The sequence below is a fragment of the Myxocyprinus asiaticus genome, chromosome 49, assembly GCF_019703515.2.
Source record: "Myxocyprinus asiaticus isolate MX2 ecotype Aquarium Trade chromosome 49, UBuf_Myxa_2, whole genome shotgun sequence".
NCBI lineage: Eukaryota > Metazoa > Chordata > Actinopteri > Cypriniformes > Catostomidae > Myxocyprinus > Myxocyprinus asiaticus.
The window spans coordinates 12316434-12458049 of NC_059392.1; the positions used below are offsets into that span (position 1 = coordinate 12316434).

The 141616-nt window shown below is 38.5% G+C and overlaps 2 protein-coding genes across 5 annotated transcripts; both read right to left on the reverse strand.

The window, feature by feature from the left end:
- Positions 1-2032: 2032 nt before the first annotated feature.
- LOC127437921 (peptidyl-prolyl cis-trans isomerase FKBP8-like) lies at positions 2033-15615 on the reverse strand. Of its 4 annotated transcripts, none has more exons than XM_051693088.1 (10): positions 15525-15615; positions 14376-14449; positions 14002-14291; positions 12301-12470; positions 12111-12199; positions 11688-11908; positions 7321-7493; positions 7046-7123; positions 3183-3317; positions 2033-2943 (listed from the first exon to the last, which is right to left on the reverse strand). In XM_051693088.1, exons 3-10 carry the CDS (start codon positions 14276-14278, stop codon positions 2857-2859), a joined length of 1230 nt encoding a protein of 409 aa, XP_051549048.1. In that variant the 5' UTR covers positions 14279-14291; positions 14376-14449; positions 15525-15615; the 3' UTR covers positions 2033-2856. The 4 variants fall into 4 exon arrangements, with proteins under 4 accessions (XP_051549048.1, XP_051549050.1, XP_051549051.1 ...); XM_051693090.1 differs by having other exon boundaries at positions 14376-14442; positions 15525-15611; XM_051693091.1 differs by lacking the exon at positions 14376-14449.
- A 1152-nt stretch (positions 15616-16767) lies between these two features.
- On the reverse strand, positions 16768-117317 carry LOC127437923 (single-stranded DNA-binding protein 3). Its single transcript, XM_051693092.1, has 18 exons — positions 117136-117317; positions 96606-96678; positions 92075-92136; positions 84500-84584; positions 38960-39049; positions 30532-30615; positions 27053-27112; positions 26871-26937; positions 26691-26758; positions 24808-24875; positions 24484-24529; positions 24335-24370; positions 24187-24241; positions 23851-23921; positions 23448-23526; positions 23313-23341; positions 23081-23182; positions 16768-20757 (listed from the first exon to the last, which is right to left on the reverse strand). Exons 1-18 carry the CDS (start codon positions 117189-117191, stop codon positions 20728-20730), a joined length of 1161 nt encoding a protein of 386 aa, XP_051549052.1. The 5' UTR covers positions 117192-117317; the 3' UTR covers positions 16768-20727.
- Between the last annotated feature and the right edge of the window lie 24299 nt (positions 117318-141616).

Here is a 141616-nt window from a genome sequence, read left to right on the forward strand (position 1 = left end):
GTAGATTTCGAATAAATTATAGTCTATTATTACAGGGATGCAAACTCATGAGAGGTGAAAATGTTAAGTCATAGCAGGTGTTCCAGATGTATATTTTCAATTTATTTGTTTGTTGTATTTAAAGGAATATTCCGGGTTCAGTACAAGTTAAGCTCAGTCGACAGCATTTGTGGCATGATGTTGATTATGACAAAAATAATTTCAACTCATCCCTTATTTTCGTTACAAAAAGCAAAAATCTGGGTCACAGTAAGGAACTTATAATGGAAGTGAATGGGGCCAAAAGTTAAAATATTCAGTTTCAAAAGTATAGCCACTAAACAATATGCGTTTTAACATGATTTTAGTGTGATAAAATCGCTAACCTTTTCTGTGTAAAGTTATAGCCAATTTTACAACCCTGTTGCCATGACGACATAACACGGTATACAATAAAATTATGATTTAAACAACTTTAGAGTTCATATACATAAGTTTTAACAGAAGAATTAAAGTAAGTGCTTTTATAAAATTATAAGCTTCACATTTCTGCCTTTAAACCCTCCAATAAATTGGCCCCATTCACTAAGTGTCCTGAGATATCTCACCGGTCTCTGTGACAGCACTAGACTCTGTAAACAGCAAACAAAAATGTGTCCGCGGTCTCTGACGCTTTCTGCCTGTCAATCATTTTGCGTGTTCTCATAGTATTGTATTTGTAGCGAATTATTGAGGCTTAATGCCATTTATATGACATGTTGTTCATAACAGTTGTCAGTTGAGGGCGCTATTTTGCTACTGTGGTTTTTGACAACCGTTTCTTCTCAATGTTGGTCTAGATAAAGCTAATTTGTTATCTTTGGAGTGCAGGGTTTTGGAAAGAGTGGGCATGGCTAATCCAACGGCTCAGTTTGTGGAAATTCTAGAATGGCTAAAATCGCTTACAACACCTTTAATTAATGTACTACGGAGAAGAGACAACCGTGAGAATTCAGCAACAGTGAAACTATTTCAAGCGTTCCGTATCTCCAGCAAAACTATCTCCAGTAAACTATGTTTGTGGTCAGGTAAACATGTGGTGGCCTGTCGTTTAGTTAGAGATACCCAGGAGAAAGAGAAAGCTGAGTACAGACCTTATTCGCAGCAGCGCCATCTTTTCTCCCCAATTTGGAGTGCCCAATTCCCAATGCGCTCTAAGTCCTCGTGGTGGCATAGTGATTCGAATCTCAGTTGCCTCCGCGTCTGAGACCGTCAATCCATGCATCTTAGCACGTGGCTTGTTGAGCGTGTTACCGCGGAGACGTAGCGCGTGTGGAGGCCCACGCTATTCTCCGCAGCATCCACGCACAACTCACTACCCACCGCACCGAGAGCAAGAACCACACATTATAGCGACCACAAGGAGGGAACCCCATGTGACTCTACCCTCCCTGGCAACCAGGCCAATTTGGTTGCTTAGGAGACCTGGCTGGAGTCACTCAGCACACCCTGGATTCAAACTCACAACTCCAGGGGTGGTAGTCCGCATCAATACTTGCTGAGCTACCCAGGCCCCCCATCTTTGGTTTTTGACGGGAATGATGATGAGGTGTTGAGGGATAGACTCAGTCTCTTCATTGGGTTTGTACAGTTGTTTAAAGTGTTTTTGAAACATTCCGCTAACGAAACATAAAAAATATTGTTTTTTTCACACCTAACCTAACCCTTTCCCTAACAGTGAGTGAAAGTGATGCCCTCTTTTGGAGTTGGCACAGCTCCCTTTGAGTAACTCCATCCCTTCTGGAGTAAACCCGCCCTCTTTGGGAGATTCAGCCCCATTTGGAGATCTCCGGTCTGCAACTATACCTACTTGGATTGAAGAGACAGTAAGCCTATCTTGGTGATGGTGCTACTTTGAATAAAGTCTATAATGTTGTTAAAGAGACTGACAGTCTGTTATTAAAGTAGTGACTATGATAAACTGGATTAATAGTATTTTTAATTTATCCAAAATTTAGGGGAGGGAGGACCCCCCCCCCCCCAAGAGCTCTGTCACAATTCCAACACTGGTAAGAACTGAAAGTGCAAAAGTTTATTTTATGACATAAAAAACAACTTTAAAGGGAATGTTGGAAGTTTTCAAGACTACCAAAAATAGGAATGGGGAACTTAGACAATTAACATAAGGATCAACAGAAAGAATCACTTAGACGTGTTCATTCTAAATAAATATAAATCAAATAAATGCACACTGTTTTTGTAGTAGCAGTGAAATATAGTGTAAAAGTCAGCATGGCCTTTTTGGAACATTTAATGAAAATGGAAAGTTCTCCAAATGTTAAAGAGGCAAAGCAGCAGATTTCACATTTTAAACGCATTTGTGGCAATCCAGGCGACACTATAAAAAAACAGCAACGTACCAAATCAGTGTATGGAAGTTTGATATAGTGTTCAGTTTCTTAAAATAAAAATAAATATGCCTTGCAAAAGAAAAAGCATACAATCATATTTTTGACTGTTCACTAACAAGTTTCATTTTACCAAAATAGAATTACGGAACTTGACAAATAGCGAGGTCTGTGCTCGACATTTTGCAGCAAAACTGTGTCCAGCGACCACATTATACTGTACATAGGTACATTTCTTAATATTTACTAGGAACTTCTCTGTACATAAATAGGAATTATATAAGACTTCACACATCTATCTCTCCCCAGCTGATCTTTCATGCATCGAAAGAAATAAGATAAACACCATTTAAATCCTTTAGTATGCGACGGAGGGCAAAAGCACTTGGAACCATTTCATTTTTAACTTTAAAGGTCTGTAAGGTGTCTCAGGGCGTGCTCAAGATCTTTTTCGACACCCACATGATCCATCTTGTCACAGTGACTTCTGTTAATTTCTAGCTGCGATGACGACGGACAAGGCGACGCCACCAATCGCAACGGCAGTAGCCCCAAATAGCCACTTCCAGCTGAGATTCTGTAAAAAGATAAATACATATTACAAATATAAATAGTAATTACAGTAAAGGTGTAAGTCATAGGGAACTGAGTTAATGGGTTAGGGCATAAATGCGTGGTTTGTCATTCGTAAATAACTAACCCAATTTCCATAGAGTAAACATAAGACATACAAGCTCATGAACAAACAGTGTGTAGTGTGAATTATGTCTGCTGAAGTGTTCCAAAGAATATGATGGGGGCAGTTTATGCTCTCACCCATGAGGATCTGGCACGATGTTTTTGCACACCCGTGTTCGATGGGTTGCCCAGCATCTTTTTATACATGGCCTGCTCGGCACCTTTCTGCTCAGAGTGCTTCTTCACAAGCTTTGACAGTTCAGCGTGGATGGTCTGCCGAGAAGAGGGAAAAGACAGTGAAATGTGTGTGTTGTACAAACGAAAAGCCAGGCTGATGAAACTGTTGCTCACACTGACACATTGCAGCACAACACATTTGGCTTGGTGAAAATGATCTAACACAGCAGTTTTGTCAGAGATTGAATAAAAACCTATCATAGGTCAAGAGTCTCATTATTATTAATAAGTAAGAAGTGACCACTACAGTGCAAGACATCTTAAATGTAGACATTAAGGAGCCATCTGAGTCAAACTATTACATGGCCATTATCAGTTTAAGTTATTTATCAGTTCTTTCGTTTAATTACCGGAGGAGTTTAATTACTGGCCAACAAATAAAATCAAATACTATCCGATGGAATGAAGGAATTCTATATTGGAAGCTCTCTAAAGGCCAGACACATGAGAAGAGAGGGGTGTGAATGTGCAGACGTAGGTGTGTTGGCAGTGACAGGCTGGTTATACAGCAGAAAGCAGTAGCAGTCAGATGGTGGGACACAGGAAACCTCATCCCACTGCCTGTGTAAACTGAACAGGGCAACGTTGCTATAGATATGGCAAGTGTGCAGAGGGAGCTGGCTATTTTTAGACAAGGAAAGAAATAAGATCCTGGGAGTTTTTGAACACTCTGTTCTGTCTGTGTTGGACAGGCTCCATTTTTTTTTTTTTTTTTTTTTGGATGTGCAGTACCATCTGCTGGTTATAATGGGTAATGCACGTTTAAAGTAGATATTTCTGATAAAGTATCTCAGTGTGTAAGTGGGTAAATTGAACAGCTTGTGATAAATACAGCAATAAGCCACACAAGACTATGCATTAGAGTGATTTAACCCCGGTTAAGAGGTGTTGACAAGCGCAAAATGGAACAGCAATATAATAAAATAATTTTTTTTTATATATAAATAATAGCCTACATTTATTGTAATACTTATGTGTTCTGGTCATTTTGACCCAGACAATTGTTTTTTTTTTTTTTTTTTACTTTATCCAACTGGAATAAAATTCCTTGACTTTGTTCACATATGGTATCCAAAAAAAAAAAAAAAAAAAAACAATTTGACAATTTTCTTTACATTTTATTGGTTTTATTTTACTTTGTTACACTTGTTGTGTTTCCGGTCAAAAATGACCAGCCATTGGAAAAGAATGGATTAGGCTACAAAATACAGAAATATTAAGTATTTAGAAGCATTCCAATCCTTTAGATGAGCACATATAAGGATATGTGTATGCATGCACAAAGTCCTTGGAGAGACACACACACACACACACACACACACACACACACACACACACACACACACACACCCTTGAGCGCCCTTATGTGCATCATCTTTCCATGTACACCCTTTGAGGAATATTTCAAGATCTACTTATATTATATTTTGTTTGGGCTCGTTTGAATCAGGATAGTCTGCTGTAAATTAGGTTGTTAAATTAGCGTGCATCACTTGCAGATTATTTATTTATTCAATTAAATCAGACACTTTTTTAGTTTAATTATAACACTAGGACATATCAGAATTTGTATTTGATTAATTATACATTCAAACATTCATTTTCGTCCAACTATATCATATTCCACGACATTCTGCGTTTTACTGCTAATACCATTTATATGATTCCGTGTTTCCCACATACTACATGCCTATGTAAAGCTATGTCAGCGCTACTCAACAAGCGGCCCTCGAACGATCTTTTGTGGCCCGCATTATGATATCATCATCAGAAATATATTTATCAGCAGCCTATCAAATCTGTATGAATTGTAAGGTGTCCATTTTCATGAGGATTTACGCTAGTTCTCTACATTGCTGAATCACGTTAGAGAGGGAATTCAACTGCAAGAGGATGTTACAAGTAAAAAAAAAAATCTGAGCATGGCTGATGTTATGAGAGCAGTGGTCGGTCTGCGTGCGCTTTCATACACAGTACGTGCGCTCGCGAGGTCTGTCAATCAAACGTGCGCGTTCACAATCTCACTTGAGAGTTACTCAATACGGTGCTTAAATAGCTCATCAGAGATATGTACTCGTCATGACAACATTATTTACTGGAAAAAATAAATGCAGTTTTTCCTGCAGTGACGGCACTGAGATGCCTTCACGCAAATGCTTTTTAGTGATCTACTTCGGTGCAAAATGCCAAGGGGGGGTGAACAAATCTTTATGACTTGTCACTGAAGGACTTTTGCTGCTCATTTTGAATACATCGCTCTTGTTTTTGAACACATCTCTGGTGTATGTGATGTTGAACACTCATGGTGTTTGTTAGTTTACAATCACAGAAACAACAGAACTGATCTATATCAGAAAATCGAACTGTTATACCATTTATGTTTAAAATATTTACTAAAAGGAATAGTTGACCCAAAAATGAAAATTCTCTCATTATTTCCTCACCCTTGTCATCCCAGATGTGTATAACTTTCTTCTGCAGAACACAAATGAAGATTTTTAGGAGAATATTTTAGCTCTGTAGGTCCATACAATGCAAGTGAATGGTGGCCAGAACTTTGAAGCTCCAAAAAGCACATAAAGGCAGTCTAAAAATGAACCCATAAGACTCCTATCTAATGTCCTTAATCCATGTCTTCAGAAGTTATATGATAGGTGCGGGTGAGAAACAGATCAATATTTAAGTCCTTTTTTACTATAAATCTCCACTTTCACTTTCAGATCTGTAAGCCACATGTGCGCCTATTTAGTATCACTTTCACATCTGAAAGTGAAAGTGGATTTATAGTAAAAAAAAAAAAAAAAAAGCCAAGGACTTAAATATTGATCTGTCTCATCCACAGAGCTGAGATATTTTTTCTAAATAATCATCATTTGTGTGCAGCAGAAGAAAGTTATAAACATCTGGGATGGCATGAAGGTGAGTCCCATTAATTAACATTCCAACATTCTTACTATAAAAATGTTAACTTATAATTTTATATATACACTGTATAATCATTAAAATTAAGAGTGCGGCTCCTCGAGGGTACAGAGATCCAGCTTTGCGATCCTTGACTGTTCCGAAGTTGAGTAGCCTTGGTCTATGCTATATGTATGTTTCAGGAAGTAGGAAAAACGTGACAAAAAGACACTCCTGTTTATTATATTTATTTTTGTACACTAATGCTCACTGCAGTTTGGCCTCTGAGTGAAAAAATTAGCTCACTGCATTTTACTAACTGAGACCTTTCCAACAATATATAACACATGGCTGTATATATAACACATCTCATCTTTTTATGTTTTTACCAACTCCGAATATAATTGTCATGACAACAAATTTGCAAATGATGAGAACAAAACAGATCTGATTCTTCAGCAAATTAAAAAGCATTACTTAAGAATCGGTAGGATCAGCTACATGCATTATATGTCCAGATTCTAAGCTTTAAAATGACACCTATGTTGTTTAGGTCAAGCATGTGGTTATTAATGTATTACATAATTATTTTTAGTTCACTGAATCCTATCAATAATTTTTTTTTTTTTTTTTATATGTTCAAAAAAGATTTACAAAACCTGTCATAATTACTAAAAAGGAAGTTGACAAAAAGATCTAATGCAATATGAGAGATTCATTAAAAACCTTAGTGGGCCGGTCATTTTGCCCCGGGAACACAAAAGGTGTTAGCACAAACGAACACAACACAAGGGTTAAGTAATATAATTCATTACTATTCACTATAGTTCACTATTAATGTGTGTTTTTAATCTCAGTATTACCTTATTACTTGGCTCCAACTTTAAGGCCTCTTTCAGAGTTTTAATGGCTTCAGCATACTCACCCTGCAGAGCAAGTACCTGCACACACAAACACACATCACATGTCAACACATCTAAAGCTGTTCATCTTTCGCCCACAGGCTGTTCCCCTTCATGGCTATCTAAATAGAACCAAAAGAGCAAACAATCTATTTTGCTGTGTCCGAATCTGGGAGGGCTTTACTATTTAATGAGATTGAGTGAAAATGATACACGTAAGAACCAGGGAAACCCACCTTGCCTTTGCGGAACAGGGCTTTGACATTGTCCGGCTGGTGCACCAGGACGGAGACACAGGAGCGGAGAGCGGCTTCATAGTGGTCTAACTTGAGTTGAGCGGCAGCCATGTTGTTGAGACATTTCACCTTCATGTCTAAAAGTTCTTCCTCTTCTTGTTGACTGATGTCCACTGAGATGAAAGATCTGTGATTAGTGTGGGAGTCAAGATATGATTGCGGACAAAGAACAATGACATTTAAAATGTAGTAATTATAGACAGATATATTGGCCAGGCCAATATTTGGCTGTTTTGAGATTACTGGCATTGGTTAAACACTGCACACATTAACAAAGTTCATCATTGAGCTAACACTGCTGAAAAACGAAGTGTTAGCTCACCCTTGTGTCAGTTTTGGAAAAAACACGACCAGTTTGTTCAATTTATAATGAAATGTTCCTGTTTCAAATATTTTTAATGAATTTAAAGTAAATATTTTATATGTTATCTGTCACTGGTTAATGTTGCATGTTTGCAGGTTAAATAATTAATATAAAATTATTCTTTTTACACCAATATATAACATTGATATATTCATGAGAGTTATGAACATTGTACAAAGCTTTGGGCTAAGAAGTAGGTTCCCAGCATAGACTGTTCCATTAAATAAGCATCAACATCCATACATTACTATAAGATCTCTCAAAATCCATACATTACTTTAAAATCTCTCAGCAGCTGTTCATTACTGTAAAATGTATCAAAATCCATACATTAATTGTATGACCTCATAGCATCCATACTTTACTATAAGATCTCTCCACATCCATACATTACTATAAGATCCCTCTGCATTCTATACATTACTAAAGGTATATACGTAAGCTGTCTCAGCAAACATTTATTACTCAGGGTTCCCACTATTTTCAAGGCACACATTTATGCATCTAACAAGTGTAATATTTACCCAAAACCACATGCATCCATTTAAATCGAGCTTTTATTTTTGCGTTTTTGACGGTAGTTTCTCACCTCCATTAAGCAGCCTGCTCCATGGCCCAGTGTGATTATTAATCCCTGTAAAGCTGTGATTCAATTAAATATATACATAGTCTGTATGTGCTGCACACTTCAGAGTGCTCTATGTCTCTGTCATCTCACACACACAAGAGCGCGCATGACGATCATGATGAGGTGTTTTCAGTGTATGAGCGGCCGGATCTACACATTCATTTTGAAGTGCACATCACTTGCAGATTATTTATTTATTCAATTAAATCAGAGACTTTTTTTAGTTTAATTATAACACTAGGACATATCAGAATTTTTATTTGATTAATTATACATTCAAACATTCATTTTCGTCCAACTATGTCATATTCCACGACATTCTGCGTTTTACTGCTAATACCATTTATATGATTCCGTGTTTCCCACATACTACATGCAACTGCGTAACTGCGGTATAAGCTGACTCAGATCGTTGAATTACTGAAAATGTATTCACATCCCGAGGTATTATGGCCAAATCACCACACTACCAACCCAGTGTGAATTAATTAAAAAATTTTAATCAGTGGTCCGACTGTCAACATTGTCTAAAGTTTTTAACTCACAGGGATGCAAACTTATGAGGGGCGAAAAAAGTGAGACAATAACTGATCCACAAACATGTTTTCCAGGGTTATTTTTTTAAAGAATAAGCTAAAAGCACCAACTTAAGCTACTTTAAGGATTCAAGTATAGAAAATTATCTGCAATTGTGCAGAATTAGCTGCAAAAGTAAAGGGTATATTGGTGTGGCTTGCTTCTGTTTCACAAATTTGTTCAATTTTATTAACTGACTAGTTTAGTGACCACTTCTGGAGATGCCACTAGGTAGTGACAAATGAGCGTCTTATATGCTATGAGTGAGTCATTGAATCATTTTGAGATGTTTGTGACCGAAATCTGCCAAGAGACCATAAAGTACTTAAGCTTTATAAGAACAAAGCAGATCTATAGTTTTCCTTCAGTTTGTGAACTGCCGAGCATGACTTTTCATCCAAAAAGACATCAATAATAGTCTAATAATATTAATGAGTATCAATTACGTCCTTCTCCTTAATTAAAATTTGCATGTCAAATCTACTGACTAGAATGTTTAAGCATTATAAGAACAAAGCAGATCTACTGTATAATTTTCCTACAGCATTTAAACTGATGAGCATGACTTTTATCAGAAAAGACAACACTAATCGCCTAATAATAATAATAGAGTTTCAATAATGTCCTTTTTTCATTGTAAAGCGCATTGAGTTGAGGCGACAACGCTCCGCTCAACGCCAGCGTCAAGAACCACTTTGCCCTCCACACGACAAGTGTTGCAGAAAGCGCCACGGAGGGGCGAATTTACGAGCTTGCCACACAAGAAAGTGGGAGGTGTGCACAATAAAACACTGAAATTTATTTGGAAGAGGAAAAAAAAAAAAAAAAGGCAATTGCTTTGATTGCAGAAAATAAAAAGAGGACTCGCTTATGTCTTAGCTTTTTTTTTGGGGTGAATGTAATTACTGTAGTTCAGGGGTCTCCAAACTTTTACGGTTGGGGGCCAAATGCAGAAAAAAAATAAGGTGTCACGGGCCGCATCGCTGTAATAATATAAAAAATGGCTAAAAGCTACTAGATTGCCACTATGCATAATCTTTATATTGTGCGCTTAATGTTATGCATATTTTTATCATAATTTGTGCTCTATAGTATGCTTGTGTAGACCCTACATGTAAATAAAGGATAGGGTATTTCACTCACAAATAACTCTTATAATGGAACAGTGATGCGTCTTATATAAAATATTATACTCATTTATTCACATTTCCGCAGATGGCCCACGGGCCGGACTTTGGACACCCCTGCTGTAGTTCAATAACTGGGGTCACTGGATACTTGGAAAAGATAAGGTAATAATGAATTAAAATCAAATTTGAGACATTCAATATCTCCATACATTTGGACAGTTTTAAAATAGTTATTGTAGCTTTGTACTCTTTAAGACATCATTTGTGAGGCAAAACGTGTGTGAAAAACACTGGTGTGAAGTTGGAGCCGAGGTTGCGCTGACACGCCACTCCATAGACTTCAATGTATTCGGCAGCGCTGACGCGAGTCATGTGAAAGCCCCTCAACACGTATAAACATCAGTCACTTTTATACATTAATGGCTCTTCCGCCCTTTTCTCTCCGTGATGAAAAAGGTCGACTCACATGCCGATGCTGAAGTGAACAAACAACATGCTCCTCTCATTCAGTCAGTCGGTACAAGTACCAGGTCATTCAGTTTGTTTATGAATGAGTTTCACGAGTGCCGCTTCTCACTGTGCACGTGCTGCTGCAGCCAAGCAAGCTGTAACCAATCAAGCGATCTGCCTTGGTTGGACCGTGATCGCCAAGCACACGATTGACTGCTGCTGTAATCAATCATGAGGGTGTAAGCGCCCTTAACCGTTGATGTTGTTTCACAATGTGCAGCCGCCGAGAGTGACAAAATAACACAAATTTGTGTAATTGACTCCTATTCGGAGTCCCAATTGTTACCATGTTTTGTACATGTAACGGAAACTTTGCTAGCACAGTAAAACTGTTTTATTATACGGAAATATTTTCCAGGACAAATAATTATTTTCAAGGACATTTAGGTATTTTTCTAATTTTCCATGACTGAAAAATTACCTTGCAATATTCCAGGTTTTCCAGTACGCGTGGGAACCCTGATTACAGTAATGATCTCTCTAAATTAAAACATGACTATAAGATCTCCTCAAATCCACACATTACTATAAGATCTCTCCACATCCATACATAACTATATGATCTCTCAAAATCCATACATTAGCCTTCTGTATGATCTCTCAGCATACATACATTACTATAAGAGGTCTGAGCAACCATACAATACTGTCTGATCTCTCTGCATTCTATACATTACTATAAGATCTCTCCACATCCATACATTACTATAAGATCTCTTGGCATCCATACATACTATAAGATCTCTCAGCATCCATACATTACTATAAGATCTCTCAGCATCCATACATTACTATAAGATCTCTCAGCATCCATACATTACTATAAGATCTCTAAGCATCCATACATTACTATAAATATCTCTCAGCATCCATACATTACTATATGATCTCTCAGCGCCCATACTTTACCATACAATTTTTCAGCATCCATACATTACTGCAAGATCTCTTAGCATTCATATATTGCTATAAGATGATCTCTCAAAATCTATGTATTACAATTAGATCTCTCAGCATCCATACATTACTATACAATTGCTCAGCATCCATACATGACTGTAAGATCTCTCAGCATTCATACAGTACTATATGATCTCACCTCTGGAACTTGCTTCAGTTATCTGTAGTGCAATTCCATATGAGTTGACAGCAAAGGCATAGTCCCCGCGCTGATAGTGGACATTTCCTCGCTCTCTCTTCCTGTTGGCCAGACTGATTCTCTCAGAAGGGGGCATAAGCTCCAGCTCAGGGGCATCAGTTACCGACAACAGCTGCACCTCCAGGGTGAGATCAGCATTAGGAGGAACAGCAGGAGTAGAGCTGACAGAGGAGATGGAGGAGGTTATGAGTCACACAGTGGATGATTAATGTGAAAAAATAATGTATTTTCTGTCAAAAACAACATGAAACAATTCACAATGCAATTAACTTCAGTAACATGACATATGACATCTGAGTGAAACTGAAATAATGTTCATAAAGGAATTCTAGTGTAACGTTTCCAGCACATTTAGACTCTAACCTTCCAAGAGCACCAAATGCGTATTTAGCACTAGCTTCAATCAAGGCCTTTTCACCGGTTTCCATCAGTTGCACAGTGAGATCCAGCGCCTGAATATGACAGTAACAAAACATGTTTATATTATGAATACTGTCTTACCATTTTTAGACATAAAATTAGAGCACTGATGGAAACAAAATAGTAAATGTACCTGAATTACATCCCCGTCACCAAGAGTAAAAGATAAGTCTGGCTGCTCTTCTACCACCATTTCATCACTGAGAGAGGTTTTAAGATGAATAGTGACATTCTGGCCTCTCTGTGGTCTGCTGTCTGCACTGGATCCGGGTTCGAGAACCTTCTTCCTAAGTTGTCCATTTCCTGTATGTTCACAAACAACATACAGTGGCAAGAAAAAGCATGCAAACCCTTTGGAATCAGCTGGTTTTTCTGCATTAACTGGTCATAAAATGTGATCTCATCTTCAAAGTCACAAGTATATACAGACACAATGTGCTTAAGCTAACAACACACAAACAATTATAATCTTTCATGTCTTTATAGAACACATCCCATTAAACACTCAAAGTGCTGAGGAAAAAGTAAGTGAACCCTTGGTTGATCCTCCTTTGCCAGCAATAACCTCAACCAAGTGTTTCCAGTCGCTGCGGATTAGATCTGCACAACGTTCAGAAGTAATTTTGGACCATTATTCCTTCCATTTTCTTAGGATGTCTTGTGTAAATGGCTCTCGAGGCCACTCCACAGCATCTCAATTGGGTTAAGGTCTGTGTTCTGACTGGGCCACTCCAAAAGGTGGATTTTCTTTTTCTGAAGCCATTCTGTAGTGGATTTATTTAGATGTTTAGTGTCATTGTCCTGCTGCATCACCCAACTTCTAATGAGCAACAGCTTGTGCACAGCCACCCTGACATTATCCTGTAGGATATCTTGATAAACTTGGGAATTCATTTTTTTCCTCGATGATGACAAAGCAAAGCAGCCCCAAATCATGATGCTCCCTCCACCATACTTCACCGTTGGGATGATGTTTCATGTTGGTATGTGGAATCCATTTTACACCATACGTAGTTCTGCATGTTCTTGCCAACCAGTTCAACCTTAGTTTCATCAGTTCACAAAACATTCTCCCAGTAGTGTTGTTGAGTGTCAAGGTGGTCTTTGGCAAACTTCAGGCACGCAGCAATGTTTTTGTTGAAAAGCAGCTGCTTCCTTCGTGGTGTCCTACCATCGACACCATGCCTGTTTAATGTTTTCCGTATAGTAGACTCATGAACAGAGATGTTGAGCAGTTCCAGTGATTCCTTAAAGTCTTTAGCTGTCACTCTAAGGTTCTTTTTTTTTTTACCTCATTGAGCATTCTGCAGTGTGCCCTTTTAGTCATCTCGGCTGAACGGCCACTTCTAGGGAGAGTAGCCACAGTCCTAAATCATCTCATTGTCTAACTGTGGACAGATGGATATCGAAGCTCTTTGAGATAACTTTGTAACCTTTCCAGCTTTATGCAAAGCAACAATTCTTGATCGTAGGTCTTCTGAGATCTCTTTTTTGCGAAGGCATGGTGCCACCAGCAGATGCTTTCTTGTGAATAGCAAACTCAAAATGCTTGAGTCCTTTTTATAAGTCAAAGTAGCTCTAACCCACACCTCTAATCTCGTTTCATTAATTGGATGCCAGGTTTGCCAACTCCTGACTATAATTAGCTTTTATGGATGTCATCAGCCTAGGGGTTCACATACTTTTTCCAGCCTACATTGTGAATGTTTGAATGATGTGTTCAGTATGTACAAGAACAATACAATAATTTGTGTGTCATTAGTTAAAACAGATTGTGTTTGTTCATTATTGTTTGTGAGAAATGTTGATACATAAGGTAAAAAGGCCACAGTACCTAAAACATCCAGCCACTCTTCTTGTTCTGCAGAAGGGGTTTGGTCCGTAACAGTGTTTGCTTTTGTAGCATCTTTAGCAGCACTATGTTTCTTCTTTCCTCCACCTGCATCTTCTAAAGGTGGGAGGTCATCATCCACGTCATCTTCCACATCTTCCAGCATTTCAAAGTCTTCTCCACTGTCCAGCAGAGAGGCCCGTCCTGATTTCTTACCTGACAGTGCTGCCTCCTGATTATCAGCAGAGCCATTCACAGACACATCCTCACTGTCAGCCATCTGGACTCAAGTTCTACAAGAGCACAGTAAAAATAACAGGTCACACTTTAAGTAAACCACTGCAGGTTCCCTCCCACCTCTTGTTTTATGTACATACATTTCTGAGTTCCAAGGATAAGACCAGAGTTTTGTGAAAGTAAGAATCTCCGGGGGAAAAGGACAACCTGTGACCTTAAACATTAGGGAAAATTAGAGAGAGAGAAAAATCAGCAGACATTATTTGCTAAAAACCAAAGGTCAGATTACCAAATATGGCCATTTCTGTAAACAATAAACCAACACGAGTTGAGCTTTAACAACCCACCCATGACAAAGATAAGATAAACAAGTTAAAGAAAGATAGATAGACAAATAGATAGACAGAGACAGATAGATAGATAGACAGACAGAGACAGAAAGACAGACAGACAGACAGATAGACAGAAGTACAGACAAACAGATAGACAGACAGACAGACAGACAGTCAGACAAACAGATAGATAGATAGATAGATAGATAGATAGATAGACAGACAGAAAGACAGATTATAAAAAGTACTGGGATGATACCATGGTACAGTAAATGGTATTAGATGGTACTAAATGACTACCATATGAATACACTATGGTATTTAAATATAATCCATGTACTTCAAATAATACCACAGAATTAGAATACATAAAATACATACATACATACATATATGTATATATACATATAAACAGGTATTTCCATGGTACATGTTCCAAAAAAAAATAAATACAATAAAATAAAATAAAAAAACTCCAGGCATTACCATGGCATTTTTGTGTTAGTTGAACTCTAGGCATGATAGAATAAACAAAATCTGTACTAAAAAAATCTATTGAAGCACAAGGACTAAACCATAATTTTAATACATTTCTATTTGCTTTGTATCTCATTAATGTGAATGTCCCGTTGAGATAACGCAGCATTATTGTAATAAACACACCGTTATTTTTTTGGCATTAACAGCACAAAATAATTTATATCTAAAAGGGATTCGAAGAGTTTGTCTCTCATAAACAAGGCGTGAGCACGTGTAAATAAATAATTCAAATATCGGAATTTATTTTGGTAAATTGAAGTATTTCCAGAACATTCCAGCAAGTTTGCTCGCTCGCGCTTTGCACGCGCTACAACTTACTGGATAAACAGTGCGACCGCAAAGCTCTCTTATAATGTTTTTTTGTGTTCAAATGTTTCAAAAGTGTTGTGAAACATAAAGAGACGTGAAAGTACTCACCGCAATGTGAGGAGAAATCTGCACCGTGCAACTACTTTGACAACAAAACAAGGCTCAATCAGTGCAGCTTCCGGGTAAGGGTCAGCGCAATACCCCTATTACAAAATAAAAGTCACACAGTCAAGGTCGCGCCAATGACTGCAAGGGACTTTTATATTTTCAAAACTGACATTTTCAGTTCAAAAGACTGAATTTGATATAGTCTATAATTTTTTTACTTTTCAAAACATATCAGAGAACACATTAAAGTTATCATTTATGTCTGATAGGGTACTAACTACATAACAGAACCCTTCTACCAAGTTGAGCCTAACAAGCTTAGCATAAAATATCATAACGCGGCGGTCCCATAGACATTCTATGAGCGGTACACTGGCGAGGAGACAAGGGGCCGTTTTTTAATGGATGTCTATGGAGGAGATGCTTCAGTTCGCTGAATAAACTGCTTTTGTGAGGAAATGGCTGATCACTTAATGAATTGACCACATGTCCGCCCATCTTCAACATGTTTAACACTAAACAATCATTTTGGAGTGCACTATTTGCCGAGTTTACTACGATACAAATAGCTATTTTGTAAGAGAATTCACGGAAAATTTTGCGACAGGTATCAGTTTACGGCTCTTCCCATTCATTTGTATGGTATCCGCAAACGATGACTCACTGTCGTAACACGCTAGTTGACCAGTCCGCTCTCTACTATGGCGCGTAGGTTGTTATCTCGTAATAAAATAATCTCTGCTAGATAATTGGTTATAACTTTATACAGAAATGGTTAGTAAGTGATTTTATCACACTAAAACCATGTAAACGCACATTGTTTATGTGTTATAGCTATACTTTTAAAATAGTGAGTATTTTAATGTATTTCGTCTGGCCCCCGTTCACTTCCATTGTAAGTGCATCACTGTAACCCCGATTTTTGCTTCTTTTTTTTTTTTTTTTTAAAGGAGGGATGAGTCATAATATTTTTTTGTGGTATTCAATATTATGCCACAAATGCTGTTGATTGAGCATAACTTGTATTGAACACGGACTATTCCTTTAATCGGAACACAAGTTTTTGTTCTTTTCTAAATCATCTAATTCATTTACTGCATGTTGTTTTGGCCTATTAGTATATTGTATTTTTTGTATTGTATTAATACTTGTATCATTTCCCCCAGGGGATTAATTTCCAAGCAATGAGATTTTTTTTTTTTTTTTTTTTTTTTTCAAATAACAAAACTGAAACACATAAAAATATTAAATTACATTTATTATTGATGCAATCATTTCTTTTTTTGATAAGTAAATTTTCATGGGTTTTTTTCTTCTTTTTTTTTTTCTGTCAGTCTGAAGAAACTTTACAATATAAAGAAACATACAAAGGACATATTTACCTACACAAGACACCTAAGGCCCTAGGACAAAGATCTGAGCTACCCTACTATGAAATACAAAGCAAACCCAATGAAACAGACTGCTTCATATTGAATATGTCGCAAGAAAGGACAATGAAAATTACAGAAGAATTTCTGCCACTCCCTCCCTGCTCCAAAATACGTATTTCCCTCTCAAAAATTCTTCCTAATGTTAAAATATAAAACAACACAACAGAAGTGCAGGGATGGCCAACAAATGTAAAATTAAGAACTGAAAGAGGATCAGTGAGAAACTAAGCAATTCCATTTGAATAACAAGCAGACTTCTCTTACTTTTATGTAAAATCTTACCTAATTTTATGAATTGGGAACCATACTATTTGATAGATTTGTTGCAATCCATACTACTATCGATAGTATGGTTTGATGTGGTTGTGTCTTAAAGCTTGCTAATTAAATTAAGACTCACAAAGCTTCAGTCACATCTCTTTCTGCACTGTTCATAAATCACAAAATTATGTGATCAGTAACTTATTTACAACAGCCACACTAGCCATTTTCTTCACAAAAAACAAATATTTGAGGAATGAAAGCTTTGATTGTTATTTTCGAGGAAATAATGCATAAACCTACTATCTAACGTTTTACAATTTACAATAAAGGTGACCATCAATCTGCAAATCTGCATTTCTACAGCAAAAGCATCTCTTTAAAATACAAAAACACAAACTGATACTTTATAACTTATTTTCAGCTGTACTCATTGGTTGTGACTGACATATCAAAACATGTCAATGATATCAAAATGCATTTTACATTATTTACAGTAAATCAAAAGGTGGGTGAGGGATCTGTAAAGGTTGTGGACAGGTTAAAGGGTGAGGGGAGGGGCTGAGTACCAGTCAAACTGAAGATAGCGGTGAATATCACTCCAAAACTCTCCAAAGATTGACAGAAGACAGATCCTGGTTCTTTCCTATGTTTTGGCTCAGAATGTTTTCCAAAACATCCAGTATACATTTAATACAGTCAATGGACTACAGTATTTTAACTGGTACACATTGAAACTTTATATCCTGCGATGAAAGTAAGTGTAGGTATGAAATGGTTGTTTAAATGAGGTTACAAATCTTTGAATGAGATTTGTAGATCTTGGAATTCCAGTCAATATGAATCTCATTAACACACCAAGAACAAATCCAGGTCATATTTTACCTCAAAATCAAAAGAATAAGAAATAGCATTAAGCTTAAAGAAAATGAAGCCTATTTTAAGACCACTAAGATTTGTTTTGCAATGTGACAGTATTTTCGTGACGATTAAGCACATTGCCCCACCCAATTATTTTTACCATAATGCAAATAACACAATTACATATTATTTAAATCGAAAAGTATTTACACATCATTGTAGAATTTGTTAAAAAGCCATTTAATTGTGAAAACTGCATTACAGTAATGTTTTACTCTAATACAAAACAATAAAATATTACTGTATTTCAGAAATGAAAATCTAATAGTCACAAAGCAACAACAAAAAAAGTTCTTAAAAGGAATATTCTAGGTTCAAAAATTAATTTCTACTAGTCTCTCCTTTTCTTTAAAAAAAAAGCGCAAAAATCAAAGTTACATTAGCATTTCGGTGAGTTGCCAAAGCTAACTTATCTCGCTGTTTACATTCAATAAAAACTCGATATTCTAGATAACTAGATAACATGATACCTCAGCTTGAGCTTCCCTCTTGCTTGTGAAATGGACGGGTTGTGTGACGTTGGTACAGCGGCGATTTAAGGGCGGGTTTTCTGGCAATGCTGCGGAGTTAAAATCACGTTAATACGCATATTGTTTACATTTTGTGGCTATACTTTTGAAATAGTGAAGTATTTTAATGTTTATGGATTGGCCCCCATTCACTCCCACTGTAAGTGCCTCAATGCAGCCCAGATTTTGCTTTAAAAAAAAAAAAAAAAAAGAGGTGCAAGTCAAAATTAGTTTTTGTGGTAATCAGCATTATGCCACAAATGCTGTCAATTGAGTTTAACTTGTATTGAACCCAGAATATTCTTTTAATGGTCTGAAAACAGACTTGAGAAATATACATTTCTTTTCGATTTTGCGGTAAAATGTGACCCGGACATTTTTTTTTTTTTTTGTGAGATTCACCCTCTATAACATTTGACATGTTATCAAAACCATCATATTGCACAGTAAATGGAGACTGCAAACTGTCTCACTGTCTCATTTGGCTGCTGAACACAACCTCATTTGAAGAAAGACATGGGACAACAGATGAGCTTCACAGACAAGTAGTGTATTGAAAATACCAATAAGGTCCATGACCAAAAAGTTATATTTACAGACATGGGACTATAGAGCACAAGGAATCTTGTGTTTGTAAGAGCAGTCTGCTTATTCCAACTACTTTTACAAACACATGGGTAATATTCTAAAAGACTTGCAAAACAACATGGTGGCAAACACATAGTGGCAAAAATCACAATGACCACAAATGATATCTTGCAACTATAGGCAGTAAATTATCTAGAATGAATGGTAAAATGTATTCATTACGTTATAGTTATTGACCATTTGTGACCAAGGCAAGAATGGAGCAACATGCTATGCTGAAATGGACCAATGGTAGTTAATGCAATGTAACCCTTGAACGCTACACGCTAAGGCCCAAATGAGGATTACGTATCAAAAGATTACAGTATGTATTATGAGCAGGACTTCCTAGATTTTGGGAAAAAAAATGAAAAATATGCTCCAATTATTTAAAGGAATAGTTCACCCAAAAATGACAATTCTATCATTGTCATTCCAAACCATATGGGTTTGGAATGGCATGAAGATGAGTAAATAACAATGGTCATTTTTGGGTCAACTATTACAGTGCCAAACAGATCTATTATAACAGTGATTGTAATCGTATAAGAAGCCACTTCGTTGACAGACAAAATTGAAGTTGTACATCTCAGCACGGTACTCTGGTAGTGATGACATCAGTTCAATGCAGAACAAAGGAAGAGGTTTATGCAAATAGACATTTGACAAAACAATTAAAACAAAGAGACAAACAAATCCCTAAAATCATGTAAACAGAAGTGTCATTGTGCATTTCTGAATGTGTGCTTATAATGTCATCGATGTTGTTGAAATACAAATGTGCCCTTTACAGGAGAATCCATAAAATTATGAGTACATCATCATCATAGCATTATCAATTATGAAAATTATACCAATAATATTATCAATAATATACAAATATAATGACACCATTCCTGCCCCCAGCATATCACCAGTTTAGCTTTTTCCGTTTTAAAATGTACACAGCAATCAAACTTTGGACTGCCACTAGCCTCAAGTGTCTAATTGCGATAAAAAAGATGAAAAAAAATAATAATAATAAAACAGGACTGAAATAAAGCCACCAGTCTTAATTTGTAATGAAAAGTCTTCCTGGCACAGTCCCACATACACACATACAAACACACACACGCATGGTGGTTCCATCGGGGGCCCTTATTGTCCTGAACCAGTGATGAAGTCCGAGAGGCAAGGTGAGTCCGAAGCCTGCATCCGTCCATTCGACCTCACCGCACCAGCTTCTGGCGGCTGGTTCTAGCATGAGTCCTAAGCTCTGCGGCCATACCGACCGGCTAGAGGGCGCCACCACACCAGCCCAGAGTGTTGGAGGGTGTTGGGGAGGGTGATGGGAGTAGAGATTGAGCAAATAAGCATGCCATACGCAGCAGAGAGGGTTAGAACGGGAAGGAGGGGTTTGGGGAGGGGTTAAAAAAATAAAATAAAATAAAAACATAAAATAAAAAAAAGAAATCACACACTCATCGTCATGTTGGGTGAATACTGCAATGAGAAGAGAGAAAGGGGCAAGGGGATGTTGGAGGGACAAAGATGAGTCAATGAAAAACCACTGAGCAAGAAAATGGGAAATTAAGTGTAATAACAGTTCATGGCGATGTAACAACAACATTACAGAAACTCTAAAAAACAAGGTAACTGGTGGAAAATCTCAATCGTCTACAATGTATCATCATTCATCAACCTATAAACATAGACTTTTGACTATCACCATAAAGTCTGGTCTACTTTGCTGCTTATTTTGCCCAAGAACCGCCCACTTAGACAGGATGCGGCCGTCTGACGTAGAACGGCCAACCACAGCTTGTTTTTGTTTTTTTATGCGACTTTAAGTACGTAAAAAACTTTAAGTAATTGCGTAAAGTCAGATCAGATTGAAGCCAGCCATTTTGATAAAGTGTTTGCCATTTTTCCATGCAATATGCATTAGACGATCCGTGAACAATCAGGGGAAACGACCTCCCGGGCTTTCCGAAATATGTCAGAATGCAATTCGTGTTCACAAATACATGTTGCATTCTCAGCGTTGCAACAAGGGGCGCTATAGAGACCATTACTGTAGAATGTTGAATTTCTCTAGTCTTCTATAGTCATTTTTCTTCTTCAGTTAACTACTGCTATGGAGGAACAACAGTTTGAATAGAATCCTAGTGTCAGTTAACCCTTTAAGCTCGAACGGGCCCGCCATTATATTAATAACTACAGTCTTGAACAATACAAAATGGGTACCGTTTTAAAGCTTAAAAGCTGGACTTTGCAATGGATGTAGGCATTTTGACCAAAACTGAACAAGTGCTTTGAAATCAGTGTTAAGTTTTGATAATTTTAATAATTTTGCACTGCAAATTTTATTGTAATCGGTAAAAAGAACAAACTGATCAAATAGCCATGTGTCATATGTCATTGGAAAGTTCTCAAACAGTAGAATACAACCAGCCTATTTGTTTTACATGTTACATGTAAACAGTGCTTAATTGATAATATTACGAAGAAAGAACCTCTTAGCGCTATTATTTGATGTACAAAACAAGCCCAGATGGGACTTGTGATTAAGTATTTTCAGCCTATGTAAGGTGCATTTTAATTACCACAGAAGCACGTCGAGTCTTAACTATCATTCCATTTTTCCCGTGGAGTTCAAATCGACGCTTGACGCTGGCGTTGCCGCTCTGATGCGAATCATGAACGCAGCTTCACGATTGCTGTAAGAAAGCGGATAGTCATAGTCTACCGGAAGATTAATAGTGTGGAAGATGAATGTTTAAGAGATTTTATGACTATTACAATGAATACTAAACCTATGGGGACTAAAGCCATCTTTACACAGTAAAGGTGGCACAGAAGCTTCATCTGAAGTGGTAATTAAGTGTATTTTCACAGAGCAGGAATAAATGCATTTACACAGCATTTGCAAATGCATAAATAATGTTATGAGATGAATATTTTAAATGTAAAATTATGGGATATATAGAGAATATAGAAATATGAAATGAATGAAAACACGAATGAATACTCAACCTATAGGGACTAATTGTTTCAATAAGTCAACCTCCCAATTAGACTTTGAGAAAAGTTTAACTTCAGATGAATTGGTGATATTTTAGTGCATTCCTGTCTTTATTTTGTAAGACTTTGTTTGGAAATTATTAATAAAGCATTATAGTGTTACATACCGTTTTGTTTTCTTTCCTAAGATCGAAAAAAAAATGCATTTTGACAAGAAAATTTGTATATATAGAGTCAAATTTCAGCACTTTCAAAATATCAGATTAATCGCAATTAAATAAAATAAAAATCTGCAATTAATCGTGATTAAACAATTTAATCGACTGACAGCCCTAAAAAAAGTAAATGTTTGGCTCAAGTGTTTTTGTGATTTTTCAGAAGTTTCTTAGGCTAATAGTCTCAGAATTTATCATAATCTATATCATGAAAAAATTTGAAAAGTTTTCTTACCAAACATGATACTCTTGTTTTTTTTTTCTTTTGTTTTTTTTCTTCTTCGAGTTATAAGCCTTATATTTTGGGTATGCCACTGAAACAGGAAATCTTTAAAAACACCCTCAGAGCTTAAAGGGTTAAGCTAGTTGACATTTGGTTGACATTTGGTTCGGAACGCACATTATGTACAACATGGACACGCGCTTACAATGTGTTGGCCAAGCATTTGCATACTTCCATAGAGTTTGTCTCTGAGCTAACTTGGAATGTTCTGACCAGAACCAAAAACTTCCAGAACAGTGCGAGGTGGTTACAGGAGACAAGAAGCAGGAGAGAAATAAGAGTGGGTTGTGTGATGTATACTTACACTTTCATTTTGGAATGGGTTTAAGAAGTTGCCTGCCATTTCCCCGTCGTCCCGCGGAGTCCCTGGGGGGTTGTTCATACCTGCCATGTTGTTCGGAGAGTTCTAGAAACCCAGAGATAGAGCAAACGATGATCATTAGTGATATAACCAGCAAATAAAACGAATTAAATGTAAACTGTATTTATCAAGAAATGAACAAAAATGTGAAATTCGTGCAAATCCAAGTTCTTACCTTTGGCAACCCATCCATATCACCCGAGCCTGGAATTACAGCAAGCGACAATGATTTTTGTTTCAATAGACGTTTCGGACATTTACGCTATTTCAAACTTTGTACATATTAGCTACTTGTATAATGAAGTCTTACCTAAAGACCCGTTCATATGGTGTGGCTCCATCGATCCCATTCCACCCATTGGACCATCGGGCCCCGGCCCCATTGGGAACTACAAATACAGAGTACAATTAGTCCCATCCAGGACAGCGATAATACACACCAGGGGCCAGATTCACTTAACTTTCTTAAGAAAACAATTATTCTTCACTACTGTTAAGATAAATATTTTATAATATATTTAAATATTTTATAAGAATATTCTGTATTCCTGAAAAGAATATTCTTATCTTCTTTGATAAATCATCAATGTTTATAGCTAGATACCTTATTACAAATTCATATAATTTATCCTAAAACCTTCAATTTGTTACTTAAGATGATTTTCGTGAATCGGAGAATCATTTCGCATGAAAAGCGACTACTGTCAACTTACATTCGGTCTGTTGCCACCAGGGCCGATTGGATTCATCATTGTGTAGATGTTTTCACTGGAATTCGTTGAGTCTACGGTAAAACAGATTTCATTTCAGGAAGAAGTCTTGTCTGGAACAAGTTTCTCGAAAAAATATTGCTCAGCAAATTGCACTGGCAAGAATTATTAAGTTGATGTATTAACACAGTATTTTCCAAAACAAGAGCTTCATATTATAATCTAATCTTCTGTCACTTTTGTAATTTCTGAGCTATTATAATGACGTAAAAAAAAAGACATGAAATTCCCGATATTACTCTAGTTAAATCCAATGGTTTTAAGTAAAAACAAACTGACCTCCTGGGCTTGGCATGATGGGGGTTCCTGGGGGTCCACCACCTCCTGGAGGCCCCTGGGTGATGAGAACAGAAAACAATTACACTCCAAAAACCTTTTTGGAAGTGTAGAAAGAGTTCGTTGACAAAATCTTGTGTGTGCAACTCACCACATAGTTTCCTGGTGATGAGGACGAGTACGCTATCTGAGGGGAGAATAAGTAGAAGTTACTGGACCAATCTCAGATTTGTTTGTTTTTTTATATACAAAACAAATGTGGTTATCACAATGTTTTCCCTTTTTGAAAGTGGCACTTACCGAGTTTGCATTAGGGTTAGGCCAAGGCCCTCGACCTCCCGGACCCCTGAAAGACAGAGAGGATATGTTAAGCATCAATGTATGTGTGTGCATTTACTTAGCTATACTTTGAGGGCAAAATTAGCAATTAGATAAATCGGACTAAACCTCCCTTTAGGAGGTTCCAAATCTAAACTCTCTATTTTTTTTTGTTTTGTTTTTAAGAATGCCTTATACAAAAAACATAGATGTCGCCTATGGTAAGTCCTCATTATGGCTTAGTGAACATGTGGTTGTAAGTGTGGTATAGACTGTGTGGGTGTGTATTCCATGGCAGAGACTCACATGTTCATGCCAGGCATTCCAGGTCCACCGAGAGAGTTCGGAGGAGGCCTCATTCCTCCACCGTAGTTCTACAAAGACAAAAGATATGCCTCAGTTTTGACACTTTAATATGTACCTACAAATTTGAATGAGCTTATACATAAATATGAATTCAGTAACTGTACTTAAAGGAATATTCCTGGTTAAATACAAGTTAAACTCAATCGACAGCATTTGTGGCATAATGTTGATTCCCACAAAAAAGAATTTCGACTTGTCCCTTCTTTTCTTTAAAAAAAGCAAAAATTGAGATTACAGTGAGGCACTTGCAATGAATGTGGCCAATCAGTAAATGTTAAAATACTCACTTTTCCAAAGTTTAGCCACAAAATGTAAACAATGTGTGAGTTAACATGATTTTAGTGTGATAAAATCACTTATTAAACCTTTACTGTGTAAATTTATATCCAACTTTACAGCTTAGTTGCCATGAGGATTTAATGTCAACAAACCCTAAAACCTGAACAGGACCGTAAAATGATGATTTAAACAACTACAGCTCAAATAATATATTTTGAGTTTTAACAGAAGAATTAATGTAAGTGCTTTTATAAAATTATAAGCTTCACATTTCTGCCTTTAAACCCTTCAAACATTGGCCCCATTCACTTCCATTATAAGTGTCTCACTGTAATCACGATTTTTGCTTTTTTTTTTTAAGAAAAGGAGGAACCAGTCAAAATTATTTTTTGTGGTAATCAACATTATTCCACAAATGCTGGAATATTCCTTTAATCTACAATAACGTGTTTGCACCATTATCTGCATATAATCAATACAGGACTATGTATCTAAGAATGACCGAGTTTAATTTATAAGAATTAGGGATGTCCCGACACCATTTTTTTAAAAAACAAATACCGATACTTTTTTTAGTACTCGCCGATACTGAGTCCAATACCTGTTTTTTTTTTTTTTCTGAACTCCACATCAACAGTTTATTTCAAAATGGTGTTTAAATAAATAAATGCATTAAAGATGTATTCAAATGAAAGTATAACAATTAATTTTCAACATAATATTGTATTATTTTGATCAAATAAAATGCTTTTATTCAGAACCTCACAGTACAATCCTAAATACAACATTGAACATTTTTTTTTATCAAATAAAGTGCTGCACAACAGACCATCACAGATGTGTGATATTGCTTAAATATAATACAATTACTGTCGATTTATTATTATTATTAGTAGTAGTAGTATAACAGTGAATATTACATAACTATACAGTAGTGATATATTTATATCATAGTTTTTTCATTTAAATTGAGCTTTTATTTTGGTGGAGCTTTTATTTTGAAGTGTTTCTCTGTGTTGTTTCGACCAAGGAGCTCTGATGTAATGACGGCAGCTTCCCCCGGAAAGCCCGTCGCTACGTGACACAATGTGATTATTAATCCTCAAAAGGCTACTATTTCAATAAATAAATATGTAGTCTTTATATGACTCGCGCTAAAAAGTGAATTAGCGCTCTTTCTGCTGTTATCTGCAACAAACAGAGCATTTGATGCTCATAATAGTGTTTTCCATTTATGAGACAAGAATCTCTAAAAGGTATGAGCAGTTTGTGTATCTATGCCTTCGCAACACCGGCTACGCACATTCACAAGCACTCGCATTTAAAACGCTGCATGTGCAAATGATCTATAGATCACATTAAATCGCAGCTTTTGCCGTTTAATAATCTCACTAGGATATAACGCGATTTTAGTTAGTGCTCTGAATGTTTACATAATGACATTCATAGCATTTTTACGAGGATAGGTACCAATACATGACTGCGGTATCGGACCCGATTCCGATACCAGTATCGGGACATCCCTTATAAGAATAACAGCCAACCTGTGGGCCCATGCCTCCCATTCCTCTGGGTGGGTTCATCCTCATAGGGCCGCCCATGTTTGGATGTCCTAATAGGGTAGAGGAATTACAGTTATTTTACATATCCCTGAGCAATTCAGAGAGCTCTTTAATAGAAGGGGGGGAAAAAAAACTATTCCTGGTTTTAAATGACTATGGTACCTTGCGGTCTGGTGGGGTCCAAACTGTTTGGCAGGAGTGGCTGTGACCCTGGGACTCCAACAGGTGGCTAAAAGAGAGAAAGTGTGATAAATCCTCGGCACAATTCCAGAGAAAACAGGAATAAAATATGTAAAAGTGAAGAATTGCAAAAAAACATTTGGTTGAAGGTGCGGGGTCAGCACCTGATTTGGCATGCGGAGTGATGGGCGGGGTCCACCTGGGTATCGTGGAGACATAAAAGGCTATGAGGAGAGAGCAGAAAAGCTGTTAATCAAGAAACAAAGTGTAAGGCACCACTGCAAAACTTTGCTAAGCATATACAGGTGGTAGTCTAACAGTAATTAGTCTAGAGGCACTTTACAAATGTGAACTGGGAGAAAAGAAAGCACAGGATATGTAGTGTTTATGATGCATAGTACAACAGCTACCAGAAGGGGGCGCAATTACACTACAGAAAAGACCTTCTCTGTTTGAGGTTGAAGGAAGGACCACATAAATACCAGTTTTCTGTACACTGACAAGGTGATGCTCATGCTAATCAAACTGTTTGGTGGGAATTTGCCATATTTTAAACAAGAATATACAGAAAGACACTCAGAATGAAGAGAAAACTGAGAAGAGTCGTGAGAGACAACTGAAGAGATGGGTGACACCGTTTTCTAACCGGGAGCAATGTGACGAACTAAAGACCAGTGAAGTTTCCTGCGACAAATAATTTTCCAGTTTACAATAAAAGTAAAAATGCTGCGCGAAGCAACACAATCGCAGCCAATCGGAACATATTTGACGTTTAAAAGAGCGCAACAGTGCCTGCCAAAAATGTTCAGTCGTCTTTGTTCCGAAGTATTTATCCCATTCAGTTTTTCCATAGGGATTTCATAAAATCCTTCAAAAAGTGTTTTAAGCCAAGAACCAAACCAACCAGCTTTAAGGTGAATCACAACATTATAAACATTGATTTTAAACAAAAAGTATTTGCAAATCGAACAAAAAGACTGTTTACTTAACGTCTTTAATCAGGGAATGAACTACAATCCCATGAAGCACTGCGGATTACATAATCAAATAGAAAACAATTGAAAAACATTTATATAATGCGTTGATCTTATGTAAATAAACAACATATTATAATTTTATTGCAAAATATTTAGATACAGTATGCAAATATGAAAGTAATTTGAGCGAGTAGGGAGAGCAACTCAATTGTGTCATTCACAGTGCGTCATGGAAGTGGGCGGAGCTGCAGAGCTCTTTTGGCGTACTTTGTTCCCCGTGATTCTCTGATTGGTGGATTTTCCACCTCAGGATCATGGGTAGTGTAGTTCTTCATCAGGAATTCCACTGTTAAATGCAATTTTTTTAAAATGAAGATGAATAGCATAGACTGATGGCTTCAGCAGAACCTTCGATGGCTTTATCACCACTGATTAACATCCTCGGAGCTCACAGTAGGTCTGTCTTTTAATGTTAATAAGTTATTGTTAAAAATAATTTTGTCTATGGAAAAAATTAGTGAGATTTTTACTTCCGGAACCAGACTGTTGCGCTATATAACATAAGAAATAGCTTTCATAGCTTGTCTCTTTATTGCATTGCGCTGGGTTAGGCACAGATCTTTAACCAATAAACCTCACCACCCCTTAGATTCTTAGAATGCACGCACATATTAGGAGTGTATACAAGGAATGAACTTGTAAAATGCAAGACAACAAAAACAATTAGAGCAAACGATTTGGAGGGTGATGGGTACAGTAGTTGGCTGAAAAGTGGTTACATAATAGTCCAATCCAGCTCTGTCTGTCTTTGTTCGGTCCAAGTTGCAGCAAGTGTGTACACGGAAGGGTGTATTGCTGTTTGCGTATTTGTGTTTGCATGCTTGCCTGTGTTTATGCTTGCATGTGTACACACAAGTGTGAGCATGTTTGTGTGTTTATCTGTGTGTGTGTGTGCATTATTAATAGGATATTGATGGACTATGAAGGACTGAGTGCAGGGTGCAGGGAGGGACCAGATCTGTTGAGTCCTGAAGAGATGAACCTTCACTCCTCACAGGCTGGGCCACAGCCTGCATTATTTATCCGGGAACATAGTCCCTGTCTGTGAGGAGTGTGTGTGTGTGTGTGTGTTTCCTGAGAGAACAGATGAGGTAATGTACCGCTTTGTGCTGTAGCTAGGGAGGACACGGGAAAAACCATGAAGAAGATCAAGAAGCAAAATGAGAGGCTATGTTCGGAATAGCTTACTACCATGCTACTCACACTTTCTGTGCAGTATACAGTATGTATACTGTGCACAGTATGCCAATTTTCTGTATGCATGTAATAGCCAGATGATGTACTAGATTTTGATAAAAGGTGTAGTATACAAAAAAGCACACTAAGAAGAATACTGTTATCCCACAATGCAATGTTCTTGACTTGACCTTCCATTTTCAGTGTGAAGAATGAACCAGAAGTTATATCAGCCTCAATTTTCATGGTTCCAATTTTCAGTAATTTTTAATTGTTTTTTTTTTTACTCATTACTTGATCTGACAACCAAAAAGTTTGGAACTTTTTACACAAAACTGGATTAAAAATGCAAAAGAACCATTGTTGTTTCCAAGATGATAACTTGACACCACTCTGCAAATTAAACATGATGATTTCATGTGACAAATGACATAAGGTAATATGATAACAATGCAGCATTCTACTGTTTGAAACCATTATTGCTGCATACTGCATTTAGTTTGACATGCTATTTAAAAAAAAAATAAATTTTTAAAGTACAGACTGCACAGTATTCAGTACATATTACAAAGAAAGTGTGCAGCAAAAAAGTGCAAAAGAAAGTGTATGAAGGTGCAAAAGAAAGAAACTGTTTAAGACAGAGTGCAAAAAGTGCAAAAGAAAGTGCAAAAGAGTGTGAGTGATAGCACGAAAAGAAAGTGCGAAAGGGTGTAAAAGAAACTGTAAAAGAACGCTTGGAAGAAAGTGCAAAAGAAAGTGAATGACGGTGCAAAAGAAAGAAAACGGAGTGCAAAAAGTTCAAAAGTGCAAAAAAGTGAGTGAAAGAACAAAAAGAAAGTGCGAAGGGGTGTGAGTGAAAGAACGAAAAGTGCGAAAGAGTGTGAAAATGTGCGGAAGTGCGGAAAAAAGTGTAAAAGATAGTGAATGAAGGTGCAAAAGAACGAACGCAAAAGACTGTGCAAAAAGTGCAAAAGAAAGTGCAAAAGAGCGTGAGTGAAAGAACGAAAAAGTGAAAAAGGATGTGAAATGTGAATGTGGAAAAAAGTGCAAAATAAAGTGAATGAAGATGCAAAAAAAAAAAAGAAAAAAGTGAAAGACAGAGTGCAATAAGTGCGAAAGAAAGTGTGAAAGAAAGTGTGCCAGAAAGAAAGCCTGAAAGACTGAGTGCAAAATAAAAACTTGAAAAACAGAGTGCGAAAGGAAGACTGAGAGAAAGAGCAGAAGAAAGAGTGCGAAAGAATTAGTGTGAAAGAAAATCGGAAAAAGTGAAAAAAGTGTGTGGGGGGGGGGGACGTGAAAAAGTGTGAAAATGTTAAAGAAAACGTGAAAGATAAATTGTGAAAGAAAATGCTGAAGGAATAAAGTGTTAAAGTATGAAAAAAGGTGAGTGATAAAACAAAAAAGAGGAACACAAGGGGCACTGGTCTTACCTGGCCGTGTGGACCCATCATGGGGTTGTTGGGATTGTGTGGAGGGGGCTGTGCATGTGGGGATGGTTGTGATCCAGGTGGGCCCTGAAAAACAGACAGGAAAAAGACAGGACAATGAGACACCACACTAGAAAAAGAAAAACAAATGTACAGAAGCCAGTAAATTAGTCATGCATAACATGATGCGATGTTCAATGTATATATGTACTACATGGACCCTACATTTAGTCATGTATTGTGCAATCATATTATGTCACTATAAACAAAGACCAGCTGATGAACTTTGATCATGTTCAAGCCTATTTAGGGTAGTAAATCTAAAACAATTTTCCCCTTGCAAAGGGCTTCTACTACTTGGCTAAGCAGCAGAGGCAGCCTCTGCATTACTACCCTTTAACAGAGCTCCACCGCGAGGCCTCCCACCATGGGTAAGTGAGAGAGGCATATGGCCTTAACCGAGAAGCATGTCCCTGCTCTACATCCCTGTAGAGTAACTGAGGAACAACTTGGGCAGGATTGCGTGTATTTGTCTAGGGTGAGGAGGGGGTTATGTGTTAAATGAAGCAATTAATAAAATAATTTTCTACCAAGCTAAGGAGATAACGGCTTGGCACAGAAATACAAGCCCATCAAGAGAAGTCCCTCCCGCCGTGAAAGGGAATGGCACATAGTATTCCTAGAGGGACAGTGGCATAGAGGACAGCAACTATCACTGAGTCCAAGCGTTGCAAGGATGCAATGCTGCTTCCCAACCAAAAGGGGGCAGTGTGTAGCTACTGCCGAGTGACTGCCGGGACACAAAGCACCAAGCAAAACAAAGCATGGAACAGCAACACAATGCATATTTCATTATGTCTGTGTACATTACAAAAAATTGTGACTGCTTTTTTTTTTTAATGTAAAACATGAGGATTAATAACTGATAAAGAATTTTCATTTTTTAGATCAACTACCCCTTTAAGGTACTACTAAGCTTGAGTGCCTCCAAATGGTACTTTGACCTCTGAAATGACTCCAAATGATGCAAACAAGGAAATCACACTCAATCAAAACCTTCCGTGTACCTATATCCTGTAGCTACAGTTAAGGATGGAAATTAAAGGCCACATCAACACCAACTCCATTTTCAGTTTCCTAACGTCATCGTTATCATTATCCAAAGTATGTGGTATTGGAGAGCGTTTTTAAATGCTCCATTTTCGGTGGAGGAAAACGCTGTCCCAGTGTGGATGAGAGGCATAAAAGTTGTGAACTTGTAGTGTGGACATAGCCTATTGGTGCGTTCACGTCAAGTCAGAAATTATCGTAATTACGAGATTTCGACTTGTAAAACCCAGTCACATCTTCGTAGAACTGGAATTCTCAGCTCCGACTTGACGTCATCTAAAAATAACCAATATGGCAGGGGCCTCAAAGGTAATATTATTATAGCCAGTGTTAAGGCGCGGTCACACATACCTTCACATGGTGAAATTCCGCAATGGGAATCCGCGCGATCGTGAATTTCGCGAGATGGACTTCTGGTGGTGAAGAATTTCCACTCACGGGTTTCGAGTTCAAGTTTGGTGAACTTTGACAGGCAAATTTCGCCACGTTGACCAATCCGAAGTTGATTTTTTGGCAGTGACCTCTTTGTTGGCGGTGCTTCGTACACAGCTACACTGAATATTATTCACAATGAACAATGATATCATTTTAGCAGTGAGTTTTCTTTTTTACTTAAGTCTTAGAGAATAAAGTGCAGCATTAAAAAAAAAAAAAAAGTCTGCTTGACAATTATTTTTTGCTTGTTTCACACACGCTCAGTGTTCGCCCACGGCATCTCCGACTGCGGAATTTCGCCGTGCGAAGGTATGTGAGACTGCACCTTTACCTGGAGCACTTTCTTTATTCTTAAACATTTAGCAAGGAAATATAAAGGTGAATTAATGAATTAAATGTAGTGATGAAGTATTTTGCTGTCGTGAAATTCTCAGCTCAGAGTAAAACCTTTGAGTTGTCATCTCATGATTACAGTAATTCCAACACGATGTGAATGCAGCATAAAAAAAGTAACAATTCCAGCTGTAATTCCAATTCCATTTACCTGTTCCAGTTCAACAATTGTATGAAAAATGCAATTTGTGGTTACAAATTTTAATTATAATTTTTTTTGTTTTATAAATAGAAGTTTCATTTATTACAACTAAACTCTGATGAGTGTATCTACACATTGTCATATGAACAACCAATTGGTAATTACTGATTTGAGTCTCATGAGCCAAGAGTACTCGTAATACTGTAACAGTTCTCAGTTCATTTTGAGTTTGACATGACTAAAAGTTTTAGTGTAGTTCTTCAGGTTCAGTGAACAATGCAAGATCCACTCCAACCGATTCAGTGAGCGAGTCGCTTGACTGATTCAAACAAATCTTGTGGTCTTTTTTGACCGATTCATTACAAAGAACCGGCTCATAAGAGTTATTCGTTTACAAATCAGACTAGGAGTTCTGTCTGTTTGTGTTAATCGTGCCACCACTAAAAAGCGTTGCAGCATGCGCCGTTACCAAATAGCTGTAAGAATACATAATACATTCAAGAACTGTTAACGGAACGTCACAAAAATCACACAGTTCCGGTTGGAGTCAAAGTCTTTCTAGCAAGTCAGTCCAATGGCAGCCATCTTTGGAACGCTCTCGGAAAGCTATTTCAAGTCATGAAAGTGTAGCTCCTATCTAATTCAATGGGGAAAGACCGGAATCTCCAAAACGGTTGGTGAAGATTACGATCAAAGAACATATTTTAAATCAGCAGTAAAATATGACAACACTGGAATCATAAAATGTGCTTCTTTACCTCAGATTATGCTAAAAAAAAAAAAAAAAATTGAGGCCCTGGGTAGCTCAGCAAGCAATGACACTGACTACCACCCCTGGAGTTGCGAGTACGAATTCAGGGTGTGCTGATGGACAAATTGGCCTGGTTCCTAGGGAGGGCAGAGTCACATGGCTTACCCTCCTTGTGGCCGCGATAGTGGTTCTCGTTCTCAATGGGGCGGGTGTTGAGTAGTGCGCGGGGAATAGCATGAGCCTCCACATGCGCGAAGTCTCCGTGGTAACGTGTAAAGCAAGCCATGTGATAAGATTCACGGACTGAATGTGCCACTACGAGGACCTAGTGAGCATTGGGAATTGGGCATGTCAAATTAGGGAGAAATGGGGATAAAATCCCCCCACCCCCAACAATTTTCCTGGCTTGATTGACATTTAACTTGAGTTTGTCCATGGGGACATGTCTACGTCAACAGGACAAAAACACTGTATAGTGTTGGACACTTATATCAATATCCCAAGACTCCTGCACCTCGCAAGTCTGAACAACATCCTTCAGTCCTTTTAACCTTGATGGAACTCTCACTCACTCGTCTCTGCCAGTCTTTTAGTTCTCTCCTAATTCTGTTGGTTTTCAAGAGGTTTTTGTGGGAGAATGGCTGATGAAATTCTCCCACCTTCTTCCCTCAAAACAAACCCATCCATTTCAGATGTTTCCAGCTAAACTTAAAATTCTTTCTTTACTCCTCGACTTTTTTTTACTCCTCCCTATGCGTCTTCCCAAGAGAAGCTGGTGCGGTGGAGTTTCGCATGAAAATTATTGAACAAGTCTAACCCATGCAATGGAGGGAATAAAAAAATTATTAACTCTGGGCCAGACGCCAGTGCACAATCTTTGCGTTTCTCTCCTTAAACTCTCCTTCTCCTCTCTCTGCAGGAGGTTACTGGGCGTCTGGGCCTACAAGGTACAGGTTAGGAGAGTCTGGAGGAAGGGGGGTGTACGGGAGGGTTTAGCCATCTTCACCTACATCCCTCTCTTGTAGAACTGTACCGATCACATGGCAGCTACCGAGGTCATCTGTGTTAATTATCACAGCTCCATCTGTGCGCTGGAGACACAAACAGATGCACAGGCAAGCATGCTTGGGTTGCATGGCTCTACTACCGAAATGTTTTTTCAAGTTAACTGCTGTAACAGTAATCACAGAATAGCTATAATACATTGCTCACTTTGCTACGCTTTTTACACTAAAACATGCTCATTGCAAACCATGAAAAAACAAAACATATATGAGTAAAAGTAATTTATGACCAGGCTGACATGTAATCAGCATGCAAAGAACTTTGCAGAAACTGTACTCAACTGAACTGTTCTCAGTAGAACTGTAACTTTGCACATTCTGTGCTCTTTGCGTGTTTATGTGTGTAATTTGTGTGTTAGTGTCACCAAATGGAATTGCGAATATAATGACGTCCCAAAATCAGAGAATTGGTTAAGCCAATATTGCTATGTAGGGTTTACACTTAGGGGGAAATAAACCAATGAATAGCTTACTTATAGTTGTCTCTGGATATTAATATGGGCTCTCAGCTCTGTTCAAGGCACTTTACCATGTTAAATTAAATTCCGCAGATTTTCCCCACAAATCAACACAGGAAAAAAAAAAAGCAAGTGGGCCTGACAATAACCAACAAAAAGAGAATGTGAAACAAGGAATAAAAGATGAAATAGAAGACAAAGAGAAACAAATGTCAAAGAAGGCTTATGGAAAACACATAGGGGAAGAACAAAAAATTAATGGATGCGCAAATGTCCGCTTACGAAATACACACAGATCATAACCTGTTTCAACCGCACACTCCACTTGTATTAAAAACAGATGCAAAGAGAGCAGCTCCCAATTATTAGCATAACTGTGCCCAGCAGCCGCAGCCGGCACGAGTGGGAGAGAGCGGTAGTTAGCTCTTGAGAGGTGTGAAAGAGTGATATAGTGGCCACTAGGATATATGTCAAGATATAATTGGTGTCACCAGACCACAACAACTTCTTGCAGAGAATCAGGAAGCATACATGGAAGGAATGTGGGCCTGGAGGAGCCTGTCTTTTTGCAATTGTTGCCTCATTGCCATCCCTCTCTTCCTTCCTCTTTCATTCTTTCATTTTCTTTCCTCACTCTCTCCATGCCTCTCTGCTGCCATGCCCTGGGCTGCTACCATGAGGGAATTACTGCAGTGGAGCACAAAGTCCTCCCTCTTCCTCCCTTTCTTAGTTCTCTCTTTCTCTCCTGCTCTTATGCACACAGGCCCTATTTATAGAACGCAATGTCACTCATGCAACAGTCAGATCGTTCCCTTCTCTGAACAAGGCTCATGCAACATTAACACTTTCCTTCTCGACTCTGAGACCATGTCTCTGATCTATGTGCCAATCTATGTGATGCTCAATCTGATGCTCATTTCAGAGTCTGCAACATTATGGGAGGCCCTAACTGATGCTCTACGTGCAATTCTATCAGATGCAACATCTGTTAATCCACTACATTCTGAATCTGCTGCTCTACTAAATTTTCTATCTGCTCCATTACTCTGCCACCCTATCTGAAATTATACTAATGTTCTACTCTGTCTGATGTTCTACTATATGTTCATTCTACACTGATGCTCTATCTGGCACTCTATCTGATGTTCTACTTAATGTTATCTGCTCTATCTGAAACTCTGTCTACCACACTATCTGAAAACTAGATCTTCTATCTACTCTATTTAATGTTCTACTTTATGTTCTATCTATTCTGATGCTCCACCTGCCCCTCTATTTGATGTTCTACTAAATATGCTATCTTCCACCCTATCTGAAATTCTACTAAATGTCCTATCTAGTCTGATGCTCTATCTGATGTTCTACTAAATGTTCTATCTGCTCTACTTGCCAACCTACCTGAAATCCTACTAGATGTTCTATCTATTCTGATGCTCTATCTGCTGCTCTACCTGAAATTCTACTAGATGTCTTATCTACTCTTTTTAATGTTCTACTCTATGCTCTATCTAGTCTGATGCTCAACCTACCCCTCTATCTAATGTTCTACTAAATGTACTATCTGCTCTATCTGTTACTCTGTCACCCTATCTGAAATTCTACTAGATATTCCATCTACTCTGTTTTTCTACTAGATGTTCTACCTAGTCTGATGCTCTACCTGCCCCTTTATCTAATGTTCTACTAAATGTACCATCTGTTACTTCTATCTGCCACCCTATTTGAAATCCTACTAGTTCGATCTCCTCTATTTAACATTCTACTAGATGTTCTATCTACTCTATTTAATGTTCAACTCTATGTATTATGTTCTGTCTAGTCTGATGCTCCACCTGGGTCTAACCCTAATCCTTGCTATCTAATGTTCTACTAAATGTCTGCTCTATATGAGTAAGTGTTCTTTATTTTTTATATTTAGTGTATTTTGATTCAAAATATTAAAATATTGTGATCTTTTACTTGCTTGTTTCTCATTCATCCACATTAGACCTGCACAATGGCTCCGGCCTGGTCGTAAGCAAAGCCCACGATGTGCTGTGTGCTGGTTTGTGGGCTGGTTATGGATTAATGTTGTCAGTTAGATCATCGTTCGGTTCTTAAGTCAGTGGAAAAGCAGGCCAGTATTGAGACTGGTTCTCAGTTTCCCAAGGTAACCGGATCAGACTTGAGTAGTACAGTGGAAAGTGTGTGTGGATGTAAACTAAAGCTTATTGGCTATATTGTTTTTAAAACACGGACGAGATGCTCGACATGTCCCGCCCCCACTTCCTGTTTCAGTGGGAAATACATCAAAACTGGTCAAAAAGATCTATATGGTCTGGGAACTCCCAGAGGCACCTTGACTTTATGTCCTTTCCCGTTAGGTACTAAAGCCCATTTTAGGTACTTTCCCCCGTGACCAGTACTTTTCGTCACATTCGCACCTAAGGAAAAATAGTTCCTCTGAACTGTTTTCGGGGGATTTTTAGCTCCTACTATAGAGTAGGTACTTTGGGGGTGTATAGGGACTGTGGGAGACTGTGGGAGGTGCTGTAGCCTGTGATTGGTCAAAAATCTATGACATGAAAATCATTGAGAAAGGAGAGGAGTTCACAGCCGCCATTAATAAACAACTAGCCGCTAGCCTGCTACTCAGAGAATTTTATAATTACCTTAACAGAAATAAAATAAAACCAACAAGTATATAAAGAGGATCACCCGTTTCACATTTGTGTATGTGCGTGTAACTTCATCGGGAGATACGTTCTGAGTTTTCATCGCATCTTTACTGTTTGTACTGTGTGACTATACAGAAAATAAAGTGATTTCTGGATTTCTACATCAATTTTTTCCTGGGATGATGGATATAAATAATCCGATGTTTATCGAGAGTGAGTTATTGAACTCTATTATACAGTAGACCGTCATGAAATCTAGTTTACATGAGGGAAGTATTGCGTGCTTGTTATGGTGTGGTAACTTGCATCAAGATGTATTTTTTTTTAAGTCAAACAATGAGTGATTATTTCAATACAATAATTTTTATTGTCAAAAAATCCTTTATTGTAAAAGACTGTGTTGATAAATAGGTTTATAGTGCTTTCAACATGTTGTCGGCTGAGTTCAACGTGTGCTGCGTGGTGGTCTGACCGCTCGTCTCATCTCTCACTGCGGCTACAGCAGCACGGAGCTCTCCACGCACAGCTCTCGCACCCAGTTTAAACTGTAACCTGAAGACACAGACTGCGTCCGAAAATGGGAATATGCTGCCTTCAGGGGGATGTACAAGGAGGTAGGACGAAATAAGGTGCTTTTTAAAGTGCTTTTTAAACTGTTCAGATTTCCATTCATCCAAAAACGCTGTCGTTTGTAACTGATTAGGCAGCTGCCTACGTTTTGGGATGCAGCCAAAGCTTGTGTAAAACAGCCCTAACAAAAGTGTAGCTCCGATCCTGGCGTCTGTGTTGTTGATTTCGGTGTTGTTGCTATTAAATTGCGCATGCAAATAACGTCACAAGAAAAATGGTCGATAGATGACGTCACTACAAGGGCACTTCTGTGAGTCGGAATGCAAAAAAGGAAAAGTCTCCATGGTTGTTCCATTCCTCGTATGAGTTCTCATCTAGACAGTTACTAAAGGAAAATTACTGGGACTGTAGGTGGGAAAGGGCCTTTTGGGAACTGTGCCTCCAAGCATTTCCCCAAATACCAGCCCTGAATGTAAAATACACAGATATGATGTTAGATATGTGTTGCCAAAAAGCTAAAACCAAGCAAGCAAGTTTTTTTTACACATTATAGGCCTTTGGGATTAAACTGTCGAGGCATTCACACTGATCTGAGATCAGGGGCCGCAACTCTCTGTTTGTGTCAGTAAGAGTTGCTACTATACTGAACTACTAATTTAGACAGACAACATGGAAATACGCAGAGAGAGAGATAGCAGGGAAGAAACATCTGGATGGGGATTAAAAGAACTAAAAGGGGTTAGAAAAGGAGGGGAGGGGTGAAGGACAGAAAATGGTAAAAGCTTAATGCACAGGGTTAAAGGAGGAGGTTGAACAGGAAGATGGGGGAGGAGAGAGAGAGCAGCTCTTACTTGAAAGAAGCCGGGAGGCATGGGTCCACCTGGCATGCCATCGTTGGGCGGCATGTTGCCCATCACAGGACTGGGAGCTGCTGCTGCACTCTGAAAGAGAAAACATTTTACATTTTAGCTATTCTGACTTTTTTTTATTTTTTTTATTTAGGTAAAAAAAATAAATTAAAAAGTTAAATAACTTCAAATTTCAAATCATTTTAATTTAGAAATTTTAACCATTTTAAGTAGACATTAAATATTTTGAATACATTCAAATTTCAAATAAATGTTCCATTTTCTAAATGTATATTTTAAATATCTAATGAAATAAATGAATAGGCATAAATAAACCAACATCAAAACATAGAGATACTTTCGTATATATATCGTTTTTCTTTGTCCAGATATGTTACATCACTGACCGGTCAAGCTAACAAACACAAAGCATCTTTAACAAATGCCTTGTGAGCACAACAAAAAGACCAAGCAAATTTCAGTACAACATTTTGAGTGAAAATACACTCAGGTAGAATGTCTTTTCATAGATGTGAGCAGCTGTTTAGGTTGAAGGCTAGGGCCCCTTCACCCCAGACAAAGCCAGACTCAGTCGTGTCTTTCCCATGCCAGTAAAGAAGGGGGAGACGGGGATTACACACAAGCCAACGCCCCCTCCTCCACCCTGTAATCAGAGCCCTCTCTCCATCCCTCTCGTCTTGGTGGAGGAGGGCATACGCCTCAGTGCAGCTGACCTTAACAGCCCGGACACTCTACACTAACCCCGAGAGGGCAAAGGGCACTACCCCATACACCAACATACACACAGACATAGGTACACAAACTCTCTGTCTTTAGCTCACACACAAAAACATGACAAAACAGTGCTTCATTTTTAACTTTGTGATTTGTTAAAGTGAAATTTTGGGTGGTCTCTTGCGGCCCTGGTTAGTAAGGGATGTCAACTTGCGCATGCACGCACACGCACACGCACACACACACACACACACACACACGCACACACACCGCACGCACGCACGCACGCGCACACGCGCACACGCGCACACACACATTCCCTGGTGAGAAAGCGTCAGGAGCCGACCCCTGCAGGTACAAAGACAAAGAGACTAAACTCCCTCCTGGACATTCTCTCACCCCCAGGATACACGCACTTTTATAAACACGACTCATTCGGTTACAAGATGTGCTGTAAAAACTGGCACAGTGCGTCTAGATGAATACTGACATTTCTGTTCCTCTTACAAAGCTATAAGGGATGTGCGATTAATCGAGTACTCGTTCAGCTTTAAATATTCGACTAGTAAAAACACTACTCGAACATTGAAATTCAATTTTCTACATGTCTTTGCCTACTGTGGGCAGCAACGAAACCGACTAAATCCTGCTGTTATACCGCATTGGTTGGCGCTGTGGATGCATGACGTTGTTCACAGGAACAGTTCACCCAAAAAGAAAATTCTGTCATTATTTGTAGTGGTATTATTGCTTCAGAAAACTTGGAATGTACACTCACTGAGCAATTATTAGGAAAACTATGGTCATAATATAGTCCCCAACGTGGTTGTTTGCTGTTGTAGCCCATCTGCCTCAAGATTCGACGTGTTGTGCATTCTGAGATGTTATTCTGCTCACTACAATTGTACAGAGTGGTTATCCGAGTTACCGTAGCCTTTCTGTCAGCTCGAACCAGTCTGGCCACTCTCTGTTGACCTCTCTCATCAACAAGGCATTTCCATCCATAGAACTTCCGCTCACTGGGTGTTTTTTGTTTTTGGCACAATTCTGAGTAAACTCTAGAGAGGATTGTGTGTTAAAGTCCCTGGGACTCAGCAGTTACAGAAATATTCAAACAAGCCCGTCTGGAACCAACAATCATGCCACAGTCGAAATAACCGAGATCACATTTTTTCCCCATTCTGATGGTTGATCTGAACATTACCTGAAGCTCCTGATCGTATCTGCATGATTTTATGCATTGCGCTGCTGCCACACGATTGGCTAATTAGATAATTGCATTAATAAGTAGGTGTACAGGTATTCCTAATAAAGTGCTCAGTGAGTGTATGTTTCTATTTGGGAGTGCAATTTTTTTATTTTTTATTATTATTATTTTTTAAATCTAGTCGTTTATTCATAATGCTCATTTAAAAATAAAATAAAATAAAAATTAAAAAAAAGGGTTCAAAGGTTGAAGGTTGTGGGTGAGCCATTCCTTTAACACACTTTTACAAACATAACACAAATCACAAGAAATGAAACCCCATAGATTTACATATAATCTCTACAGAAGGACACACTTTCTCATAGATGAGGAAAAACAGGACCGGAGTCTGGCGCTGGGTAGATAACAGGTGAGGTACGGCCAGCTGTGGTGTATGCATGCAGTGGACAGATTGGCGAGTGTGTTTGGTTAAGGGGAGGGAGGGGCTAAGTGACAGATCGGGCCGGTGAGATTTTGTTTACACTGTGGCTGGTGTAGGTTTAACCAGCACAATGGCTCCAGCTCTATTGTCACAGTATATGCACTTGTGGAAATAGAGAAGGTGGGCAGATGAGTACTTAGATTAAAACACAGATAAATAAACTATATAAATATTACTGGGCACAATGACCAGCCACCCATCACTAAGAAAGGATGGTTTTAGAGTCGTTGGTAACTTGCGCACACACACTGAGCAAGCCAGCACGACTCTACTGCACTCAGGTAGAGCAGCAAAGGGCCCAGTCGGCTTGTTGCCATGACAACTCAGACCTTGACTCTCTCGCTCTCTGGTGCCCAATAAAACCCTCAGGCCGTCAATCACTCGCCCGGCCAGGGATCGAAAGAGAGAGAGAGCGCGAGAGGAACCGGGAGAGGAGAATGAAGATAGAGTTTAGAGAAGCCTGTGGCTTTTGATAGGCCTGGCTGTTTGCTCTCTCTCTCTCTCTCTCTCTCTCTCTCTCTCTCTCTCTCTCTCTCTCTCTCTCTCTCTCTCTCTCTCGATCTCTCTCTCTCGATCTCTCTCTCTCTCTATCTCTCTCTCTCGATCGTTTATTCTACTTTGTTTCCCTTAAAGGAATAGCTCACCCAACAATGAAAATTCTGTCATTATTTACTCAGCCTCATATTGTTCCAAGCCCTTCTGCTGTCATTTTTTTAACACAAGACATTTTTTAAAAGTCGTTATGCAGCTCTTGCCATACGACCTGAGATTGTAAAATAAAAAAAATAAAAAAATGCAAAAACAGCACCATAAAATTAGTTCAAAGTACTTTGTGCTATAGTGTATATATATTCCATATATAGCATATATTCCAAGTCTTCTGAAGTCACAGGACAGCTTTGTGTGAGGAACAGACCAAAATCCTTCTGTTTTGCAAAAAAAAAAAATTATATATTTATATCTATATCTATATCTATATATATATATATATATATATATATATATATATATATATATATATATATATATCTATATATTCTTTTTTTTAAACAACGGTTTTGTTCAGGTCAAAAAAAGATCCTGTATGATGCAGTAAATAATTGGGATGTACGGAACGACTAATTTCACTGATGTTTGAACGAACATTTTGGAGACGACTAGTCAACTCGTCTAAAAAGTACGAAATTCCCAGTCAAAAAATATAGTGTGTTTATGTGGCCCATTTAAAATATTTATTCTATTCCAACAACAGCCAAATCCAACTCTAAATTCTGCTGAAAAGCGGCATTTATCTGTAACAAGCTTGCCTTGCATTATGATCGTTGTACAATAAGTTGCGAGTTCGAATCCAGGGCATGCTCCAGCCAGGTCTCCTAAGCAACTAAATTGGCCTGGTTGCTAGGGAGGGTAGAGCAACCTCCTCATGGTCGCTATAATGTGGTTTGCTCTCGGTGGGGCGCGTGGCGAGTTGTGCGTGGATGCCGCGGAGAATAGCGTGAAGCCTCCACATGCGCTATGTCTCCGCGGAAACATGTCGTACACAGAATAAAAGATAGTTTAACCAGTTAAGCAGTCAGCAAATTGCTTCAAATAGCCTTCTTGATCAGCAGGGTGAAGAAGAAGAAAAAAAAAAAAGTCACACCTAGCCTAAAATAGTCTTTTTCTAGGCTACTTAATCAAAAGCATACATTTTTTATGAGCAAAATTTACGTCAAATGGTCCGGTGAAAGACGAGACCGGACTCACCTGAGGTGATTATCCTACACTTGAAAAAGTGTAGGATAATCGGCGGGAAAATAACTTACAAGCATGCACAGATTTAGAGAATACTCAAATGTGAAAACATCCATAGCGACTTGCAAGCCAACGTTTCGGAAATCCGCTTCCTGCACCACCACTGACAGGATTTCTATAGCTACTTTGCTGATCTTGCGAGAGGACATTTTTCTGCATGCGGCGCAAGTGAGAGAGAGAGGGAAGAAACAGGCGAAACCTGAGGTGAAATTAAAACTTGTATCCATCTTCTCCAGATATCCTCTTTTTAATAATATTTGTATGATTAATTATATTTCAAATGTGTAACATTAACATGCCAGTAATTTAAGCACAGCCTTTGTAATAATATAAAACCAAACGTAAATATGTAAAAATGTTGAAAGGTTTAATGTGGAAAAATATTGACAGACTAGTAATTCCAGTGTCGACTAGCAGCATCAGAACTGTTTAGTCGACTAGTCTGGCACATCCCTAGTAGATATACATATAAAGATTACTCTGGAAAGAGTGCTACCTATATATCAATGGTGGCACTATTCTTTTACAGTAGATATACAGTAAACCCTTCATTTTGAGTCCTAAAAATTATAATTAGTATACTTACAAATTATATCTGCTTGAAATAAATACAGAATCATGGTTTTTAATAATAATAATAATAATAATAAGTATTTCAGAAAATAAACTTATATATACTTTCATTGAAAAGGTCCCCACACATATCTAGGGATCAGGATGTCATGGAGACTTGGGGATCTCTTCTGACTTGGGCCAATAGCCAACCATCTTGCAACCATTTAGTAATGCCCTAGCAATGGCCAAGCAACACCCTCGTCATTCCCTAGTAATCCCCCAAAACACCCTGACATCATAAAAATGTAATACAATTTGTTTACTTAACCATTTAAGCTCTACAGGTGTTTTTAAAGATTTCCTGTTTTAGTGGCATGCCCAAAATAAAAGGCTTATACCACTACAAAAAACAAAAGAGGGTAAATTGTTTGGTATAATTTTAAAGAAATATTGTAATGATGACGATTATGGTAAATTATGAGACTCCCATCTTAAGAAACTGCTTAAAAAATAAAATAAAATGAGCCAAAAATTATCTTTTTTCTGATATGACATTATCCTGTATATCTAAGGGTGTAAATAAGGTAGCTTCAAAAAACTTTTTACATTTGTGTTGATACGACAAAGCAATAGAAAGTTATAGCATTACAAAAATTATTTACGTTTCCATGTGTAACAAATAAACAAATAAACATAATAATTGTACATAAGAACGAATTACACATGCAAATACAACAATGACTAAAGGTATTCTTTCTCTCCAAAGCATGCAGGCATGTAACAAGATCTCATTCAGTTCCATTCTGTGTCATTTGAGCCACCATTGGTTACTGTATGGATACTAGTCCGTGTCATGTACTTGGCACCATCTCCTGGTGGCAATATGTAATTACAGTGAACGATCCTCTCTGCCCATATTTGGATGACTTCCACCTCTGGTTGCAGCAATCTGAATCCTAATATGGTTGGTTTAGCTTTCCCTGATGCTGGAGAACGTACGACATCATTTCTGACAAAGTCATCCGATCCAGGAAAGCTAACGTGTTTTTAGCCAGAGAGCACATTATGTGATGTGTGCACTTTGTGCTTCGTGTGAATTATCTAATGATCTATGCATCCGATTACGTTGTGTGGGCTCGTTTTAACGGGAATCCCCTCCTCTAAGTAATGGTATGTGATATTTTGTTCTCTTTATTTTTCGTGAACTTGTAAGTGAAAACAGCTTATAAGCAACACCTGTTTACATGTAACATGTATGTCAAAGACATGTACTTAGCCATTACTCACTATATTTTTGTCTGTGAAAGTTCTCTTTGAGAAATTTCCAATGACATATGACACATGGCTGCTTGATCAGTTTGATGTTCTTAATGATTACAATAATATGTACAGTCCAAAATTATTAATAAATTATCAAAACAGAACACTTCTGATTTGTCTGCAAATTTCAAAGCACTTGTTCAGTTTTGGTTATAATGCCTACATGTACTGTAAAGTACAGCTTATAAGCTTTAAATGATACCTATTTTGTGTTGGTTAAGACTGTAGTTATTGATATTTTGATAATTATTTATTTCTTGCCTGCCGGCGGGCCAATCCAAGCTTAAAGGTTAATCATTTATTCATTGTTGTGATTTTGACCAAATACAAGATTAGCTTTATAAGATTAGATAGATTCGTTTTTCACTGTTTTTAACTCTTAAATGGGTCAATGACCCAAACATATCAGGATATTAATAATCTTGTCCTCACATTCAGAATTCAAGACTATTGCATCATGTTCAGCTTCTACATACATGAGAACCAATGCCGCTGTTACATGAATGTATCAACGCACCATTTAAAAAAAGAAAAAAAAAAAAATCCGGACACTAGGGCTAGAACAACTACTTTCATACCTTTAAGATGATTTTTTTTTTCCTGTCCTCTTTGTAGCTTTGAACTGCCACTGTAATAGCATACAGCCCTAATGATTCTTCAAAAATGTCTACTTTTGTGTTCCACGGAAAAAACAGGCTGGTTTGAGTATTTCTGTAACTGCTGATCTCCTGGGATTTTCATGCACAACAGTCTCTAGAATTTACTCTGAATGGTGCCAAAAACAAAAAACATCCAATGAGCAGCAGTTCTGCAGATGGAAATGCCTTGCTGATGAGAGAGGTCAACAGAGAATGGCCAGACTGGTTCGAACTGACAAAGTCTACGGTAACTCATATAACCGCTTGAACAATTGTGGTGAGAAGAATAGCATCTCAGAAGGCTATTTTGAGATGCAGGTTGGCGCTGAATTGGCGGCACGAGAGGGACCTATACAATATTAGGCAGGTGGTTTTAATTTTGTGGCTGATCAGTGTATATATATTAGGGGTGTAATGGTTCAAATTTCTCACAGTTCGGTTTGTTTCACGGTTTTAAGGGCCACAGTTTCGGTATGGTTCGGTACTTGCTATGTTCAGAAGAAAAAAAACTGCCAAATCCAAAGTAAGAATACTCAACTTGGTAACAATCACTTCAACTTCACTTCAAAAATCACCACAATTTTACTACAGGAGCCATAGTTTCACCATGTCTTTTTTTAAGAAAACCATAGTAGCCACAAACTATGATTCACACTGTCCTGGTTACTAAAATATTACTATAGTAAAACCATATTACTGTAGTAAAACCATGGTTAATTTTATCAAAATTATGGTTTAAGCTGTCATGGTTACTTCAGTCATGATTACTACATTATTACTATAATAAAACCAATATTAATTTTCGTTAGGGTCCTTAAACTTTTTCTTCTCTAATTACTAAATCGCCATTTTAAAATGCATCAACATAAAGTGCATTTCAAACTCAACTCAATATATATTTAACATTTGGAAGCTGTACATCACAATAGAAGGAATAAACTTGCTATTAAAATGGATACGAGAAGGGAGGTCATAACGCGGCTTGAGTGTTGTAATCATATGCTAAAACCCGAAATCTTCATCAACCGAGTACGGCAACATATCTTTGGCAATGAACATTCCAAGCACTTTAGTTACTGTTTTTAGTAAGTCTGTCTGAATTAGCACTGAGTGCCTGCTTAAAAAAAGAAGGAAGTATGCCGTTTCTGGCTATCCTGCATGCCACACACTATTTATACCACAGTTATGTCGTTGTAAATGCTGCGATTGTTTTTATTTTACCTCAAGAGGCCGCTGTTATTCTGCAAAACCATTTTAATTGTAGAATCCTCTGGCGGTGGCCACAAAGGAACACCTAGGAATAGTTATTTCTTTTTAGACTATCGGCATAGATTTTTGCAGATAACCGATAAGCAACTATCGGCACTGATTAATCGGTAAATCCGATATATCGGTCTACCTCTAGTATGAATGTGTGCAAGCTTTTTTTAAACACACCCTAAGTAAACATTTAAGACACCAGCGCTCTCCCCATTTACTGCATTTCAACACACTCATTGGCCCCCACCGCTCATCTCCCACTTTCTCCTCCTCCGTTCTTCATTTTTCAACATCCCTTGTTTCCAATAACTCTGTCAGTGGAGTTGACTCCATAAAGATTAGCCAGTGAGGGCTAGCAGCCATTATCAGTAGTGCTGGCTGACAGATGTACCTTTTAATCAATGGGGCGCTGGAACTGCAATCTACACTGTGTAACATGGGGAAGCCACTATGTCGAGGGGTCTTTCTCCCTCTCTATCTCTGTCTTTCCCCCTCTGTCTCTTTCCCTCTCATGGCAGCAACAGCTGTTGTATCAATCAGGTGAATTAATTACCAGTAAACAAATCTGCCGTGGAAACCCCTCATGTACACCCCCACCCTACAAATACACACACTTGCGCACACACACACACTGTATTCCCAGAACCTGCTAGCTTTCTCAATCTCAGTGGCCTACAATTATGCTCGCTCAAGTGCTTCATCGTAAGTCATGTAGAGATATAGGCATGTGTGTGTGTGTGTGTGTGTGTGTGTGTGTGTGAACAGGTAGAGAGAAATTGTTCCTCCCGGAGCACCTGCTAAAATGCAAAAGCAGACTAATTGTGAAACAATTCTCTTAGACTCAAAGTGATCTGTCCTGTGACTGTTTCAGTTTTGCTGTATTTACTGTGTTTTGCCTTTGTAGTGCAGTGTGTGCAGCCTCACACCTGTTATGTGCATTATCAGTCAGAAAACTGACCACATGAAAATAATTTTCCTACAGCACTGAACAACACTGACCCAAAAGCTAACTCTCATTTCGTAGCTGACAGAGCTACTGGGTGCAATTTATACAGCCTGGCTTCAAGAAACATCAAAATTTCAAGTTTCATACACATGCATGATCATGTTGTACTCTGAATTCTCTATGATGCTAGAGTTACAGAATTGGAAATGTCACTCATGTTCTTCGTTTAGGATTCTTCAGTATTTTGTTCCTGATAACTAAATAGGTAAAGTTCGTCAAATCAAAGTGTTGCCTGAAAGTTTAAAATTGAGTCTTGGCCCATTTGAACATTCCACCAACTCAAGTCTATGGGATTGTTCAGATTTTTATTGTCTGATGTGCAAAAACCATAAGTCTGATCAGTAAGAAAAGTAGCACACTGTTCCAGAACAGTCTGAAAGTATGTGCAGAGTTTGGTGGATGATGTTTAAAAACTCTAAGAGGTAGTGTTAGAAATGTTGGCCTTGTATTAGGGATTTAAAAAAAAAGAAGAAAAAAAAATTGAATTGAATTGAAGAGCAATTCAAGACAATTAATCCATTAAAAATATTTAGCAAAATGCTAATGAAGTTTGAAACATGCTATCCTATTTTTCTCACAGTAGCCACATACAAATGCACACTTACACATACTTGCACTCTGTACCTTATGTGCTCTAATGATAGAAGTATGAACTGTAACATTCATATACCACTAGGGCTGGACAATATGGCTAAAAAAATTAGATCTCGATATTTTTAGCCAATTGGCGATATTTGATATATAGCTTGATAATAATGTATTTGCTCCGAAAACGCTCAAGAGTTTTTTTTTTTTTTTAAATCAGAGAAACCATCATTTAATCCAAACAGCCATTCACCCTTTATTCTGAAGCGCATACAGACTATGTTTATCCATCTTTAAATCCAGTCTTTTGCAGTTTTATAATCACATATGACCATATCGCCATTTTGGTGTTAATTGTGCAGCCCTGAAGGATTGTGAAATTAGACCTAAAATCAACATCATGCAAATGTTAGAACTGATATCCTGAGACCCTTCAGAAGTTGCATTTGGCATTCTTTGGAGAGATGTTTTAGTCAAAGTAATCTTTAATGGACTAATGAAGTATTTAGATGATCTTTTCTGAGGAAGGTTAAATATATTTCAATTAATAGGAATGACCTCCAATAGGACTTCTTTACAACAACAAGCTTCGTCCAACTCTGTTTCTTATAACTAGATTTTCTTTTTTAATGGAGATGGAGGGCAAAATATGTAGGCTAACTGAGAGATAAATGGGGTGTACTACTGTATATTTGTCGACCGATATGGATTTGTTAATGGCCGAAGCCGATATCCAGAGAGCAGGGTGGCCAGTAGGCCGATACAATGCCGATATATCACACAATTTAATACAGTAAATAACAAACATAAAATTGCTAAAGAAAATAATAATAAACTCTTATTTAGAACTATATTTACTCAATTTCACACAACAAAAAAATAATATTGTATTTTAAATGGTAGTCAGCAGTTTCTTCAAATTTCTGTTTAGTCATCAAATTTAAGTAATTTATTTGCACATGAAGAAATTGTTAATATATTAGGAAGAAGGAAATAACAGTACACACAGTAGTCCAGCAACCATGGATAGCATGTCCACGTTAGCAACTGCATTTACTCAAAAAATTTCGAATCAAACCAATTGAACATACAGTGCATAGAGAATAAGACATTTACTTATAGCACATGTGATGTGCTTTTACCTTGGGCTGCATCCGAAAACATAGGCAGCTGACTTGCTACCTTGCTGCCTAATCAGTTAATGGCTCAACTGACAGCTGTTTTGAATGAATGGAAACTGGTCTCCTAAATGTTTGAAAAGCACCTTATTTTCATCGTACCTCCGAATACAGCCTCCGGAGGCAGCATTTTCCTGGTTTCGGAAGCCTGGATCGCCTATGAGAGGAACTTTTGTTCCTGATCCTGAAGTTTTTGATTCTGGCTGATAGAATACGCGCTTCAGAGGATGATGAGCGCTCGACAGGAAGAAAACGCTGGATTTGCCTTTTTATCATTAGACAAGACAGTTAAAAGTTACAGTGAACTGTTGAGGAGAGAGAGGGAGCATAAAACAGGCGAGCACTTTAACATTATGAGCTCAAACGCGTCTGCCTCTTATATGCAGACCATTTAAACGACACTGTGTTGCTATTATTGTAGTAACACGATGGCATGTAACAACAAAACAAACCGTGACTGGTCGTTTACATGTCTAAGACGCTTCACATGCAATCAGGTGATTTTTGGCGCCCTGAATAAAAAAAATAAAATTGGTAAAACGGGAAAATGTATCGGCCGATGGCAATAATTAAAAAAAGTCAGAATGTCGGCCGATTTATCGGCCTCACCAATATATCAGTCGACCACTACTACAGTATAATATACATTTAAAAAGAATGTTCAATTAAATTCATCTTCAACTGCAAAAAACAAATCATGATTATTTTCAAGACCAGGATTAACATCCATTTGAGTACTTGAGACCAATCAGTAGAAAAACTCTTTTGGAAACTCTCTGGAAAGAGTCTCTTCAGTTCCCACTATGGGGTTAAGGAGCTTAGCACACTATAGTTAACAACTATAGTTAACATTCACAAAGCCTGAACACTGGGAAAGTGTAGGAAACCAAGTGGGCTGTCGGTACTGTCGGCTGGAAACAGAACGAAAAAGAAAGGGCCTCGTTCCTGCCAGAGACAGGGGCTTGGAGAGGGGAAAACAAACTGCATTCCTTAGACAATGAAGAGGCTGTGGCACTGGACCTTTGTGCTTGGGGCACCAACATAAAAAAGAAAGAAACTACGGGCAGGTTGAAATCCTGGAGAGGCTTTGGTATGAAAACTTATAAGAATGAAGAATGAAGTTATTATGATGGCAATAACCTAGTTAAACAAAACACCAGGTCTGGGTGAAGAAAAGCAGGACTCTTCTCAAGCTGAGAAAAAGCAGACATCAAATAAGTCTCTCAATAGACCTCCGCTTCAAGCTCAGTTCTTCAAACTTCTGCCTGGTAAAAGTGGCTTTGGGTTCCCTCGAATGTCCAAATCCACAATCCCTTTATGCAGATCATGAGTGAAACCACTGAAACCGAGTCAGCCAACTCTTACCCGGCTGCGGCTAACAGTGGTCAGCCCACCCAACGGCCAAATCTGTCTCCCATCTACAACAACTCGTTGGAGAGTTCTTCACGTCCACAGGAAGTTATTACACTGTCAATAGGTGTGGTAACAATAATGCTAACCTAGCTTCACATTTGTATGGAATTGGTCCTCTTAAGCAAACAATTAACTTAAAATATTGCAAGTACCAGAAGCCTCACAAGTAGGGGCAGTCAAAAGCTTCAGAGTGCACTTTGCCTTTCTCTAAACAGCAGTGTACAGCGGCGTGCATGTCATGCTAACCTGTACTAGCACTCCCATCAATAAGTAAACAGGCTGACAGAAAAAAACTCTCCCCAGCCTCATGCCCCAGCACAGGCATCTTTTTTTCCTGGGAGAACCAAACAATGAAGGCATGCTTCTTTATAAAGATATAAAGTGGTCTCATACCTCGGGAGAACAAAGGGCATCCTCGATTTGAGAGGATACCTTGACTGAGAAGCACTCTTCACATGTCTGGCACCTGCAAGTTGTTGCCAACATCTAGCTCCAAGTTCAGAGCCAACACAGCAAAATGCATCTGATTGTGGATGTCACCTCAAATGCAGTTCCTCGTGGTACGTGATAAACAAAAATTTCCCTAAAATCACATCATTATCCTGTCTAAAAATATAATCCACTGTTTTCCAACCCTGGTCCAGTTCAGGTAATGGAGCCTCTACTAACGAGCTGCATGTAAATCAGACCACAGTTGGCCTCAATGTTGTGTACATGCTCCAAAAGACGCGCAACATGTATTTAACACTTCCTCAAATGAAGTCCTTCCATTAAATAGGCAGTTACACATGTGTCATGTATACTAGGGCAAACCGAAGAAGACTACAGCTCAACTATGCAAAAAACCTCCTGCAGCTTACATAGAATTGCACATGTAAACGTGCTGACTGTTGTAAACAAACTTATATCCAAAGCTTGACCACCCCCATATTTGAAATTATGAAATTTTCACCTGGACAGCACTTCTGCTTTCCCATTACTGCCCCATGGCCAGCATCCATCTGACCAAAACGTATTACAAATCACAAAATGTCTTTACGGAAAATGTGTGTAAATATATACAAAGTCCTTAGGTCCACTTGGTTGTGGTTTTTTGTTTGAGAGGAGCTACAATACATACCCAAGATCAGCAGAATTAACAAGTCCTTTTTGTTTGAGTTCATTTTAATTGCATTAAGTGTGTTGGATGTATGGACGGAATTAATCTACGCTTGAGCCATAATGCGATTAGAGTGACATTGGACACCAAATATTTGCTGGAAGGTGATAAACGGTGTGGGTTTGATACAGATCTCAAACAGTAAGGGGCACCGAGATAACTCCCAGCACACAGTGTCTGTCTCTCTCTCATCTCTCTCTTCATATAGCTCAAATTCTGTACTTATGCAAATTCTACACATGAACTAGGGTTGAAACGATTAGCCGACGTTATCGGCAATGTCGACAACAAAAAATTGTCGACAAAAATGTTCGTTGTCGAATATTCATTTGATCTCATTTAACGTAACAAGATCACATTAAACTCTAATGATGACGCGCGAGAGCAGCACTGCAGCTCGCGCCTGACTGAGGAGAGGAAGAAAACACAGCTCACAGACGAACTCCAAACAGCTTGAGGTGATGTAGATCGCAAAGTATGAGGGAATTATAATGCAAAAATACAAAATAAGTAAATACAGAAGCACTCTCGTTGTGGAATAATTGGAGCTGAAGCAAAACTTGCGTGTCGAGCATCTTTAAAAGGAAACACCCCGGCGTTACATCTTAAATGCAGTTATATTTAATGTGTTATAGCTTTATTAAAGTTCAAATAATACGGAAGCAGGACATGTAAATAACTACAAACTCCGAAACTGGCATTTCTTTGTGCGGTCAGTGCCTCTTCTATGAGTTGCGCGAATTGTCCCGATCTAAGGCGGAGATTTTGAAACTGCACCCGGCTGAGGCACACTCTGTCGCGGGGACGCTCATCCCTCGAGCGCGCACGCTTAATGCAGCTAGATTATAACGTGATGGCTTGTGATTTATTGAATCATAATATATGTGTCACTGTGCATTTCTTATCGTGAAGAAAATTGTCAATACGCAGCTTTATTAATAAGAGAGAGTTTGTTTTTTTGTGAGTTAAAGATGGACTGAAGTGGACAGAAAGGTGTGAGAGGTAGTCTTCACCCCATTATACATTGCAACAAAATACGTTTTGTTTTTGTTTTGGCTTTGTTTTTGTTTTCCAATATAAATATCTAAAACTCTAAAACAACGTACATTTTCTTTAGCAGCTATACTGCAGAAGAAAAAAATGTTATCTGAGAATGCTGAATATAATAAAAATACAAATATTTTAAAATATCTAAAAATCTTTTAAAAAGATGCATTCACCTGAGAAGCAGCATATAAGCTATTCAGACTTGCTTTTAGAGAATAGATCTTGAATATAAGTATATTTTGTCTTTACTGCACTTGCACGTGTAACCAAGAGAAAAAAATACACACTTGTATACAAAATAAACATATTTAAGATACATTATCTTAAAGCAAGTCTAAATATCTTATATGTTGCTTCTCAAGTAAATATATCTTGTTTTAAGTATTTTTAGACAATTTTAAATGGAAAACAAGACAAAAACACTTGATAACAATAGGATTTTTTGCAGTGAATTTCTTTACTGAATTAAACTTAAAAAGTATTTTTCAGCCCTGGAGTCGCGAGTTCGAATCCAGGGCATGCTGAGTGACTCCAGCCAGGTCTTCTAAGCAACCAAATTGGCCCGGTTGCTAGGGAGGGTAGATTCACATGGGGTAACCTCCTCGTGGTCGTGATTAGTGGTTCTCGCTCTCAATGGGGCGTGCGGTAAGTTGTGCGTGGATCGCGGAGAATAGCATGGGCCTCCACATGCTGGGAGTCTCTGCGGTGTCATGCACAACGAGCCACGTGATAAGATGCGCGGATTGATGGTCTCAGAAGCGGAGGCAACTGAGACGTGTCCTCCGCCACCCAGATTGAGGTGAGTAACCACGCCACCACGAGGACCTACTAAGTAGTTATATATATATATATATATATATATATATATATATATATATATATATAAATAAAACTACTTAGTAGGTCCTCGTATATATATATATATATATATATATATATATATATATATATATATATATATATATATATATATATATATATATATATATAGTTTTGAAACACTTGACCGAAATGTTTCTCATGATCTTAAAAACCTTTTGATCTGAAGGCATATGCTTAAATGTTTGAAATTAGTTTTGTAGACAAAAATATAATTGTGCCACCATATTCATTTATTTCATTAAAAACTAAAAAGTTGATGACTTGGACCAAATAATAAAGAAAAGCAGCCAATAAGTGCCCAACATACATGGGAACTCCTTCAATACTGTTTAAAAAGCATCCCAGGGTGATACCTCAAGAAGCTGGTTGAGAAAATGTCAAGAGTACATGTCTGCAAATTCTAGGCAAAGGGTGACTACTTTGCAGATGCTAAAATATAACACAGTTTTGATTTATTTTGGATTTTGTTTAGTCACAACATAATTCCCATAGTTCCATTTATGTTATTCCATAGTTTTGATGACTTTACTATTATTCTAAATGTGAAAAAAATAAATAAATAAAAATAATAATAAAGAATGAGTGAGTGTTTCAAAACTTTTGACCGGTAGTGTATATATACACAAGTATTTTTTTCCCTTTAATTCAGTGAATGTCATTTAGAGGTATTTTTAAAAGACAATTTTGTCCTCTTTATTGTTAGTCAGCACGTTTAATACAACTTTTAAGTCGGGGCACAAGCTGAATAATCGGTTAAGAGCTAATGATTGCCGAATAGTTGAATAATCGTTCGAATAATCGTTAGATTAATAGATATCAAAACAATCGTTAGTAGCAGCCCTAATGTGAACATGAGCAAACTGCAAAGTCCCGGGGGGGAAATGGGATTGTCTGCTTCCACACCCTCTCTCTCTTTCTTTCTCTTTCTATAGGTCCCTCTCCACCCACCCACAGCCACCCCCTCCCACAATAGAATCTGGGTGTCAGGCAGCTCACAGAAGCCGTTGTCATGGTGACAGGTCCTGTCTGTGTTGCGTCCCTCAGGCATCTCGGATCCAGAGAGCGTTGCATTTTTTAGAAGAACAACAAGCGATGGAGAGAGAAGAATATATTTAAATTTTGGCGAACGGGGTCTATATAGGGGTCTACATACAAGATTTTGGGGAGGTGGAAAAGGTTGAATCAAGGATGGTGGTGAATGAAGAATGAAGGGGGAGGTGAAAAGCATGCCCTACTTTGACCCACCATTGTTCATCTGAAGGGAGACCTAGAGGTCAGGGGTGGCATGGACTGGCTGACTGACAGCACACCCAGCCCACTGTGTCCATCACAGAGCCAGCAGGCAGAGTAGGCATCTCACACCCCTATTCCTGGGACCCTCTGCCCTACACCTGACCTTTCAGTCACCCTTCACCTTCGGTCCAACCCATCTGCCCCAGCATCCTGCCCGATCTCAGTCCAGGGCTGTGCGCAGATCCCCCACTGCATTCGCTCCGTATCGTATAACACGCCTAAAACATTGTGCACCTGGTGTCGGCTAAAATAAGGTCTCCTGCATGGGCCATGTCAAGAAGTCCACTGACCTCTCTAAAAGTATGTCAACAAGACCTAAAACATGAAGTAAAACTAAGTTAAGCCATGCTATTCACCAGCAAATCTTGGTAAACCAAGCTGGTCGTCCTGCATGGTCTTTCTGTTGAAGCTGTTTGACCAAGGAAGGCTTGCTGGTTAACCTTGTTAAGAACCCTGGTGGGTTCACCAGCTACCCATGCAGCCAAAACATAGTGAACTAGTCTTTTGAGTAGGGGTTAACTCACCTTGCCTTCTGCAGCAAATTGCAAACATAGGTGCAGTAACATGATGTCTTGTTTCTTACTTATTATAGCTCTTGACTCCGCTCCGCACCCCACCCCCTCCCCCCATAGGGCCAACCAGCATGTTAATTGCAAGGCAAACAAAATGAGAGCCCACATTAACCTCCAGAAGTCTCCTATGAGTAAAGGTTAGTTAAGCACTTTTCAAAAACCTCAATGCCACTGGACAAGTACCAGTTTGAAGCTAATCCCATTGGAGGAGGGACCACTTTCCTCTAAATTTGCACAGCAGGGGAGTGCTGATGAAAGTACCAGTGATATGAGCCACATTAAAGAAGGTGCAGAGTGAGATAAGCAGTACCACTTTGTTTGACCACTATTCTGTTAGTGACGATTAGCAAGCTGGATAGATTTGTCAGCGGAACAAAATGGCTTCACTCACTGCATTGAAACGGCCTTTGTTTTCAATTCCCTTGCTGTGCTTTTTGTGTTTGCAGGCGTTAATGCTACATAACTAGCGTTTCATTGCAGTTCATGAAAACCTTTGAGAAAAATTGGAATGGTAATAAGAGTTTAAATGGGTGTGAAGAGTCATTATTAGTAGGGTGGGATGAGGCCTTCATTAGTCACATCAGCGACTAGCAGGGTGGTCATTAGCTTCACATGCCTACTTTGGTGAATTAAAAGTGAATTAAAAGCCTACAGCAATTTGTAAACCCTATTTAGTACTTTATAAACAAAACATATTATTAGTATTAAACACATTGCAAGCCTACTGTTGCACTACACTTTTTTACGCAAAAAACTGCACGAACAAACAATTGGCCCATCGTAAAGTTGCATCTAGGTGCTCAAATCCATATGCTGCAATTGTGAGTGTGACAGAAAGCACAAACTTAACGTTAGTCTACTATTAACCAAATGAGTCATTACAAATAATGTAAAACTGTATTGTATCTGGTGTTTCCTATATACTGTATTTTAACTTATCTCCGCAGATTCCATGGGATGATGCTTGTGGAGATGGTGCTTCAGGTTAGAAGTGTTTCCTGCTTGAAGCAACTTTTTTGCAACAAACCTTACATACTGGGTAAATGAGAAACATTGATGGTGCCTCGTGGGTCTTTAACATACCCAAAGCATTTCCACACTGTGGCCTTCAACCGCTTTGGTGGGGGAAATAAAGGTTCAGTCTCCAATTTGTCTGTTGTGCAACAAATTTAAAATGGAGTGACGGTTGAATGTAAAATGGGGAAGTCACAATTCAGTGATTTATTTTGTCACATCAAGTCTATATGATGTTGTGTAAACGTAGCCAGTTCTGTCTTAATTAAACTGATTTGAATTTTAGAAAATTTTAGACTTTATATTGATGCAATATTGTTAATGAGGTCAATGGTATGAAAACCACCTGTTTTAAAACCGAGGTATACCGTGAAACCGTTACATCCCTAACTGGAACCCATGAATATGACATGAAAGACAATTGTACAACAATTCTGGAGAATTGGGTCAATTAATTTTCATATTAACCAATCTCACAAGTAATTGTGGGTTTCAAACATTTAAAAGCTCTGCAAGATTTGCTAGTTGAGCCAAACATATCTTCTCCAATCAAGATCCAACATATCTCCTCTTAGTACTCTGGGAATAGGCAGCCACAGATGCAACATGACTGGACAGATGGAAACAAATTAGTTACAAAGTAGCATTAAAATCCCTCGCTTGCTCACCCACAGTCCACTGTCACCCCCCCACCTACCCACCCTTGTTTTCTGGCAGAAGTCTGGGGTTGGTCTGGACTCCTGGACCAATGCTGTCCAAACTGTTCCCTTCCACACTCTTCGGTCCCCTTGCCCCCCCACCCCACCCCTCGACCTCACTGCCTCATAAGCTTTCAGGAAAATGCAGAAAAAAAAAAATCCTTTGGTAGGTCGGCCAGATTAAACTGCCACTGTAATCCGCTTGGCTTTCACCTCCTTGTCCTTAACCGTGAGGGGATAGATGGAGAGAGAGAGAGAGAGAGAGAGAGAGAGAGAGAGAGAGAGAGAGAGAGAGAGAGAGAAATGAGGAAAAGGACTGTTAAGTAAAAAAAAAAAAAAAAAAAAAAAAACAAGGGCAAAGAGAGCATTAGAAATACAAAAATAAAAAGTGAAGCAAATACGCATGAAAAGAGACACAGAGAGTAACTTAAAAGGCTGATGGGAAAATGCACTGAAGGGAATAGGAAAACAAGCTAATGAGAAACCTACAAGTATGTGTTGCATGAAGGAAAGAAGGCAGAAAGAAAGGGAGACAGGAAGGAAAGAAGGAATAATCTACATCGATGCAACCTTCCAGAGGTACATCACTTCACCTGACCAAAACTTTCAACCAAGGGGCTATAAACTCAAAATATATGTGGTAAAGATATCATGGGTGAGTCTAAGTGTGAATGGAGAAATAGAGTTGGTACTTATAGCCAGGTACACGCAAAAACAGAACACACAGGAAACTCAGCAAATTTCCACAGAATTGGATCACCTGTCATTCAAAAATCTCAGCACATTGCCCACCCCATGGCAATGTGCTGAGATTTCTTAAATGTTTTGGCTAATCTGACTATACATTTAGTAGGGGTGTAATCGATCCAATAACCAACGATCCAATGTTATCGATTCAACGCGTAAATATCGATATAGACATTTATTTTAAGATGCACCTTTATTTTAATACTCTCATGTCAGCCACGTCCATACGTATTTCCGTCAGGCAATGAAGCAACCATATTACATTCATTTCACTTTATGAGTGCTAAATACGCTTTTCATGTGGGACAAGGATGTGCGCAGGGTCTGTGCGAGCACATCAACTGGGCTTCCTGCGAAATGTGAGCTCCAGACTAGTGACAGGAGTGCAAACACGTCAACCAGGCGCTCCTTAAAATGCGAGCTCTCGTAACAAACGCAGAGCGGCTCACATGCGTGATTAATTTGGGCTACCATCGATATCGTTGCACAAGCAACCCATTTGAATTTTACATGGGAATTTGCTATTTAAATGTACCATGGAGCAGTTCAACCATCATGTGAAACATCATGACAAGCTGACATTCTGAACAGCACTAATGAGGGAAAGAGAAATCACCTGCTCAGCTCCAGCATCAGTTATAAGACTTTACACATCTACACATCAACACCCTTACTAACATTTATCCCAGTTAACTGTAACAAAATTTTTCATTACAACTGTGGAAGTTGTAGCCAAGAAAACCAAGTCATGGGTATGCAAGTACTTTGAATTGGGTTGAACTGAAAAATAAGCTGTAATTAAACGATTGATGATCACTTATGTGTGATGTTATTTTTTATATTATCTGTATAATTTTTTCTACATCTGAAGTACCTTATTTTGTTGTGGATGTCCCAATGTGGATACTAAATTTGCACTTTTCAGAGAGCTCAATAAAATATTCGAATGATATTTGGATTGCATTTGAGGGCAAAACAAAAATTAATTGATTGTGTAAAATAGGCACATAATATCAGAATATCAATCGCAGGGCCCTGAATCTATTCAAATTGAAATCGTATTGCGGCAGACTTTGAAGTATCTGCAAATATCGGATCACAAGAGAATCGATATAAGATCGAATCATGATGAAACGTCCGATTTACACCCCTAACATTTAGCAACCAATAAGTGTTCAGCTATATCAGCTTAAACACATTTTAGCATGTTTAAATTAATTCTTCAGAATTCGACAGATTTCCCCCCAAATTCAGCACAGAAAATCGTTTAGTCGTTGGGTGTCCTGGTCAACTAATCCTTTTTAAAGGAGACTTGTATAAATAGGCAAGTTTTCAGGTTCACCTGACTCAGTGTTTCTTAGTGAGCATTTTCATAAGACGCTGTGGCAGGGCGGAAGGCGGGGCCGGGTTGTGATTCCGCACACCCGGCCCCTAATTAGGCTGATTAAGCCAGAGAGGGATAAAGGTGACCGGAGACGGCAGTGCGACAGAGAGAGAATTACGGGAAGCTGCCCGACACCTGTGTGTGTGTCTTGTGGTTCAGTTTATAATTAAACTATTATTAATATTACCCAGCCGTTTCTCGCCTCCTCCTTTCCATTGAGAGTGTTACAGACGCGTTCTGGCATTCAAAAACAACTAGACGGAACGCAAAAGAATGGAACAGAATCTAGGGGTCTCGAGACACATTTTTTAAAGCTTGATACACCACCTTAAAACCACAACACTCATAGTGGGACAAAAACAACAGCCAAATTTGTCCATCTAAAGAAATGGAAATACATACAGTATATAAACATACAGTATATAAAATTAAAATAAACTAGTTAACCTCACTAACTGATTAGTCAGTTAATGGAAGACTAGCCGATTAGTCAACCATTGTGACCAATCCCTAACTCAAACCCATCCAAAACTACACTCACAAAAACCCATACAGCCCATGGAGAGCTGTGCAGGAAGTGGGAGGACATCAAGCCAGAAAGGGTGGTGATATACAACTGCAGCACTTCAAACAGCAGGAACAGTGATGGACAACGGCAAAGACCAATAAAACCCAGCAGGGGAGGAGGGAGCAGGGCAAAGAAAGAGGAAGTAACTTTATCTTTTGGATAAAACAGGAGAGGGAAAGAATAAGAGTAATAGATTGACGAACCACTTCCTAAAGATGTTAACAGGCTTTCCATTTCCAAAGAAAACACATTGGACAGAGCTATAGCTCCGTCCTGATAAGCAGCAGCTTTAAAAGGTGTAACCTTGATCTAAAGAGGGTCATTTAGGGGTCCTTGAATCTATTGTAAAGCACTGGTTCAAACAGCAACCCCATGACCATTTTCAGACATATGGAACATCTAAGGCCCAGATATACTTCATATGAAATCAAAGAACGAATGGGTACGACATCATTTAGAACAAAATCAGGCCAAAAAAAGATGTTTTTGCGTTAATTTCGGTGGTTCGTAACAGCTCACCTGGGGAACTTTTAGTAAAACTTCTATCTGGCTGCTAAACACCTTCTTGCTGCCATTGGTCCATGTCATCGGTAGTTGTGACTTGAAGCTCCACCTACTACTTTGTTTATGCTTTTCAGTCAGTATTCAACATGAACTCACCGGCGTGCAAGACCATGTCTTGTGATTTTTTTTTGTTTCTTTGTTTAATTAGTCTACAAACGGAATCAAAGTGCCCATTCACTCATGTACCATCTGCAGCAAAAGCCATTCACAAATATGCCCAAAAGATATGCCTCTATTACAATTCTTTTGTCTGTATTCTGCATATTAAAACTCTTTTATAAATCTTTACAGTAGTATCAGTGTCATCATAAATTACAATAACAGTGTGTAATCGGCACATATTATGTTTGCGTATAGCATGTTAACGCATTAGTGTTATGAATTCACAATGTAAACAAGACAAATTAAACATTTTCTACTGCATATATATATTACTTTAAACCATCATCTAGTGGTTAAAACAGCTTCTATTACTGACCTGAATTCTACTCATAGAATGAGGCATAAAGTCATTGATAACACATTTTAATGTCACATTAGTTTAGGTTTTACATGTAGCATCCTTATATTTAAATGCTCCTCTAAACGCCTCCCACAGTGGTGTGGTGGGTGTCAGAATGTTCAGGAACACTATACTGTTGTTCGGCTGTTTAGAACATCTCTTTACCCCTGAACGAAGAATGAAAAAGAACTTCACCGGAAGTATATCTGTGTCTTAAAGCACACAATTGTCTAAAAAAAAACGCCATCCATCATTATAGAAGTTAATGGAATCCATTGATTGCTTAACTTCTTTGGTTGTCTGCAAGCATTCATTTAAGAACATATGACTTAAAGATGTTGTCCACTGCCAAGCAGATATTTTCTACCCATTATCTGCAAACTCTGGCACAGTTCTGTCTGCTATTCTTTTGCTTCACATGTGCTGAGGTTTAGTAAAACTAGTTTCTCAAATTGGACCCAGATTTTACAATGGACACCAAGTGCTGATGCAACACACCAAAACTGTACTTATTTTTACATTGAATAATCCATGTTTTTTGTGGAACATGTCATGTCACATGACCTGTACATGTTGGTATCTACCTTTTCTCACAAGCTTCAACCAAGTGACAGGTACATATGCGTCAGAAAGGCGCCTTTCCACCATTGGTCCAAATGCAAATGCAGCAAAATCAGAATTAGAATGGACTGACTGTTCAAGTGACCAATCGTGTATGGCCATGTCACTAAAGTAGTTCCACAAGAACGGTTCTCTGTCCTGAGTAAGGTTAGCTAAACTTGCTGAGAATTCCGGGCCGGGAACAGTTTGTAATCGTACAAAACCGTGCTCAAGTGGAAATGCTACTGGTACTGCTACTCACCGTGCTCAGAACTGTTTGGCCCAGTGCTGGAAAAGCGATTACAATTTGGTTGAAACCAAGGACTTTGACGTCAACAACAAAATATATGGTAAGTTTGGTATGTAATTTATGGTCTGTTTCTCATCAGACAAGTCTTCTGAAATCTAAGCATGTAGAAGATGGTGAATGCAGTCCTAAATTATGGCAGACCAGTAGACTAGCATGAATACAGGATGAATCTTTTACCGCTGTGAATGCCTAATAGTCTTAGCCTCTTCATGTCCTTGGTGCTTTAGGCTTAGATGTGTTAACCTTTTCCTTCTGATGAAGCCCATTACAGAGAATAATCGCACTCCAAATAAAGACAAATGATATGACCGCACTGTGCATGAAGCAGGAAATCCCTGATCATTGAGGTCCCCATTCAGCAGCATTGATTAACTACACGACCGAAGTAGCCAGCCAGGGGAACTAAAGTTTACTCAAATACTCAAACCAGCCCATCTGGCACCAACAATCATGTCATGGTCCAAATAACTGAGATAAAATTTTTCCCCATTCTGATGGCTGATGTGAACATTAACTGAAGCTCCTGACCCGTATCTGCATGATTTTATGCAGTGCACTGCTGCCACACGATTGGCTGATTAGATAATCGCATGGATGATTGTTGCTGCCAGACGGGCTAGTTTGAGTACTTCTGTAACTGCTGATCTTCTGGGATTTTCACACACAACAGCCTCTAGAATTTATTTAGAATGGTGCCAAAAACAAAAAACATCCTGGGTGGCAGTTCTGCGGATGGAAACACATTGTTGATGAGAGAAGTCAACAGAGAATGGCCAGACTGGTTCGAACTGACAAAGTCTATGGTACCTCAGATAATCGCTCTGTACAATTATGGTGAGAAGAATGCTATTCTGAGATGCGGGTTGGCGCTGTTTTGGCAGCACGAGGGGGACCTACACAATATTAGGCAGGTGGTTTTAATGTTGTGGCTGATCGGTGTATATACACAAACATCTGGTGAATATATAGGCTATAAAAGCTGTATTTGTTAAATGCTTACATATACAGCATTGTAACTTAGCAAAATCTCTGCCATTTCAAAATAAGGGTCCACGGTGTATTTTGGGCATGTTTATGGTTAAAAGTCCCATGTTATGCAACAAATCTACATTTTTCTGGATATTATTGGGATTTTGGTTGGGATCTCAATGTCTGTGCCCTTCATAGTAAGGAAAGACCAATGCTGTGTCTGAATATCCATACTTCCCTACTATATAGTATGCCAAAAACAGTGTGCCAATGGAGTAGTATGTCCGAATCCTCAGTATTCACGAAGCAGTAAGCGAGAAATACCCAGGTGACCTATTTCCGGCGAGATTTTTAAGTGCAGATAGACTGGACACTTAACGATCCCATAATCCCTCAGGAGCTGAGGCAACATCACGTTCAAAACACTGGATTTAAATGAACGGCAGTGAATCGCGAAGCGGACGGCTCTTCTCAACTGTAAGTGCTATATATACCAAGATAATTGTTCCTTGTGCTTAAATGGTGCTTGTTTAAAAAACCAAAGCAGACAGTTTTTACAGTTGTTGTTCTTACGTCATATATTCAGATCACAAGATGATGCCAACGTACCCGGGTGAAGTATGTCCGCAATCTATTCATAATACTTGCATGCATACCTAAAAGAACATACTGTCTTGCTGGCAGATAAGTGCATCCTTCATCAAATACAGTACATAATGTGACAGTATGTGTGTTTGGACACAGCTCAAGATATTTTTTAATCATTCTATAAATCGATTTGAAAAATTATTAGCCGATTAATCGGTTAATGGCCTTTTCCACCTCTTTAGTTATCAGTATCTGCAAATTCCACTATCGGTCAACCTCTATGTGCCACTTTTGTTTTTGGATTTTTCCCCTTTTTCTCCCAATTTGGAATGCCCAATTCCCAATGTGCTTTTAAGTCCTCATGGTCGCGTAGTGATTCGCCTCAGTCCGGGTGGCGGAGGACGAATCCCAGCTGCCTCCACGTCTGAGACCATCAACCCACACATCTTATCACATGGCCTGTTGAGCACGCTGCCACGGAGACATAGCGCGTGTGGAGGTTTCACGCCATCCACCGCGGCAACCATACTCAACTCACCACGCACCCCACCAAGAACGAACCACATTATAGCGATCACGAGGAGGTTACCCCATGTGACTCTACCCTCCCTAGCAACCGGGCCAATTTGGTTGCTTAGGAGACCTGGCTGGAGTCACTCAGCATGCCCTGGGATTCAAACTAGCGAACTCCAGGGGTGATAGCCAGCGTCTTTTACCACTGAGCTACCCAGGCCCCTGCCACTCTGTGATTTTAATCATGCAATGTAACATTGACTTTAAACAGTTGCATTTAGTCTACATTTAAATGATCCATGCAGCTGGATGTACCTTTTACATTATTTTAATATGCTTTTAATTCTTTAAATGTGTACATAATGAAAAAATAAATAAAAAAAAAATAAAATAAAAATTGGCTATACATAATATTGCTTTTTCTGTGTATCAACTGTGTGAAACTCTGGAGTTTCCATTTTCTTTTTTTCATTATGAGATAAATGTTTGTTTCTACTTCTTGCTGTATGCATATCTGAAATTATACACATTTCTGCAGAAGGTATGCAATGTTGAAACCGACAAAGTATGCAAGCTTCAGTGTGTTTTTGTGCATGGACCTGTGATGGAGAGAGAGAGAGACAGATTTCAGTTTCTCAGTTCAGCTGAACCTCATTAATTCAAAAATGGAAATCATTTCTGCATGGAGCAGTGGAGACGAGAGAGATGGAACGAAAGAAAGCAATAGAAAAGGAAAGACTGGGGGAAAGAACAAACAGAGGAGAGAGGGAGTGGAGGGGCATACAATGAAAGTCTATTTTTTATTTTTTTTTCTCTTATCAGGAGTGTCAACCCTCGCAGTTTGCCAAAATATCTGATATTATAGCATATTTTTTGTTTGTTGCATGCTTTTTTCCCAAAAAATATTATTATGTTATGCCATGTGACTTAATTCAGTTCAAATTCAAGTATATTTTGGCTAGCAATGATCTCATGAAATTATATATACATCATGCTGGATAACATGGATCATCAGGTTTTGCACAAAAGTGTGGAGTCCATTCCAGCTTAAATGCAATCTGTAATTAAAACAAAATGGTAAGATATTTAATAGTAAGAAACTTTCATTTTAATTGTTAAATGTTTTGTAAGTTTCTTGGTTAAATTACATTTTTTATTTTCAATTAAAATTTTCACTCAAAGTGTTATGCTGATTATTTGTAATAAAAACTATTAAATAAAAAAAAATGCAAAATAGAAGCATTTTTAAGTGTACTATTAGAGTAGTAGTTTTAGCAATATAACATTGGTCACTTTTATATAGAAGTTAGATCTTGCACACTGCATCACATTTTTAAATCTGAGCATAAACTGAGCAGCAACAGATGTCAAAACTATTCATTTGTATCACAACCAAGCAAAGAAATAATTCATTAAACTGGTGTCATTTCAGTCAATCATAATAAATGCCACATCCAAATAATTATGTTTCTCAAGGAAAAGCCACAACTGGAAACATAGCATTAATATCAAAATTATATTAATGTTTTGATGCTGAGCCTAGTGTACATCGCTGTTGAAAAATCAGATTTGGCAGTCACAGGCACAAATTAATTAGTGCAATTAAACACAATTTGCAGGAGTGTCAAAGCCGTTATTTTGGGTGGGCATTTTCAGCGCATTGGGCCACTTATTACCAACAAACATTTACTTTCCAACCTTGAACTAATAACCTTTTGTCATAAATCAGTGAACATATTAAGGGAGAAAGAGATGAAATTGTATTACAAAAACAGGAAAATGAAGATGTGTGTAATTTTCATACAAGCTTTTGACTATCATTAAAAACACTTCAGCTGTACAGATGAAAAGTATACACTACCAGTTCAAACAAAGGTCAAAAGTTTGGACACATCTCATTCTTTATTATTACTATTTTTCATATTTAAGAATAACTACTAACTAGGAAACAAAATGTAAGTATGGGACTTATGTAGTGACTAAACAAATAAAAACTATCCTATACATTTTTTTAAAGTAGAAAGAGTTTTCATGTATGCTGGATACTTGTAAGCTGCTTTATCTTCACAATCCACTGTAACTCATCCACTTAGAACACATCCACACTAATACATTTTCGTTTGAAAAAGCATCTTTTTCTCTCTGTTTTGGCCTTCCTTCCACACTGAGATGGCGTTTTTGACAGCAAAAACAGAGCTTTTCGAAACTGCTCTCCCAAGTATCGAAATTTTAAACCTAAAAATTGCTGGAAAAATCAACTGGTGTAACGCCGGCTTTAGTGACATTCCCCACCCTCCCCTGCCGGCACTTGTAATATGGGGCAGCCTCTAATCTGTGCGTGCATCCCTTGGATTTCAACACCACTATCACAGCCACTGCAGGCCCCCAAAAGCAGGTCAACTGCCCCTCCACCTAACCTATTCTTCACACTCCTCTTCCTTCATTGTGACTGAAAGAGATGAGAAATGTTTGTGTACTATTTGTCCGACACAAGTTAATCTGAATCGTATGAAATGTTCTTTTTTGGATTCTCGTTTCTTCATTCACACTAACGTAATTTCTTTTGTTTACATATGTATCTACAGTATTGACTGCGCATAGAAGTGTTGTCAAAAGTACCTGTACTTTGATACCAAGTCGATACTAAAATAAAAAAGAATGAATGCATAAGTCTGACCGCTCAAATTCTGGAGACATTGAGAATCATTCACGACATGCTTTATCATATGACAGAGCAGAGCACTAATCTACTGTGAACCACGCAGCACATGTAAACTATACATTTATATAATTAAATCACAGTATTTGCACTTTAATCTCAACTCAATTTTATTTATATATCATTTGACCTGCTTCACAGTAATAACATTTAAAACAAAACATTTAAAAATTACCATATACACAAATACCAGTCATCTAAAGCATAAAATACAAACACTCCAAAACTGTGTCCTACATTTCATTTGTCAGACTCAAAGGCCAGTGTAAAGAGATGAGATTTCATATGTGACTTAAAAATCTCCATGTCACAAACTGTTTATCCGGAAAGGGAAGATTCAGGTAAAAAAATACATGTCATAATAAAAGCACGTTTCAAAATATAAGCTAGTGCAGGGGTCGGCAACCTATGGAACCAGAGTAAATGCTTTGCTTCGGTCAGGCTGCGCGGATGACAGCCTACATTCCGTGTTTCATGTGTTTATTTTTTTTTTTCAGAACAACGCATGATGTAATAAGGAAAACACCACTATTAATCCTTGAGATTTCCAACCCAGCATACAGGTACACCCTCCTTAAACCATGGTTCATTAAAAATTACATTAAACCATCGGCACAGCCATTGACCAGGAAAATAAAAAATGGCACTCCATGTCAAAAAGGCTGCCGACCCCTGAGCTAGAGCCCTGAAATTGAAGAAATTGTGACAGAAATATATTACAACTGTATGGTAAAATGTAATATTCACTGTAATGATAATAATAATAATAATAATAAATAATTAAGCAATATATAACAAACAAGCCTACTGTTGAATAAAAGTTTGGCAACAAAATACAATGACATGTTGAAAAGTTCTATTTTCACTTGTTAAAAGTTAATGAATTGATTAGACACCATTTTGATGATGAAATTAAACTCTAAAACAAAATAATAATAATAATAATAATAATAATAATAATAACAAAAAGGAAAACATGATTTGGTTAACAATAAAACAAATTTCAGTAGGGTGCTACTTAAAAACACTTAAGCAATGCATCCTTGATTGAAAAACACTTGAAGGAAACATGCATTTCTTTAAATTTATTTTTTACACTGAAATGTAAATTGGCTAAATTGGTGTGTTCAATAGTACATTGTCATATTAGCATATTTATGCTGTGGTACCGAAACTGGTATTGAGAAACTTGAAATACTGACTACTGACATTTTGGTACCGTGACAACACTAGTGCATAGTAGTTTCACAAGGAGTCAATTTCATTGGTTTGCTGGTTTTTAATAGGACTTGCTAGAGAAAAGTCTCTAAAGAATATTAACTGAGAACATAGCTTGGTATGCCCAAGAACAAGAATATGAACCAAGGCGTCTGCACATTGGTAAATAACGCAAGGTCAGATTTAAGGGGCAAATTGTGATTTAACATTTCAGACAGCAGTGGTCTGAGATTTCTGATTGGCAGTTGAAATGCCCATGACCTTTCTTCGACCACCTAGCCTTTATTAACTGCGGTAGTTATAAAACACTCAATCGTGTATGGAGAGACCGACAAAGCACAGAGCGGAAGTACAGATACAGGTATGAGACCACAAGAGAAAACAATGAGATAACAAGAGAAATAAATTCGACAAAAAAGGAAAGAATGGAAAAAGGAATAGCAGTGGGAAAAATATTACATAACAGAAATGTGATGCTTCAGAATAGGGCTGGGCGATATGGCTACAGAAATTGTCTAGATAATTTTCAGCCCATTTACGATATTCAATCTATATCTTGTTAATTATGTATTTACTACAAAATAGCTCAAAAGTTTTTTTTTTTTTTCTCAAATCACAGGAACCATCATTTCATCCAAACACCAGTAGATTTGATATTTAAAAGCCATTAAATTAAAAAGAAAAGAAAAAAAATTCCATAGTTCTTCACTAAATGAACACAAGGGACAATAAGATTTAATCATTTTCATTTATATGCATTATACTTTGAGCAAAGGAAAAAGGGAATGGAAGAAAGCAAAAGAGTGAGCAAAAGAGAGCGAGCATAAGAAAGAACAAAAGAGCAAACAATAGAAAAAAGAAAAAAGGCGAGTGAGTAAGAAAGAGCATGCAAAAGATCAAGCGAAAGAGAGAGAGTAAGAGTGAAAGTGCAAGCAACAATCAAGCATATGAAAACAAAATAAAGAGCAGAATTGAACGAATGAATGAATGTCAGAGCAAGTGACCGAAAGAGTGAAAGAAATCGCAAAAGTGCAAAAAAATGAAACCGTGCAAAAGTACAAAAGAAAGAGCGAACAAAAAGTGCAAAAGTACAAAAGAAAGAAATTGCAAAAGAGTGCAATAGAAAAAAAGAAAGTGTGAAAGAATGAAGTGAACAAAGTGAGAAGTTAGTGAAAAAAGAGCAAAAGTAAGAAAGTGTGAAATATTGACAGTGTGAAAGAAAGTGCGAAAGCAATAAAGAGCGAAAGAAAGATTGTGTGAAAGAGCCAAGAAACTGCGAAAGAAAGTGCTAAAAGAAAAAGTGCAAACAACAGAAAGAAATAGTGCAAAATAAAGTGCAAAAGAGTGAAAAAAAGAAATTGCAGAAAAAGTGCCAAAGAAAAAAGTGAAAGAAAGTGTGAAAGAGTGTGCAAGTGTGAAAGAAAGAACATGCTAAAAGTGTGAACAAGAGTGCAAAAAAGTGCAAAAGAGCGAAAGAAAGTGAAAGAGATCATGCTAAGTGTGAACAAAAGAGTGCAAAAGTGCAAAATAAAAAAGGAAAAGAAAAGTGCAAAAAAGAGCAAAAGAAAGAACATGCTATAAGTGCAAACAAAATAGTGCAAAAGAAAAAGACAGCAAAAGAAAAAAGTGCAAAAGTACAAAAGAAAGAAATTGCAAAAGAGTGCAATAGAAAAAGAAAGTGTGAAAGAATGAAGCGAACAAAGTGAGAAGTTAAAGTGAAAAAAGAGCAAAAGTAAGAAAGTGTGAAATATTGACAGTGTGAAAGAAAGTGCGAAAGCAATAAAGAGCGAAAGAAAGATTGTGTGAAAGAGCCAAGAAACTGCGAAAGAAAGTGCTAAAAGAAAAAGTGCAAACAACAGAAAGAAATAGTGCAAAATAAAGTGCAAAAGAGTGAAAGAAAGAAATTGCGGAAAAAGTGCCAAAGAAAAAAGTGAAAGTGTGAAAGAGTGCGCAAGTGTGAAAGAAAGAACATGCTAAAAGAAAGTGTGAACAAGAGTGCAAAAAAGTGCAAAGGGAAAAAAGTGCAAAAGAGCAAAAGAAAGTGAAAGAGATTGTGCTAAGTGTGAACAAAAGAGTACAAAAGTGCAAAATAAAAAAGGAAAAGAAAAGTGCAAAAAAAGAGCAAAAGAAAGAAAGAGCGAAAGAAAGAACGTGCTATAAGTGCGAACAAAATAAATAGTGCAAAAGAAAAAGACAGCAAAAGAAAAAAGTGCAAAAGAAAGAAAGAAAGAGCAGAAGAAAAAGAACCTTGTAAAATGGTAAGACAGTAAAACAGATGGAGTGTCAGTTAAGACACGTAAAGAAGCATCCCAGCCCCTTCACTGTTAAGCCCAGTCATTCTCTGGTTTGGGCAGTCGGGTACAGCTCTACCAAGGTAAGACTGCAGGCAGGTGCAGGCACAGTCTCAGAGGTAATCAGCCGGTCAAGGGGGAGCCATTTTGACTTCTAGTGAAAGCCTCAGGAAGCAAACAGTATAAAAATAATAATTACTCTCCATTAAACTCACTGTCTGGGAATAGACCCACAGTAGCAGTTATAGCAACACATAGAAAGAGAGAGACAAAAATGTGGACCGCTGTGTCTTCCACCACAGACTCCCTAATGCAAGCGTCAACACACGAGCTGCTGTATCTGTGTGCAAATGTGAAAGGTGGAAAAACAAAAACTCCACACAAATCAAATAACGTAATCTCCCATTATAGACGGTTTCTGTGACATTAGACTGAGCTTGTTTTGAGGGATTGATGCAAGTTTTGTGGGTTTCTCTGCTCTGATTCGATCTGTGGAAGCCTGTTGAAACTTGATGCCAGCAAGTCTAGCCGAGAACACCCCCCACCCCCAACACACATGTACACAATGCTTTAAAAGCAGTGGGTTTATTTCATTGAGTCTCAGGGTGGTCTAAATATATTTGCAATGTTTTTGGCTGGTCGATATAATATTGAGCAACACTTGAATATCGCAATGACTTTAATGTGCTTTTTACGAGGCCATTAAGTTTCATAAAGAGCGTGTCAGTCTAGTTTCGCAATCCTTCCTGGTCTCACGACTCACAAGTATGAGAGCGTTAAGACAGAGATGTTTTAATAGAGTCACAAAAACTTCAGTAGCAAAATTGCCGTTAAGAGTTTAGTTTAATTCATATCCGTGAATCAGTTCAGACTGTCTGTTTCAATTCATCGATTCTCAACTGACTGAATGACTCGCATCATCATTAAAAAAAAAAAAAACATTTAAGACGTCTCCACTTTTGTTCTCCATATATTTCTTTTGGTAAAAATATATTTAGGTACATACTGCTGTTTATAACATTGTATTATTATATTGGTGCATCTTATAAATGTAAATTATTACATATATTTTCCCTTGTGTTCTTTTAGTGAAAAACTGTGTAGGAAAACATGCCTTGATTAATTATAAATTGATTTTTACTGTATTTACATCTTACATCAAACATTTTTAATGTGTACAATGGCTGTATGGGTGAATTTATGTTTTTTTCTGATTGAAAAACCATCTTTACGCAATTACAGGGCAAATATAAATATAGAGATATACTGTATATACATTGAAGATATATTTGTAGGTTTATCACCCAGCCATAATTGAGCCTGATACTTGATCGCAAAGTGGAGAAAGTTAGCATGGCCTACTCGGTCAACTGTGCCAGACTTGGTAAATGCCAGCTGTGGAACCTGCTAACTTAACTTTACAGTCACCAGAGCTGGCCACTGCTAGAACAACAAAGATAAACTAAATGAAATAGCGAGACTTGGAATAACTGTGCTATCCCGTGATTCACACCCCCTTTCAAGGTTATGAGAAAAACAAACCACTGCGGTCCCCATATTGACACTTGTAGAAGAACCAGTTGGTTTATTCTGACAAAATCAGAAAAACAGCACTGCAAACAGGAATCTGAAGCAAAACTGTTGCACAGAAACAGAGCAAACACGTCTCGCTTTTAAAGAAAAATATCAGGTGGAAGGGTGAGTGCGTAAATGGATAATTATTTTATTGCTTTGCGATTCCCTAGTTCTCAGTGATAACATTCAAAATGTCACCACAGTTATGAACAATTTCAAATAAGCCTTAAGACATTTCTTAGGAATCACAAAGCTAAATAGGTGAGAAAAAGGTGGGAAAGTGGTCAGAAATTAGGGGTGGATAAAAATATAGATTTTCCGAAGCATCACAATCTTCATTTGAATGATTGATATAGAAGATATCGATACTTAAATCCAAAGATCGATCTTTTACGCTATGCCTTTTTCCTACGAATGGCCAAAAATCAAACTGGAACTCCCCCCTTACATGGTTCATTTGAGGAGCATTTTTACCTTTACAAAGGTAACTTTTTTTAGCCTTATAAAATGACTCCATTTATGTCAAATACTTTCATTTAAACAATTCAATTTTAAAATGGCATGTTTCAATAATTACAACATTGCATGATGTGCATTGTTACTGAAACAAAATTTTTCTTCTCATTCACATATTTCCAAATATTTTGGCTATTAAATTAACATAGCCAACAAAATTAATGCACCGACTCACAGGAGTAGATGACAGCATTTCTCCAGATTAGCAAAGATTAGTTTCTAAAAAAATAAATTGCCAATTTAATAAAACAATGCAAAAATAAGCATTTAACAATGAACAGTAGTCAATGATATGATTCACACAATGGTACATTTTCTGTAAAATTATTATTGTATCATTTTATTTAACATCAAGGCTATTTAACACATCCAGATATTATTTTTGTTAATATTATTATTAATTACATTGTAGCATTTGATCATTTTAGTGCGAGAGCATGACACCAAACTGATGCGGAGCGTGAGAAGCGAAGTACCCATCTGTACTCGTTTATGGCTTGAGCATCCGCCACTGACACGGCAACATCTGCACGACTGATGGCACGGAAAAATTAATTTTCAGCGAAAATTAAAATGAAGATCGTGATGGATATACACCGATCAGCCACGGCCTGGGTAGCTCAGCGAGTATTGACGCTGACTATCACCCCTGGAGTCGCGAGTTCGAATCCAGGGTATGCTGAGTGACTCCAGCCAGGTCTCCTAAGCAACCAAATTGGCCCGGTTGCTAGGGAGGGTAGAGTCATATGGGGTAACCTCCTCGTGGTCGCAATTAGGGGTTCTCGCTCTCAATGGGGCGCGTGGTAAATTGTGCGTGGATCGTGGAGAGTAGCATGAGCCTCCACATGCGGAGTGTCCGCGGAGTCATGCACGACGAGCCACGTGATAAGATGCGTGGATTGACTGTTAAGAAGCGGAGGCAACTGAGACTTGTCCTCCGCCACCCGGATTGAGGTGAGTAACTGCGCCACCACGAGGACCTACTAAGTAGTGGGAACTGGGTAGGGCTGCCCCCTAATTTTCTACCAAATGTTAGTCAATGAGATGAGTCTTGGTCGACCAAGTTTTGATTGGTCGGTTGGTCGCAGACAAAAAAGAAACTCCACAGGAAGCCGACCAACACCACTGGTTGGACACTAGGTGGTACTATGGGGTAATTTTCGTTAAGCAGGGTTAGCATTAAGCCTACACAACAAAGCAAGACACCTTGATTTCAAACTTTGAACATTATTTTTTATTTATTTTAACTAAAAATTAAAATGAAACTGGAAAAAAATTAAGTGCAATTAAAATGTGTGTTCCAACATTTTGAAAGATGGCTTTACAACAGTTGTGAAGGGCAACATCTGAAGAACCTACTTCATCTGTGCATTCTCTACCGGAAGAGTATTTCGTTGTCTGGGAAAATACATCACGTGTGTGAATAAATTCGTTTTGTTCCCTCCTTCATATATTTATCGCAATATCCAATCGGTGAATATTCTTGCTTTAGTGATTTTGCATTGAAAATGTAATTAATTAAAAAAAATGTAAAACTTCAAATTGCACTATAAACGAAATTAAAAAGCAATTAAGATAATGAAGTGATCAAAAGAATAATAAAAATAATTTATTTATATATATATATATATATATATATAAAGTAACCTTCCATTTACCATCAGGCAAGAATCCGTCCAAACATGCAGGGGGAAAATTACTAACACAAATGAAGACATAAAAACAATTATAAAAATACTAATTATAATGATGATAATAATCAGTGAAATATAAATCATGGTTCGAGGTGAACGTGTTTTTGTATTATTTTATGATTTAAATCACAGATGTATAGGTTGTAGTGTTGTGTTCACAATGAGTTGCTCTGTGGAAATAAAGCAAACTGAACTCAAAGCACCTCCTGAGCTGAGATGTCTGAGGTCATTTGCAGCACTCATAGACGATACTGTTCTTCCAAAAAAAGATTAAGAATCTTTTACATGCGTCCACGAGACTGCACGCCTCCGTACAAACATATATGCACATAAACGCTTTTCTGTCATCTGTTCTTAATAATATAATAAAGTGTTTCTTCAAATGTGTGTCTGTGTCTACGGGCAAATTATTTGTAATATTAATTAGATAATAATAATAGCCTAATAATAATAATAATAATAATAATAATAATAATAACAATTTAATACATTAATGGGAAAACGAGTCAAATATCGTCTTGACGTCTAGAAATCTTGACGCAAAACCAATGGCAGAGTCAAAAATGCACAATGCTGGCGATACAGCAACGAAATCCGCATCTTTGCCTATAAAGAGTGGTCTGCATCACTGCATTTGTCTAATGGCTGTAATTTATTCCAATTTCTGTGGGAAGGGGATATTTCTGGACCTAAATCAGGGTTGGCTGGCCATCTTCAAAGTAACAGTGGAGTTTAGATCAAAACAGTGCTAGGGAGGGAGACTTGCAATTGTGGGAATTCAGACAGAGTTCAGGTCACACCTCCTCCAGACAGATGACATTTAAATTCCATTTATTTTCTTGGCACATGCTGTCTCACCAGAGCAACTTACAAGAAAGTGCATATACTGTATCGTGATGATTACTTTAGAAAGCAGTAAAGGACATAATCAGTACCAAGGGCCAATTAGAACACAGTGCTAATAAGACTATAAATATGAAAGTACATTTTTGTGAGATTAAGTATTGCCATTACGAGTTCTATATTTAATTAAACATATCAAACCTATTGCTTGAGCCGTGGCCTAGTGGTTAGCACAGTACACTGTACGCTCCAACAACTTTAGCTGTGGTGCTCATATGGGCATCATGAGTTCAAATCCAGCTCATGACATTTTCCAATCCCGTTCCCCTTCTCTCTCCTCATCTTTTCCTGTCCTCCTTCTACTATCCTCTGTGATTCAAGATAGATATGGTTGTGGTTCAAAATAAAGAAACGACCTTCAGACATACTTACCCTCTCTCCATTTCCAGACGCTCTCTAAAATGTCTCTTTTAATGTCTCTTACAACTAGACAAAACAAACAGCCTTGAGCCCCAACTTCACACTTCCACACAATGTACTTAAAGGTAAAATGTGTAATTTCACTACCTCTAGTGACACCAAATGGAAGTGCAAAAATAACTGTTTTCAAACCAGCTTCCCAAACACTGTACCTGTCTGCCACTGGTTGAGAAACAGAAAGTCCCGCACCAAACTCTTGCCATTGGTTGAGCCAATTTTTCAATGCCGGCCTGGTCAGGATGCTCAAACAAAATTATACACATTACCTTTACATTGGTTGAGCCAATTTTTTATTATTATTTTTTTTTTTTACATTTTGTTTGAGCATCCTGACCAGGCCGTTCAACCAATGGCAAGAGTTTGGTACAGAACTTTAAATACTCCTCCTAGGGGATGTGACTGGCACTGCCAAGACGTTGTAGATGCTCAATTTCAAACATATTTTTGATATTTTGAACAGTGTTGCCATGGCAAAGCAATAATGGCGAAAAATGGAAAACAGGAAGTGCCTTATATCTTCTGTGTGCATTGTGTGATTTTGATGAAAATTCAGCTGTATGTTTGGTAATGGGGGCTGACCACATTTCTGCAACTATTATGGGTCACGGTCATAGCGCCACCAACTGGCAGTAGTAAGTATGGCACTTTTAACAGACTTTGAAATAGCCCTCTTTTGTTTACATGAATTGCTTCAAAATTCTTTAGAATAATGTCAAGATACTGCTGATGTAAATTTGTAAAGGGATATTTGATATCTTAAATACTGTTGCCATGGCAATCCATTAATTGTTATTATTCCTTTCTTCCTATATTTGGGTGTTTTTGAGGCAGTTGGCATGCTTAAAATTTCATGAAATTTTGCACACAGAGTTGTTGGCCATTTGGTCTGGGCAAAAAAAAGTTCATGCATGGGCATGTAGGGAGGCTCTGTAGCACCCCCTTTAAAATAGGTGTGTAAGACGGCCTCTGTAGCACCCCTATTTTCACCTACAGTCACCAAAATTGGTACATATATAGCTCTCATCAAGCCGGAAAACTTTCATAATTATAGTCATTAGGTCCGTCCAACAGGAAGTTGGCCATTTTGGATTTTTTTGAATATTGCAGTCTCTGAACTTTTAAAGACTCCTCCTAGGTAATCATGAGACTGTCACCACATTTAGACAACATTATGCCAAGACATTGAAGGTGCTAAATTGCGAAGGCATTAAATTAATGGCGAAAAATGGGAAACACGAAGTGTCTCATATCTTCTGTGTGCAATGTCTGATTTAGATCAAAATTGAGATGTATGTTTAGTCTTGGGGGTTAATCACATGGATTTGACTATTTTGGGTCAGTCATAACGCCACCACCTAGCAGCAGGAAGTGTGGCTCTTACAACAAACTTTAAAATAGTCCTCTTATATTTACTCAAATTGCTTCAAAATTGTTTAGAATAATGTCAAATGCCAAATGCATGTGTCCACCTTGCATTGTTTTCCAAAAGCCACCGGGTGGAAATGGACCAGTTGTGCTTGGGCCCGTCATCGCTGTTTGCAGCTATATTTCCTGTTTGTCATCTTTCACAAAGCCGCTAAATCTCATTCAGAGAAAGAGAATGAGAGACAAACAATGTTGAGAGCTTTAAAATGAAAGACAAGAGGGCAGGAACCATACTCACATGAAAGAAATAAAGACAGGTGAACGCTGGGGCAGATGACGCAGGGAGGACAGCTAGGATTGAGAAGAGAAAGACGGCACGGCACGTAGCTCACACTCAAAATCAGTCACACATTAGTCATCAAGACCACCTGGACTACCACACGGACAAGAAAGACAAAGACCAAATTCTTATTCACGTTCCACTTTAGAAACACTCAGATATTTTAACAACCTTTTCCCTCACGACAAGCCGCTCATCTCTTCAAATGATGCAGAACCCTGCCAAAAGACACAATGACCAAATACATGCATGTCTGTCACCCTCTCATCCTCTCCAAATTTCCAGCCTCATAAGAAATGCTCATATCTGCCATGTAGGCATATGTGATGGCTGAAATTGCCATTTGTTATGTTCCAATTTAAATGCTGCAACAGAGCAACTCTATAGAGTGTTGGGGGTCAAGAAGGTGGTCCCCATTATGTACTGCCAATGTTTCAGTCAGTATTTGATAGGACAAGACATGCCATCTTTCAAAGCATGCCTCTTGATGTAGCAGAGAGGCTAGTTGATGTACAAGTTTCATATATTGATAAGCCGGTCATGTCTACATGTTAAATGTCATTTGGTGAAACTCTTGCGAGATGTTCATTTGCTGCTGCCAAAGTTAGGGTTATCAAAAGGGTTACGGTTCAGCCGGGTGCACACTGTAAGATTTCTGCGTCCCATTACAATTTTTGCTTGTCAGATTTTTATGATATGATCCAAGTGAGATTTGGGGTAAAAGTCACTGCACACTGTGCGACATTATGTCAGACTGTATGATGCACATCGTACCCAAGATTTTAGTCCCAATCTTCCTGATCAACAGCAATGATTGTGTGTTTTATCATATCTGGCCGTCGTAGGGCAGTCACACTGCACGACTGCAACGCAAAATTTGTAATACTGCCAAATCTTTGTTTGAGGCCAAGATTAATCACAAAGGCATTTAACATACTTAGTTTATGTACGTTCCGGATCGGATCACACCCGGCCGACAGTGTTGTCTTTCAGAGTATACTTTTCTGATTGAATGAATAGGAACACGTTTGATGCATACGCACTACAACGGCTTTGTGACACTATTTTAGTATGGTCAATGGGCAGCACATGCACAGACGATGAGCACAGACAAGGACCGCATGCGTGAGTCAAGAAAATCTAGGCAGTGCACGGTCAAGCCGTGTGACTGTGCTGATGACGCAATTTACGTCACAAATACTGTATGCGGAGCGATCAGCAATGCGGATGGGTGAAGTATACTTTGGCCATAAGCAATTTAAAAAAATGACAACAGTAATCTTTTACAATCTTTTTTTTTTTGTTTGTTCTGTTTTTTTTTTTTTCCTTTTTTCACCCAATTTGGAATGCCCAATTCCCAGTGCTCTTTTTAAGTCCTCGTGGTCACGCAATTATTCGCCTCAATCCGGGTGGCAGAGGATGAAGCCCAGTTGCCTCCGCGTCTGAGACCATCAACCCGCGCATCTTATCACGTGGCTTGTTGAGCGCGTTGCCACGGAGACATAGCGCGTGTGGTGGCTTCCACCACGGCATCCGCGCTCAACTCACCATGCGCCCCACCGAGAACGAACCACATTATAGCGACCACGAGGAGGTTACCCCATGTGACTCTACCCTCCCTAGCAACCAGGCCAATTTGGTTGCTTAGGAGACCTGGCTGGAGTTCGCTAGTGGTAGTCAACATCTTTACCACTGAGCTACCAAGGCCCCCATCTTTTACAATCCTTGAAATTTGTCTTAGAATGCCAGCAAAATCATGGCCAAAGTCATACAGTGTGAACCTGGTTTTAGAGTTGGAGTTAAGGCTAGGACAGTTGCGGCACTCCAAACAAACACAGTGTATAAATGTTGCATGTAAATCTCACGAGACTGTTCAACTTCAATTGAAGATTATCATCTTAACCGTTCATCAAAAAGGCAATCTACTCAAACGTGTCGACTGCATGAGTACCATGGCTTAATGTGTTGCAGCACATTCAATAACTGCTATACCATAGAATCAGAAGACAAAAAGACACAATAAGAAATGATTTCTCGAATCACTCACCAGAACAACTTTTTGAACTCAGTTTACAAGTGACTCCATATGAAGTTGAACACACAAACAATCTAAACATGCAAACCTTTCTGGTGGTGTAACTAAACACAGAGCTGTAGAAAAAAGCTCTGATGGAAAACAAGCTTCTTTGGGAGTTTCAGGAAGTTCGCAGCAAGCAGGTACAGATGTCATACCGACAAAATCTGCATACCTCTATATCCTGCTTAAAACTACTCTCCCTTCCATCTCTTTTTATTCTTATTATTTTTATTGCCTTTTTATTCTGAAACTGATCCTCACATTGGGCTCAATGAGAATCTCAGATCATCTAGCATGTAAGTACATTAGTTCCAGATGACCCTGCATGTTTGGGGGGGGGGGTGTTATAAAGGTGGTATTGATGGTTTCTTGGTGACACTAGAGCCGCCACCACGGGCTTCCTGGTTCTGGTGGAGTGGTTGTCTGGTTCTGGGAGCTGAGCCAGAGTCACAATGCAACAGAAATCCTTGTATTAGTTATGAACCAGATCCTTCAGATCTCAAGATTTGCATGCTATATCCCATTATCTTTCCTCCCAACTGAAGGACTTACTTGCAGAACCTTCTTCAACTGGCCACATGGGAAAGAGTGTGATGGGGGGGGGGCAGAAAGAAGGAAACTTAATATCTACGGAAGGAGTCCAAGTTTCTTTAAATCCCGGCAAGCCCCCCAAAAAAGCAACAATGTTTACCTACAAAAAACACACAACATTCTTATTTCTACAACTGCAAAAACCTAGTCTCTTTGAGAAGAAGCTAATATAGCTGCAGCACAGACAGTGAGGAGGATTTGACTCATGGGAGCCTGCTTGTTTTTCTGCCCCTGATCCACTGACACACTGGGGAATGGGCACTGTTATCAGCCCTGCCTGAGATAGCAGGCTTGATGGGGTGGCCGGTCCACAGGGATCCCAGAGCTGAAGTTAATCAGACAGAGACAAGTCTGAAACAACCCTTGGGACTGATGCTGCCTCCTACTCGTCGTCCTCATCTCCACAAGCCCCCGCAACCACCAAAGCTCGTCACGACCTCCACCATAAGACTCTTCACACAACATTAGCCTGAGTGTCCATAAAAGTCTCAAAAATAGACAGAAATTAGCCTCAGGTTTTCTAAGAACCAGCCAGCCATTGGCTGAGGGTTGATGGTTAAGGGAAATCACTCTAAAAATTAAGAGCATAGAACATGCTGGAAGATCAATGCAATTCTCACATTGTTGAATAACCCTTAAAGGCCACTAGTGTCACCAAACATAACGACGACAACGTGTATGGTTAGGTAAATGGCTTAAACAGGATTTTATTTGTTGTTGTTTTTTTAAATCGGAAGCAAAAAAAACTATTGCCACATTTTGTCAATTAATTGCGTGCAATTACTTTTACCACCATTCTTTCCGGCTTATCTAATGTGTGCAAGTGTTGTGCGCATCCCTGATTACTTTTAATGTCAAAAGCACATAATAATTTGATGATTTCAAATCTCATGTAAACGCAGGTTTCTGAAGTTGTTGTTTTATTAAAATAAGCTGATTTTTAATAGTTATCTGCATATTGCTGTATATGTAAACACACTCGTTGCTTTGACACACTTCATCTTTATGGAGTGAACATGAAGAAGTGTTCACTTCATCCTAGCCCAATTAATAAAAACCCTAAACCCAAAATTGGCTTGCTGGTTGCTACATTCTCAGGCAAAATTGTGATTAATTACATGATGAAAAGATTACTTCACAAAACATTTACAATGGGTCAAACCACAGGCCGGATACGTTTTGACCTCCTGAACTTTGTGGAAGGTCAAATGTCAGGGGAAACCAGTCATTAATCCTCAAGACTAGAACTCGGGGGGAAGGACATCTGAGCCTTTCAACCTTGCCCCAAGTCCCAAAGGTCCAGCAGCAAAGCCCAGCAACTGAGCCAGAGTTCATTTAGAAATGGCCACCAAGCATTTCAAACAGTCAATCTGAGCCAACAGCTTGTTTCGCAACAACTGAGTCAACTTTGAGTACGGGTGGTCAACCGTACGGAGAGGGGGTCGTCAAAACATTCATTTCAAGAAACCAAGGTGTCCACTGGGTGTTAGAAATTATTAGGCGTATACATTAATTGAACATATGTCAGATTTAATTAAGCATGCCATTTAATTAACCATGTAATTAATCTTATAGAGCCCGTACACGCGTTGAGCGAACACATAGTTTCCAATTGGTCGAAACTTCGGCATGCAGCTGACAGGTTCTCCACTAGCAAGTCCAGCAAATTACATGTCTGAGGCAAGAATAGAAGCATAATCCCATTCATGACTCAAGGCACAAGATTTGGCCAAGGTGAGATTTCGGTGTAAATCACAGTTGCTTTAATATTATGTTTGACATTATCCTCCTCTAGAGTGTATTCACAAGGTTTTAACACTGCTAATGTGGCGGGTAAAAGATATTTGCACAATTTATATTTGTCGCTAAATTTCTGCCAAAGAAAACAGGCAAAGTGGAAAAGAGGTCCCCATGTGCTCAGCAAACTGTAGATACCCAGGCGCTAACACTCAAACCCTTTAAGACCGAGCCCAAGGGCTGAGCAAGGGTCAATGTTTGTGGTCACATTAACATGGTCATTTGCAATTGGAAAGCTGCACCAACAATGAGCTACCCTTTTTGGAGGAGTTCAGAGGCTGTTCACACATGCTACTCCAGTTCTCCATTACTAACACTGGCGGACATAAGGTTCTACACCAATGAAGGGGTCAAAAGGGTCAGGGTGCAGCTCTTCAAGGCTGACCCTAGATGGCCTGGTCTACTCTTAATCCTGCATCGCAGCCTCAAGCAGCTGGGTTATGGAGGCCACAACTTTTTTATTAGAACCATGAGCAAATGGACAAAGGAGTAAACCAGTACACTGGCAATGAAGCTACAAACAAATTCTGATAATATAGTAATAATAGATATTACAATATATTCTGTTGTCAAATATTCCAAAAAATATCTTTAGGCTTGCATCTTAACCCTGGGCTGCAATTAAAACAATGTTGGAAATATTATTTAAAGCATACAGTATACAGTCACAGTGAGGTCAAAAAGTCTGAGACCACTAGTGAAAATGTTTCTATTTGTATTTTCTGATTTAAAAAAAAATAAAAATAAATATAAATTATACTATCAGAATATCAATTTGAAAGAAAAATCTGAACTAAAAAAATTCCTGTGTCTTTCAGAATTGCTTAATATTGCATGCACACGAGCTGCCATGGACTGTGCAAAACCTGATGATCCATGTTATCCAGCATGATTTAAGAAGGTTTCAAAGCACATCTTGTGAGCTTCAATGGAAGCAAAGTCTGACCTTTTTTACATAGTAAGCATGATCATTGTCACTAACTTGCTTACACTTTATTAGTGATTAGAAATAGTGCATCTTAAATATTTACTTTATTTTATGCATTGACCCAGCTGTTGCTATACACAAAAATAGGGATTTGCACCGATCCGATACCTGAATCAGTATCGGCTCCGATACTGACATTTTTAGACGGATCGGGTATCGGTCCGACAAGCCCGATCCAAATCTGATAATGTGTGTTAGTCATGTTCGTTACTGTCAAGCTCCATAAATGACATAAAAGAACCATAAAAACACCGTTAAAGTAGTTCATATGACTTGAAGATGTGCGATAACTCTGTGAATCACAAAAGGCTGTGTTTAATTAGTAAATATATAAAATGTACGCACAGCACCAGCGCATTAGTGAATGGTGCTTTTCTGTTGACACACACACACACACACACTCGCAGCTATTTTTAGCCTTCACGCGGTGCGCAATATTTGAGCACTACTCACAAACAACATCTCAGATGTAGATGCTCAATAGTTCGGTTCACTTATAATATGCATTTAGAACGGCACCGAAGGTGCATTTTACCAGAATTTGAATAAGAAGCAAATTAAACTACTGTGAACTTGCCTATAAACAGACACATACAGGACATCCTGGAGAGTTCAGAATGTCAAAATAAAAGCCAGAGGGTTTTAAAGTTAAAGGTGCACGATTGAGAAACTGATTACTGTTGTATTTAAAATTCTAAAAGTCAATAATAATAGTAATAATAATAATAATAATAATAATTACAAATTATAACAATATATAAGTTGAATGGATTCCAAAAAATATATGTGATGAAAATTGAACTGATATCTTACAACTGAATTGAACAAAAAATTGATCTGAATCCTTTAAAATCCAGATTAAAAAAAATTATATAATTTTTTTTTTTTAAATAAATAAAAAAAACTGCCTTCTTTTCTACTAAACACTTAGACTGGAATTACTGTTAATTTTGCTGCTACACTATCCAGTAGACTAGTTAACAATAAAGTTTTTCTTAATAAGCTATACATTTATATTGAAATAATGTGTAGTTAGAGGTTTGTGTTTCTTTACATATTACAGAGTACCCCCAAATAGTTCCACACAATAATGTAAAAATATTCTAAACTAGTTATGCACAAAACAACAACGGTATCGGAGTGATATCGGTCGATACTGAGATTTCAGATATCGGAATCAGATCGAAAGAGAAAAAAAAAGTGATATCTGTTCATCCTTACACAAAAATGCACATTTTCCAAAAGATAGAATTTTACTAAGGCCAGGACATATAGAACAGCTCTTTCAGAACTAAAATTTTTTTATAATGACCCAAAGCTTAAGCTAATCAGCACGGCTAACTACAACTTCATAGTAAAGTTGCTCATTTTGGTGAACCCAGAAACCAAGACAAGAACTTCAAGTTCTATCCAACCCCCTTGCTTCAACTCCATTGCTTCAACTGTGAAGATAAAAAAGGAACTTACATAGTCGTGGAAAGCCTTGGCCTCGCTGGAATGTTCACATGTCTCCCGTCTATCTGGAGCTGCACAGTACAGATCCCAGAATACACTGCAAAATAAGGCAGAATAAACAAAGCTGAGTATCAAATACATAGGTGAACTTTACAGAACTAGACAGCTGCCTTTTCACAATGCACGAACAGGCTGTGGTACACTTTACAACATCATCGCCACATTTGTTTGAGGCTGAGGCAAAGGCAGTGCTTAATTTGAGCTGGATCCTGTTCCGGAAAGTGTAAGATTTGGGATATTTGCATTCCAGTAGTTGTTTTAGACGATCCGGCATTAACCAAAGCATTGTCAAATTGCACAGTCTGTGTGTGTGTGTTTGAGAGAGAGAGAGAGTGTGCAGGTGTGCCAGCTTTCTATATTAGTGCAAAATCTCTCTCATTGGCTGATGCTTGTATTTACATGCACACTGAGCATAGGAAAGTGGAGAACGAGCACGTCTAACTGGCGATATTTTCTCATAAAAGTAGGCTAATTTCAGTGAAAATGTCAAAAAGACAATCAAGCTTGACTCCAGCCAGGTGTCCTAAGCAACCAAATCGGCCCGGTTGCTAGGGAGGGTTGAGTCACACGGGGTAACCTCCTCCTGGTCGCGATTAGTGATTCTCGCTTTCAATGGGGTGCGTGGTAAGTTGTGTGTGGATCGCGTAGAGTAGCATGTGTCTTGGTTATTGTTTGTGTCTGTGGTTATTGGCTCTTTTACCTGTAAGGCGGGACTTCCTTTCTACACAAGTTGACCGTTGGGCATTCCAGTTTCTCCCTTTAATTTTAATAGAAGTGGGCTGTCTCTCCTAAACAGTCTCTGGCACCAATCAGAGCAAGTATTTGCGAAGACAAAACTATGGTATTCGGTCAATGAACACAGAGTTCTATTCGACCAAAGCGCAGAATGTGCCAAGAACATAAATCTATAAATTTCCTGACAGATCCTCTGCATACCTCCGGTTGAAGAGACTGAGATCTCAGCAAACCAGTGGGCAAGTATGACACCCTCAGCCAGTTGTTTGGAGTCTGCTAGTGTGACACTGGCTTAGCGTGACAATGCTCTACGCTACTTCTATGGCTCTACGATGAAATAAAGCAGAAAGTTAAGTGTAAAGCACTTAAGTCCAATGAAAATTTGTGAGAAACAAGTGAGCTAAATGGCAATTCATCGCAATACACAAAATAAAGAATTGCAAAATGATCGTATCACAACCCAAATATCGGCCCAGATATCGTTCGAGGCCCAGTTGTCCTTGTTTGTCCAAGTATTCTGAACTAAGACCAGCTCCTATCCAAAAATTGTGATCTTTACCACTTTGAGGAATAATGATAAACAGGATCTTCTATCAGTATCATCCGTTAGAACTTAACAGCTTTCAAAGCTGGGTCAATGAATCATCACCCCTGGATAGCTTCCCACAGGTGCAACCTGCAAGTGGCTAATCAATTAGGGTTGATATTTGTTAATTAAGGAAATACAGTCCTTAAGGGCTGCTAGGGGGAGCAGGTTTCACTCCAAATGGTCCCTTAATTACTTTATTGAAAAAAGTACCTGTTAAACAGGTCGGCGTTAAACCGCTCTCACTCTTTAGATATTGATTTAATGGACGCTTCATAAAAGCTGCTGAAGCAGGGCTTGACAAAATAAACGCAAGTAGTTCCATCTTCCAAGGCAGTACTTTTTTCTGCTGTGCATTTTTTTAGCTGATTCTGCAAAATTAGACTTCTGTCCTGATTGTGGAAAAAAGCTTACACTTGATGTGACAAACTGCAAAAAGGACAAAATAGGCTGCTCACGGCCGCAAGCGACAGGTCAATGGGGCTAATCAGTTTCCTCCAATTTCATACATCTTTTGCCGTGCAGTGGAAACCACGTGATGGATATGTGTTCATGAGTATAATGTGAAGGATAGATTATGACAGGTTTTATAAATCACTCAAGTGTTTAAAGGCAAAATATGAGTGCAAGGTTAAAGCCTATAGCTCATCAGAATATAAAACTACAGATTGCAGTAAATATCAAGCACAAGAATTTTTAAGATTAAGACACTTAAGTCATACTTTAAAAAAAGTCTGAACATCGTTGTATTACATGCAAAATATCAAACCAAGTGCCATCTGCTAGAGCTTTTCTCAGAATTAACTTATATATATATATATATATAATTATATATTGTTTTATAATTTGAAAGTAATTGAACGTACGTTTATGCTGTCTTTAAATTTTTTTTTTTTTTTAAATCCACTAGGTTTGCTATACTTTTGTTTAAAGCAAAGACATTTGTACACTAAAGTTTGACATAAATATCCTTTTTTGACCCACTGTATATGCAGATTAGACTGAGATTGCTTGAAAACCGAAGGTATATCTCTAACAATGGTGAAAATGATCTACTCTGCCTTATAGTTGAGGAAAAAGAGGAGGAGATATCCGAGACACAAGACAAAATATAAAGGAAGTAGAATCCATAGATGACATGATGCCTTACAAAAACCATAGGTGAATGAGTTGAATGAGTAAATGGGTGCTCACAACAGGAGGTACAATACATTAACACCTCACATCATATAGAAGCCATAAAACAGGAGACAAATAAAACAGTTGAAAGGAAAAAGAAAAAAAAAAAAGCAAGAATTGCACTTTGACAGGGGGACGTCATGCCTGTTCGGCAGCCCTCCGTCATTCTACAATAAAGCCGGGCGGCATTATCATACCTATCAGCTGCCGTTAAAGAGATTGCAGCTTTGTCGGTGAACTGCTGGAGGGAGACAGAAAGACCATCTCAAATCCAATCAGGGTGCAGGGAAAATGAAATAAGACGCCAGTTACACTTTGTTACTGAAAAGCCGCAACTAGAAACATTAAGGTGGGGCGTTACGGTGAGCATGGGCTGCGTTTTTGAAAAAAGTGTGTTAGATTACCTCAATTGAACCAAGAAATCTACCTTGATTGAACCAAGCATTAGACATATTTAATGCGTATGATCATTTGCATGGGAGCAAGAGCCCACAAGAGTAGTGGGAGAGAGAACTGGGTCTTTAAAATGGTGGTATGGCACATGATGTACCCGAGTGGCTTTAAACACGAGGAAGTCTGGCACGTGTGAATATTAGTCTCCTATTGTAAGTGTGAATTGATTTTTCTTTATTCCTTTATATTTAAAGGAAAATAGTTAGCCATAAATGCCTATATTAAAATAAAATAAGATATCATAGGATAATTAGCTAATATTTTTTCAAAAGATAACACTCTAAATATTATAAAGCCAGGTAAAAACTTGCTGTCATGATGCTAGGTTGTGGGTAGTTGCCAGGGCATTACTATGGGGTTGCTAAGGTGTTTGCAATGGGCTTTTAATGTGTTGCCATGTGGTTGCTAGGGTATTCTGGGAGGTTTCTTACTGGCCCATGTAAAAAACTAAAAATCCCATCCCCAAGTCTCTATTGGTTTGTTCAAATCCTCCTTGTAAGTTCGCTCTTAAGAGGTCGGAAATTGTAAATACGATGTAATGTGCGTTCAAGTGATTTTAGTCAGAAAGTATGGACCCCTTTTGCAATTTCATATATTTTTCTCTCTTTTTCACTTACTGGCGAAGGCAGGAAGCTTTTTTAGCACCAATACTACAAAATGAAGAGCAAAGCCACGCATTAGGTGGGTAATTAATGCTGTATCTATTTTATCATTCTTGTGCAGCCACATATAATGATGGAAAATATCGTTTTGTTGCAAAAGCCTGTCGTTGCATTAACCAGCTATATGAGGCTTATTTTCTGGCAAGTTTTATCGTTATTCATCATTAACATTACAAAAAATACATACAAACTAAACTGCAGTCAAAATCCAGAAGTAAAACTTAATTATTACCAATAACATTTTGCTTCTGCCATTATTTTTTAATTGACATGCCCCCAACTATCTGGGCTCGAAGAATAACTCCAGGTTTCCCACTCGCAATTACGTCTTTGTGGTGGCATTCATGTGCGTTCAACTCATAAATACGATAATTCCGACATGACTTGAAAGAACAATATGATATCCTGGTCCCTAGATGTGGCTCAGGTACCACCAATGTAATTCAATGGGATATTTTCACCCGTTTTATGATCCACCAGGAAAACAATCTTCCAGTCAATTAGAAAAGTAAGGTCAGAAATACTTAATAAGTTGAACATGCTTAATGTGTTTTCTTGCGTTAATGAGGCGGTAACAAACCTAAGTACTGAAGGGGCCAATACTGAAGGGGATTTGTTTCCTCAACAAATCCCTAAGCCTAAAGGCCAAAGTATACTTTGATTTTCCGCATTGTGGTACATCTTGCGCAGTGTGTGTTCAGCATAGTCAGCATAGTTCGCGCAAAGTGTCCATGTGCAGCCTAGTTTTTCTAGACATATGGATGGACTGTTTTTGTGTGTCACTGGTGCATACGCCTGCCAATGACTGCTAAAACAGTACCAAAAAACAGTAGTGTGGGGGGCCTGGGTAGCTCAGCGAGTATTGACGCTGACTACCACCCCTGGAGTCGCGAGTTCAAATCAGGGCGTGCTGAGTGACTCCAGCCAGGTCTCTTAAGCAACCGGTTGCTAGGGAGGGTAGAGTCACATGGGTAACCTACTCGTGGTCGCGATTAGGGGTTCTCGCTCGCAATGGGGCATGTGGTAAGTTGTGCGTGGATCGTGGAGAGCAGCATGAGCCTCCACATGCTGTGAGTCTCCGCAATGTCATGCACAGCGAGCAACGTGTTAAGATCCGCGGACTCACTGTCCACGCCTGACTGTCTCAGAAGGCAACTGAGACTTGTCCTCCGCCACCTGGACTGAGGTGAGTAACCGTGCCACCACGAGGACCTACTAGGTAGTGGGAATTGGGCATATCAAATTGAGAGAAAAGGGAATAATAAAAAAAAAAAAAAAAATACAAATAAAAACAGTAGTGCAAATGCGTCGAACATGCGTCAAACATGTCCTTACGGGCTCGTGGTCAAAAGAGAATACTTTAAAAGACTAGAGCACTCGACTGTGTGGGAGACGTAACAGTGCGTGGAAAACCTGCACCACTGGTGCCACCAAACAGATTGCAAAAATAAACTTTGTTTTCAAAACAGCTTTCTGCCCCCGTCTGCCATTGGACAAACAACTCATGCCATTGGTGGAGTAACATTGTTGTTGCGGGTCTAAGAGGGTCGCCCAAAACAAACTTTTTCAAAGTGCCTCAAAGACACAGTGTTTATGGTTTTCAAGAAAATTTACCTATGAATAGCATACTTGTCTTTGCATATTAAGCCGGGATAGCAGAAAGTATTTTAACACAGAAAAAGTTACATCAGCTTTAAGTACTTGGGCAATGCTTATAGTGATGCTTGCTTATCAAACACCACTAAATACACAATGCTCATCGCAGAGAAAAATAATGCAATAAAACAAGAAATACAATGCTCAATGAAACAATAGGTCTATTTATTACCTCACTGATGTTTCATTTGCTCACACCATCATTAATGTATTGTATAACACAACTCGACCAAAGTGTTTCAGCCTAAAATGTAAATCAGCTGCTTTGTAATTTCCAGGAAGTCTCAGCACTAACAGATGTAAATGAAAGTCAAGAGTATTAGTAGTAGTATGATTTTTCTTGATTATTCAAAAGTTTTCTGTATGTTTTATTTACATCCAAGGCACCAACAGGGCATCTACCACACCCTTATGCTTTTTGTTTTAATGAAATATCAGTTTCCTGCATTTTGTGGTTGCGCTCCAATTAAAGTGTTTTGGAGGTGAACCCTTCTGTTTGGATTTTATGTCATCTCTACTGATCACAAAGAGGAATGTCAGCCTGGGGCTGTCTGAAAGTAAATCCATGTTGCAAACATTTTTTGTTGCTTGACATTCTCCTCTCTTCTTTGGCCAAACGTAGACATTGATTAAACAAATCTATGCACAAGATTAATCGCAAACGGTCATCCTTTTTTGCGATCCACACCTGCACTGACTAAAACCACCACCCCCCAACGCACCCCTTGCTCGCCTTACAACAGATGTGAATGACTGCCCCTCTCACCAAACTTTGTCTCACCCACCCCCCCCCTCCCCTTCTGCCCCACCCCCGAGCCTGGTGCTACCATTCAACCCCCCTTACAACAGGAAACTGCCTTGGACAGAAGGAAATAAATGGAGTAAGGGGGGCAGGGAAGGAGATTTGGTTGTTTAACACAAAGGAGGCTGGAATGCAAGGAGTTAATCCTTTTGAGGGCTCTTCCGCAAACAAAGGACAGGCCTGTAGACAAAGGTTGTTGTGGGGGGGGGTACGCATATGGGGGAGGGGTTGGCTTTCCCTTACCATCTGGCCCTTTTGTTTGGGGGAGGGGGGGTTGGTGAAGGAGGCGGTACTCAGTGGTCCCTCCGAGTCCCTGAAACCCTGGCATGACCCCCCTCTTCCACGTGCTATTGGCCCAGACAGACGCCCTTTTGATGGTGTCAACAACATAGAGGGACCCTCCAAACCCAACTAGACTACCAAAGATCTCTCAGAGGGACAAAGTTATCCAAGACGAAGATTACGTTGTGTGTGACAAAGAAGGGTGCTCTGTGTGAACCTGGTCTACACACATTGATTTTATTCTTGGTGAACAAGGCAAGAATGTCACGGGAAAATGACCTGGCATTTAACAGTCCAGCCCAACTTACACTTCCATATGTCAAATAGAGATGTTTCCTGAAATGGTTAGAGAATCCTCAAAAAATGACTTCATGTGTTTTAGAGGCATCCTGTTTTTTATGATCTTCTCTTAGAGATATATGGATAATGGACCCTAGTCAGGATCGATGCCATATTTTATTTAACATGAATAGAAACAAGGCTGTGACGGACAGTTCTACTGTTGTGTACCTTGATGTTGAAGGATAAGACGACAAACCACTGAAAATACATCTTTCCAGTGGACAAAAATACTGGAAAAATTATGGGTCACGTGGACATTAAAAGAAGGTTTTTACCAGGGCACTGTTATGCAGTTGCCAAGGTGTTCCAAGTAGTTGTTAGCACATGGCTATGCAGTTGCTAAGGTATTCTGTGAGGTTGCAATATGGTAACTTACTCGCCCAATTCAAAAGACCCCACCCCCAAGACTTGATATTCTCCCACTAGATATGGCTTAGGTCCCTATGGGTAAGTCTACGGGTTTTTTGTTGTTGCCTGTTTTATTGTCCACCAGGCAAAAATAATAAGTCTGATCCTTTAGAAAAGTAACACTATACCTCTCCTCAACAAACCACACAATATGAGGTATCAATCATGTCCACAGCACAAATAGTGCAGAACAAGTTACGTGAATAAGTTAAATAGTTAGGGTTAGGGTTAGGGATTTGTTCAGATCCCTAACCCCAAGTATTAGCAAGAGTAATAGTGATGCTCGCCTTAGCAATATGGAGACACCTGCTACCAAGAGTAATGGATTCATTTCGTGCAAGCCTCTCTACTGTTGCTAACGGCTACCACAGGGGTACCATCAGAGAACGTTAGGGGTTTTGAATTACAAAATCAATACGTACCACCACCATGAGTGCAGGAATCCAGGAGGCTCTCCTAATGTGATATTCTTCTCCCATCGGATCTAAAAGTGAGGAAAAGCGAAAGAGGTCATATGATAATCTTATATAGAGCAGGTGTCAGAGGTTCGAGGCATGTACTACGGTTAAAAGCGCCATTACGATGGCAAAACAATGATAAACAAATTAAACATCTAGTTTCTCTTGGTTCAGTATCTCTGTGGCAAGGGGTATTAACTTTTGCCCATGGAAGACAAATGCTTAACCTGACATCCAAACGTAACTTTAATCCACCCGTCTCTTATATACTATTTCAAGTACAAAACTAGTGGTACGTCAGTAAGAAGTTGATACTAAAATAAAAATAATGTAAGGATGCCTGGTAGTACAAGGAACTGACTCAATTCGGTACCTGAGTATCATCACAGCGATCATTCAGCCGCAGTTTGAATAGGCACGGTCAAGCCAGCCACAATGAAAATATTGCGCCTATTGTGAAAATCATGGTAATATCCAGGTAGATTTCCTGGTAGAGTTTAATTTATTATGAACGAACTGGCCAAAGGTAGCTTAGAAATTGTAAACAATTTGTTAACATTTTCTGTCTTTATTGCAAGATTAAGTCATGTAAGTAATATACGTTTATTAAATAATCAAATTAAGTGAGGTTAATTTGATTACATTTGTAATTTATGTTCAACTTTCTGGATGTTCACGAATACTTGGTACTACTGTTAGATGACTGATAAACATCATGCAAGGTTTACTTAATTTCTATCTTTGTTCTACTGATACTATTTGTTGTAATGCTTGTAATTTGTTTCACAGTTGCTCACTTTATTATTAGTTACTTGAATAGTTACTCGCAAATGCAAAGCAATGTTTATAATAATAGAAATGCTTTAAGTCTAAAAGCCATTGCTTTAGATTAAATCAATCAATTAAATATTATTAATTAAATATATAAAAAAAATAATCAAATGGAATTTTAAATTAAATTAATATTAAACAAATTATTCTGTATTAATATTTCACAGCATAGCATATAGTTCTTGCTGTGGAATCAAAATTAGTATCAATACAAATTTTGGTACTGATATAATGAAATGTTCTATTTTCAAGTTTTAACTATGGTGAGTCAGTGTACCAAATCAGCTCACGTTCACTCATTACAGATTACATCTAATGTGCCTTCTTCTGTAATAGATGCTACTTTTCTAATCAGACATATTGATTTATGACATGCCCTGTCCATAACTATGCACCCAAAAAGCTGATTATTCTGGGTCTCCCTAATGTTAAGGACTGATTAACAATGTTTTAAATAGTGTTTGTGCTGATCAGTGCAGAGTTGCATAGCCCCTTGAGGTGCAAGGTGTAAGTAGAGGGAGTTTCAGCAGTAATTGTGAGGTGGCAAAGGGAAAAGGCAGGTGACTGCTCCCTCATTAAGCTCCGATGCACAGGTGCGTCCCTCCTGCTGTGTACCTGCCTTGGCCTAAAGACCTCCCCTGTGGTGCACGTGTGTGCCTGCACTAAGGTCTCGATATGTGACGAGCGCTCGCCTAATTGAATAGCAACGGCGGTAATGATTACTATTGGCGGCACGCATGTTGACGCCCTGCCTCCAATACAAAAACACTGAAACGTTGGTAAACAAAGCCATCTGTTTAGTAGTTTACTATTAATATTTATTAACAGAGCAAAATTTTATTTTTCACACACAGATCGCAGGAAAAATCAAAGGATTCGTGTTTCTATAACCATGCCACCAGGTAAAATTTTAAAATAACATTGCACCTGTCAGACCAAGGTCTCAGGACTAGTAGATCGATATATCGGTCAGACCGACTAATCTGCTGATTTTTGGACATTTTGAAATTATCAGCGTTGTAAATGAGTCCAACTGACTCATTAACTGGTCACCTACATTAAAAAAAAAAAAAATCTACAAACAGCCTTGTTATGGACGTGCACATTTCACTGGTATTGGTATACGACTACTGAAATTTTGGTATTGCAACAACTCTATTCTCAAGTAGTAACTGTTAGTGACCACGTTTGCATGCACTAAAGAAAACAGTTTATTCAAGGGATTTTACTTTAAGTGGCATTCTAAAATGTTATGTAAACTAGAATGGTGATTTCCTTACTCTGTTTAAGGAATTAAGAGAAAGCGGTTTAACACAGCTAGGTTTCTCCCGGAGAACATGGCTTTTATATATAGTCTGCATGTGCTGCACGCTTCAAGGTTAATAAGTTCTCTGCTCTCTGTAATCTGCTACACACAGAGCACATGTGATGCTAATGATCAGAGCGTATTTAGCCTTGAAAGGGACCAATGTGGTGTTGTCAGTGTACGAGCAGCCGGCTTCACACATTAATTTTTAAGCACAGCACATGCAGATGGTACATTCATTTAATCACAGACTTTTGTGGTTTAATCATCACACTAGGACATATCACAATTTTAATTTGATTATTTTAGCATTCATAAATTCATTTAATCCCATATTTGCCAAATTCCTTGATGCGCTCGTACACTGGGGGAATCCCAGAGTTCAACATAAGAGGGAAACCCCACTACTGCAGCGCAATTCCGCTGCAGGTCGAAATAGAGAGTTAATGAAACAAACACAGCAACAACTCTAGAATATCTAAAAATAATGAAGTCATCCTCGGATGCCATGTTAATTATTTACTCAAGCGTAACGGGGAAATTGCTGTAGAGAAAGCTGCTAACTGTCCGAGCTGCATGTATACGGGAGTAAAGTGTACGCTGCTTATACAGTGCATATAAACGGGAACGCCACTTTTTAGCAATAAGCAGCTTTCCCGTGTCTATGTTAACATAGTCAATAAGGAAACCCTATTATCTTAACTCAAAATATACCAACAGCCTTGTTAAGGAATAGGTGAATATAGGCATTCATTTCAATGAAATCATTTTCTTGATATTTTAATCATTTCTTGCTTGATATCGGTATTTGCATTTAAAAAAATAAAAAATAAAACATACTGCATGGTTCGACCACTACCCTGGACCCAGGAGGTTGTTACAGTCACAAGGCCTCACTTTGGACCTGTGCTCTATCTTTGTCAAACTCTGGTGCTCTGAGCAAAACATTTAACTGGGAGCTTTTGGAAGTTGAAGTTAAAGCAGAGCTTAATGGTACCCACACAAACAAACGCAGCAGGTACCAGAGGGCCGCGACAAATCCAATAAGATAGATGATAACATTTTAAAAGTTCACTATCTCTAAAGGTCCTGAAGCACTAAAGAAAACTTACACAGTCTCGTATAATGTCTTATAATGTCAAACAATTAACATTTATGCATTACACAGCTTTATAACCACAAAAACATGTCCTGCTTAAAGTGTTTTTTTTTTTCCTGTGTCAAACTCATTTAAACAAAGAATTGAAGACTATGAGAATTTTTTTCAATGAAGACAGCTTGTGTCTGTCAAACACGGAATCTGACAACAAATTTTGTTACTCATTTCAAGTGTGACAAAATCAAGCATTTTCTTGTAACTACATGGACTGGCCTGCTCAGTAAATTAACAGATAGTAACAAGAATACTTAAACTAATACAAGTCTTAAAATGTTATGTCTTATATGTCTTTTAATAATAAAGTCTTGTAGTGTCAAACAATTAACATTTGCAAAGCACAGTTTTAAAAGCACAAAAACAAGCCTTGGTTGTCGAAAGTAGTTTGTTTTCAAAAATGTTTCAAATGAGAAATTCAAAATCTTCAAACTGAAAAGAACACTTGAGAAAAGCCTTTGACAATTATAGCCTTTTTAACCCACAATTCTTATAAAAAAAAAACACTAAAAAAAAACTTTAATCTCAAAGTGTCCACTTCGACAAACATAGTCAGCGATATCTTCAAAAATGCGACAAAATTGAACAGTTTCTTGGTTACATACTGAGCTCCCTTCATTAAATTAACCGAGAGGCTAACAAAGCTCATAACTTCTTTTTAACCAATAAAAAAACAATAAAAGTCTTTCACTGGCCTTGTAGGGGAGCACTACAGCAAATTAAGAGTATATTACAAACCAATTGCACCCATTCACAGAGTCAAAGATTAAATCAGACTTTTAACATGCAGCTGAGTTTAAGAGCAGTTTCAGAACAAGTGGTGGAATAACCTCCACTCTAGACTTGTAGTGTACTCATGTTCAATATAACATTCATATAGTGAGAACAGCACTAACACTAACTACAGTAGAAACTATGCTGTTCCATAAAAATCATTGCTGTTAAGGGCTGCCGTCCCTAAAATCCACTTTACATGACGCTAGTAGTAGCTGCCGCACAAACGTTAATGCTCTGACTGCGCCCCCTCAGTGTAGCTTTTACTGAGGAACTGTGTAATAGAGGTTTGAAAAAACATGATGGAGAGTAAATGAAGACAGAATTTTCATTTTTTGTGAACTATCCTTTTAATTCATGTTCCATTTCACAAAATTTGATCAAATCCCATTTTAACAGCTTGTGGGAGTACATCTTGCGATACTACTTACCTCTGAAAGGAAGGTCTGTGCCGATTTCTGTGCGCCAATGTGTAGCAAATACTCATACACATATAAAGCTAACCTGCAAGACAAAAGAGAAAAAAAGCCATTGTAAATATCAACTTACTTGAAGGTTGTTTCACCTTTAAATCTTCACATTTCAGGTTGATTCCAACTTCATGAGAGAAACATGCAGTTCCACTGGCTCTCCCATTCTAGATGGACAAGCAAATACATTAGCGTGATTAGCTCTTCGCACCTACAAGGTTTCAACATGCATCAGTCGTAGTAGCTTCTTTGAAACGCAGATCAGAAATTGAATCTGAGGTGTCTAAGAATGTTATTATCGAAGAAACACGCATTCCAACACTAGAGTCTCGGCATAAAACCTAAGTGTGTAAATTCTGCACCACTAGCATCATCAAATTGAATCATTAATGGAAAAACAAATGATTGTTGCTAAATAGGTTTCTCTAAACTTTTTTCCATCTTTCATTGGTCGGAAACAGATAGTCCCGCCCCAAACTCACACCACTGGTTGAGCCACTGTTGCTATGTCAAGCTGGTCAGGATTCTTAAACAGAGCACTTTTATTGTTTTGATAGCACAACAGTATTTTCGCTTTTCAGGGGAATCAACCAAATTTGGTATACGACAATTATTTTACAACAAACTCACCTAAATCTCATGGGGGGGCTACTTTTCTCAATTTTTACCTGTAGTTTTATTCAGGTGTCATGATTTTAAGTATATAGCAGGGTTCGACAAAAAGTACCGTCATGTGCTTGTCATTTTGGACAAGTAAATTGGTCATCCACTTGTCTGAGTAAAAACGTTACTTGTCCGGAGAGAAAAAAAGGTTCATTTATATACTGTAGTTTATTCTGAAGCAATATTCTCATCAATATTCTAAATTAATTACTCATTTCCCAGGAAGACGTGATGCAATCTTGTACCGACTTACATTTATATTGTTGCTCTTGGCAAATACCTTTAACACATACCTAAAAAGAATAGTTCACCTTACAAATGTAAAATATATATTATCTAATGATGACTTTATGTTGTTCCAAACCCATAGATGAGAGAAATTCAAATGGAACACAAAAGGAGATGTTAGGCAGAATTTTAGTCCCAGTCACCATTCACTTTCATTTATCTTTTTCCCATACAATGAAAGTGAATGGTGACTGAGAGTAACATTCTACCAAACATCTCATTTTGTGGTCCATGGATGAAAGAAAGTCATACAGGTTTGCAAAAAATTAGGTCAGTAAGTTATGACAGAACTTTCACTTCTGGGTCAGCTATCCCTTTAAGAGTTCAAGTCAGTTCTCATCAGACTGAAGTTGACAAATTGCACTGTGAATTAACAGATGGAATCCTGAAAGAGGGGACCTTGCTGCTAAATCAGTTATGATTTTTATGGAAAGTAGATAATAATATGAATAGGCTATTAAAGATATTTAATAGGATGATGTTTTAAATATGTATATTATTAATATATTATTTATATTACATAAATCAGTACATAGGCCTACTTATATTATTCAAATGGACTGATTCGCAAGGCAGGGAAAATACTTGTACACGTCAGATGGAGCGTCAGAGAGATGTAACAGGTGTTTATAAGGATGATGAAGTTGTCTTTTTTTTTTTTCCTCTTCACCCAGCAGTAGTTCTGGTAGCTTTATACCAAGCATTTTTGCTATTTCTGCCTTTCTTGTCAAATGTGCTGTAATATGAGACACATAATATGATGGAGCGATAGTTTAAATCATGTTGCTCACTTGTAGAGACATGTTATAACATCATTTGCATGTCAAACTAACAAGTTACAAATAAGTTCAGCAAATATGCGACAGCACGCTTCTCACTGCGGTCTCACACTAAACACTACACGTGTCCAATGAGCTGCTGTAAGAGACAGAGAATGAGAGATAGAGATAGAGAGAGAGAGTTAGAGAAAGAGGAAGAGAGACTCGGTAGCACGGATTACTCGTGCTGATTCTAATATTATGATAGAAAGACAAAATTAATGATTTGATTTGTACATCTGTGTGGTTTCATTAACAAAATCTTAACTACTGTGCATGTTAACGTGAATAGATGTGTAGGAATTCCCCTGCATCGTAACATTTTGCGCAATACCCACAATCCTGCGCAGAATTCATGCCCTGATAGATAGATAGATAGATAGATAGATAGATAGATAGATATACACACACACACACACACACACACACAGCTCTGGAAAAAATAAGAGACCACAGCAAAATGATCAGTTTCTATGGGTTTACTATTTATAGGTATGTGTTTCAGTAAAATGAAAATTTTTGTTTTATTCTATAAACTACTGACATTTCTCCCAAATTCCAAATAAAAATATTGTCATTTAGAGCATTTATTTGACGAAAATGAAAACTGGACAAAATAACATAAAATATGCAGTGTTTTCAGACCTCGAATAATGCAAGAAAACAAGTTCATATTCATTTTTAAACAACACAATACTAATGTTTTAACTTAGGAAGAGTTCAGAAATCAATATTTGGTGGAATAACCCTGATTTTCAATCACAGCTTTCATGAGTTTTGGCATGATCTCTACCAGTCTTTCACAATGCTGCTGGGTCTCTACCAGTCTTTCAAGCAGCTCGGCGTTGTCTGATGGCTTGTGACCATCCATCTTCCTCTTGATCACATTCTAGAGGTTTTCAATGGGGTTCAGGTCTGGAGATTGGGCTGGCCATGACAGGGTCTTGATCCGTTGGTCCTCCATTCACACCTTGATTGACCTGGCTGTGTAGCATGGAGCATTGTCCTGCTGGAAAAATCAATCCTCAAGAGTTGGGGAACATTGTCAGAGCTGAAGGAAGCAAGTTTTCTTCCAGGATAACCTTGTACGTGGCTTGATTCATGTGTCCTTCACAAAGACGAATCTGTCAGATTCCAGCCTTGCTGAAGCACCCCCAGATCATTACCGATCCTTCACCTGGTCATCTAATCGTTAGACAGAGACCTAGAGAGACCTTCAAGCCACAGTGTCTCGCACCCACTGTGAAATTTGGTGGAGGACTGGTGATGATCTGGGGGTGCTTCAGCAAGGCTGGAATCTGGCAGATTCGTCTTGTTTCCTTGTGTTCTGATAATGTTAACCAACTCCATATTCCATGCCACACAGCCAGGTGAATCAAGGTGTGGATGGAGGACCACTGGATGCATTATTTGAGGTCTGAAAACACGGCATCTTTTTTTGTTATTTTGACTAGTTGTCATTTTCTGCAAATAAATGCTCTAAATGACAATATTTTAATGTGAATTTGGGAGAAATGTTGTCAGTACTTTATAGAATAAAACAAAAATGTTCATTTTACTCACACTCTTAATTTTTTCCAGAGCTGTATGTGTGAATATATATATATATATATATATACACACACACACACACACACACACACATACACACAGTATATACACTGAGTGTACATATAAATATTAATATATACAATGTAAAAAAAAAATTTGTTCACTCAACTTAAGCTAGTCTTTTTGCTTTGAAGTTGTCAAGACAGCTAAATAATCCATTGACAAAACTGTTTATTTTAAGTTATCTGGATTTAACAGGATTTGTTCAAATAAATTAAATATTGTGACACACAAGGCTACCCAGTATTAGTGGTCGACTGATATGGGTTTTTTAATGGCCGATGCCTATACCTATATTCAGAGAGCAGGGTGCCCGATAGGCCGATGCAACACAGATATATTACAAAATTTAATATAGTAAATAACAAATATAAAATTGCTAAAAAAAAAAAAATTATAATAATAATATTGTATTTTAAATGGTAGATAGCAGTCTCTTCAGATTTCTGTTTAGTCACCAAATTTTTGTAATTTATTTGCACAAGAAAAAATGGTTAATACATTAGGAACATGTACATACAGTGCATAGTGAATAAGACATTTACTCATAACACACGTGAAGCGCTTTTACTTTGAAGTTGCACCAGAGACTATTTATCAGAAACGGGCCACTTCTATTAAAATGAATGGGAGAAATTAGAACGCACAACTGCAGCCAACAGTCAACGGATGTAGATAGGAAGTCCCGTCTTACAGGTAAAAGCACCAATCACCTTTTAGATACAGACATCGCCTGTCAATCAACTTGAGAACGTGCATGCACATTAACTATAAAAGCTGGGAAAACTGTGGTTTTTTTAACGTAATATGAGGTAAAAACGCACCATTTTTGATACCAGTGTTGTCAGATTTTACTGCTGATTTGAAAGATGTTCTTTGATCGTAATCTTGACCAACCATTTTGGAGATTTTGGTCTTTCCCCTTTCAAGTAGATAGGAGCTGCACTGTCATGACTGGAAATAGCCTCCCGAGAACATTCCAAAGATGGCTGACAGTGGACTGACTTGCTAGAAACACTTTGGTTGCACTCACGCGCTCCTGCGGATCTAGCGAGCAGCAGCAATCTCAACCACCCAACAGCCTGGGTCGCCTGCTTGGATTGTGAATGCTGACCATCATGATTTGTGAAGGAGAGGATCTTTTAATCCTGATCCTGAAGTTTTGATTCTGGCTGATGGGAAGAAAACGCTGGTTTTTGTGAGGTTTGTGAATTACATCTGTTTAAACGAAATATCTGCATATTTGCAAATGGTATATAATAGAAGTTTTATTGATATTTGCCTTTTTATCATTAGATAAGAAAGTTAAAATTTACAGGGAACTGTTGAGTTGAGGCTTTTAGAATACGTGCTTCAGAGGAAGATATGAGTGCTCCACAGGATGCTGGATCTGCTGAAGTTGTGTGAGGTTGGGTTATTACATCTATTTAAATGAGATATGCGCATATTTCCAGACGGTATATGATATTAGTTTTATTGATATTTTCCTTTTTATCATTAGACAAGACAGTTAAAAGGAGAATGAAACAGGTGAGCACTTTAACATTATGAGCTCAAACATGTCTGCTGCGGCTCTGATATGCAGACCGGTGTATTATTGTAGTAACACGATGGCACGTAACAACAAAATGTACCGTGACTGATCGTTTACATGTCTCAGTTGCTTCACATGCAAGAAGGCAATTTTCGGCAATATCTGTCAACCACTACCCAGGATGCATTGTACAACCCCTAAAAATTTGATGTTTAAGTTCTTATTAAAGAACTTTATGAACACCAGCAAAGGCTTGACATCCAATAGTTTAAACAGGAGGCACATAGTTTTCAATACAAAGCTCAGTAAAGGTGACACTCAACAAACACCACTAAATAAAATATAAGCTATTAACATCACCACACAACTATTAACTAACAGTTATGACCAAAACAACAAAAACAGCCCAACTGAAGTTCACAATTCGCAAAAAAATAAGCCTAAAACACTAACCTTATTATTTATTCATGCTGCAATGCATGCTGGGAGCTGGCAAATATTTGCTTTCTCAGTCAACTTTGTTAAGTGAGTTGAAATGGCAAATACGATTGCTAATCATGTGGCAGCAGTGCAATGCATAAAATCATGCAGATATGCAGGAGCTTCAGTTAATGTTCACATCAACCATCGGAATAGGGAAAAAAATCTCAGTGATTTGGACCATGGCATGATTGTTGGTGCCATACGTATTTCTGTAACTGCTGATCTCCTGGGATTTTCACGCACAACAGTCTCAAGAGTTTACTCAGAATGGTGCCAAAAACAAAAAAACATCCAGTGAGGGGCAGTTCTGTGAATGGAAACGCCTTGTTGATGAGAGAGGTCAACGGAGAATGGCCAGACTGTTTTGAGCTGACAGAAAGGCTACGGTAACTCAGATAACCACTCTGTACAACTGTAGTGAGTAGAATAGCATCTAAGAATCCACAACATGTCAAACCTCGAGGCGGATGGGCTACAACCAGTGGACAACCAATATAACGCAGAGGCTGATAAATCAGCCGACATTCAGAATTTTTTTAATTATTGCATCAGCCGATAAATGTTCCCGTTTGGCCGATTTGTTTCTTAAGGACGTGAGGGTGCCGAGAATCACCTGCTTGCATGTGAAGCGTCTGAGACATGTAAACAAGCAATCACAGTTCTTTTTTTGTTATGTGCCATGGTGCTACTACAATAATAGATCGGTGTGCAACAGTCTCATTTAAACAGTCCACATATCAAAGCCGTGACAGACACGTAAGAGCTCAACATATTAAAGTGCTCGTGTGTTTCATTCTCGCTCTCTCTCCTCAACAGTTCCCTGTAATTTTTAACCATCTTGTCTGATGATAAAAAGGCAAATATCAATAAAACTAATATCAGATACCATCTACAAATATGTGGATACCTCGTTTAACCATATGTAATAAACCTCACAAAACTCGAGCAAATCCAGTGTTCTGTGAGCGCTAATATTTCTTCCTCTAAAGCACGTATTCTATAAGCCTCTTTTCAACAGTTCCCTGTGACTTTTAACTTTCTTGTCTAATGATAAAAAGGCAAATACCATACTTCTATCATGTACCATCTGCAAATATGCAGATGTCTCGTTTAAACAGATGTAATTCACGAACCTCACGAAAATCCAGCCTCTTCTTACCGCCGAGTGCTCATCTAATAATATCTTCCTATGAAGCACATATTTTATCAGACAGAAACAAAACTTCAGGATCAAAAGTTCCTCTGATTCACAAAGCATGACAGTCTGTCCGTGACAATCCAAGCATACGATCAAGCTGTTTAAACTGTCAGGAGATTGCTGCTCACTGGATCTGCACGAGCGCTTATATGCAACTTCAAAGTAAAAGCGCTTCACGTGAGCTATGAGTAAATGTCTTATTCACTATGCACTGTATGTACAATTAGTCTGATTCGGTCTTTTGTGAGAAAATGCGATTACTAATGCACACATTTCATCCATGGTTGCTGGACTACTGTGTGTATTGTTATTTCCTTCCTAATATATTAACAATTTCTTCATGTGCAAATAAATTACTTAAATTTGATGACTAAACAGAAATCAGAAGAAACTGCTACGTACCATTTACAATACAATTGTATTTTTTAAAGATTCTTTTTTTTACAATGTTAAAATTTTGTGTGAAATTGAGAAAATAAAGTGCTAAATAAAAGTTTATTCATTTTTCAGCAATTTTATGTTAATGTTATTTACTATATTAAATTGTGTGAAATATCTGCATTGTATTGGCCTATCGGCCACCCTGCTCTCTGAATATCGGCATCAGCCATTAAAAAACCCATATCGGTCGACCACTAGCTACAACAGCAGAAGACCACGTCAGGCACTTTATTAGGACCATAGTGTTCCTAATAAAGTGCTCAGTAAGTGCATATACACACGCATGTTTGTTGTTTACAAAATGTGTATTATTCACATCGATATGTAGAGGAGTGATAAATCAGTACTGTCTTTTTAAGAATGGTAGCAGTGTCTCACAGAAGTGTTTTTGGTTGAGTAAACATAACAATATTTTTTATACAGCTGTGTTATGCATAAATGTTAATAGTTTGACATTAAAATAATACGAGACTGTGAAACTCTTCTTTAATGCTTCGTGACCTTTACAGATTGTGAAATTTTTTGATCAACAACTCACTGTCAAGAACAGAAAGGATATTAAATAAGACATTATTCAATGACAAATGGATTGCGTGGAGCTCGTCTTTGGACACACATTACATGGAATGAGTCAAGCCAAACTTTTACTCTCAATACGCAGTGAAAGGATCTTTGTGCTTAACTCCTCTATACTACCCAATCACTGGCGAGTGAAATTTCAACAATGAATATCTGTTATTAGACTGGTAAATAATCTAATTTCACTTGCCGGTGATTGAGTTGTGTAGTGGTGAAGAAGTGCTTTCACTTTCATTGCATGTTGTGTTTCATGAGCGTGCACTCTGAAGGAAATTTACCTTATTTGGCTGCAGTGTGTCCTGAGTTGTTTTCGATTGTGGGGTCACCATTGTTTTATTTGAGCTGTGATATGCTATAGTTACATTTACATTGCATTTAATGACATCAAATCTAAATTTTGGTTAAACTTCTCAACGGACTGTTTTCACAACATTGTCTGTTTTACAGCATGGCTACAGACCAATGTAACCTGTTGGACGTCTGTTGGAAGGTAAAAAAGTGTTGCAAAACTCGAGAGCTTGTAGATTTGAATTTGAGAACTTGTACCATAAATGTTTGTATAAGTCGATACACATTGTGTGAGAAGTTTTCTTTGACTCATTCTGTGTAATGTGTGTACAAAAATTAGATCTGTGCACTCCGTTGTTGTCTTGTCTCTTTTAATATCCTTTCTGTTATTTACAATCAGTTGTTGATCAAAAAAAAAAAAGAAAAACAATTTCTAAATCACACATTGCACAGATGAGGTTAAAACAACCGTGCAGCTTCTCTCTCGTTAAAGTGTGATGCGCTCATTTAAACATAAACATTTGCTTGTGGTACTCTTACAGAGACATTGCCATTTTAGCGCTTGTTATAGGTTAAATATCAATGTAAACTCAAGTATATACTCGTAAATCGTACAAATTATGCATATAAACAAACACTATTTTTTTTGTGTTCTGCAGAAGAAAGTCATACATGAGAGGCATGAGAGCGAGTAAACTATGAGAACATTTTTTATTTTTGGGTGGACTATCCCTTTAATGCAAGGAATATTCCACCGTGTGCCTCTACATAGAGGTTTGGAGAGAAAAAATTTGTTTTTTAGGGATCCAAAAAAAAAAACTAGATATGCAGTAAAAGTCATTTAGTAGACTTCTTTTTGAATCACCTGTGTCTCTTAAATCAGTGAGGGTCAGACTATCATTCTTACAGTCCGACTTAAACCATCTATTGTTGCAGTTCCTTATAAAGTTACCTGTAGGGCTGGGTAAAAATATCGATTTTCACATTAATCGCGATCTTCATGTGAACGATCCCAGTATCAATTCTTAAAATCCCAAGATCAATTTTTACTTGTAAAGTTTACTTCAGTTTTGAATATGTTAAATAAATCACAATTGAACTGCATAGTTTGGGACCCGTTGTTAATTATAAGTTAGAAGGTTCCCTGTATAATTTGCAGTGTAAGCGGTGAGAGAATTTCTTTTATATGTAAGCAAAATGAACGGTTTAACTGCACTGCAAAAAATCTCTGTAATTTTAAAAGACTGTAAATATGCTACAGAAAAAAAAAAGTTAATTGATTAACGAGTATTAACTGGAAAATACACAGTAAACTTTTTTATATATATTTAAGACAATAAAGTAGTTTTTACAATAAAATGTTGTAAAAATTAAATTATTTAGATGTAAAAAGTATGATTTTCCTGTATAATGGTATAAATTTACATTGTTTAACAAGAGAGTACATGTACTTTTTACAGTAAATTATTGTTAATTACAGTAGAAAACAATAATCGGGCCTTCCCACAATTCCCTGCATGACCCATCATATTTCATTATATTTTATGGGAATAGTTATGTTTCTTCTTATTTTTAATATCATTTACGTACATTGGGGTGTTCCGTTTTATATTTAATATAGTTTACTAAATGTTTACTGCATTATTTTAATTTCACATGTGTTAACCTGATGGTGTTTAGTGTTTGTGTGAGTCTCTACATGTTTATTGGTCATTGCTCCTGGAAGAGCCACTATTGGTGAACTTCATGTCATCATGCGCTCTTCTGTAATTTTTACTGTGATTAACAATACATTATAAAGTAAAAATTTGATTTTTACAGTTTCAGAAGATTAATATCAAGTTTATGATTTTTTCTGTAATTTTAACAGATTTTATTTTATTTTTTTATTTTATTTTTTTACGGTGCCAGCGTGGTCATGTAAATTACAACAGTTTTAAACTGTAAAATTTACAGTTTGTTCTGTAAAGTTGTTTACATTTTTACTGTATTTTTTACTTAATTATTCTGGCAACCACAGCTGCCAGTTTTTCTCTTTTTTTTTTTTTGTAAAAACAACTGGATTTTTTTTGTGTGAAATATCCCCAAATGCATCAGAATTTAGATGGTATTGAAGCGGAATCAAATTGAATCGAATGAAGAGATTGTGAATCTGAATTCATCTAACCCAATGATGGAAACACAGGTATCAAACATGGAATCACATCATTATGATATGAGCATGAACACAGACATCCATCAACATGACACACTGCGGCTGACACAGTGATGCCCATTTTTCACGTCATTCATCAATCTCACCAAGGGTTGGGCCTCTACATCTTCTCACTACAGCCATAGGTTTGTTGGTTTGAGAACAGCTGAACTCTTGACGGAATGATGTACCCCGCGGCACAAGTCAGCTCATATGAGCCTGGCTGGTGGTGATATGGAACAAACATCGATTCCCATGAGTGACATGGGAATTTTCATCGTAACCTCTGGATGATCTGAGAAGGTTCTGCAAGTTAATGATGGGTGTCTGCTCTTGGCCCGATGCATTATTGAGAAGGACTTTTGGGAACACTTTTTGTCATAATGTGAGAGGAACAAGGGATTTGCAAAACTACATATTTTCGCAAATAGTCCAGTTGGTGGGTTGCTTGAATGAATAATAGGGATGGGAATCATAATGAATTTAACAATTCTGGTTCCAATTGTTCGCACTGTATGTTTCTCACTGTGGATTCAAAAGGACCATCTCAGTAGAGTCATTTGATCAGAAATCAGACTACACTTGTAACACTGTATGTTGTGTGCTGTCGATTCAAAAGAACCGGCTCAGTAGAGTCATTCATTCTATATCCACACTACACTGGTCACGCTGTAGATTCAAAAGAACCGGCTCAGTAGAGTCATTCATTCTATAGCCGCACTACACTGATCACGCTGTAGATTCAAAAGAACAGGCTCACTGGTCATTGTTCAGGAATCGGTCTACACTGGTCGTGCTGTGCTTTGCACGCTATAGGTCCAGTAGAGGGCAAAAGGAAACACTATCAGACTATTTTAACACAATGTTTTCTTACACATTAGTTGAAAAATGCATGTTTAAGAACCATTAATGGAGCCGAAAGTCAAGAAAAACATACGGTTCAGGTATTTTATTATTTTTTTATGGAACCGGTTCCCAATAGGAATAGCCGCTAAACAAATAAATAAAAATCTACATAAACTAGTCGACCATCCCTCAGAACAACATATATTGGTATTTTGACTAATGACGAGACTGCAGGTAGAGTCGGGCGAGCAACAAGCTGAAGCGCTCAGTGTGTGTTTGGCTAATCCTTTTGCAATATAATAGCTCAGGGTGCAAATGGAAGGCGAACCTAATGACTTAATATTTAGATTAATAACCTAGCAAGACCAGAGTATCATTTTTATTCACCTACTTCTACTACTGAAAGCAGCGCAGCAGGGATCATTTAGACCTTGACAGAGGCGTATGGACGACTGCAAGGTTGTCGATACGGGAGTGATGGACGGGAATATCTGACGAGGTTCTGCTTTTGCTCTGCCATTCAGCCATGGCGGCTGGCTGTGTGTCCGTTCCCATCATGATGAGCTCTCCTTACTTAACCTGAGAACACATCTTGACATCCCGCCTGAGGCGCCAAGTCAAAATTCCGTTTATACATAAGAGGCTGAGCCAAGTTTAGCTAGCTCAAGCACAGACAGTTGACAAATGAACTTTGCTGTCTCGATTTCAATAATTTAGCTGCAGGGTTTGGTGTGAAGACAGAGGGAGGAGGGAAGCTAAAAAGGTGGCAGAAATGTATTTGTTCATGATCTACAACAGTTGTTAAAGCATGTACAAGTGTCTAACATTTCTGGCATGAGAAATATTTCAATAATTACATTACATTACGGTTTAACACTTCACAGAAGCATTAGAGATGTGCTTTTTATCCTGTTTGGAGCAGGACTACCTTCTTGGCTAAGATATAGAAGATGGGGGAACGTTCAAGAAACTTGTTTGAAAACAATCGTTATTTTTGCCCTTCCAATTGGTTCCGCTAATGGTGCAAATATTACGATTAAAATTTTGACTTCAAGATTTTGCATGTAATGGTAAACTTGAACTGGCACTGCATCAATAAAAGGCAACGAAATACAAAGCACATTAAAACATACCACCTCAGAGGTACCTTGCATGTGAAATGGCACACTGAGTGATAGAACCGTAAAAGTGTAGTCTACAAGCTCCGTGCAATGGTTTGCAAACCTACCACAAGTGATCTAATCATTCCTCTGATACTGTGAAACGTGCAGTCATAATATTGTTGGTGTAGTATTCTACATTCTTGTACATTTTGACAACTTTTATAAAAGCACACTGATAATCTTTTATTCATAAAAGCCGAAGACAAATCCAGCAAGTAGTCCTAAATAAAAAATGTTGATAAACTTTCATTAGGCAATCCATCTCAATTATTCAGATGAAAGCAGAGCGAGTACTCTTTTATAAAGAATTTCCAAACACACACCCACAAAACAGACATTTCCGCATTACAACTGAGAGCAATCATTAAATATGCCCCTAAATAATTACAGAGAAACATAAAAAGCCATACATCCAGCTTTCCAAGACGTAAAATTAATTGATTCTCATTCATATCTGAGAGCGACGTTTATCCAAAACAGAGCAAATCAGACACTCTTCATGAGAACAACGGCCTGTTTCTGTGCGAATGCTCGATTCCCTTTATACGTAGTTGAAAACACCTCTATGAAGGAGGCAGAACCATCTGGATGAAATCAAATCCATGCATTCAGACCTACTCTGCCTCTTAGACACACCAATAAACTCAGGGAACCCAGAGAAGTGCTCAAGATGTTGAGGAAAAACAGAAGATGAAGATCAGATAAGAATCTGTTTTGATTAATTTCCACTCCAAACAACACAGCACACAATTTCTCCCATTTCTTGTGGAATTCCATAAAATTTGTGGAATTATATCAGATTTACTCCAACCTGTGGACATTACATTCTCAAGATGAGGCTTGAAATCTAAAATCAGTTCGCTTGAAAACGAATCGGTCAACAATGCTGCAATGACTTGACATTATTGACATGTCTAATTCAGAGTGTTCCGAGTTCACCTTGTCAGACTTAAAGGGATAGTTCACCCAAAAATGAAAATACTATCAGCATTTAGTTATGCAGAACACAAAAGGAGAAATGCTGTGAGAATTTACAGCCCAATCTTTTCGATACAATAAAAGTGAACGGGGATCCCAGCTGTCAAGTTTCAAAATGACAAAAAGCGCACCGTAAAAGTAGTAGCTTTGTGTGACGAACTGACTTAATGTCATTATTCATTAAAACGCTAGGGGCCTGGGTAGCTCAGTGGTAAAATACGCTGGCTACCACCCATGGAGTTCGCTAGTTTGCTAGTTCGAATCCCAGGGTGTGCTGAGTGACTCCAGCCAGGTCTCCTAAGCAACCAAATTGGCCCGGCTGCTAGGGAGGGTAGAGTCACATGGGGTAACCTCCTCGTGGTCGCTATAATGTGGTTTGTTCTCGGTGGGGCGCATGGTGAATTGAGCGTGGTTGCCGCGGTGGATGGCGTGAAGCCTCCACACGCGCTATGTCTCCGTGGCAACGTGCTCAACAAGCCACGTGATAAGATGCGTGGACTGACTGTCTCAGACGCGGAGGCAACTGGGATTCGTCCTCCGGACTGAGGCGAATCACTATGCGACCACGAGGACTTAGAGCGCATTGGGAATTGGGCATTCCAAATTGGGAGAAAAAGGGGAAACCCCCCCCCAAAAAAAAAAACTCTTGCGCTCCGCAGTCAAATATGGTACCTTTACACACAATATGTCAAGTTTGACGTCAATGCGATGTAGGGCTGCACAATCAAGGTGCCCTTAATCAGTGTACTTATTGTATGTTGCATCAAACTTTTCTATTTAACATGTGTTTTTGCAGCGGTTGAGCATCGAAACCAATCACAGACATCTCCATTGCTGGTTTTATGAGTGAAATTTTTCAAAATTGAGATAACAGCTTTGTTTTATATGCTTCTAAGAGGGCCAATGTGAAGTTGATCGTTTAGGCAACTAGTCTTAATTTACTGACGTTTAAAACAGCAATGAGTAATTCAGGAACACAGTTCTCAGCTTGTTTGGGATGTGTTGCCAACATAAAGAATACAGGCATGCAGCTGATCCACCCAAAATAAGCATTTTAAAGTAAATTCTATTAATCAAAATTAATTTGCAATTACAATATCAAGGGAAATAATCGCCAATTATGATTTCTGTCATCATCGCGCAGCCCTAATGCGACATGACCAATCGTTATTACTGACTTTGCATCACGTGACCAATCAAGACACAGCAGGTTTGAATATGCAGAAGTAGGGGGCCTGGGTAGCTCAGCGAGTATTGACGTTGACTACCACCCCTGAAGTAGTGAGTTCGAATGCAGGGCGTGCTGAGTGACTCCAGCCAGGTCTCCTAAGCAACCAAATTGGCCCGGTTGCTAGGGAGGGTAGAGTCACATGGGGTAACCTCCTCGTGGTCACTATAATGTGTGGTTCTCGCTCTCGGTGGGGCGTGTGGTGAGTTGTGCGTGGATGCCGCAGAGAATAACGTGAAGGCTCCACACGCGCTACATCTCCGCGGTAACGCGCTCAACAAGCCACGTGATAAGATGCGCGGATTGACATCTCAGACGCGGAGGCAACTGAGATTTGTCCTCCGCCACCCTGATTGAGGTGAGTCACTAAGCCACCACGAGGACTTAGAGCGCATTGGGAATTGGGCATTCCAAATTGGGGAAAAAATGGTAGAAAAATTTTACAAAATAATTTGAACGATTAAGCTTAGTGGCAGTTCCACTAGAGGGCGCGCTGCCATTTGCAAGCTGCATTTCATGTCCTGTTACCAACACAGAATATAAAACATCCTCCTCTTCCTTGTTTGTAAAGATGAAGCATTTCTCTATAGATAAATATTAAGTTTACTGCATAATAGGCCTGGGCGAGAGGACGATGTTATCGGATATCGACGATATCTTACAAAGATCCTGGTGCCGACTGCAACACTCAGTGACAGACGATGATCGACAATATCGGGAAATGGCAAAACCATGGATCTGGGAATTCGCCAAATATATTAAACAGAAGCCCAGGGTGTGAAACTAGCACCCGCCACTTGCAAAATGCGACGAGGCTGAATCCAGTTCATAAGCTCCTCGTCCAAATTTATTTCATGCATAGGCGACCTGTAAGACATCTCTGAGTGACACATGACAAGAAATCCTGTTAGTCAGAAAGACACGTGCTTGAAGAAACACAATTTATTATATTTTCAAGAACAGACTAAAGAAAAGCCGTCAGTGCTTGTGTCTGATTTGCTGTTTGATTCGCCTGAGTGCAGCACAAGCCTGTCTCGTCGAACAAGTGCATGTAAAGAGTTTTCACTCTTTTTTTTTTCTGTTTCATTCATCTGAAACCTGTTTGCTAGAATAAATGTCATCTATGAGAATGCTGCAAATTATCTTCGATCATCTCAGGAGGTGCCGAGTTCACTTTATTTCCACGCGGTTAGCATGCATTGTGAACGCAACTCTGCGGGTCCAGTAATATATATTTTTGTAGTAAAGAAACAAAGATGAAAGTGATTGAATCATAAAGTAATACAAGACATGTTCACCTTGAACCTAAAATGTTGTTTTATTTTATTTTCTTTAGCAGCATGGACTGAATTACCAAAATGCAATTCAAACACATTTGATAAGAACACACATTTGGCAGCATTATTTTTGGAACACAAGGGAATTTATTAGGCTTATTTATTTTGATTATTATTGTCTTTACATTTATAATTGTCTTCAGTTCTTAATCTGTAGGCTATTAGTAATTTTCCACCTGGTGTCGTTGACGGATGCTTGCGTGATGGCAAATGGGGCCGTTGGAGATGGTAAATGTTTGGATTTGGGGAGGTGGTTAAATAAGATTTCTTGATCACTTCATTATTTTATTGCTTTTTTTGTTTAAAGTGCAATTTGAATTTAGAAATGTCTTTTGTATATGTCAATAAATGAATTACATTTTTAAAGTAAAATCAATAAAGTAAAAAAATTCACCGACCCTTGGCAGGGGGGTTGATGATATAATCGTATAGCGCAATTTTTTTTAAGACGATTATCGATAAAATAATTTATACATATCGCCCAACCCTACTGCATAAACCATAATAGTGCGTTAAAGTACCACATGACAACAAGCATTGATCCGCTGGTCTCCCTGTATCATCCACACCGACAATAACGTCAGTTCTCGCCGGGAGGGCATGCAGGTACAGTGAACTGAAATATCAACGTCACCTGTGTAGGGGTATGTTATCTATTATTACTGTGTTCACACAGCATGTTACTATTTGCCTGAAATATCCCACAATCTATAACAGTTATTATTAACATTAATAAATTAACACTTAATTAAACAATTCACATTACTAAACAACTGAATGCATTAAAAATTCACTGAACTGGGGGGCCTGGGTAGCTCAGCGAGTATTGATGCTGACTGCCACCCCTGGAGTCGCGAGTTCGAATCCAGGGTGTGCTGAGAGACTCCAGCCAGGTCTCCTAAGCAAACAAATTGGCCCGGTTGCTAGGAAGGGTAGAGTTATATGGGGTAACCTACTCGTGGTTGCGATTAGTGGTTCTCGCTCTCAATGGGGCGCATGGTAAGTTGTGCATAGAGTATCGCGGAGAGTAGCATGAACCTCCACATGGTGTCTCCACGGTGTCATGCACAACGAGCCATGTGATAAGATGTGCGGATTGGCAGTCTCAGAAGTGGAGGCAGCTGAGACTTGTCCTCTGCCACCCGGATTGAGATGAGTAACCGCTCCACCACGAGGACCTCCAAATTGGGAGAAAAGGGGATAAAAAATAAAAAATAAAAAAATAACTGAACTGAAAATATATTAGGAGGAAAAAAACATACTTGCATTTTTTAAGTGTAAGTATTTAAATTATATTTAAACAGTAGGCTACATGCAATTTAATGACTGTTTAATGTTTTCACATCCTTTTACATAAAGGAATTTTCTCAGCTGTTGATTTTTTTTTAGTTTGCTTTAGAACAGTTGGTCAGTCAAAAATCAAACTTTGTGTAAACAATGTCTTGTTTTTTTTGTTGTTGTTGTTGTTTCAATCTGTTTTCCACTTAGCTATAGTTTATCATTTATTACTGTTAATGATTATTTGATTTTCATTCATTCATTAATGTTAGGCTAACGAATGTCGATTAAGAAAATGTCTTTATATTTGCAACCATAATATGGACTAGTTTTATAGTACTTTTGTGTCATATTGGAACTTGAATATCAACGTTCCATGTATGGCCTGAAACGCATTTGTACTCGTGTTCCATTGTCCGATAGCAATTCTGAGTACACTTCCCATTGCCTGTGAAGGTTGTACAAAGTAACATTTAACAATGCTATCAAAGTGAGCACAATAACACAGGCACAAAATATCAGGCTTAATAACATCACTACAACATGGACCACCATCTTGATTGTTTTGGGTTGAATGGATCGCATGACTGCATCTCATGACAACATATACGTCATAGTTTTCAGATATTTAGGTTTCCCCTGTCCACACTAAAACACTAAGATGGCTTTTTCAAATGTATCCACTTGGGAGAGTGTTTTCGAAAAGCTCAGTTTCAGTGTGGACGAAAGACCAAAACACAGAGAAAAAGATGTGGTTTTTTTGGGGGGGGAGAATTTTTCCCCTTTTTCTCCCAAATTGGAATGCCCAATTCCCAATGTGCTTTTTAAATCATTGTGGTCGCGTCAATCCGGTTGGCGGAGGAAGAATCCCAGCTGCCTCCGAGACCATCAACCTGCGCATCTTATCACGTGGCTTGTTGAGCACGTTGCCACGGAGACATATCACATGTGGAGGCTTCACGCCATCCACCGCGGCATCCACGCTCAACTCACCACGCGCCCCACCGAGAACGACCCATATTATAGCGACCACAAGGAGGTTACCCCATGTGACACTACCCTCCCTAGCAACTAGGCCAATTTGGTTGCTTAGGAGACCTGGCTGGAGTCACTCAGCACGCCCTGGGATGCGAACTAGCGAACTCCAGGGGTGGTAGCCAGCGCCTTTTACCACTGAGCTACCCAGGCCCCAAAAGATGTGTTTTCAAACAAAAACGTATTCGTGTGGACGTGGCCTTAAATCAGTCACTGCAGTTAGTGACTGGTTGTTCAAATGAAAATGTGTAGTTAAAGATCGGCCCACAAAATTTAAATATATATATATATATATATATATATATATATATATATATATATATATATATATATATATATATATATTATTGATTAATTAAATATGTTAGCATATGTTATGTTGGAACCAGAATCATTAAATTCCCTACGATTCACATTCCTAGTCGCCATTCAGTTTTTTTTCTCCCCTTTTCTCCCCAATTTGTAATGCCCAATTCCCAATGTGCTCTAAGTCCTCGTGGTGGTGTAGTGACTCGCCTCATTCCCGGTGGCGGAGGACGAATCTCAGATGCCTCCGTGTCTGAGACCATCAATCCGCGCGTTACCGCGGAGACGTAGCACGTGTGAAGGCTTCACGCTATTCTCCGCGACATCTATGCACAACTCACCATGCACCCCACCGAGAGCGAGAACCACATTATAGCAACCACGAGGAGGTTACCCCATGTGACTCTACCATCCCTAGCAACCGGACCAATTTGGTTGCTTAGGAGACCTGGCTGGAGTCACTCAGCACACCCTGGATTCGAACTCGCAACTCCAGGGGTGGTAGTCAGCGTCAATACTCGCTGAGCTACCCAGGCCCCAGTCGCCATTCAGTTTGATTACATGGAAAAGGGTGGCCAGAACAACGTTTCTCCTTTTGCGTTCCATGAGAGAAAGCATGTCATATGGGTTTTATGGGAGTAAAAGCAACAGAATTTTAATGAGTCAACTCTCATTTAATTATTATCAGAAGTCGGCATTAGCGAACACATTCTCATGTTGTTGGTAGGCCAAGGACGGCAATGAATGATGTCTAAACCTGATTTGAGCATCCTAAATCGAAGTCGTCTGTAAAATCTGTTCCTTCAGAAAGTTAATAACACCTTTGCTTAACTGGTGCCGAAGAATTTCAATAACATTCTGAAGCAACACCACCACAATGCCTGTGTGGTCACAATAACTCAGCTTTTAATACAACACATGAAACAGTAACCTGCAGTGTTAATGCTGTGCCCCTGGCACCTAAACTAGAAGAGTTGTCTACATCCTTTCCCTACAGCACAAAACCTGCATGATGGACACAACTTTCATTCAAGTCAGACATCAAATGAAAATGTAATCAGGGCATGAAATAAATTAAATTGAAGAACTTTCTTGGAAAGATAACAAAGTGATATTGGGACTGTATAAGGTAAAAACCAAACTTTTAGGAAGCTTTTCACACAATAACTACAAATGGTTCTTCTTTAGTGAGGACTTGATACATCGTCTGCAATCGTTTTTCTCGGAATAGGTCATCATTGTTCAATGTTTTACTTCTAAGTGGTTTATATCTCCACAACAGCTGATGATCATCACAGACTCCCATACTAAAGCTCCTGGCATAGTCTGTGACTCTGACACAGTAGCCTATGACCCCCCATATGACAGAGATAAGACTCCAGATTTATTAAGAATATATCATTACATTATAGGTTTGTACACAACACTGTATAAAGATCACATGGTGATCTACTATAAAACAATACTTAAGCATGATAGATGTTCAGTGTGGAAAAAGTCACTGAAACTTTCAGCAACTTTTGGCTCACGAGCAACCGGTATTTTCATGCACATAAGCAACATTAAGCTTCAATGAACCACAATATATCACAAAATAACCATTAGATTTGCATGCTCACCTGTACAAATTAACGCATATCCATGTAAATAGACAGATTTGAAGCCAAAACCAGCACAAATCCATACAATTAAATGAAAACAGCCTAAATTTAAGGAATCAACCAGTAAGGATAACATAAAACAAACATGTTCAGCTACTAAAACATCTCCAGAACTTTGATGCATGTTTAAACCTGCGCTGAAAGATGTCAGATAAAGTATATATGTATCTACTCTATCAATGCAACGCTTTAAACAATAAATAATATTCATGCAAAACCATCATCTGGTTCTAAACAGACTTTCCTTGATGTGAAAAAGTAAGATGCACAAGCTTAATCGTTTCAAAACGAAACAGAGGCGAGCATGCAACATCACTCAGATCGGATGCTCTGGACGCTTCAAGTCGCGCGCACCCTCAAAACTTCAATAAAATCATAATGCATGGGAAAAATAAAGTAATCAAAATGTAAACCAGCACTAAAGTTAGGAAGATGCACTATCGCACCGGCGAGCTTCGCTCCAGGGTGCGAGTGCGCACTAAATACACCTTCAAACAATAGTACGCTCAGTTTTAGAAAGTTGCGAGTCTGTAATAAGTTAAAGCGCGCGCGATTCACTTACTTTTCTCTCGCTTGACTATCGGAAGGGACGACAGCTCCTTTACCTTTGGCGTACATGCTGGATTCTGTTTTAAGACTTTTACTCCACTCAACACCTGTCAAAGAAAGCAGCCAGGAAAACGTTCTATCTCCATAGCTACCCCCTTTAGTGTTTTCCCTCCACCCCCCCTCCTCTCTCTCCCTTTTTTTACATCTCCAACATTGGCCACAAATCAGGCACAGTTTCTATTAGGGGGACTTGAAACAGGTCGCTGGTGAATTTTTTTCCCTCTCTCGCGCTGTTCCAGGAATGCGCTCGCACTCCCTCCGCGCCGGGAGAGGTGGGGGCCTCTTAAAGGGGAAAGCACACACTGTCGCCGTGTTTACTAGACTCAGGGACGGATATGAGAAAGACGCTAACATTGCCTCAGGCCTTCGTGTTTGACTTTGAGGTTTTTGAAAGTACGAATTTAGGGTTGTGTTGCAAGGTTGAGAATCTGAGAATCTAATAGTTTTCCATGCTGCAATACATTCATGCCAAATAATTTAATTTTTGGCTTGTAAGCTCACTAAGTAGGGTCTGTTCCAAAACTTAGTAAGCCGCCTCACTGTCTCCTGCCCACATAGGCAGCTGTCTTCTATGGCAGCATCCTAATAAGCCCCTAACCTAACCCTTTCCCTAATCTTAACCTTTTTGGAATAACTTCGCCCTCTTTTGAAGATTCTGGCCCCATTTGGAGGTCTACTTGATGACAGAAATACCTACTTGTATATATCGGTAAGGCTGATTAATCGGTCGATATTTGGCCATTTTGCAATTATCGGCATCGGCTGATAATCGTGTTCACTTGGCCGATTAACAGAAGTGTTAACTTTCCCTTGTGTCAGTTCCAAAATCTACCAATAGATTTGTCAGTGGATAGTCAACACTATCTGATTGGCTGTTGTTAAATTGTTTTCTGTTTATCAATATTTATATGTGTTTACATGCATCGGTGGATCACTAGCCTCAAGGCGTTGCGACACAATGCGTCATCGCTCGCGTCTGGTGTATACAGGGTGGGAGACTCGACTTTCAACTGATTTCAATACTGGTGACACGAGAGGAATGATGCAATACTCTAATAAGTATAAATATACATAGCACACACATTTTGGGTAAAATAGTCAGTTTTCTATCATATTAAACTATTTTTTATCAATACTTTTTAGTATTGAATATATTATAAGTATATTTATAATCAAAATTTTTCTCGCTTCGTTCACCATCTTGGATTTATTTTTCCACCGAGCTCATCACGGTGCATGCTGCGATTGCCTACCTGGGGAAAGATACATAGGATTATACCTTTGAATTTGGCCTACACAAGATATCTTATGAGGCAGTATAATTAAGATACCAACCTTTTGGAACAGCCGTCACATCATATGCATCATAAAATGCTGCCTAAGCCTAAGCTTCAAGTGGGAAACTTGTACTCACGATAGTTTCGAAGGCAGTATTATTTATGAGGAATACACCTACAACTCTGAAATAAAAATATCCATTTGTGGTAGTTAATTTTGGGTTGTGTTTATATTGCTGCCTTCAAGGGCACCTGGGATGCTCCTACATCCGATTTAGTCATTAATTTTTACAGCAAGTCATGCATTTAAGTTGGAAGAAAAATGCGGAAGATTAATCTAAACTAAGCAAATACACAATGTGTATTTGCAAAAGCCGTACAAAATACTGGTGAATTAGCATCAGTGAACACACCTGCATGACTTTTACACAACCTATATGATTTATTTATGCATGGAATCTAGCATATTAATAATTTGCATAAAACAAACTGCGGAGGGTGAGTATCTTTCCATTAGTTGACTATATGATCTGTCATATAACTAATTAATATTATTGAAATAAAGCACTGAAATTTAAATAATTTTGCAATGTCTTTCCTTTCCATCATCTTTCATGTCGGCACACCCATTCAGCCAGAGCGATAATATGTCCATTGCTTGACTAAATTAAAGCTGCTGCTGTGTGTCATTTTTTGCAATACTTTCTTGTATCCCTGTTTAATGTGCTGAGAAAACGTAAATTAAACATTTTTTGGTTGATTTCCCCAAAAAGTGTAAACACTGTGGCTCTCTGGCACTTTAAGCATTTCTCTGTTTGTTTGAGCGGCCTTTATAGCAACGTTGGCTCAACCAATGGCATGAGATTGGTGTGGAACTACCTGTATGTCAGCCTTTTTGGAAACTGTCATTGTTTTTTAAATTGCATTTTGTAGCTGCTTGTGGTACAGCTTTATCAACTACAGTAATTTAATTGCACTATAACAGAGATTTATTTTGGAATACAACATGGCATTATTGGTTGACAAATGCAGCTCTGATACTATAGCACAGCTTTCGAAAGAAACAGACATTTTGCTCTAGTCTGTTTAGTTAGTTCACATGATCAATGAAAAAAGAATAGGTCCCCTCTTTAAGGGTAAAATACAGATAGTTAAGGAGCCAAGCTATGCATAATTTTAAGAATTGGCTCTGGGACTCATAATAAAGTTAAAAAATATATGGAAAGAGTCAAAATGGATGTCTATTGTATATTTAGGAGCATACACAGGATACTTCAAATGCAACTCTGTCTTATTCTGGCCAACACATTTGCTGAATCATTTTCAATAAAGTAACAAAATGTACTAAAGAATGAAATGCTTCATCTCAAAGTTATGCCTCTCTCAGTTTGATCATCTTTGCTTCATAAAATCAGATGCAAACAGCACTCTTTTGCTAAAGGAGGTATTAACATCAGTGGGTGAGCCAAGGCATAAAGCATGATTATATGCTTTCTTTAGTCTCTTGTATTTAGTGTCCATGGTAGCAGTCTTGATATTTTGCTGTAAAAATTCAAATTATGAAACTAAATGAGAACTGACGCATCCAAAGTCTTGATTTCCATGACCGCATGGAACACCTCTTGAGGCTACTCTTTAACATCTCATCATGACAGCTGATTTACCAAACTAGCCAACGAAGTATATCAAAACGCTAGATGTGCTTTTAAGTCATTTAGCTTTCTCTGGGCAGTTGAAAATTGCAGCAAGCCAGGTTGAGTTAATTTTTTTGTGTTCTTAAACACAATGCTGATATGTGTGGCTATATTTGAACATAATGCCTGCAGTACATTTACATGTGCAGTTATGATTGAGCTATAGTGGGCTTTTGGCTAGTCGAGCTACAGTCAGGAAGGCCAACAAATACGCAGAGTTGAGCCCAAAGTATAATTCGTTTTTTTTTATGTGTAAGTTAGTGCATGCATACAATCGAACGCTTTAGCCTTTCAAAGTATACTTCATTTCACTGTCCGTGCATACAAGTTGTTGATACGTGCGCAGTGCGATATCTTGTCTCTACTCCCCCTGACCTACACAGGGCAGCACGGAGCACTGGTCTCCAGTATTTGACTGGTGTTTCCGTCTTTTCTGTTTTTTCTTTGACTACCTAGTGAAAGCAACAGCCCACTGGCCCAGTGTTACCACCTATTGGATCCACCAAGTAGTGCAAAGAATTCCAAGCACATGCACAGACTATGCATACAGAGTACACGCATTTCGAAAAAATCAGGCTGCATGCGTACAGTGACCAAATTTACGTTACTCACCCTGTGGTCATACATTAGTATATGCATAAAAACAGTATACTTTGGGCTTTAAATATATGTCACGTGTCACCACTGTCTTTCGTAGAATGTATACGCACAACACCAAGGCCAGTTGTGGTCCTCTTAACGTGTATACATGCTGGACGAAGCAAACAATCGCATTATCTATAGCCCAAAGTGTACTTCGGTTGTCCGTGTTGCTGTTTGCTCCATGGCCAGTATGTGTGACACAAATTTCGTCATCAGCACAGTCTGCGCGGATTGTTCGTGCGTGGCCCAGATTTTCTCGACACGTGCACAGTTCTCATCTGTGCTCATCATTGGCGCATGTGTCTGCCATTTACTGTACTAAAAGAGTATCACAAAGCTTGTAGTGCGTATGCGTCGAACACGTTCATATTTGCTCAAGGTCAAAAGAGTATCCTTTGAAACGTGGTAAACAGGGCATGATCTGATCCGGAACTCAGAAAAACAAAGTATACCCAGGCTTTAAGTCTGTTAGTCCAACTTCACAAAAATTGGACTAGTACAATTTTAGTCCGACTAACTGAGCTATATCGGGTTTTGCATAGTCGAACTACAGTCTTCATCGGTCTGTCCAAGTATACATGACACATTGCACAATCAAATATTTGAAAGAAATATGCTTTTAGGAAGTCCCAGTAATACACGTCGAGTATCACCATCTTTTTGAGCAAACGTCAATGTCCGATTGTGGTATGATTGATGTGTATACATGCTGGATGAAGCCAACCTAATCGCATTATCTAAGTCTGGCAGTCCGATTTCACCAAAAACGTACTAGTGTGATTTCAGTCAGACTAAAGCTTTTACATGACATTTTACAAAGACAAATTATTGTTTTCGTCCAACTGAAATTAAACTTTTAAAGTGCATGTAAACATACTGATTGATGATAGTATGATGATAAACAATAGTTGTTGAAGTCAACATGAAACATTTGCAACCTTACACTTATGATTTGTGAGTGAAAAAGTTGAAGGACTTGGCTGAATGGATTGAATCATGAAAAGTGGGCATTACAAACAGTACCAGAATGGGGCCAGGTGGTTGGACGGAAGGAGCTGGAAAATAAGAGTGCTTGGTGCTGTCATCCAAAAAAGAAAGTAGTTTCAGAGGTAGAGCAAGTGATTAAAGATTACGAAGACAAACAAGATTACAATTTTGATTTCATGACCTGAATAACCAGCTTTTAACAGTGGGAACAAATCACAACATGGATTGGTCAAAATCCTGCTGAGGAACCTGTACATCTATGTCTTGCATCTTACAGAGAGCAAGTCAGCTTTTAATCACACTTGTTAGTGTTATTTAATTAAGAAATCAAGCTGTGAAAAAAATAATTATTGGATTGATGAAAGGCAAATCTAATAATATTCCAGCCCTCTTTTTGAGTCAAAACTGGACATTTTAGAATGTCAGGAAGCTGATCTGAGATCAAGCCTTTGAATCCAGAAGAAATCCAAGTGTGGCATGGAGATCTACAGCCTGTGTGAGGCCCCTAGAGAGGAAAGACACAACCCAAAACACCCACAGAACTGACCACTCCTCTCCCTCTGCTCCTGTGACTCAACCCTGACTCACTCAAACCCTCTGATCTTTCACACTCCTTCACTTGGGCTCTTAGAAGTCTGACAGACATTATTTATGGCCATGGAATAAGATGCTTAAAACGATATCCTTAAAAGAGCCCATCCAACTAAACACTGAGATCCAGTCAATAGCCTAGGGTGACCGAGTTACTTTTGTTTGTGACTGTGGCAAGGTAGCAGTTTTATACTATATTATTCAGTCTTTAGCAGCCTTGTTTACACTCATGCAACTGTTTTAAATTCAAATCAGCTAAACAGCATAGCGAGACATAGCATATTAAAGTCAACATGACATTAAAATGTAGCCCCTTTTTACTTTCGTAATAAACGTTGCGCAGGATTTATCAGTACATATTTCTCAAAGGAAAAACAGTTTGTCTTCGTAATCTTTAGTCAAAATTTAAGGTCAAAACAGGCAAGTACATGAACATAGATGTTTCTAGCTACGCAAGCATGATTTTGGGCATAAATGTGTTCCAAAATGTATCAGAAGCATCACGCGTTGCATTATCAACATTGCCACAAGGGGTGCCCTAGCGAGATTTGTGTGAACCGTCCGCTAATACAGTGTACTTCAGTTTTTTCCTTTCAAGTCAACTACTGTCATGGCAGAGCAACAGTTTGAAGAAATTATTGTTGAGCAGGTACTGTAAAGTCTATATACTGTATTTATAGAAACTATCCTGAATAATAACACTGCCCTTACAAAAAATCTAGAGTTGCGGCAAACTTGCCACTTTTTTTTTCTCCCATTTTCTCCCCAATTTGGCATGCCCAATTCCCAATGCTTACTAGGTCCTTGTGGTAGCACAGTTGCTCACCTCAATCTGGGTGGTGGAGGACAAATCTTAATTGCGTCCACTTCTGAGACAGTCAGCCCACGTATCTTATTACATGGCTTGATGAGCCATCAACTTAGCGCGTGTGGAGGCAATCATGCTATTCCCCGCGATCTCTGCGCACAACTTACCACGTGCCCCATCAAGACCGAGAACCACTATATCGCGCACAACTTACCACATGCCCCATCGAAAGTGAGAACCACTATATTGTGACCAGGAGGAGGGTAATCCATGTGACTCTACCCTCCCTAGCAACTGGGCCAATTTGGTTGCTTAGGAGGCCTGGCTGGAGTCACTCAGGTCACCCTGGATTCTAACTCACGACTCCAGGAGTGGTAGTCAGCATCATTGCTCATTGAGCTACCCAGGCCTCCACATGCAAATGAGCTTTGCGGCAAACTCTTCATTGTTGCCAAAGGTTTGCTGTTTGGTGAAGTCATCCAAAAAGGAATGTACTTTCAGGGGTGGGGGGGGGGTGCAAGTAATAAAAGATTACAAAGACAAACATGATTACGATTTTGATTTCATGACTTGAAAAACCAGCTTTTAATATGGACAGCTGTGAGTGGGAACAAATCAAAACAGGGACTGGTCAGAATCCCGCTGAGGAACCTGTACATCTATGTCTTAAATCTTATAGAAAGCAAGTCAACTTTTAACATATAAACACATTGCTCAGTATTCATCAATACACATTATTCCATAGAAAAACTGTTTGTCTTCAATATCTTTCAATAAAACGCAAGGCCGAAACATACTCCAAGCAAGTACATGAACAAAGACGCTTCTTGCTACACAAGCACGATTTTGGTATTTACGCATTGCATTATCAATGTTGCCACAAGGGGCGCTATAGCGAGATTTGTGTGAACTGTCTGTTTCTACTGTTTTTTTCCTTCTTTCAAGTCAACTACTGTCATGGCAGAGCAACAGTTTGAAGAAATTATTGTTGAACAAGTACGATAAAGTCTATATATTTATAGACACTTACCTGAATAATAAAACGTACCTTTACAAAAATTCTACAGTTGCTGCAAACTTGTCGCAAATTCATTGTCGCCAAAGGTTTGCAGCAGGTTCACCACTAATGGTGAAGAGCTGCAAACTTCTGGCAAACATTTTCGGCGAATAGTAAGCTCATTTGCATGTGAAAAATATGAGAGCCAGAACTCTAGATTTTTGATTTCGATTTAATAGTGCAGACGTTACTAATAAATAGTAGCATTTTTAAAGGTATAATAATAGTTGTATTATTAATAGTTTTAAATGTAACTCGCTCCCTTGAGTACTGAGGTTTGTTACCACCACAGTAATGCAAGAACGCATTTTTAGTTGGACTGCCATTAGCAATGCGTTTGCCAAGCACTCTTATCTGCGTACACATTTCTGGCCTTACCCTGACTTTTGAAATTACTTTCTTGAAAAGAGCTATCTCTTTGTATTCCCATGCATCTCATTCTGGTCACTCAGAAATTTGTCACATTATGCAAGTAATATGGGTTGCGAACATGGTTTCATGTTGACTCTTAAAGTAACCGTGTACATTGTCCAGTGCGTGTCATTTGAATGACACTGTGGAAATATCAAAATTAAATACATGATGTAGTAAACAGTTTGTTTGCGTCCATGAATGTTATAAGGATAGTTCTAGCTGGATTCTCAGTGCAGGTCACTTGTTTGTGCTCAGCAAGATTTATGGCCACCCAGATTTAGCAGAGATAGCCACAGTCCTTCTGTTTCCTTCTAGATGTGTACTTGTGGTTCTGATGGAGTGCCTCTGTTACCGTGCTTACCAGCCGCATGCCCACCTGTCCCTTTAAGAGCCGAGCTCAGTAGAGGTAGCAGCAGACTCGCGCTTACATGTGTGTCTCTGTGGGCTGTGGTACGGAATGTGTGGGTGAGAGCATAGGTCTGTGTGTATGAGGGGGAAAAAGAAATAAAGAATGAAGGAGTGTGAGAGAGACCAAAACTGTGATGTATATGGATCTCCATTGTCCAGAGGAGGATAAAATACTGCTGGTGTGTTTCAATCCACTCCCTAGTTCAGCAGTAAGTACACTGTCCAGGGAGTCTAGCGCTCATTCTTGTGCACTGAAACATTTATTCCCCAGAAATTCACAGATTGCCCAGTAAAAAGCAGTAAGCATCTGCTCACAATTACTGTGTTTGGAATAGCACATTAACATACTACTCTTACCATTTCTGCAGTATGTATACTATGTGCATAAAGTACCTGGATGACCTACTACATTTGCCAAAATGTGATTACTTGACCTACAATTTTCAGTGTGATGAATGAACCAGAAGTAATATCAGTGTAATAAATTACCGGAATATAATGTTATGACTTATTGGCTGCATCCGAAAACATAGGCAGCTGACTTGCTGCCTAATCAGTTAATGGCTTAACCGACAGCCTTTTTGAATGAATGGAACACTTAAGGAAACTGATCTCAGAACAGTTTGAAAAGAACATTATTTTCATCCTGTCTCTGTATACAGCCTCCAAAAGCATGTTTCATTTTCCCGGATGCAGCCATTATTTGATTGATCTGACAAATTTAATCTAGACATTTTTACAAAAAATAAATTTAAAGGGCCTGGATAGCACAGCGAGTAAAGACGCTGAGTTCGAATCCAGGGTGTGCTAAGTGACTACAGCCGGATCTCCTAAGCAACCAAATTGGCCCGGTTGCTAGGGAGGGTAGTCACATGGGTTAACCTCCTCGTGGTCACTATAATGTGGTTTGCTCACGGTGGGGCGCGTGGTGAGTTGTGCGTGGATGCCGCGGGGAATACCGTGAAGCCTCCACACGCGCTATGTCTCTGCGGTAACCTGCTCAACAAGCCACGTGATAAGATGCGCGGATTGACAGTCTCAGACACGGAGGCAACTGAGATTCGTCCTCCGTCACCTGGATTGAGGCGAGTCACTATGCCACCACGAGGACTTCAAGCACATTGAGAATTGGGCATTCCAAATTGAGGAGAAAAAGGGGAGAAAAAAATATACTGGAAAATAATATAAGTGGAAAATAACTGTTTTTATTTCCAAGACAAGAACTTGATGGCATTCACATGCAACGCAATGAAGTTACGTTACAACAATGCACTGTTTGAAACATTTATTGTGGAACAATACAAAAATTGAGAGTTCATGGCAAATTCGCAGCAAACTTGCCGCAAATTCGCCTCTGATTATTTTCACATGCAAATGAGCTTTCTGGCAAACTTGCGGCAAATTGTCCATTGTTGCCAAAGGTTTTCTGCATGTTCACCAGTGAAGAGCTGCAAACTTCCGGCAAACAATTGCATCAAATCACAAGCTCATTTGCATGTGAAAATAATGAGTGGTGAGTTTGCGGCTAGTTTGCCAGAACTCTAGATTTTTTGTAAGGGGGCTAATGTTTCACTTACTATTTTTTTTATACTGTAGGCAGTATACAATGCATTTTCCAATTTTCACTGGAAATGACATTATCCCTTACAAAAAATCTAAATTAGCCACAAATTAGCAGCAAATTTGCCGCTCATTATTTTAACATGCAAATTAGCTTTTGATTCGCTGCAAATGTTTGCCAGAAGCATGCAGCTCTTTGCCGGTAGTGGTCAACTTCTGGCAAATCTTTGGCAACAATAGACAGTTTGCCGCAAGTTTTCTGCAAGACTCATTTGCATATGATAATAATCAGTGGCGAATTTGGAGGCATGTTTTTCTGAAAATTTTCCATGAGCTCTCGATTTTCTTAAGGGATGTCTTCAGTCTCTCAGGTCATCAGAAATGGAAACAATCATACATATCATAAAAGCACAGACATACCATAAACAAACAAATGATACCAGATGGATATCGGTTATGATGTGTTATATACAGTGTTTTTTGTGATAAAGATGTGTCACAGTCAGGTAATTGAGACATTAGTGTCCTAATGTTTAGTGGAACAAGGCCCTGGCTAGTGCCAAAAATTTGTGTTCACTATATACTAGAGACTATTTAGCAGAGACGGGCCACTTCCATTAAAATGAATGGGAGAAATCGGAACGGTCAATGGATGTAGAAAGGAAGTTCTGCCTTACAGGTAAAAGAGTCAATCACCTTTTAGGCACAGACACAGCTTGTAAGTTAAAGAGAAAATTGTATGTGTTTTTTTTTTTTTTTTTTTTTTTTAATGTAATCTGAAGCAGCACAATTTATGAAACAAGTGTTGTCATATTTTACTGATGATTTGAAATTTGTTCTTTGATCATAATCTTGACCAACCATTTTGGAGATTTCGATATTTCCCCATTCAAGTAGAGAGGAGCTGCACTGTCATGACTGGAAATAGCTTCCCGGGAGTGTTCCAAAGATGGCTGCCAGTGCACTGACTTGCTAGAAAGGCTTTGCTATATACTGATTCGCATTGCAGTGACCCCTTGGTGTGAATTTGGGACATCTGTTTATAGAACCAATTGAAGATGGAGGGAGATTTATGGAAATTGTTTGAAAACAGTGATTAATTCTACAACTCTGTTTGGTGACGGTAGGGGCGCAGAAATTACACACTTCAGCTTTCATTTATAACGCAATGCAAGTATGGGTTGCATTCTCAGCATTGCCACAAAGGACACTATTGCAGGCAATCGCCTAAACAGTCTTTTTCTACCATTAGTTTTCTCTTTCAGGTGAACTACTATATTCAACATGATCATACAGGAAATCGACATGTTACTTCCAAAATTTCATGTACCCTGAAATCAACCCATTCAGCCAATTTACTAACAAGCACTATCCCCATTAGACATTTTTGCAACAGTTTAAGTATGAACTCATTTCCTTCTAGTGCTACCAAAATTTGGGTTCTGGTTCTGTGGGAACAAGGAAGTTCTCACGTTCACTTAAACAATGACGAGCTGATTCGGAGATTACATTTTTGCACTAAAATTACATTATTACTCGGTTAGGTTTAGAGTTTGGGTTAGGGTTAGGGTGTAGAGTTTATAAATTATGCATTCCTGTTGATTGTCTTGCCTCATTTTACCTCAATCGCTTTTGGCGCCACTCTGTGAACATTTCACCCGGAAACTGGAGCTCACACATGTCCGTATGTTCAACAACACTTCCAGCTTTGGCCACCGGGGGCAGTGATTAGAATTTTGGTAAGCAGACTGATTTCAGCTTAAGAAATGTCAACCTTCTGTCGCCGAATTCACAGTGATCAGTCTGACTGTATCTTGCTAAGCAAGTTAGTTAAAGTTAAACTGTGTACATATACCCAGCCATCTGAATAATAGCACATTTGGTTTACATGCATACTTGCGTGAAATATGTTTATAGTCTAAGTAGTAAACGAAACAGCATCTAAAACATTATTTAAGAGTGACATGACTGACATCTTATTGACTCAAGGCCAAGCAATATGACATCCCAGTACACAACAGAGTGATGTTCATCATCTCTGGCACAAAACCTCCGTGTATCTGTTAATGCAAAAAAATATGAATGGTTCCTATTTTTCTCTCTCCTTTCTCTGTCTCGCACAAAACCACCCACATGTGTGCGCTTGCCAAACCTGCTTGCCCACAAAGATGAGTGCTAATCTGAACCCCCCTAACAATCCCATGATTCTGTGTGCTTACAACCCTCTAGCGATGCTGCTGCCTGACCTCGCTGTGCCTAGAGGGATGCATGAGTGTGGTGGGGGGGACACTGGGAATGGGAAGAGATTTAAGCAGACGGGTAATAGAGACTGTCACGTTAGGGATCAGTCTGGTCTGATAAACACTACCCTGTGCATGGAACAAAGGTCTAAACCGGATTGATCCTCACCATTCTCACGAATATTTGAAGGGTCAGTGACATGATGCAGATTTTTTGTGTCCGAACCCATTCATTTATATATACGTATATATATAAAACATTAAAAATGTATTTTATAAAATGTCTTAAATACACATCTTCTATGATGAACTTGTTTTACATTTCTGAATTGTTTAGGGTTGAAATAAAAAATGTCATGGTGGTGTAAGCATCCTGAGATCATACACACACACAAAAAGTTTTTATTAAAGGAATATTCCGGGTTCAATACAAGTTAAGCTGAATTGACAGTGTTTGTGAAATAATATTGATTACCACAAAAATGAATTTCGACCCGTCCTTCCATTTCTTTAAAAAATGCATTAATCGAGGTTACAGCGAGGCACTTACAATTGAAGTGAATGGTGACCAGACCTTTGAAGCTCTAAAAAATCACATAAAGGCTACATACAAGTAATCCATATAACTCCAGTGATTTAATCCATGTCTTATGAAGTGATATGAGAGGCCTGGGTAAGAAACAGATCAATATTTAAGTCATTTTGTACTGTAAATCTCCACTTTCACTTTCAAAATGTGAAAAAATGTGAAAGTGGTGATTTATCGTAAAAAAGGACTTAAATATTGATCTATTTCTAAGTCCATGCGTTACCGTGATTTTACCAAAGTAAAGAGGATTTTAGTCACTTGTGTTGTGCCTAAGAGCACCCCTTACCCATGGTAAAATCACTCTAATGCACAGCCTCTCGAGGCTTATTGCTTTATTAGAGAAAACCCTTAGAGTCAAAGATAGCATCAAGTTCTACTGGTACATACGGTGATGTTTCCAACAGTGATCACAGTCATCAAGTACAAATGTGTTAGTGTCTTTGTCAGCTTTGTGTTATGAACAGCTGTATACATGTGGAAAGAGCTCAACTTAGTACAGCATCTGCAAATCACTGGGGTCTACAAAGGGATAGAAAAAGAGAGAGAAAGAGAGATAGACAGAGAGAAATAGAGAGCATGTGGATAGCTGGGTGGTAGATGGGCAGCATTGTGTTCCGCCCCCTGGCTCACTGAAAATGACTAATGCTTCAGAAAGCAAACAGTTGTTCTTCTCCAACACCTACGCCAGCAGATGACAGATGACAATACTCAAGAAAATGAGATATGTGTATAAATATAGCGCATTAGCAAGACTAATCGTTTCACATGGTGTACATTGCTAAGAATTGTGCACAGACTGGCAAATTGTTCCTAATATTTTGATAAACTTCTCTTTAATAAATGTGTTGGATCAGTTTTGTGAAATCAAGATATCCTGCTAATATATACATGTTTAATGTGCTAATGGCTGAGATGTGTGGAGTACTTCTTACAACGTGATTGCAACTGACTTTGCAACAAATTGCAAAATAATGAAGATTTTTACATTTTCTGAACAAAATATGAGTTGTGTTTTCCACGGCAAAATGCATCATCATGATGCTAAAGTTTTGCTGTGTGGTTGTTAAGGTGCTCTGAGTGGTTGCTATGGCGTTCTGTGATAGGATACTTTCTAAAAAAACAAAAAAACTCAATGGCCAACAAGTACTTCTGACACATATACGTACATAAACGGACAACTAAAAAATTGCACCGGCTTAGTACAATAATGCGTCCTGTTCAACACTTAAATTACATTACCTTAAGTTTGAGCAATATTAGTGATGTTTGGTGTCGCAAGCACCCCTAACATTTACTTTTGAGTTTTATTAGTTTATGAGTTTATGTCTATGTGTGAATCCAAGTGTCATCATTAATCCAATGATTGGCCTGTCAAAGTGTCTGTCTGTCTCTGTTTGTGTTTTGGGAGAGTGTTAGTGGGTGGGTGATGTGACCTACATACATCCACATGACAACTCATTAGCATATGCCCCTATAATCCTCCATCACATAATAAATAGTGACTTGTATCACATAGACAGGTCAATGAGAGAAGGCCATTTACATTATTTCCTTTGCCTCTTTTGTTTGCCGTTAACTGCCTCACGTCCTTACCAGATGTATTTGTCTCTGTCTGTCTGTCTGTCTGTCTCTTTTTCTTTCTTTCTTTATATGTTTGTTTTTATCCATTAGAGGATAAAATATTGAATTTTAAAACATTAGCACTGAACAGTTTTCACTTAGAAGCAAGTAACAAGTATGGATTGATGGACAGACAGACAGACAGACAGATAGTAAGACAGGTAAATAAATAGATAAAGAGACAGACAGATACATAGATAGATAAAGAGACAGTCACACAGACAGATAGATACATAGAAAGATAGACAGATAGACAGACAGGTAGATAAAGAGAAAGACAGATAGACAGACAGATTGTCAGACAGGTGAATAGATAGAAAGACAGACAGAAGGACGGACAGACGGAGATAGATTGATCCTGTAGATAGATAGACAGACAGACAGACAGACAGTCAGACAGACAGATAGATAGACAGAGAGGTAGATGAAGAGACAGACAGATAGACAGGTTTGGGAACACAAGATATTTAAAAGGTCTGGATTTACAGACATGCTCTGGCACACATTCTTGTGAAGTACATGCTTAATGCATTCCTTGGAGGAATTACATTTTTTTTTTATTTCTAAATAAATACCAGGATGGAATACCAGGCTAAAAATTGACAATATCAGAACAACTAATAAGGTGAAAATTAGTTAGAAGCTTTGCCAAAACCATTCTAGAACTATATTCTATTAATATCTTTGGTTTAAACTTTTTGGTTGTATTGTTCTTAATTTTTTAATCCAATACACTTCCTTTTTATTTTGCCGTTGGGTTAACCAAAGTCGATTACTTTATAGGCCTGAAATCTTAAGGCTTGCAACTGAATGCTCTCTAAAATGAGAATATAATATTTTGTCCGGCTCTTGACGACCCACTTGATATAAATGTTGTTTTAAATGAACTGCTAGGGTATGTTTTGTTTCATCTACAGTATATATAGGTTCCCACACTTCATACACTCTATTTGGATGGATGGATGGATAGAAAGATAGACAGACAGACAGATAGATAGAAAGATAGACAGATTGACAGACAGACAGGTAGATAAACAGACAGACGGATGGATGAAAGGATAGATAGATAGACGGACGGACGGATAGAAAGATAGATAGAAAGATCAGACAGATAGTCAGACAGACAGGTAAATAATTAGATAGATAGATAAAAAGATAGACAGGTAAATAGATAGATAAAGAGACAGATGGACGGACGGACAGACAGACCGACCGACCAAAAGATAGACAGATAGATAGACAAACAGGTAGATAGATAGAAAGACAGACAGATAGACAGACAGGTAGATAAAGAGACAGATGGACAGATAGATAGACAGACAGACGGATGGACGGATAGATAGACAGGCAGACACACAGACAGCGGACGGACGGACGGACAGATGGATGGATAGAAAGATAGATGGATAGATAGAAAGATAGACAGACTGATAGTCAGACAGGTAAATAGATAAAGAGAGACAGATAGATAAAAAGACAGACAGATGGATGAAAGGATAGATAGACAGACAGACGGACGGACGGATGGACAGACAGAAAGATAGATAGAAAGATCAGACAGATAGTCAGACAGGTAAATAGATAGATAAAGAGACAGACAGATAGATAGATAGAAAGATGGATGGACGGACAGTAAGACAGACAGACGGTAAGACGGACGGACGGTAAGACAGACAGACAGAAATATAGAAAGATACCTAACTAAGAAATAGATACCTAACTAACAAATAAACAAACATATATTAATTAAATGTTTTGGTTAAAAAGTGGGAGACAGACAGACATACTAGGAGGTCTTCAGTGTTTTTAGGTCATTTGACTGAGGATAGTCCAGTGTTAATCTATTTTCTTATTTTTCTCTCTGCAGTCTTTCCCAGGACAGTCATTAATCACAGACAGAAATGATAGATGTTCTGCACACCAGCAATACAATCTATTACTATGCATATCTCTCTCTTTCTCACACACACACACACACACACACACACACACACACACAAACACGTGCACACACACACACATTCTCCTTTGCAATGATGCACCAGCAGAAAGATGCTGTGTTTGAAATTAAACACAAGAATAACTGTCCTAATGTAATGCTGCATTGCTGATCACAGTCTTCACAGCTGCTCACTGGCACATTGGGGGGAATTTACCAAGAATTCATTTTCCTTGGTGATCGCATCATTTATTTGCACGTATTGTCAACGTTGTTTTATACCCGATTTATTTAAGGAGTTATGCAAATGAGGTTACGCCGCAAACATGTCCAATAATTTAATGCTGAACACAATGTATGCAACACAATTCCAGATCTTAAAATGGTGAAAGTGCGCTCCACTACACTGCAAGTCTTGATATATGCCCTGCAGTAACGCTCTTCTTCATCATTTGATCATAATTTGATGTTTTACTGCAGCCATAATCACTCTTTTAAACAAAATTCTGTTCACTGTGGGCTGCTTTCCATGGACAATAATAGTGCAATGGTACTTGGCCAGAGAAATAGCTCTGAGTTTTGGGAATAAGCCTAATTTTCGTAGAAAGGAGGTCTGTTTGCGCTGAAAAATGGGCAAATTGACTTTATATTAATATGGTGCAGCACTATTTCAGCGCATTTAGCACCTGGTTAAATGGATTGATTGTGGTTAGTAATTAGTTTGTTTTCTTTGTGACAAAAAAGGCTAACATTTTTACAATGTTGCATTTTCTCCTTGTTGTGGTTATTATTAGCCGCTTTTCCACTATCGGGCCAATGCGAGCCAGGGCTACCAACTGGCCAACTGGGGCCAATAGCCTCCGACCTCAAACCACGAGACCAAAATCGATCTGCGTTCCCACCATCGGGCCAATAGCCCCACAGCGTTGCCCTAAAACCCGCCCTTAATATGGCACCCTGGTGCCAACGTCACACACCCTGCCCATTTCACAAGCAAGAGGGAAGCTTAAGCTGAGGTATCTAGTTATCTAGAATATCGAGTTTATATCATTTGTAAACATTAGCAAATTAGCAAAATAAGTTACTGTTGACAACTCACCGACTTTAACTGCCATGGTGTCCCAAGTGTTCTCTCCACTAACAGTGGGACAATGTCCCAGCATACTGTCCATGATCTCGAACCATGGAAAGTTCTTTCTTTGGGTACCGCTTTGTCCATTGTACATTTTAATGGATTTGTACTGTGCCCGAAATTTTTTTATTTTTCCCGAACCTGTACCATTGTGCCCTGGATACACAGCCTGGCAAGTTCTGCGAAACTCCACCTTTGACATTGACCCTGCCTCAATTGCCAGTTGGCCTTGTTATACCCAAAGGTAATTGGCGGGCCAAAGGCCACAAGAAAGCCCTGATGATGCACGATGAAAGCCCCAGAAGTGACAGTGGGAACGCATCTGGCCCTGGCATGCACTAGCACTGCTTCAATTGGCCATATAGTGGAAACGCGGCTATTAACTGCTTTTCCACCATCTGGCCGAGTGGTTCCAGTAGCATTTCCACTTGAGGACGGTTCGGTACGGAACAGCAAAGCCCCGCAATGAGAACCGTTCAGCCCCATGGCGGCTATACTGTAGGTATATTGGTTGTTTTGTTGGTCCATTAGGTTGGATTGCATTCTCACCACAAGTGAACCATTCCATAGTTTGTTTGAAATTGGACCGAGGCAACCTCGTCAAGGTGGTCTTGGACCGATTGTTTTGGTGCAGATCCAAATGCGATTGCCATGTTCGTGAATGCCTAAACGAACCAAAATAAGGGAGAAAACACACCAGGTTCCAAACAAACACTCCAAACAAACTAGGTGTGAAAATGCACTTAGACACATGTTTTTGTGCTAAGACACCATGCGCAAAGTGGCGCAATCATTTATGAATGTAATATTTGGCACAGCACTCCGAATGCCAGTGTATCATCATCATAATAACACTGGATTCTCGCCAAAGTCCATTTACACCAATGATCTTCCTTTTGCCTTGAGAGTACAACTGAATTTGAGCACCTGGATACTTAAACGGCGGTACACTGGGTCCATTAACACGCTTAAAATCAATACGGACTGACTGACGGTTAATGTGGAGACTCCTCTACTCTCAGGGTGTGATTGCATGTTGTGTTCACTTAATGGCTTAATAGCTCTAGGGCAACTGAGCTGCCTTGTTGGCAGTAGAGGTATGTGGAAATAACCTTAATAAAATATAGAGCAGTGTGTGTGTGAGTTGGATGGGGGGCTAAGGTACCAGCAACAAGCAAACAGCAAACATTCTGCCAATCTTCTTCTATTGTGTTTCATGGAGGAAAGAAAGTCAAATGTGTTTGAGTAAATGATAACAGAATTTTATTTTGGGGTGAACTAGCCCTTTAATTCAAATGGGGGGGGGGGGGGGGGTATGGGCACTGCAGGAACAGAGAGGGATTGTGACCCGCAGAGGTCCTACACTCCGGTGTAGATTAGAAGCCAGAGATAGGGAATCATGTAGAGTGGAAGCAGTCTGCGAGGATTACTTACCATTTGCCCATCTCATCTGGCCATAGAGTCTCTGGATTCAGAGCACATTTAAAGGGATAGTTCACCCAAAAATAAAAATTCAGTAAATGAACCCGCATGACTGTGATTTAAAAAAAAATAAAAAAATATTATATTCTGGCCACTTTTTCAATATAATGAAAGTGAATGGGGACTGGGGCCATCAAGCTCCAAAATAAAAAAAAGCACCATAAAAGTATCATAAAAGAGATGTATATGTCCTTTGTGCTATATTTTAAGTCTTATAAAACACTCATTATTCACTGATAATCATCTCATTCAGTGAGCTGTTAAAGGGATAGTTAACCCAAAAATGAAAATTCTCTCATCATGTTTATGACTTTCTTCTGCTGAACACAAATGAAAATTTTTAGAAGAATTTCTAAGCTCTGTAGGTCAATACAATGTAAGTGAATAGGGACCAAAACTTTGAAGCTCCAAAAAGCACATTAAGGCAGCATAAAATAATCCATAAGACTCCAGTGGTTTAATCAATGTCTTCTGAAGCGATCCAATTGGTTTTGAGTGAGAAACACACGAAAATGTAACTATAAATCTTGACATCTGCAGTCTGTTCATGATTTCAAGCTCGATTACACTTCCTAGCGCCATCTAGCGCTCTATGCATGCGTCAAACACTAGGAAGTGTAACTGAGCTTGAAATAATGATCGTGCCTAGAGACTGCAATGGCAAGGTGTACAGTGAAAAAGGAATTATGTTTTGGTCACTTCAGAAGACATGGATTTTACCACTTGGAGTCTTATGGATTGCTTTTATGCTGCATTTATTTGCTTTTTGGACCTTTAAAGTTTTGTTCGCCATTCACCTGCATTGTATGAACCTACAGAGCTGAGATATTCTTCTAAAAATCTCTGTGTTCTGCAGAAGAAACAAAGTCATACACATCTGGGATGGCATGAGGGTGAGTAAATTATGAGAGAATTTCATTTTTGGGTAAACTATCCCTTTAATGCTGCTGACCTTGAGAAATGTAAACGAGTCATTCTGACTGGTTTTGTGAACTGGATCAACCAATTAATTGATGAGATCTGACTCAAAAGAACAATTAGTTCATGAATTGGACATTACTTCTCTCATAAACGCATATGAGAGCTACAGCGGATCAAGATTTTTGTGTGTAATGACTTAAATTTCGGTTTGTTCCACAAACAAAGATATCACATGGTTTCAGGAGACTTATGAATACAGTCATACTGGTTTAGAAAGACTTGGGTGAACTTTTCATTCAAGGAAATGTTCTGGAAGTTGGGAAGAGGTAAACAATGCCTATATGTCACTCTGTCACTAATGACTGTTTCAGACTGATCTCACTCCAGTTTCCGAGTGAAATGTCCACAGAGTGGCTCCAAAAGTGAGTTGTAAAAGATGTTATACTGTCAACAGGAATGCATATTTTCAAATGTTAAAAATTTAAAAATGTTATCTTACAAATGTTAGCAAACTCTGAATCCCGCTCACCATTGTTTATATTAACGCAATTACTTCCTGGTTTCCATGGGACCACAAACCACGTTTCTGAGGCTGTTCGTGCAAACAGTAGCAGCACAGGAAAAGGTTAACACATTTGAACTGCTAAAATGCTAAAATGTTGACAGATTATGGTCAATGTCAGAGTACCGGACCATTCGTTAGCAACATGTCGAGTTCTCGTGTGATCTTTTTGTTTTGTTTATTTAATCATCTCAAAGTTCTTCTACACTTTGTTTTACATTTGAGTCTTAAGCCATATCCCCCCAGCACCGCTACATTAGCTGTGTCTTTATCTATGCATCTATCTGTTTATCAATCTGTCTCCCTCCATCTTTCTTAATATTACAGCGTCATATATCTCCTATACACCCATTACTGCGACAATGATACAGAATGGATTGCACATTACAAATGGATGTCATTTAATAAAGAACAATGCTCAAGTAGAGGACGTCCCAGCGAATTGTTCGGATGAAAGCATGTCAATACGAGACCGCAAACTTCCATCAGATTCTGGAGCATGCATGACAATAATTAACTCAGTATGTTGGGTAATGTCTAAAGAGATAAATCAAAAATAATTATGCACCCTCTTCCTGCTTTCTAAAGCTGAAGCAGGCAATTTAGGCCAACAATGCAAGGCAAGAGGATGCAACATTCCCATAAGGATGTGAAGATTTACTGCAACATGTTCTGCATAAATGATGGTGATAGGACCAAACCTAGATCTCAAACTAAACCAAACACAGTAAGAGTGTATAAGATAGAATCTGCATGCCACAAAACATTTACAGTCATAATAGTGCCCTTTTAGACAGTGTTCAAATTGCCCTTCGGAGTGAAAACGTGTAATTACAAATAAATAAAGTTGGCTTCAAAGCAGCCATATAAAAATCAAGCACTAGCTACAACACCCAACAATTTTTTAGCTACTTTGCGAGTAAACGATATTTGTTACTAGATAGGTAGTTTGTCAAGTCAAACTTTGATGTTGGCTTGACAAAGCCTTGTCTGAAAGTTTAACCCTTGAATTGTGTCCGTTTGTGCTAAAACCTTTTGTGACCGGCCCACTAAGATTGTTAATAAATCTCTCATATTGCATATATTATACCAAGATATTGCATTAGATCTTTTTGTCTGCTTTTATTTATTTATTTTAATTATGACTATTATGAACTATGAAGAAAGCTGATGCTGCAGTAGGCCTACCATCTGTGTACTTCAGGAGAAATCGAGATTCATCAGACCAGGCTATGTTTTCCAGTCTTTAACTATCCTGTTTTGGTGAGCCTGTGCCAACTGCAGACTCAGCTTTCTGTTCTTGGCTGAGAGAAGTAGAACTTGATGTGGTCTTCTGATGTTGTAGTCCATCCGCCTCAAGGTACAACGTGTTGTGCATTCTGTTATTCTGCTCACTACAATTGTACAGAGTGGTGTGGCAGGGAGGAGGGCGGGGCCGGGTTGTGATGCTGCACACCCGGCCCCTAATCAGGCTAATCAAGCCATCGAGAGGGATAAAGGCGACCAGAGGCGGCAGTTCCAGAGAGAGAGAGTTTCGGGCAGCTGCCTGACACCTGTGTGTGTGTTTGTCTTTTTGCTTAAGTTTATTATTAAAATATTATTTATATTGTTAAGCCGGTTCTCGCCTCCTCTTTTCCATTGAACTGTGTTACAAGTGGTTATCTGAGTTACCGTAGCCTTTCTGTCAGCTTGAACCAGTCTGGCCATTCTTCGTTGACCTCTCTCAACAACAAGGCGTTTCCGTCCGCAGAACTTCCGCTCACTGGATGTTTTTGGCACCATTCTGAGTAAACTCTCGAGACTGTTGTGCATGAAAATCCCAGGAGATCAGCAGTTACAGAAATATTTAAACCTGCCCGTCTGGCACCAACAATCATGCCATGGTTGAATTCACTGAGATCAAATTTTTTCCCCATTCTGATGGTTGATGTGAACATTAACTGAAGCTCTGACCTGTATCTGCATGATTTTATGCATTGCACTGCTGCCACATGATTGGCTGATAAGATAATCACATGAATAAGTAGGTGTACAGGTGTACCTAATAAAGTGGTTGGTGAGTGTATATAGACAAATGCCCTCAAAAGTCAGAAAGAAACCTAAGACGGGTTGTGTCAGTGTTGCCTCTTCGCCTCAGTTCACGCTTTATTTGCAGTGGTATTAAAGAGATTTTCACACCTATTTAAATCCTGTTGAAAGATATGTATATCAATATCTGTGTTTCTGTGTTAAAAGCTTCGCCACATTCTGTTGAAATAAGCCACTTGTCTTTGACTCCAAGATTTAAGGATGGACCTTGTCTTTGGCAAATGTTCTTATTCCAGTTCAACCTGTTCAGAGTTTTTGCTAAGAAAGTTAAGTTTTCATAGGTTGATTTGCCCTTGTTGCAACATGCAAGTCTTACATCAAGAAAGACGATTATGTATGAATGCAAAACCTAGAGGAAACATTGAGGAATGTGTTTAGCTCCAAAAATATAAAAGACTCACTAATTCACATTACTACACACAGTACTATTAAATTTGATTTTACATTTTCAAAATAAAAAGGAAACTTGGGCTTGCCTATACAAAACTTGCTGCCACAAGCATGTTGTGGGTGGTTGCCAGGGCATTGCTATGCGGTTGCTAAGGTTGTCTGAGTGTTTTTTTTATCACATTGCAATGTGGTTACTAGGTGGTTGTTAGAGTGTTCTGGGTGGTTGCTTATTGGACCAAGACAAAAGGTCCCACCCCCAAGTCTCTATTATATTCTGCTCGCTAGATACGACTTGGGTCACTTCTGCGATGTAAGTGTGTGGGATTTTTCACCCACTTTATCATCCGCAAGGCAAAAGTCATAAGTCTGAATGTTTAGAAAAGTAATAGCACCCCAACTCGTCAACCTAACCTTGAGTATGAGCAATAGTAATAGTTATGCTTGCGTTATTGGGATGATAATTCAAACGGCTCTCCCTGTGAATTTGGCAACAGTAGGTCGAAAGTTCTTGCATTGAAATCGGTCTTTGCTTACAGAAATTCGAACCACTGCCCCCAGTGGCTAAATCTGGAAGTGTTGTTGAACGCATGTACGTGTGTGAGCTCCAGTTTCCGGGTGAAATGTTCACATGGTGGCGCCAAAAGTGAGTTGTTTTTAGTTGTAAATGATGTAATACAGTCAACAATAATGCATATTTTATTAACTCTGCTCCCTAGAGCCACGTGACGCCAGAGAGCCACGTGACGCCATGCGAAGGGCAGACGTGTGAGAGACAGCTCTGCGCACTTTGCTAATTTTTTTTTATTATTTTCATGATATAATCCAGTGAAATTCAATACACCCAGTTACACATTTACTGTTTGAGGTAAACATGGCAAATAAGTCAAAATCCTCAGGCTCTGGAGACATTAAAAGATACTTACGGGTTAAAGATGAAAGCCCAGACAGGCCTGTGGACCGACGGCTTGATTTGAATGGTGCGGTGGGAGAAGGAATCCAGCGTCAACTGTCCAACATGTCGGTGATGTTGACGAAGGTACTTGCGGACTTGGAGGATCTCGCTGTAATACGTCGATCGATTACGGCGATGGAAAAAAAATTCTCTGAGCTAGTCACAAGAGTGACGGATGTTGAAAAACGAATCGATTATTCGGAGGCATCAGAGAGGGAATTAGCCGCTAATCCGTCCGCGACAAAGTTGATTTGGAACGTGTTCTTGAAAAGCTTGAAGATCTTGAGAATAGAAGCCACAGGAATAACATTCGAATTGTTGGAATTTCTTAGCATGAGGAGGGCAGAGATATGGTGAAATTCCTAGATGAGCTCGACATAACAGGCCACAAGCTGGAAATCGAACGAGCTCACAGAGTCCCGGCTCGCAGATCTGCTGAGGGAGACAGGCCCCGATCGATTCTGGCCAAATTTTTGAAATCATCCAGTAAAGATCTCTTGTTGCGCCAGGCGAGGAGCAAAGGAAAGCTTTCTTGGAAGAATTACAATATTTTCTTGTTCCCAGACTTTGCGAACTCGACAAGAGAGAAACGCGATCGGTTTAAGGAATGCAAGAAACTCTTACATCAGCAGAAGATCACTTTTGCTCTGATGTTTCTGGCCAGACTGAGAATAAACACCAAGGACGGCAGCAAAGTATTTACATGTCCCAATCAGGCAATGTATTTTATTGAAACAATGGGTGAGTAACCATTGGGTGTTTTTCTTGTGAGTGGATTAGCTCAATGTACAATGTATTCCAAAATTTAACTACCTGCTACAATCTCTCCCTGTAGATGTCCCCCTCTCTTATTTCAAGCAATTTGATAGTAAAGCGAAGTCCTTCATTTGGAATGGTAAACGTCCCAGATTGCATTTTAATAAGTTACATAGGCCGATGGACAAATGTGGGCTAGGCCTACCCAAGATTTTGTTTTATTATTATGCGTTCAGTCTCAGACATTTGGCTCATTGGTCACTCCCTGGTTTGTTAATGAACAGGCAGTTCTTGCCCCTATTTCGCCATTACAAAGCATCTCTAT

Coding starts and splice junctions, on each gene's coding strand:
- LOC127437921 (XM_051693091.1), bottom strand. CDS start 14,278: ATGGCTGACAGTGAGGATGTGTCTGTGAATGGCTCTGCTGATAATCAG. Junction 12,471..14,001: donor AGAGTGGCTGGATGTTTTAG/GTACTGTGGCCT, acceptor GTGAACATACAG/GAAATGGACAACTTAGGAAG. Junction 12,200..12,300: donor GTGACGGGGATGTAATTCAG/GTACATTTACTA, acceptor TGTCATATTCAG/GCGCTGGATCTCACTGTGCA.
- LOC127437923 (XM_051693092.1), bottom strand. CDS start 117,191: ATGTACGCCAAAGGTAAAGGAGCTGTCGTCCCTTCCGATAGTCAAGCG. Junction 96,679..117,135: donor GATAGTCAAGCGAGAGAAAA/GTAAGTGAATCG, acceptor TTTGTCTTGCAG/GTTAGCTTTATATGTGTATG. Junction 20,758..23,080: donor ACCCATTCCAAAATGAAAGT/GTAAGTATACAT, acceptor TTCTCATTGCAG/TATTCACCCAACATGACGAT.